Source organism: Pelodiscus sinensis, chromosome 4 (genome assembly GCF_049634645.1).
Source record: "Pelodiscus sinensis isolate JC-2024 chromosome 4, ASM4963464v1, whole genome shotgun sequence".
NCBI classification, from domain to species: Eukaryota; Metazoa; Chordata; order Testudines; family Trionychidae; genus Pelodiscus; species Pelodiscus sinensis.
The window spans coordinates 133,211,550-133,351,312 of NC_134714.1; the positions used below are offsets into that span (position 1 = coordinate 133,211,550).

At 50.8% G+C, this 139,763-nt stretch overlaps 9 protein-coding genes across 14 annotated transcripts in view; 3 read left to right on the forward strand and 6 right to left on the reverse strand.

The window, feature by feature from the left end:
- Window positions 1-1,414: 1,414 nt before the first annotated feature.
- On the reverse strand, window positions 1,415-2,365 carry LOC102454444 (olfactory receptor 4S2-like). Its single transcript, XM_006116437.3, has one exon. The coding sequence runs from the start codon at window positions 2,351-2,353 to the stop codon at window positions 1,415-1,417; it is 939 nt and encodes a 312-aa protein (XP_006116499.1). The 5' UTR covers window positions 2,354-2,365.
- A 10,822-nt stretch (window positions 2,366-13,187) lies between these two features.
- Window positions 13,188-14,656, reverse strand: LOC102449907 (olfactory receptor 4S2-like). Its single transcript, XM_014570165.3, has one exon. It carries the CDS (start codon window positions 14,616-14,618, stop codon window positions 13,680-13,682), a length of 939 nt encoding a protein of 312 aa, XP_014425651.1. The 5' UTR covers window positions 14,619-14,656; the 3' UTR covers window positions 13,188-13,679.
- Window positions 14,657-32,759: 18,103 nt separating this feature from the next.
- On the reverse strand, window positions 32,760-37,410 carry LOC142829287 (up-regulator of cell proliferation-like). Its single transcript, XM_075928635.1, has one exon. The coding sequence runs from the start codon at window positions 37,374-37,376 to the stop codon at window positions 32,760-32,762; it is 4,617 nt and encodes a 1,538-aa protein (XP_075784750.1). The 5' UTR covers window positions 37,377-37,410.
- Window positions 37,411-57,536: 20,126 nt separating this feature from the next.
- On the reverse strand, window positions 57,537-63,427 carry LOC102450387 (up-regulator of cell proliferation-like). The gene has a single exon (XM_075928636.1). The coding sequence runs from the start codon at window positions 63,410-63,412 to the stop codon at window positions 58,790-58,792; it is 4,623 nt and encodes a 1,540-aa protein (XP_075784751.1). The 5' UTR covers window positions 63,413-63,427; the 3' UTR covers window positions 57,537-58,789.
- Window positions 63,428-66,848: 3,421 nt separating this feature from the next.
- LOC102454697 (up-regulator of cell proliferation-like) lies at window positions 66,849-87,607 on the reverse strand. 3 transcript variants are annotated; one of them, XR_012903725.1, is made up of 4 exons: window positions 87,414-87,607; window positions 81,799-82,085; window positions 74,909-79,647; window positions 66,849-66,989 (listed from the first exon to the last, which is right to left on the reverse strand). XR_012903725.1 is itself a non-coding variant. In XM_075928641.1 (3 exons), the coding sequence occupies exons 1-3, from the start codon at window positions 87,440-87,442 to the stop codon at window positions 74,966-74,968; spliced, it is 4,995 nt and encodes a 1,664-aa protein (XP_075784756.1). In that variant the 5' UTR covers window positions 87,443-87,607; the 3' UTR covers window positions 72,619-74,965. The 3 variants fall into 3 exon arrangements, 2 of the variants coding, with proteins under 2 accessions (XP_075784756.1, XP_075784755.1); XM_075928641.1 differs by lacking the exon at window positions 66,849-66,989 and having other exon boundaries at window positions 72,619-79,647; window positions 81,799-82,082; XM_075928640.1 differs by lacking the exon at window positions 66,849-66,989 and having other exon boundaries at window positions 72,619-79,647.
- A 283-nt stretch (window positions 87,608-87,890) lies between these two features.
- Window positions 87,891-100,645, forward strand: LOC102450138 (up-regulator of cell proliferation-like). Of its 2 annotated transcripts, XM_075928637.1 has the most exons (3): window positions 87,891-88,167; window positions 92,852-92,923; window positions 95,396-100,645. In XM_075928637.1, exons 1-3 carry the CDS (start codon window positions 87,891-87,893, stop codon window positions 100,078-100,080), a joined length of 5,034 nt encoding a protein of 1,677 aa, XP_075784752.1. In that variant the 3' UTR covers window positions 100,081-100,645. The 2 variants fall into 2 exon arrangements, with proteins under 2 accessions (XP_075784752.1, XP_075784754.1); XM_075928639.1 differs by lacking the exons at window positions 87,891-88,167; window positions 92,852-92,923 and adding an exon at window positions 93,877-94,376.
- A 2,736-nt stretch (window positions 100,646-103,381) lies between these two features.
- Window positions 103,382-117,079, forward strand: LOC102454957 (up-regulator of cell proliferation-like). The gene is made up of 2 exons (XM_025181358.2): window positions 103,382-105,351; window positions 108,578-117,079. The coding sequence occupies exons 1-2, from the start codon at window positions 105,273-105,275 to the stop codon at window positions 113,257-113,259; spliced, it is 4,761 nt and encodes a 1,586-aa protein (XP_025037143.2). The 5' UTR covers window positions 103,382-105,272; the 3' UTR covers window positions 113,260-117,079.
- Window positions 117,080-120,379: 3,300 nt separating this feature from the next.
- NOL3 (nucleolar protein 3) lies at window positions 120,380-131,163 on the forward strand. The gene is made up of 3 exons (XM_006116439.3): window positions 120,380-121,764; window positions 124,088-124,389; window positions 127,079-131,163. The coding sequence occupies exons 2-3, from the start codon at window positions 124,107-124,109 to the stop codon at window positions 127,468-127,470; spliced, it is 675 nt and encodes a 224-aa protein (XP_006116501.2). The 5' UTR covers window positions 120,380-121,764; window positions 124,088-124,106; the 3' UTR covers window positions 127,471-131,163.
- A 3,344-nt stretch (window positions 131,164-134,507) lies between these two features.
- The window catches only part of BCKDK (branched chain keto acid dehydrogenase kinase), a 19,318-nt gene continuing 14,062 nt past the window's right edge, over window positions 134,508-139,763 (reverse strand). For all 3 annotated transcript variants that reach the window (XM_075928659.1, XM_075928660.1, XM_075928661.1), the window contains exons 8-13: window positions 139,540-139,638; window positions 139,092-139,165; window positions 138,224-138,352; window positions 137,599-137,688; window positions 137,244-137,405; window positions 134,508-135,346 (exon numbers count right to left, since the gene is read on the reverse strand). In XM_075928659.1, coding sequence (XP_075784774.1) covers window positions 135,202-135,346; window positions 137,244-137,405; window positions 137,599-137,688; window positions 138,224-138,352; window positions 139,092-139,165; window positions 139,540-139,638 — 699 coding nt within the window. In that variant the 3' untranslated portion in view covers window positions 134,508-135,201. The remainder of the gene's footprint in view (window positions 135,347-137,243; window positions 137,406-137,598; window positions 137,689-138,223; window positions 138,353-139,091; window positions 139,166-139,539; window positions 139,639-139,763) is intronic.

The window sequence follows — 139,763 nt, forward strand, 5'->3', positions numbered from 1 at the left end:
TCATTTGCAAGTGCGGTATGCCTACATTACCCTCCTAGTTCGAACTAGGAGGGTAGTGTAGACATACCCTTAGAGACCAGAGATATATATATATTAGAACCCAATATCTCTCAATTTCCTTAGAAACAACCACCTGGGGCAAGAAACACGTCTTTCTAGGACCTCTGGTGAAACCACCTGAAACATAGTTGAGAATAATAATAAGTACTAGAGTAGAGTCATTTATTTGCATGTTACATCACGACAGGACTTTTCTGAAAGCAACTAATTGTACTCAAGAACATGTATTAATTTTAAAAGTAAGAATTCTCTTCTAGTCTAAGTAATCATTGGAACAACTCCCAAAGAGGGTGAATTCTCCATCCTTAGAAATTTTTTTAAATCAGAACTAGATATTTTTCTAAAGTTTCGGTTATAGCTCAAGACAGGAATTTATTCAGGCAAACCCTACGTCCAGTGTTTCAAAGGTCCAACTAGATACCCTGTTCTTAAGTAGGTCATGTTAGATGATTGACTGGTCCTTTCTAACCTTAAAATGGTTGCTTCAGATTTTATGAGCAATTAATTTCCTTTATGCTGTTGTACATTGGTTCTTATAAGATCTTTATCCCCATATTAGCTCAACATCTTCATATACCCCTTAGTCTCCTCTCTTCTAAGCCGAAAAGTCCAAGTCTTTTTAATCTCTCTTCATAAGGCAGCTTTTTCAAACCCCTAATCATTTTTGTTGCCTTCTTCTGAACCTTTTCCAATGCCAACATGTCTTTGAGATGAGGCAACCACATCTGTACACAGTATTCAAGCTGTGGCCATACTATGGATTTACATAGAGGCAATAAAATGTTTTCAGTCTGTTTTCTATCCTTTATTTAACGATGCCTAATCGTTTGCTTTTTTGACTGCCACTGCACATTGAGTGGATGTTTTTAGAGAACTATCCACAATGACTCCAAGATCTCACTCTTGAGTGGTTGTAGCTAAATTAGTCCCTATCATTTTTTATGCATAGTTGGGATTTATTTTTCCCAGTGTGCATTACTTTTTATTTATCAACATTAAAATCCACTTGCCATTTTGGAACAACCAATTGCAGAATTATGAAATAATCTGCTCATAACAATTTTTTTCTTACATCGGGTCAATTACCGGATCAGTTACCTGCTAAGCTTTCACATATAGCCTTTGTATAAAATGAAAAGAAAACTATTGATAGCTTCAGTAGATTTTTTTCCAATCCTCTTACAAAATTCATGTTAAAATAGAACAGCTGCAGAAGTTGGAGGACCATCTGCAGCTCTGCATTAAGAGGGAAACAGACTTTTCACAAAAAGACCACCAGAAAAGAATAATGGATTCCCCTAAAATTTCTTCTGAATATTTTCAGATCTCATATCTACCACCATCATTCGACACATCACATTTTTAATTTCCCTCCCGCTACCACTCCTCTGCTCCATAACTTTCTCATGGCATTTTTCACCTCTTCATTTCTCAAGGTGTAGATCAAAGGATTCAGCATGGGGGTGATAATGGTGTAGAAGACGGCCACCATCTTGTCCTCAGAGAAGGTGGTGGAAGGTCTCATGTAGATGAAGATACATGGCCCTAAAAATAAAATCACGACCGTGATGTGGGAGGCGCAGGTGGAGAGCGCTTTGAGACGCCCTTCAGAAGAGCGAGTTTTCAAGGAGATTAAGATGATGACATAAGAGACAACAAGCACAACAAAGCAGCTAAGAGAAATCATCCCGCTATTGGCCACAACTATGATGCCAACTATATAGGTGTCTGTGCAGGCCAGTTTCAGCAAAGGGTGAACGTCACAGAAGTAGTGGTCAATCTCATTGGGCCCACAGAAGGGCAACTGGGTGGTCAAGAGAGTCTGGACCATGGAATGCACAAAGCCCCCCAGCCAGGATGCCACCACCATCCAGCTGCACACGTGCCTGCTCATAATGGTCATATAATGCAGGGGTTTGCAGATGGCGATGTAACGGTCATAGGCCATCACGGTGAGGAGGAAGATCTCAGTGCACCCAAAGAAATGGATACCAAACAGCTGCGCTATGCAGCCAACAAAGGAGATGGTTTTCCTCTCCACCAGGAAGCCGGCAATCAGCTTGGGGGCGGTGACGGAAGAGTAGCAAACGTCTACAAAGGACAGGTATCTAAGGAAGAAATACATTGGGGAATCCAGTTGCTCACTGCTCTGGATGGTGACAATGATCAGCAGATTTCCCAGAATGATAAGAACATAGAAGAGTAAAAAGAGCACAAAACACAGTTGTTGTAATTTGGGATCCTGAGAGAGTCCTAGTAGAATGAACTCAGATACATTGTTTACATTCTCCATGTAGGAAAGGAGTTGAAGGGGTCAAATCAAGTCACCTGTAATGACACGGATGCAGAAATATCAATTTAAAAAATCAACATTGATGGTTGTCACAGTGAATATCACAATGTATTTGCCAAAGAAGTAGATTGAGACCAAAAAGAAACCAATGCCAATATCTCAGTCAAAGGAACACTAGAAACTGATGTTCAACTCAACATGAATTCAGTCAAGGACTACAGAACACGACCTATGAGGGAAGACTTAAAGAATTGGGTTTGTTTAGTTTAGAAAAGAGAAGACTGAGAGGGGGCATGATAACAACGTTCAACAAGTACCTCAAAGGGTATTACAAGGAGGAGGGAGAAAAATTGTTCTCCCTGACCACTAATGATAGAACAAGAAGCAATGGGCTTAAACTCCTGCAAGTGAGGTTTAGGTTGGACATTAGTAAAAATTCCTAATTGTCAGGGCGGTACGACACTGGGATAAATTACCTATGGAAGTTGTGGAATCTCCATCTCTGGAGATATTGAAGAGCATCTTGGACAGACATCTATCAGGGATGATGTAAATGATGCTTGGTCCTGCCATGAGGGCAGGGGACTGGACTTGATGGCCTCTCGAGGTCCCTTCCAGTTTTCGTGTTCTATGATTGTATGATGAGCTACATGAACATCTAGTGCAACTTCTATTGTATCATTTATATACACTCCTTGAGTCTCTTTTGCAACTGTCTCTTTTAATACAAGAAGAAGAGCTTGCCCACATTGTCCCTGGCTTCTAAATGACTGTTTTATGCACCGAGTCGCTGATTTGAACATCTGCATTTGGGACAGAAATGTAAGGAAGCGATGTAGAAAAACTGGTGCCTGCATATTTTCCATCAGAAAAATCTGGAAATTTCTCTTCTATCATAATGAATGTCATTACTAGAGTAACATATAAAGGGAAATCAGATACTGATATATTATAAATGACTACCAAACAGCTGTGCTGTCCAGACAACAAAGGAGATGGTTAGAGGCAAAAATACTGCTCTTAAATATCTCCAGAGATGGAGATTCCACAACCTTCCTAGGCGACTTATTCCAGTGTTTAACCACCCTGACAGTTAGGAACTTTTTCCTAATGTCCAACCTAAGCCTCCATTGCTGCAGTTTAAGTCCATTGCTTCTTGTCCTATCCTCAGAGGCCAAGGAGAACAATTTTTCTCCCTCCTCCTTGTGACTCCCTTTTAGATACCTGAAAACTGCTATCATGTCACCTCTCAGGGCACGTCTAAACTACGTTTTTTCGAAAGAGAAAAAAGCTCACGTTTTAAAAATCTCTCAATAATAAATACAAATTGTGTAACGGGAATTAGGAGACAGGATTTCAGAGTCATACTCCAATGTAATTATTGTGAGACTGACGGGTTCAATTGCACTAGATTGAAACCCCAATTAAAAGATTATTTTCCTTTATGTTATGTGGGTAAAAGTAAAGAAAAAAGAATTAATGTATATAAAGTATTGAGCCATACTGGAAACTTACACTGATGTAGTTGTAGATCCTAATCGTTTCTTGGAAGATGTTCTCTCCCGAGCTTTCACCAGCACCAAGGATGAAATCTTCTTATTCTATTCTCTTCCATTCTAGTCGATCTAATCTCAGCAGTGACCAGCCATCTCTAACGATAAGTGAGGACTAATTTAGTAAACGGGAGTGTTGGATGGCCCCTGTAAGCACAGAGCGATCCTTTCCTGTTCACTTCTTTCATCGTTTGAAAGCCATGGGGCAGAAATTGATCTGAAACTCTGTCTTCCCCCGATCCAACCGGATCTCTAGGAGAATGCTCTTCCTCACCTAGCTTTGAAGTGACAGCAGAAATATTAAGAGGGAATCATATAGTGGTAGCACATCACTGCCTTGGGAAATGAGTTCCCAGAGGCATTTCAAGGTGTTTCCATTGGACGCAGCTAGTGAAGAGGCCGCTAAATCATATTACTTGGGACACATCTTTCAGGCAACTTTTTTTTTTTTGCAGGATGTGCGTGCGTGTCATTTCTCCACTCAGCATTACAAGGGATAAGGCAGGGGGTTTCTACCTTTGGGCGGTGGCTCGTAAGGGTAAGCTGCTAGCTGGCCACGAGACGCTTTGTTTGCCTGCGTGTCCACAGGCATGGCCACTCACAGCTCCTGGTGGCCACGTTACACTGTTTCCAGCCAATGGGCGCTGCGGAAGTGATGTGGGCTAGGCCACCACTTCCTGCAGCTCCCATTGGCCAGGAATGGTGACCCACAGCCATTAGGAGCTGGGAGCGGCCATGCCTGTGGACCCTGTTAGCCAGCCTGTGGGTCACTCTTCCAAGCCATGCCCTGGAGTTTGAAAGGAACTTGGCTACACTGCCTTTTCAAAATTGACTTGGGTACCAAGCAACCATTGGGAATTAGGACTCTAAGGGTATGTCTACACTACCACCCTAACTCGGAGTCCGAACTAGCGGACATTTAAAAATGGCGGCACCCGGCAACATGCAAATGAAGCCCGGAAAATTCAAATCCCGGGCTTCATTTGCAAGTTCGTATGACTACATTAACCACCCTAGTTCGAACTAGGGTGGTAGTGTAGACATACCCTAAGTGCCTAAATCAATAGGATTTAGCAATCTAGGTCGCTGAGGCCCTTGTGAAACTGAGCAGAGCTACCCCTAAATATCTTTCCCAAATCTGGCCTTTAGTCCCTTTGGTTTTTCTGTGCCTCACACTTACAACTGGACATGCAGGAGTGGGAAGAAGGGGTGTGGAAGTGCTGCAGCATCCCTCCGTTTTTCTGTACCTCAAGGGTGTGTCTAGACTACATGGCTCCATCGACAGAGCCATGAAGATGACGCAGGATGACAAAAGGAAATGAAGCGGAGATTTAAATAATCGCCGCTTCATTTAAATCAAAATGGCCACTGTGCTGTGCCGATCAGCTGTTTGTCAGCACAGCGCGGCAGTCTAGATGGGGATCTTCCGACCCCAGAACCCTTCGTTTCCTGAGGCATAAAGGATCTGCTGACGAAGGGTTCTGGGGTCGGCAGATCCCCGTCTAGACTGCCCCGCTGTGCCAACAAAGAGCTGATCGGCACGGGGCGGCGGCCATTTTGATTTAAACGAAGTGGCGATTATTTAAATCGCCACTTCATTTCCCTTTTTCTAGTAAACTAATCTACATGGCTTCATCAACGGAGCCGTGTAGTCTAGACGTACCCCAAGAGGGACCCAGCCACCAACCCACACGAGGAGGTCTGCTACCACCTGGAGTCCCAGACACTGACCCTGCTGCCTCTGGAAGTCCCTGACACCAGCCCCATGGACTCCGTTGAAGGCCTTAGGTCCTTCTCGGTGGGGGTTCCATTGCTGGCCGGGCTCCCAGCAGCTCCACTGCTGGTTCCATGCCCCCAACCAATGGCCCCATGCCTGGGACGCCGCAGCCGCCTGTAGCATGGCCCCAGCCTGGGGCAGAGAGGGGCAGCATAGAGGGGGGAAAGTAATTACTTTACGTCATGAGCATGTACAACAGAAACATTGTTAAATCTCTTCTTTAAGTGATTGCGTAGGAGGGGTCTGTCTACACTAGCCCCCTAGTTCGAACTAGGGAGGCTAATGGAGGCATTCAAAGTTGTAAATCAAGCCTGGGATTTAAATATCCCGTGCTTGATTTCCATCTTCCCGGCCGGTCGCCATTTTTGAAATTTACAAGCCCGGACTAACTGCCCACGTCTACACGCGGTAGGGACCCGGTAGTTCGAATTAAAGCCCCTAGTTCAAGCTACCTGTTAAGCCTTCTTGCAGGAGGAATAACAGGTAGTTCGAACTAGGGGCTTTAATTCAAACTACCGGGTCCCTGCCTCATGTAGACGTGGGCAGTTAGTCCGGACTCGTAAATTTCAAAAACGGCGACCGGCCAGGAAGATGCAAATGAAGCCTGGGATATTTAAATCCCAGGCTTGATTTACAACTTTGAATGCCTCCATTAGCCTCCCTAGTTCGAACTAGGGGGCTATTGTAGACATACCCCTCCTATGCAATCACTTAAATAAGAGATTTAACAGTGTTTCTGTTCTACATGCTCATGACATAAAGTTGCAGGACTCAATGGTGACCAGAACGGGGCCCCTAGACGTAATGGTTTAGTAAGTTCCGCAGCAGAGACATTACAGCAAAATTGATTCAGGGGGGCTCTGGGGAAATGCATACCCAAATGAGTCCTGCCACATTTTTGTCACAGGACGTTGCTTACATCCCACCCTATGACTGCTCTCGACCTACAGCTGGAGTGGAAGGAGGACCCAACCCAAGTGGAACATCTAGCACTACCCGTGATGCTGTGTTCCTAGGGTGAAAGTCAGTGAAAGATTCATTAGTACCCGGATCAAACCCCAGGCCGATTTATGGGGTGGCTGCTCATTGTTCACCTGTGCAAGATATGTATTGGGGATAAACACACTCACCCACAACCTCACTTAACGACTGGTGGAACCAGGCCTGCATTGGTCGATAAAAAGAGACTTCTGATGCTAGCCTAGATGCAATGACACAAAACCAAGACTGTGACAACTCTCTCGGGCGATGGCTACACTATAGCTTTTTTTCGCAAAAAAAATTTCCTCAATTTGCGTAGCATTTTCCGATTGCTTTTCCAGAAGAGGCTTTTCCGACATTTGGCCCTGTATAGACGGAGTCAAATGGCGGAAAGGCCTCCCTCCTCTTTCAGAGGAGCCCTTATTCCTCATAGAACGAGGCATACATGACTCCCTGAAAGAGCATGTCTGCTCTTCTGCGAAAAAAAAGCAAAAGAGCAAATGTGTTTTCTGGACGCGGTGGAGTTCCCGTAAGAACCCCACAGTGTAGACATAGCCTCAGAGCAGGAACACTGCAAACCCAAACTATTTTTTACAAACAGGATTCACTGGGCCTTAGACGTGGGTTTTGCTTAATGAATCATTTATCAAATAAAACAGATTTCCTTTGAATGAATTTGGTATTTATAAGGAATGGGTAGTAAATTGGGCCAAATGCTATTCATTTCTAGGTTGTTCGCCAGCTGCTCATCCTGGCTTTTTAGTGTTTGCCGGTTGTTCTTTTGTGAGACAGGACAGCTAAGCCATATGATCTACCTCCCACTCCCTGCTTGAAGGGATGAAGATGAAACTTTTTCATCTGGAGAATGATGAAAGGTAGAAAAGTGCTTTTTCTGAGACCAATTTTCAGGAGAATTTGCAACAAAATCTATAAAAGGTTTGGAGTTTGCAATCTCACGAACATGTCGGTGGTCATCAAAATGCTGAAATCACAGAAAACAAACAGACCTTAATGGATTACTGTGACCCAAAATTGTTACTTTGGTGGTAGATACATTCAATCATTTTTTGCTCGTTTTACTTTAACTATTGGACCAGACATAGGAGATAGGCTAATATGAGTGAAGCAAACAAACCTCTAATTTTGTAATTCTTTTGTTCTGCTTTTACTTCAGTGTCTGGAGATTCCACTAATTGTTGTTATGCCTGGCATATTCTCAGTCTGTAGCCAAGTCATTAAGCGAATGCAATAGTAAAAATTAGTTTGCGTGAGTCACTTGCAGAACTTTTTTTTTTCCAAAGAAGTTTTAATTATGCCCACTGGACCTATGCTAAGTATCTCTGAAAGTCACCATGGTATCTCTGTGTTGAGGTTTATCTGGGATAAGAACAAAGTTATATAAAAAAAAGTTTTCATCTAAACTGAGTCCTACTTCAATGATCAAAAAGTTCTGAATTGAACCAGCAACCTCCAGAATTTTTAAGCTCACTGGATTGCAAAAATGTGCAAATAAAATATGAAGATTCCATATTTTGCAGAAATCAGTTCTGACGGCGTTGGAATCAAGCATTTTGCCCATTGATCCATAAGTGATCTGTATGATTTTGGCATACATTAGTGAAGCTGTAGGATACAGAAAATGCTCACGCGCATCCAAAAGTTTAAGAGTGGAGCGGGTTGGAAAATTGTTAAAATCTTTCTGTCAACATCATATCAAAGTAAATGTTTTTCATTAAATCAAACTGATTTCAATGAAAATTCCCATGAAAACAAATCATCACAAAATAGTGGTTTTGGTTAAAAAACAATTATTTTCAGAAAAAAATATCAAAACTTTTGTTTTGAATTTCTTCTACTTTATTTTCATTGTTATGATACTTACATTATGTATTGGTGCAGAATTGTCAAATGATAGCATAATGGGACATTTCATGTCAAACTATGATTGTATAATTGTCAACTTTTTATTATTTAAAATATTAAGAGTAGCTGTTATTTAATTCAGATTGAAACATCACATATGGCTGGCATGATGGTGGCAGGTCTGTTCCTGATGGAGATGGAAACAAATTCTTCTTAGGTTATTTTCCACACATGATGGTTCCAGTAGTTCTGGAGGAGTTTTGACCTACAGCCTGTCAATTTGGCTTCTTTCTCCTGTTGTTAGTAAAATTTAATTATTCAGTATTGAGTTTGTTCTCAGGTTACATTTCAGTGGGGTTATTCAGATGAATAAAGCTAAACATGTGGTGTTGCAGAATCTACTCAGAATATTTTATATGACAAAACTTTTGAACTATTTTGAAATTTTAGGAACCCAAAAATGCTGGGAAAAAAACCCCCACAATGTTCTTTGGTCACAGAATGATTTTTCCCAATGGAAAAATTTGATCATTCACCAGAAAGGGGATTTTTAAAACATATTTGTCTGAAAACTGCTGAAACCAAAAAGGATTTTATTTTGGCCAAAACATACAACATTCATCCATTCATTCTGCCTTTTTTTAAGGCATTCTGCTTACTTATGAAAAACAGAAAAAAAAAGTTGAGGAAAGTAGTCACTTTTTGTGAAAATTTTCGTTTAATTGAAAACCCAATTTTTTGTTGGGTCTGAAAAAAAATCTGTTAAAACTGTCCAGCCTTAGAGTTGAGTCTATTCTCGGTTGAAAGGCATTGGACAAAGGCTCATAAGTTACATGAGTAACTTTTAAAAATTGTATTCTATTTAACGTACAAGCCTTTGTCCAATACCTTTCAGCCGAGTGTAGACCCAAATGTAAAATTGGGCAATTTTAACAGAATTCCTCCCCACTCCCCAAAATATTGGATTTTCAATTAAATGACAATTTTCACAAAAAGTGAGTTCCTTCCTCAACTATTTTCTGTTTTTCATAAGTAAGCAGAGAGCCTAAAAAAAAGGTTCTGTCCAAAATGGAATTTTTGGTTTGTGTGAGGCCAGAACCCTTTTTGGTTTCAGCAGTTTTCAGTCACGCAATTTTTTAAAAATCCATTTTCTGGTGAATGATCTTTTTTTTTCCATGGGAAAAAGTCATTCTGTAACCACCTCTGTTCCTAAATCATTTTGGGCTTGATCCTGCTCCAGTGAAGCCACTGGATGTTTTGCCATTGATGTCAATAAGAGGAATATCACACCATTAAGTACTTTGGAAAATTTTACTGTAGAATATATGTTGTATAGTGTATACAGGCCCCAATTCAGGAATGCTTCAGGGTTGCTTTCAAGGTTATTTCAATGACATAACTGCAGCTTTATGAATGGGGCAGGACAAATAAATTAGGTGTGGACTCATTTCCACAGATCAACCATGAAATACTTGAATTAAGCCATAAACTATGAATAATTTTTGGTCTGTAAAGCATTTGTGAAGAGTTTTGCTTTGTGATCAAAACTAAATACTAGCCAGACAATTCCTCCAGGATACTGTTTGCTTGCAGGGCATTGGCCTGGACATTTTGTACCTATTCTAGTGGCAAGTACTAGCTCGTGATTATTATTAAACATTTCCTTTTTGTGTATTGGTCTGCTCTCTGTAGGGAGTTAGTTTCACTCTTTCCCTGGGATAGTCAGTGCTAGACAGTTTCAAAAACCTTGCCTAGATCAAGAGAAGATTTAAAAATGTGAAGGTTTATTTCAAAGGATGTTTAAAAAAATCAGGATGTACAAAGAGGGGATCTTTTTAAAACCGATGAAAAAAATAAGAAAGGAAATGCTTGTGGTTAAGACACTGGACACTTAGGTGGCAAAAACTGCAGAAGATAGAAAATATATAAAGATTGTTAAGACCGAAGCTGATGGCAAAGAGTTACAAAAGAGATCTCACAAAACTGGATGACTGGGCAACAAACTGGCAGATGAAATTCAGTGCGGACAAATGCAAAGTAATGTACATTGGAAAACATAATCCCAGCTATACACACAAAATGGGAAGGTGGGGTTTAAATTAGCTGTTCCCACCCAAAAAAGAGATGTTGGAGCCATTGTAGATAGTTCTATGAAAACATCCACTCAATGTGCAGTGGCAGCCAAAAAAAGGTAACAATGTTGCAAATCATTAGGAAAGACCAAAAAATGCCATATCGCCTTTATATAAACCCACGATATGCCCATCTCTAAAAATTCTGTGTGCAGATCTTGTCACCTTATCTCAAAAAAGATATATTTGAATTAGAAAAGGTACAGAAAAGGGAAACAAAACATTTCTAGGAACAGCTTCCATATGAGGAGAGATTATAAGGCTGCAACTTTTCTGCTTGGGAAAGAAACGACTAAGGAGGATAGGAGAGATCTAGAAAACCATGACTAGTGTGGCGAAAGTTAAATACAGTAGATTTACAATAATCTGGCACCTTTGGGACCTAGGTGGTGCTGGATTATCGGATATGTTGGAGTACCAGGAGGTACTGTACTTGGGATGGAAGAATCCCTGTCCCAAGTCCTGCACTTGGGACGGAAGAATCCCAAGCATTGTTGCAGGCTGGGGACCAACCAGCTAAGTAGTAGTTCTGCAGAAAAGGACCTGGGGGTTACAGTGGATGAGAAGCTGGATATGAGTCAACAGTGGGCCCTTGTAGCCAAGAAGGCTAATGGCATATTAGGGTGCATTAAGAGGAGCACTGCCAGCAGATCCAGAGATGTCATTATTCCCCTTTATTCGGCACTGGTGAGGCCACATCTGGAGTATTGTGTCCAGTTCTGGGCCCCCCACTACAAAAAGGATGTGGACGCATTGGAGAGGGTCCAGCGGAGGGCAACCAAATGATTAGGGGGCTGGAGCACATGACCTATGAGGAGAAGCTGAGGGAGTTGGGTCTGTTTAGTCTTCAGAAGCAAAGAGTGAGGGGGGATTTGATAGCAGCCTTCAACTTCCTGAAGGGAGGTTCCAAACAGGATGGAGAGAGGCTGTTTTCAGTAGTGACAGATGGCAGAACAAGGAGCAATGGTCTCAAGTTGTGGTGGGAGAGGTCCAGGTTGGATATTAGGAAAAACTATCTCACTAGGAGGGTGGTGAAGTGCTGGGATGGGTTACCTAGGGAAGTAGTGGAGTCTCCATCCCTAGAGGTGTTTAAGTCTCGGCTTGACAAAGCCCTGGCTGGGTTGATTTAGTTGGAATTGGTCCTGCCTAGAGCAGGGGGCTGGATTTGATGACCTTTTGAGGTCTCTTCCAGCTCTATGATTCTATGATGCTATAATACTATAAGGGTATGTCTACACTACCCCGCTAGTTCGAACTAGCGGGGGTAATGTAGTCATCCGCAGTTGCAAATGAAGCCCGGGATTTGAATTTCCCGGGCTTCATTTGCATGAAGCCAGCCGGCGCCATTTTTAAATGCCGGCTAGTTCGAACCCCGTGCCGCGTAGCTAGTTCGGATTAGGCTTCTAATCCGAACTAGCTGTACTCCTCGTAGAAGCCTAATCCGAACTAGCTACTCCGTGCCGCGTGTAGCCGTGTGGCACGGGGTTCGAACTAGCCGGCATTTAAAAATGGCACCGGACGGCTTCATGCAAATGAAGCCCAGGAAATTCAAATCCCGGGCTTCATTTGCAACTGCGGATGACTACATTACCCCCGCTAGTTCAAACTAGCGGGGTAGTGTAGACTTACCCTGAGAGGGTATACTCCCAATCCAATACCCCTTCCCTCACCTCCACTCCCCTTCACCAGAGCCAAACACCTCCACTCCCAGCCGTGAGAGTGGCTGACCAGAGCACTTCCGGATTCCAGTTGCCAGCAGACTATTGGGAGTGCCGGACAACTGGATGCCAGACCATTGCAGTTTTACTGTAACGTGTTATTTACTCCTTCTCATAATACAAGGAGTTACCAAAAGAAATGAATAGGCAGCAGGTTTCAAATAAAGAAACGGGAGTATTTCTTCATAAAACTCACAGTCAACCCCTGGAATTGCTTGCCTGAGGAGGTTGTGTAGGCCAAGACTAAAACAAGGCTCAAAAAAGAGCTTGATAAATTCATGGAGGATCAGTCCATCAATGACTATTCGCCAGGATGGGTGGGGGTGGGAGTGTTTGCCAGAAGTTAGGAATGGGAGACAGGGGAGGGATTACTTGATGGTTCCCTGTTCTGTTCATTTCCTTTGGGGCCACTGTTGGAAGATGGAATACTGGGCTACATGACCCACTGGTCTGACCCAGTATGGCCGTTTCTACTGATAACGTTTCAAACTTTTTTTCCTCAGTAGGACCCTGCAACCACAGGTTGTCCTCATTTGAGTTGTCCATCTCTATTCCCCAGGTTTTCCAGATGGCCACTGGAAGGTTTCCCTGTCATTCCAATGGGATGGAAGCCCCCCTGTTCTCAGGAATGGTGGTTGCTTCACTTTTGTGCTGTAAATCTCCGTTAATATCTGGTTCGTTTCATTCTCTTTTAAAATTCCCATTTTTTTTACCAAAGCAGGACACAATGGAATCGCATATTTACCAGCTGAGAGTATGTCCACTTTGGTTTTCCATTGGGTGGAAGAAATTAGTATATATAGAGAAACATTCTATTGGTTAGAAGTTGGTATAGAGAGGGCAAATTCGTGGTGGATTGGATGGGGTGCTTGAACTGTGTTTTTCCTAGTTTCATTTGATTACTCTATTCTTTATCTTTATTCATACAGTGGTAGCATCTACCAACCCTGCCATAGGCCAAGCCCCAGTTTGAAAGGTGCTGTACAGACATGGAACAAAAAACAGTCACTGCCCTCAAAGAGCTTACAGTCTACGTAAAATGTGATTCATGTTTTAGTGTTTTGAATGTTCACCATCACGGAATGATTCCCAAGGTCTCCATAGTTCATTAATTAGAAGTTTAGTATCTTATGCATCTTAAAATAGAACTGTCGTGACAGCTGAAAGAGGTTTGTCCAGATTCGGCAGTCAAGGGGAATTTTCACGGATGAACTGAAAGCAAGAGACAAATATTTCTCTAAAATCTCATGAATATTGTCCTCATTTCCTTCCCGATTTGTGTAACTGCCTGAACGCTGCACATCACCCTTTTGAGTTCCCATCTGACATAATTTTTCTGCTCCACAATTTTCTCATGGCGCTTTTCACCTCCTCGTTTCTTAGCGTGTAGATCAGCGGATTCAGCATGGGGGTGATCACGGTGTAGAAGACGGCCACCATCTTGTCCTCTGCCAAGTGGCTAGAAGGTCGGATGTAGGTGAACGTGCAAGGCCCGAAAAATAAAATCACCACGGCAATATGGGAGCCACAGGTGGAGAGCGCTTTCCGACGTCCTTCAGAGGAACGTTGCCTCAAGGAGATTAAGATCACCACGTAGGATATAACCAAGAGAAGGAAACAGCCCAACGCAATCATCCCACTATTGGCAACAACTATGATACCGGCAACATAGGTGTCGGCACAAGCCAATTGGAGCAAAGGGTGCACATCACAGAAATAATGGTCTATCTCGTTGGGCCCACAGAAGGGTAATGAGGTGGTTATAAGAGTCTGGACCATGGAATGCACAAAGCCCCCTACCCAAGAGGCCACCACCATCTGGCCACACACACGCCTGGTCATGATGGTTGTGTAGTGCAGGGGTTTGCAGATGGCGATGTAGCGGTCGTAGGCCATCACCGTGAGGATGAAGATCTCTGTGCAACCAAAGAAATGGACACCGAACAGCTGCGCAATGCAGCCAATGAAGGAGATGGTTTTCTTCTCTGTGAGGAAGTCCGCAATCATTTTGGGGGCCGTGACGGAAGAGTAGCAGACGTCTACAAAGGACAGGTAACTCAGGAAGAAATACAGGGGAGAGTTCAGACGCTGACTGCTAATGATTGTGAGAACAATGAGGAGGTTTCCAAGAACAATGGCTATGTAGAAGAATAAAAACAGCGCAAAACACATTTTCTGCAACTTCTGATTCCGGGAGAGGCCCAAGAGGATGAATTCAGTCACGTTGTTTATATTCGCCATGTGCTCTGGTTAGGTGGCGGCTGAGTGAGATAGAGCTGATTTACCTGCCAAAATAAGGACTTATATCATTAACATAGATACATTGATGAATTATTACATTAATATCGAGCTTAGAACATAAGATCATAAAAGTGACCAGACAGGGTCAAACCAAAGATCCATCTTGTCCAATGTTTTGCCTTCCTATAGCGGCCAAATCCAGGTGTTCCAGAGGGAATGAACAGAACAGTAATCATTAAGTGATCTCTCTGACAAACAGAGGCTAGAGACACCATCTCTACCCATCCTGGCTATTAGCGATTGATGGACCTAACCTATATGAATATATCCAGCTCTATTTTGAACCCTGTTAAAGTCCTGATCTTCACAACATCCTCTGGCAAGGAGTTCCACAGGTTGACTGTGCGTGGAATGAAGAAAAACTTCCTTTGATTTGTTTTAAACCTGTTACCTATTAATTTCATTTGGTGACCGCCCTAGTATTATGTTCTGGGAAGAAGTAAATAAGTTTTCCTTGTTCACTTTCTCCAAATCGGTCATGATTTTATAGACCTCTTTCACACACACACAAACATCCCTTAGTCTCATCTTTTCAAAGCTGAAAAGTCCTAGTCTTTTTAATCTCTTTTCATATGGCACCCTACCGTAGGAAATACAGAAAAGTAGCTGTATTTTGAAATGGATTCTTTCAGAAGACCATGAGGGATTACGGCTTCTTAATAAATAATTCTTATGGTCAGGGATGTTCAAAAAAGAGCAAGATAAATTCATGGGGGATAGGTCCATCAATTGCTATTAGCCATGGAGGGCAGGGATGGTGTCCCTAGTGTCTGTTTGTCGGAAGCTGGAAATGGGTGACAGGGGATGGATCACTTAATGGTTCCCTGTTCTGTTCCCTCCCTCTGGGGCACCTGGCCCTGGCCACTGTAGGCAGACAGGACACGGGGCTAGATAGGCCTTCGGTCTGACCCAGTTTGGCTATTCTGATATAAACGCTCATTTCAATTTTCAGGCTATGTTCAAAGTACACCCTGCTTTTTAGGACTTCATGCCTTTTGCTCACCCCAGAATAGATATCAGACAGCAAAATCCAAACCTCTGCATTGAGAAAGTGCCCCCCCAGAGATATTTCCCTCCCGAAAAAGCGAACGCCCCAATTAAAGGGACATCATCACTTTAATATGTAACCCACTGACCAACCTGTTAAATATAGACATAGAATCTGCCTCTGATTTCTCAGCCATTTGGGAAAGAGGTTAAAAGAATTTGATCTTAAAAAAAAATTTCTTTGCACCCCTCTTGCTCCGGGACACACCCACATAAGGGAAACTGAGTCAGGCCTTGTCTTCATGGGAAAGATTTGAACAGTTACAGAGTTAGCTCCACCCATCGCCAGAGGGGACACTCCTAGTCCTTATGTACAGGAAAAAGCTTGTGAGGCTGTCACTACCCCAGTATAGTTACAGTACACCAAGTGTGGATGCACTGGGAGGAGTTGTGGATGCATGCAGGAGAATAAGCGACACCCTTCTAAACACACCTTTATACTGGCCTCACTGTTTCTAATCTAGGTGTTGCGTTACCATAACTATTTCAGTGCTCTTTCTGTATTTGGGACAATAGCAGCATACCTATCAATCTCAGTCCCCTTATGTTATGCCCAAAAGCTTTCCCACATGGGCAAGTCCTAGCGCGCAAATCAGAGAACTGGGTCATTCCATAACTCAAATTAATTGACCACCCATCCACTGATTTTAATGAACACTAGGATCCGGAATCGAGACGTTCTAGAAACATTTGTTGTGCTACAGTTTAGCATGAAACTAGGCCAGGAGCAAATATTCAAAAAGGGCATAGCTCACCATTCGCTCACCATTCGCAGTAGTGTTACATAGCTCAAATTAACTGGCAATTGGTTCAATTATCAGCATGGCCAAACATTCTTGACTAGATAAAGCGTAACAGCCCATACGAAGCAAACAGTGAAACCAACAAGTGTACAAAAATGCAGATGAACATAAAAACGGTCACACTGGCTCGGATCAAAGGTCCATCTAGTCCAATATCCATATCTCAGGCATATCTGACTGAAATGTACAAATCACCCTAGCCAATAAGCTTTCTTGCGCAGGGACTGTAGATTTCTGTAACACTAGGGTCTCTGGCATGACTGACCTTTGTCTGCCTACCACAACTGGAGCTGGGTAAAATTTTTCAGCCAAAAAAAAAAAAGTGATGCAGAATCCGAGTCAGTAAACTCTTTCAAAAGTTGGTGCTGCTGCACTGTTTCAGCTCAAGTTTTAAAAAACTGGAGGGGACCTAGAATATTCTGTGGTGAGACCCAATCTGAGCCCTGCCCCTGTTTTCCTAACACATGAATCAGGGAGTTCTCTGGCTGTTGCAAACACCAGTCAGGCTTTTTATCTGCAGCTGTTTCCCACCACCACTTTGCTGGCTCTGTGCAGGTTTTTCATAGTCAGACTTTGCCAGCAACCAGATCTCCTTTCTGTGCCTAATCTTTCTCTTCCCCTTTTCTCCTCTGCTGGCTTCCTTCCTCCTGCCTTTATAGCCTTTGGCTAATTAGCTTGGCAGCTGTTTCTTGTTGCCAGCTGTTCTATCAGCCCCAATCTAACACTCTTGAAGAGGGCAGGAGTAGGGGCTGATTAAGTCCTCCTTACTCAACACCCTGTCTCAGTTTCCTTTTGATACTGTCTCCACTGAAAAGTTTGTTTCAGTTCCATAGATACATTTCCTTCAGCAACCTTGAAAAGCAACTCACAAGCATTCCCAAATGCTCAAAGCCATTCAGTTCGGGGCTGAGTAAAACCCCCTCTTTGACACAATGTGAATTCTTTCCCACCTTCCCATCTGCCAAAAATTCTGAAAAATGAAAGGTTTGATTTGACCCCAAACTATTTTTTTAAAAACAGTTTTGAATTTGCCAGCAACCTCCCCAAATCTTATTTGCATGGTCCTAATCACAATTTAACAACAGGGGAAGCTCAGATTCTTGTCTACATGGTTTCAGGAAGAGAGAACTCGGGACAGGCAGATAGATTAGATGCAGTTCTTAATACGTTTCCTGCCTTTGCTTGCTACAGCTGTACAAGATGAAAAAATTGCCAGACATGGTAGAAAACTTACCCTGCCTCTGTCTGCAGATTCCAGCTGTCTCCTGAATGTTATTAGGTTTTATCATCCCGGCTCCTACCAGCTCCTGTGATAGAGTCTTTAAAAGACGTAAGTGTCTGTAACATGGCATGTTCTGCATGAGTCTCCCTGCAATGTGGCATCAGAAAATCATTTCAGGAAAAGCTCCCTGATTTGTACATTTCACAAAAACCTGTTCTCACCTTTCTCTTGCCAACTGTAGTGTCTTATTCTCCTCTGTCAAGGTGGTAGCTAAATTTTTGTCCCAAGACGAGGATGATGAATGGATGGACTAGACTAGACAGAAGAATTAACCCCTAAATGCAACATGGCTCTTTCTTAGCCCGGTATCTCCGAGAGCAGCAGAAGCCAGCTCTGACTCTCTGGGATGAAAATGATCTAAGTGCCGGTCTTCAACTTGTACCTGGAAAAGTCGATCAGCTGTCAGGGGTTGTGGGGGAGGGGGGGGAATGGCTCTGTGTCCTGTTTGCAAAGTTATAGCAGGAATCTAAGTTAGGTGCTGGTAGTAAGTCACTGCTTTTGGTAATGAGTTCTCAGGGGCATTTCAAATATTTCCCCCTTGGAATAGTAGCCAAAGGAGCAGCAGAATATTATATTGCATTGGACCTAGTGTTTGTAGCAAATGTTTAATGAGTCCTTTTAACTCTTTTCTGAGTTTCTCAGTAAGTAGGACTCACATGTTAGCACCAGGAGGGACTGTGAGGTCACCAAATCTGATCTGCTTAGCCCTATAGGGCTTGAAATCCAGTGTTTACATGATCCATTTATAATCAACTTCCCTTTCTACTCTTTCTGTAGTCAACTGAAAACAGGCAATAGAAATCTACAAGAAAAGCCAAAACAAGTGTAACCCATCAATGAGTAACTATTAATGGCCCTTTCCCCCTCATACTGACCCAGAGAAGATAGGAGTTTTTATAGCCCATGGCTTGCCTTGTTAGCTCAAAACATACTGCTCCTGTTTGTAGTGCTGGGTCCCACAGGTTCAATCCCTGATGTGTAAGATAGAGGTAGCCCCTCACAGAACCTGTCCCTTAACTAGTGCAATAATAAGGCAGCATGGTTATAGAGAGCTATTCAGTGGTAGATTTCAAAGGAGCATTATTCCCATTTTGGAATTGGGGAAACTGAGGCAGGGTCTTGGTCAGGGTTGCTCAGCAGGCCAGTGGCAGAATCAGCCACAGAAGCCAGGTGTCCTGAGCAATGGTCCCTCTCATCTTTTCCATCCATGTGCCGAATAAATTTTTCTGTGTGCACCGAGGCATGTGCGGAAGTGCACCACCAGTAGAAACAGAACACCACACTGAGAGCACTCTGCTAATCCAGGGGGTGGTATTGGAATCCCCCCTAAGGGTGCACAGCTTATAGGGAACACCGCTCCTGAGTCCTGGTCCAGTGCACTTGTAACCCACATACTTACTGGGTGTGGGTCACTGTTCCACGGAGAGGCACGTAGACCACTTACAGCAAGATAAGCATGAGTTTGCTCCACAGCATTTGCTGAGAAACAGCTGGTTTTATAGCTCAAGCTGTAGAGGTTTCTGCGCCAAGCTCTACTGGTCCCAGGTTTGGTTCTGCCTGCTGGTGTTACACATTTACTGCCTGCATCCCCACAAAGAGGAAAATATCACATCACTCATATTCTCTTTGACATATGCATTGTTGATCCAAATATAGCTGCACAACTCAATGTATAGCAAGTCCTGGACATGGATTAAAATCAAGGAACGCGGCCTATTTAGCTTACCAAAGAGAAGGTTAAAGGGTGACTTGTTCACAGCATACAAGTGACCCCAGAGGGAGAAAATACTTCGTCAAGGTCTCTTCGATCTAGCAGAAAAAGCATGATCCAATGGCTGAAAGTTGTAGACAAAGTCAGACTGGAAATGAGGTGCAATTCTTTCTTACAACAAGGCTACGTCTACACTGGCACCCTTTTCCGGAAATGCTTAAAACGGAAAACTTTTCCGTTATAAACATTTTCGGAAAAAGCGCGTCTACATTGGCAGGATGCTTTTCCAGAAAAGCACTTTTTGCGGAAAAGCGTCCGTGCCAATGTAGACGTGCTTTTCCGCAAAAAAGCCCCGATCGTCATTTTCACGATCGTGGCTTTTTTGCGGAAAAGACTCCTGTGCTGTCTACACTTGCCCTTTTCTGGAACAGTTTTCCGGAAAAGGACTTTTGCCCGAACGGGAACAGCATAGTTTTTCCGGAAAAACACTGACGATTTTACATTAGATCGTCAGTGCTTTTCCGGAAATTCAAGCGGCCAGTGTAGACAGCTGGCAAGTTATTCTGGAAAAGCGGCTGATTTTCCGGAATAAGTGGCCAGTATAGACACAGCCCCAGGGTAATTAGCCACCGGAACAATTAGCCAAGGATCAGGGTGGCTTCTCCATCATCGACAAGTTCTAAATCAAGACTGGGTGAAGGGGTTTTCTTGTTTTTGTGTGGCAAGATCTGCTCTAAGAATGGTTTTGGGGATGTTCTCTGCCCTGCCTGATACAGGAGGTTAGAATACCTGATCTCAGTGGTTCCTTCTAGCCAGGGCCTCTATGATTTATTGAGATGTGCTAAAATATCCCTCTTTGCTCTAGTGGAGAAAGGCACAAGAGCCAATAGCTGCAAACCAGATGTGACGAGGTGGGCTGCTTCCACCCCGCGGAGGCGGACCCACCCCGCACTGAACCCACGATCGCCCTCACGCTCCTGGGGGTGGCCCGGGTGCCTGAGCGGCGTGCAGCCCCTGCATCGCCACCACCGCTCAGCTGAGAGGTGGGGACGGGGACGGAACAGGATGCCAGCTGGCATGCCGGAGCCGGGTGGGGGGAACGGGAGAGGCAACGTGTGCCGTGGCTGACGGCATGCCGCTAGGACGCCAGCGCGGGACATTTAAGCCCGGAGCAGGTCCGGGAAGGGAAAAGGCAGCGGAGGCTGGAAGAAAGAGGCAGCGGAGGCTGGGGAGGAGCACACTCGGGAGGACTAAGCCGGGGACAGGGTACATGGGGCGACAGGGGTCTGGTGAGAAGGTAGGGGGATAGGAAGTAGCCATGGGCAGGGCGTGGAGCCGGTGAGCTGGTGAGTCTCGGGCGTTGGCCCCACCGGCTGGACAGGTCCCAACAAACCTGTCCTTAGGGCCCTGGGCTGGGGTCCGGGAGAGAGGGTGGGCCCGGACCCCCATATCCCCACGAACTGGGGTCTCAGGTGAATCACGCGTCTGACAGCGGGATAGTAATAGAGACGACTGATTAAGGACTTACTCCGAACGAGGAGAATATGGGGGGTGGGTCCCCACTCGTACACCAGACAAAGAGGCTGGCGAGAGGCTGTTCTCAGTGGGGGCAGGTGGCAGAACAAGGAGCAATGGGCTCAAGTTGCAGTGGAGGAGGTCCAGGTTGGATCTTAGGAAAAACTATTTCACTAGGCAGGCAATGAAGCACTCGGCTGGGTTCCCTAGGAAGGGCGTGGAATCTCCATTCCTAGAGGGCTACGTCTACACTGGCATGATTTTCCGGAAATGCTTATAACGGAAAAGTTTTTCGTTAAAAGTATTTTCGGAAAAAGCGCGTCTACATTGGCAGGATGGTTTTCCGGAAAAGCAATTTCCGGAAAAGCCTCTGTCGACAAAGAGCGTCTAGACGACACCCAGTTCTGTCGACAAAGCAAGCCGCTTTGTTGACGACAGTGTAGACGCAAAGGACAGTGTAGATGCAATAACACTTTCTGTCGACATAATTCTATCGACAAAAAGCGTTATTCCTTATAGAATGAGGTTCACAGCCGTCGACAAAACAGCTGAGTTCTGTTGACGTTATATCAACAGAACTCAGTGGCAGTGTAGACGCAGGTCTAGTTTTGTCGACGGAAGTCCACTTTTGTTGACAAAACCCTGTAGTCTAGACACACCTAGACACACCTTTGCAAGCAGGGCACCCCTGAGAACTGTCTGTCCGGGGTGGGGGTCGGGTCCCTTTAAGCACAGCCCTCGGCTAGCCTGAGGCAGCAGCTCCACGCTCTAAGTCCTCATCTGATGCCCTGCCGGCACTGCTTCCAGCCATCCTTAACCCCGGTTCAGGGTCCACTTAATATGGACATGCTAGTTCGAATTAGCAAAATGCTAATTCGAACTAGTTTTTTAGTTTTAGTTAGTTCGAATTAGCACTGTAGTGTAAACATACCCTCAGAGACTAACTGAAGTGCAGGAGCATAAGCTTTCGTGGGCAAAGACCCACTTCGTCAGATGCACGAAAGCTTATGCTCCTGCACTTCAGTTAGTCTCTATGGGTATGTCTACACTACCCTGCTAGTTCGAACTAGGAGGGTAATGTAGGCATACCGCACTTGCTAATGAAGCCCAGGATTTGAATTTCCTGGGCTTCATTAGCATAAAGCTGGCGCCGCCATTTTTAAAAGCCGGCTAGTGCGAACCCCGGCTAGTTCGAACTATCTAGCCCGTGCCGCGTGTAGCCGTGCGGCACGGGGTTCGCAATAGCCGGCTTTTTAAAATGGCGGCGCTGGCTTTATGCTAATGAAGCCCGGGAAATTCAAATCCCGGACTTCATTAGCAAGTTCGGTATGCATACATTACCCCGCTAGTTCGCACTAGCGGGGTAGTGTAGACATACCCTAAGGTGCCACAGGACTCCTTGCCGCTTTTGCAGATTCAGACTAACACGGCTACCCCTCTGATGAGGGACATCCCTGCGTTCATACCCTTTACAGGTAACGGGTGCACGGCACCAGGCAAAGACCTGACATGACCGGGTAGGACAGAAGTGACCAATGTGACAGACAACCACAAAAGGACTGGTAACCATGGTAACGAACTGATGTATGTGACCATAAGCTGAGATCACGGATATGCTAACCTGGAGGGAAAAGACACTTCCCTGTGAGTAAGGGGAGGAAACACAGCTAAGGAAAAGGGGGGAAATTGGACATAACGGCGTCCCTCTCACCGATTATGGAAGTGGCATCCCAGCTGAGGGGCGGTAGGAGGAGCTGTAGCCCTTGGAGGGGCCCGGATGGTGGCCACAGACGATGACGGGGAAGGTGATGCTGATGAGGAAGACGGTGGCTAACACCTCAGGTTGGTCTACTGGGGACGGCGTGAGTCCAGGGCTGTGGCGAGGGCCATGGTGTGGTATCTCCGCCCGCCTTCCTGCGCTGGGCTGTTTGTGCTAAATCGATGGATGAATGACATTGGTACGTACACAAGGGTTCCTCTCATGCACGTGTGGCGTCTGGGCCCACGGGGTTCCCAGCTACGTAACAATTTACGGGCCTGATCTTGGGGCAAGAACCTATCCAAAGTGATACGTGGGGAGTCTTAAATCATCGATAGAATTAATACTGGGTCAGCAGCTTTCAAACTTTTTCTCTCCTGGCCCTGTGTGACAGACTGGGCCGTGTCTGGGCACAACTGAAGGCGTCTTCTCAGGGCGAATTGCTCAAATCCGGGGCTCCTTACAGCCCCCAGACTGGTGACCTCTCCAAACAGGCCACAAACCAGTCCCACAGAGCGCTTCAGCTGCCTGCCTGAAGCCTCCCGAGCAAAACCCCTCCGACACCCCAGCAATATCCGTGCCCCAGATGGCCCCGGGCCTCATACACAGGTGGGGGGGTCCTAACACCCAATCCCACCTACCCCGAACAAGTCCTGTCCGGTTCCAAGAAACCAGCCACAGATCCCTGGTCAATTTACCCTCTGGATCTTACCCACAAATCACACTGGGCCAATCCTTTAGAATCTAACATCTAAAGGTTTATTATCACAAGAAAGAAAAGCATGAGAGTCAGGTTGTTAAAGATTAGTACGTTACATGCACCGAATCTCCCAGTCCTCGATGCAGGCTCTAGCAGAGATGTTGCAGCTGCTGGTTTAAAAGTTCTTGTTGCACATCCTACGATCAGGATGGGTTCACAGGTCTTCCGGGCTCTTCGATCCCTGCACTGCTGCCTCTGGGATGAAGTGCTGAGCTGAGAACCAAATGGCATCTACCACATGGCCTCTTTATACCTCCTTCCTGGCCTCTTCTGGTATGCAGCAGGTCACCTGATCCTCAGCCTCTCTCCGCTGGCCACTCTTAGGTGTCCACCCTCATGCTTTAGGTGTGTCCTTGGCCCATTGAGTGCCATTGTCCCACAGGGCCTCGCTAATTAGCATGTCCACAGGCCCGGGCTCTGGCCAATGCTCAACCACATGCAGAGAAGTATTCAGTATCCACACAGACTACAGATTCCTACCTACACACACAGACATTATACAACCACATAAATAGCTTACATAGGATTATCAGATAATAAGCTTCTATTCAGCACCCCACATGGCCCCCTTTTATACTATTTTCTGGGGCCAACACCCCCACCTAGGGGTGCAGCAGTGATCTGGCTGCTCCCCTCAAGATCCAGTAATGTGACACCCTGTTGAAGAAAATGGTGGATGCCACGACCCTACAACGTGACTCTGGGGTGGGGCTGAGGAGGGGAGCTTTGGGGTATCAGAGGGGGCTCTGGCTTTGGGAGGCTCAGGGCTGGGGCAGGCGGGTCTTACCTTGGGCAGCTCCCAGTCAGCGGTGCAGCGGAGTGCGGGGGGGGGGGGGGAGCTAAGGCAGCCTCCTGCCTCACCTGGCCCCACAGACCATGCTGCCCCCAGAAGTAGCCGGCAGCAGGTTCCCAACCGATGGGAGGGCAGAGCTAGTGCTCAGGGCAGGGGCAGTGCACGGAGCCCTGTGCACCCTCCCCCACTGCCACCTAGGACCCGGGCCTGCTGCCGGCCACTTCTGGGGCACAGCTCAGTCTGCAGTGTGGGACAGGCAGGGAGCTGCCTTATCCCCCTGCCCCCGCTACTCACCTGACCCCCCTGCAGCAACGAGCCCCAACGCCCAACATTCCACCCCCCAGTCATGGGCTGCACCCCCTAGTTTGAAAACCACTGGCCTACAGCATGAGTGACAGCTGTATGGCTCCTCCCGGCAGCGCCTGGGCACAGACCCAATGCATTACAAGCCAGTAACGGGTGGGGCGGGATAGGCAGAGCCAGCCACACAGCAAAGCCGCTGCCCAGCCCCAGGAAAGGGACTTTCCCCGCCGGTCGGGGGACACCACCCCCTGCTCCGCACCACTGCTGCTGCTACTGGGACAGCCCTTTGAATTAGTCCCAGAGTGCCATGGCGGGTGCCCCACGTGGCTCGGAGGGCTGGGACTGGGCCCACAGCCACCTCTGGGCAGTGCTGAGGGCCAGCTGCCCCCAACCCCACCCCCTCTGCCCAGGACCCCACCCCTTGGGGGGCCGTGGAGCTCGGTCCCCACACAACTTGCTCCCAGGCCCAGAGTGGCTACCGGCCCCACTGGGCTACTCCATTGCTTGAGAGGCTGCTTGGGGATGTTCTCAACCGCACACACCGCAAACCGTCCGTCACATGCACACAGAGCCGACCTTTCAGTCACATGCACACAGAGCGCCCGATTTTCAGTCTCTCTCTCACACACTGACATAGCCACAGCCAAACTTCCAGTCACACACACGCAGCGACTAGCCGCATGTCCCGGGCCCCCCGGCAACCGAGAGGCCCTGGGAGAATGGGAGCTCCTTGTGCATCGCCCTGCTCTGCCCACTCACCAGCACCCCTATGAGGGAGTGGGGCCAGAGAGCTGGGATTTACCCCTCCCTAGCCACCCATCCCCCTGCCCCTGCTGGGGAGTGGGAAAAACCCCCAGAGCCAACCCTGCTCCTTGACCAGAGCGCTGGTTGGCGCAAGCCCCCTGCCCTGCCCCCATTTCGCTGGCAGGAGCACCGGGAGGGGAGACCCAGGGGAGGATGCAGGTGGAGATGGTGGGGAGGCCCCTTCTGGCAACTTTCTCCGGCCCCACAAAGACATGAGGCGCCGGTGGCTACAAGCCTAGTTACCTCTCAGGGATCCTACTCGCTTGACAGCAGTTCCCAGCTGGCAGAGACGCCGGCTGGATGGAGCGAAGGCTCCCTCTTGTGTTCTCTTCAGGGGAATCTCCTCTCAGGGCTGAAACAAAAAACAGGACTATGCAGCACTAACAAGATGGTTTATTAGGTGATGAGGAAGTGGGTCTGGCCCAGGAAAGCCTAATAAACCAACTTGTTAGTCTTAAAAGTGCTGCATAGTCCTGTCTTTTGTTTCAGCAAGACCAGACTAACACGGCTGCATCTCTACTCCTCTCAGGGCTCCGTTCCTTTTGCCAGACTCGCTTGGACTGGCTCCCTGGGGACTGACTGAGCCGCACACTGGCCAGCAGGCCCTCTGATGGCTTTGGCTCACACAACAACACAGCAGGGAAACTCCCTCGCACCCCACAGCCCCCACGCCAAACTCCTGGGGATGAACATACCCCCGTTGGGCTGGTCCCTGGTCTTAGAGAGGAAACAGGGGGCTTAGAAGCAGGTGGGGGAAGGGGACTATTTTATTGCCGAGGCGTGTTTCCCCGCAGGATGAAACCATATTCGCAAGCTCCTTGAAACTCGCATCTGTCCGCGAATCCTGACGCCGCGTCTTCGTTTCTTCTGCAACTTCTACGCTGAGTTTTGTGATGTGCAGTGGGGGGGGGGGGTTGTTTGTGTTGGTGAGGCAGATCCACACACTGCCTCGATACAGCAATCCCCCGACTTGAGACTGCCCGAGTTACCACCCCCCTGTATTTATGACCTTTTTAAAATGGCGATAGTGCCTAAAACCCCCAACTTACGTCCGTGGCTCGCATTTACGATGGCCCAACTGTCACATTACCGAATTGGAGGGAAGCAGCCAGATCGCTGCTGCACCCCTAGGTGGGGGTGTTGGCCCCAGAAATCTGTATGAAAGGGAGCCATGTGGGGTATTGAATGGAAGCTTGTTGTTTTCTGATCCTGTGTACACTGTTTATGTGAGTATATAATGTCTGTGTGTGTAGATCTGTAATCTGTGTGGAAACTGAAGATTTCCCTGCATGTGGTTAAGCATTGGGCAGGGCCGAGCTTGTGGAGCCTGTGGACATGCTAATTACCTGTGGAACAATGGTTCTCAATGGGCCAAGGACACACCCAAAGAATGGGGGCTGTCCTGAGAGCAGCCAGCAGGGAACACAGAGAGGCTGAGGACCAGGTGACCTGCTACATACTAGAAGAGGCCAGGAAGGAGTATAAAGAGGCCATGTGGTCGATGCCATTTTGTTCTCAGCTCAGCACTTCATCCCGGAGGCAGCACTGCAGGGATTGAAGAGCCTGGAAGACCTGGGAACCCATCCTGATCGTAGGATGTGCAATAAGGACTTTTAACCAGCAGCTGCAACATCTCTGCTAGAGCCTGCATCGAGGACTGGGAGATTCGGTGCATGTAACGTACTGTACTTTAATAACCTTACTCTCAGGCTTTTCTTTCTTGTAATAATAAACCTTTAGATATAGATTCTAAAGGATTGGCCCAGTGTGATTTGTGGGTAAGGTCCAGAGGGTAAATTGACCAGGGATCTGTGGCTGGTTTCTTGGAACCGGACAGGACTTGTTCGGGGTAGGTGGGATTGGGTGCTAGGACCCCCCACCTGTGTATAGGCCCGGGGCCATCTGGGGCACGGATATTGCTGGGGTGTCGGAGGGGTTTTGCTCGGGAGGCTTCAGGCAGGCAGCTGAAGCGCTCTGTGAGACTGGTTTGTGGCCTGTGTGGAGAGGCCGCCAGTCGGGGGCTGTAAGGAGCCCCGGATTTGAGCAATTCGCCCTGAGCGGATGCCCTTAGCTGTGCCCAGACACGGCCTGGTCTGTCACACCGACTTCCGGCAGTTCCCCAGGAACCAATTATGTCATAAGTCGTGGGTCGCCTGTATTGGTGGGTGTGATGGGGTGGACCAACCCCGCACTGGCCAGGAGGGGAAGTGGACAGACTTAGTGGGTGAGGAAGGTGCATCCCACACAGCCCTGCTGGGCATGCTCCAGATGCAGCCCTGGTATAAAGGCCAGAGAAGCGGGTCAGTTCCAGGAGCAGCCTGAACCCGAGGGACCGCGGCTGGAGGAGTTGCAGCCTGAGGAGCAGCCCAGGCCAGAGGGAGCAGCAGCGTGAGGAGGAGCAGTGACGGGAGGGGCGCAGCCTGACACCAAACCACACCCGACGCTGCCAGACGGGGGTAGGAAGTAGCCCAAGGGCAGGGAGTCAGAAGGTGACCCGGGGCATTTGAAGCGTTTCGGAAGGGTTCCCCATGAGCTGGTGGTTGGGCCCTGGGCTGGGACCCAGTGGAGAGGATGGACCCAGGTCCCCATACCCCACCCCTGTCACCCCAAGAGGGGGGAACACACACAGTTGGATAGACTAGGCCACCGGGCTTGACTGTGAGTGACTGGGCCAAGGGGCTGGGTTGCGCTGCACCCATGAGTGGGGGGAGGTGGGGACTGGCGAGAGTACCTATTTTTAAGAAAAGGAAAAAAAGCGACCCGGGTAACTATAGAGGCCTGTTAGTTTGACATATGTAGTATGCAAGATCTTGGAAAAAAATTTGAAGGAGAAAGTAGTTAGGGTATGTCTACACTACAAAGTTAGTTCGAACTAACGGACGTTAGTTCAAATTAACTTTCCTAGGCGCTACACTAGTGCTCCGCTAGTTCGAATTTGAATCGAATTAGCGGAGCGCTTAGTTCGAACTAGGTAAACCTCATTTTACGAGGACTAACGCCTAGTTCGAACTAGCTAGTTCGAACTAAGGGCTGTGTAGCCCTTTAGTTCGAACTAGTGGGAGGCTAGCCCTCCCCAGGTTTCCCTGGTGGCCACTCTGGCCAACACCAGGGAAACTCTATGCCCCCCTCCCGGCCCCGGACCCCTTAAAGGGGCACGGGCTGGCTACGGTGCCCGTGCCAGGTGCAAGCCTGCCAGCACCCAGCTAGCAGACCCTGCACCTGGCACGGCACAGAGCCACCCACCCGATGCCCCCCAGCCCACCCCCTCTTGCCGGGACCAGGCTGGCGGCTCCCGGGAGCTTGCCCTGGACCACAAGAGGCGAGCACCTTCCTGGGCTAGTGTGGACATCGTGGACCTTGTCCACGATCTCCGCACTAGGCACAGGAAAGTGGCCGGCTAGGGCAGGAGAGCTGCCAGCCTGGCCACCCAGGAGCAGGTGTGCATGAAAATCAAGGGGGTCCACTGAGACCCCCAACCCTGAGCCCTGAGCTTACAATGGCCGTCCTGGGTCAGACCAAAGGTCCATCTAGCCCAGTAGCCTGTCTGCCGACAGCGGCCAACCCTAGGGACCCTGGAGGGGATGGACCGAAGACAGTGACCAAGCCATTTGTCTCGTGCCATCCCTCTCCAGCCTTCCACAAACTTTGGGCAGGGACACCACTCCTACCCCCTGGCTAAGACTACTCCATGGACCCAACCTCCATGACTTGATCTCACTTCCCTTTCAACTCTGTTCTAGTTGTAGCCTTCACAGCCTCCTGCAGCAAGGAGTTCCGCAGGTTAACTATTTGCTTTGTGAACAACAACTTTCTCTTACTAGTTTGAAGCCTGCTACCCATTCCTTTCCCTTTGGTGTTCTCTAGTCCTTCTTTATGGGAACTCAGGAAGAACTTTTCTGTATGCACCCTCTCCACCCAACCCCTGCTTTTAGAGACCTCTATCCTGTCCCCCCTCCGTCTCCTCTTTTCTAAGCTGAACAGTCCCAGTCTCTGTAGCCTTTCTTCATCTGGGACCTGTTCCCAACCCCTGATCATGTTACTTGTCCTCCCTTCTCCCAGCCTTTCTCTTCCCTTCTCCCACCTCCTTTTCCCAGTCTCCCCCAGTTTTTTTCAATAAAGACAGAGTCAATGTTGGAAGAAACGTTATCTTTATTTTGTACATCAATAAGAAGGGGGGCTAGGGAAGGGTAAGTGGAAGGAGGTGAGGGAGGAATGGGGTACGAGCCCCCGATGGGGACGACTGGGCTGGCTCTGCGGGCTTCTGGGGGTGGAAGCTCTCCTGCAGCCCCCCGATTGCCCCCTCTCCCCAGATGGCAGCCTGCGGCAAGTGCAGCCGGGCTGATGGCCGAGTGGTGTGATGTGCCCAGTGTGGGTACTCCGGGCGCTCCAAGCCAGAACTTCTTTGCAAGTGGGGCACCCCTTAGAACTGTGTGTCCGGGGTGGGGGTCGGGACCCTTTAAGCGCAGCCCTCGGCTAGCCTGAGACAGCAGCTCCATGCTCTAAGTCCCCCTCTTATGCCCTGCCGGCACTGCTTCCGGCCATCCTTAAGCCCTGTTCAGAGTCCACTCAATGTGGACTTGCTAGTTCGAATTAGCAAAACGCTAATTCGAACTAGTTTTTAGTTCTAGACGCGTTAGTTCGAATTAGCTTAGTTCGAATTAACTAATTCGAACTAAGTTAGTTCGAACTAGCGCTGTAGTGTAGACGTACCCTTAGAGACATTGAGATTAACGGCAATTGGGACAAATTACAACATCGTTTTACAAAAGGTAGATTGTGCCAAACCAACCTGATCTCCTTTTTTGAGAAAGTAACAGATTTTTTAGATAAAGGAAATGCAGTGGATATAATCTACCTCGACTTTAGTAAGGCATTTGATACAGTACCACATGGGGAATTATTGGTTAAATTAGAAAAGATAGGGGTTAATATAAAAGTTGAGAGGTGGATAAGCAACTGGTTAAAGGGGAGACTACAGCGGGTCATACTGAAAGGTGAACTGTCAGGTTGGAGGAAGGTTACTAGCGGAGTTCCTCGGGGATCAGTTTTGGGGCCAATTTTATTTGATCTTTTTATCACTGACCTTGGCACCAAAAGTGGAAGTGTCCTGATAAAATTTGCGGATGACACAAAGTTGGGAGGTATTGCCAATTCAGAAAAGGATCGGGTTATCATACAGGAAGATCGGGATGATCTTGTAAATTGGAGTGATAGCAATAGGATGAAATTTAATAGTGAGAAGTGTAAGGTTATGCATTTAGGGATTAATAACAAGAATTTTAGTTATAAGCTGGGGACACATCAGTTGGACGTAACGGAGGAGGAGAAGGACCTCGGAGTCCTGGTTGATTATAGGATGACTATGAGCCACCATTGTGACATGGCCATGAAAAAGGCTAATACAGTCTTGGGATGCATTAGGCAAGGTATTTCCAGTAGGTGTTAGTGCCATTATACAAGGCATTGGTGAGACCCCATTTGGAATATTGTGTGCAGTTCTGGTCTCCCATGTTTAAGAAGGATGAATTCAAACTGGAACAGGTACAAAGAAGGGCCACTAGGATGATCCGAGGAATGGAAAACCTGTCTTATGAAAGGAGACTCAAGGAGCTTGGCTTGTTTACCTTAACCAAAAGAAGGCTGAGGGAGGACATGATTGCACTTTTTAAATATATTAGAGGGATAAATACCAGGGAGGGAGAGGAATTATTTAAGTTTAATACCAATGTGGACACAAGAACAAATGGATATAAGCTGGCTAGTAGGAAGTTTAGACTTGAGATTAGACGAAGGTTTCTAACCATTAGAGGAGTGAGGTTCTGGAACAGCCTTCCAAGGGAAGTAGTGGGGGCAAAAGATCTATCTGGTTTCAAGATTAAACTAGATGGGTTTATGAAGGGGATGGTTTGATGAGATAACATGATCTTGGTAACTAATTGACCATTCATTATCAGTAGGAAATAGGTCAATGGAGGAATGATAGGAGTTACTATAGAGAACTTTCTGGGTGTCTGGCTGGTGAGTCTTGCCCACATGCTCAGGGTTTAGCTGATCGCCGTATTTGAGGTCGGGAAGGAATTTTCCTCCGGGGTAGATTGGCAGAGGCCCTGGAGGTTTTTCGCCTTCCTCTGCAGCATGGGGCACAGATCACAGCTGGAGGATTCTCTGCATCTTGGGATCTTCAAAGTATTTGAAGGCTTCAGTATCTGAGATATCGGTGAGAGGATTATCCTAAGAGGGGTGGGTGAGATTCTGTGGCCTGCCCTGTGCAGGGGGTCAGACTAGATGATCAGAATGGTCCCTTCTGACCTTAAAGTCTATGAGTCTATTAGATACACGGCAGGGTGAGCGGGGCTGGTGCAGGGCCTATTGAAGCGCGAGGCCCAGGGCAGCTGCCCCACTCGCCCTGTCCTATATCCGCTACTGCGTGTCAAGACATCTAATGGCTTCCTCATAGCAACAGAAAGGGAGTCCCCTCCCAAACTGTTTTATCCTGGGAGGGCTCTTCATGCCCCGTGCTACCTAGACGATGTGCTCGGAGCTAGGACATCGGCGCTTCGCCGGCGTAGTAAGGAATCGATGTTCTTACTTTCAGTCTCCATTTGAAGCTGCAAATTGTACCTGAGTTTGCTGTAGTTCCCACCGATCACAAAACATACACCGGGGCAAAGCCACAGGTGGGTCTCCGTGGGCCATGGCTCACCCAGTTTGATTCCAGGTCCACCACCCACCAGGCTGCCTGGCAGTCCAGCCGGGGAGCAGGATCAAAGCACTGGGACTTACCTCCCTCTTCCCGATGAGCCAGCCAGGAAAAGGGACAAGGATGCCAAGGCTTACCCTGCTCAGTGCCAATACTCTGGCTAGGATGCTAGGCAATATTCCCTCTAATCTTTTCCATCTATGTGCAGAATGAATTTTGCTCTATGTGCTGAGGCAGATGCACATGTGCACCACTAGAAGAGACAAAAACCTCGCTGAGGGCGCTTGGCTAGTCAGCTGAGTGGTAATGGAATCTCTCGAGTGGCCACACAAGCACCCACCTTACAGGGAACACTGGTTCTGGGGCTTAGCCTGATCCACACCAGGTAGGAGCAGGGCCCAGGCTTGCCTCCCCATCCCTCCTATCCCAATCCCTCTTCCCTCCATTCTTGCCCACCCACCTGAAGTTGGGACCCACCCGCGTGGATCATTCTGGCTACGCCACTGACATACACACTTTAAAAGAGCATTTAAACAGCAGAAGTTACTGACTGTCCTGCGGGATTGAATGCACTGCTACTTAAACGGAATTTCTCCATGCCTCGTTATTTCATTTTGAAGGCTTCCTCCAGGCTCTGCAGAGCCTGCTCTTGAGTGATCTCTTCCCAGTCTCCTGGGAGCTCCGCTGGTTCAGCATCATACGCGTTGGCAAATTCTCCATTGAACTCCTTAAACACAAACTTCCAGTAGTCAGAAGCGTTGACGTCGGGATCTGGCTGGATACGCCAGTCGGGGAAAATAGCCCGATACTCTTTGCAAGGATGGTACTCCCCTTGTGTCTCCAGGCACTGGAACATGCCATTGGAATGCACAGCAGTGGTGCATATTTCACAGACGAGTGCCCCTCTTTCACTGAACCGGTATGTCCCTAACCCTTGAGGCCGGTGCACCGATGCAAAATGTTCCGTATGGTCGGCACCTACCGCCTCGCAGGGCACTTTGCAGAACGGACACTGCTTCCCACAGCCAAACACTCGCTTGAAGATCTCTTCCTCTGGCTTCACTGACAGCAAGGAGAATTTAGACTCGATGTTCAATTTTTTAAATTCAGCTAAGATTTGGGGCTCCAGCTCCAAAAGGAAAGCGTGAACAAAAGTTGTGAATTTCTTGGCGTTAACGGTGTTTATAAAGCGTATCCCCACTAGGCCATCCTTGGAAATGACTAGGTCTTTCTGCAGCACTTGGCAAAAGTTGTCTAAAAAGGCCATGGTCGAATCCGTCTGATCTTTGGAGTTTTCCAGAGCGTGCTGGACTTTCTCTATTGCCGCGGAGAGAATCTCTCTCTCCATATCTTCTAGGCCTTTCTCCTCACGGTAGTGATCAAACAGGTGTCCCTGTATTTGAGCTTTCACAAAACCTTCATAGTTTTCAATGTATTCCAAATATCTGGGAAAAGAATTTTCCTCCAACAATGTTTTTTGTGTGGTAAATTGGAAGACACCCCGGCTGGTGTAATTGATGGACTGTCCAATTCTGAGAATGTCATCTGCTATGGCTATTCCTAGTCTCTTGTTGAGGTAGTCCACCAGGGCAGGCTTCAGACACTGGTCACAGAAATCCCTGGCTCTCTTCTGACTGACCTCTTTGTCTGAGTAAAGATCTTTCAGGATGGAGAAATACTGAAGTTTAAGTTTCTTCAGACTTTGTTGTGGGTCCGTTTCTCTCATAAAACAATCGTGGATCTCCTGAAATACTCCAGCAGCTTCTCCCAATATGTGACACTTCAGGTCAACTTCAAAGCAGTCACTCATGTGAAGTTCTGAAACGTCCTCCTGCTGGAGTCTCTCGTTAATCATATCCAACAATTCTATGCAGTAGTCTTCATTGTAGCTGGCAGTAGAATTTGCTTTCTCCTCAATGTAGACAAAGCACTGGTGCATTAACGACATAGCGATTTCCTCTGCTTTCTGCCATTTTTCCTTTGTGAACAGTTCCTTCAAAGCTTCAGACCATGTTAAATCTAAATACTCTGTCTTCATTGTGAAAGAACTCATGGTGTAATGGAGCAAGCTCCCGGCATCTTGGTGCATCAGTTTTCCTCGACGCTCCAGATCCTCTTCCAGCAGGCTTTGCATCTCTTGAAAGATTGGTCGCATCACTGAAGAAAACAACATGGATTCGGACAACACCTCCCTCCACATGGCCTGGAATTCCCTCTCCAGTTCCTCATTGCTCAATTTCTGCGCACGACTCCTGCAGTTGTCCAGCAGCTTGCCTAATTCTTCTTCAATTGTTTTTCTGAACTCAGACTCACTGTAATTTTTTCCAAGGCGCTTTCGTCTGTTCTTCGCTTTCCCCAGCTGCTGGTGGGAACAGTGGTCAAACGTGGACATTGTGATTCTTGTGTTCCTGATGAAATCTTCCTTGAACTGTACCAGGTGTGAGCCTGATGCGCCACCTTCGATATATTTTTCGAAACACTCCAAGATTTTGTCTTCTTCATGCTGCAGTTTCTGCTTGGTTTCCCGGCTTATCTGGGTGAGGCGCTCGGTGTTCAGTTCATCAGGCGCCTGGTTCTGGAGGAAAGTTTCTTGCTCACACAGAAGAAGGTGCATTTTCTTTTGGAACTCCCAGTCCAGTTCAGAAAACTTTGTTGATGCTTCGTTATAGGCCTCGGTGGCGAGGGGATTTCTAAAGCTGACAATGAAGTTCTCATGCTTGAGCGCATTCCACAGGCTCCTGAGCCATTCGCTCAACTGGGGAAGGTTTTTGGGAGGAGGCCATCCTGACTGGATCCAAATCAGGTGATTCTTCAGCTCCCCCACGCTCTTACTGTAGCCGGGGTTCACAGGCACCATAGGAGGGAATCCGTGCCAGAGGCCGGGGAGGTACCACTCGTGTGTTTCTGGATCATAGTTCACAATATCCAAAAAGGTCACTTCCTTGCCTAGTTTTTCCATCTTTGCTGCAGCTTTGGTCATTTCGTCCAGCTGCTCCAGGAGGCGTTCCCCGTCCCTCCTGTGTTGTCCATGCGCTGACACATGACTGATGTTCTGATGCACAAACAAACACTGCGGGTTTTGCCCAATTTCCTTTATTCTGAGGAAGGCGTGGACCACGAGTTGCAGAACAGCCTTCATGTCGGTGGCGTTCTCCATGTTGACGATGACAACGTCACTCAGTCCAACCACCAGCGTGGCCAGCTCGTTGTCGTGTTCACAGCCGTCCTCCAGCTTGGCCAGTTCGGGGACTTTCAAGCCTCCTGTGTCTATCACCAAGAGGAAATCACAGGCCAGGTCCTGCTGAAATTTCTCTGCCACTTGGATGAGCGACATGAAGGCTCCTCGTGTACATCGGCCGCTGCTCACTGCGAACTGCAGGCCGAACATGGTGTTGAGGAGGGTGGATTTCCCGGTGCCCTGCCCCCCCAGCACCGACAGAACCAGCATCCTGGACTTTCCCCCCAGCTTGGCATGGAGCTCAGTCAGAACGTCGGTCACCCACTGCAGCGGGATGTTGGAGGCATCTCCATCGACCAGCTCCATGGGAAACCCTTCCAGCATCAGATCAGCTGCTAACCTTGGGAAGTGAATGAATTTCCTTTGATTTTTTGCTATTTTGCCTTCCTTCATCATGGAGTATTCAGCCTCGTAGAACTGCCCCAGTTCCCGTAAGAAATGCTCCACCCCTAGAGAAGAGTCAGAGCTGGATTCATTCACTGCTTGTAACTTTGGTGGGCCAGGCTGCTGGCGAAGGAGGTTCCCCCTGGCGATACAATCTAGATTAAATGTCATGCATTTCAGGAAGTAGTGTATTGCCCTGGGAGACAGCATTCCTATTCCATTGACAAATTTAGTCAAACCATCGGGGAGGACACGCTCATACTGCTGTGCGCGTATCTGCAACCATTTCTCTTTCAGCCTCGATTTATATTCTTCGGTGGGTATGTCCCCTTGTCCTTTCAACCGGCACATTTCTCTTTCCACGTTGTTTAAGTCCTTCAGGGCCCCTTGCAGTGTCAGTGTTTGTCTCTTGTAATGCCTCACCTCTTTTATTTCTGCCGTGATTTCTTTCGCGCAGGTACTTGCTGTCTGGCATTCCTCACAGTCCTCATCCAGCCGGATTCCCAGTGCCCATGCGGCCTTGGTCATACTTTCCGTACTCATCTCTTTGGGATGGTCATCCATGATACTTCCTATGACAGAGCACAGCTTTTCCATGAATTCCTCTTGGTTGGTCCCGATTTCTTTCTCGAGGACGTGTTGTTTGCTCAGTTTCAGCACTGGTGCGAGTTTGCTGAGGAATTCCTGTGTTTCACTCCGTTTGCCGGACTCATGGTTGAGGATGAAGTAGTACTGAGTGGTGGATCCCTGCAGAGAGGAGAGCAGGACGCATTCTCTCTCACCGATGCTCTCAGTCACTATGAACACCACTGAGGAGACTTCTGTTAAAAATCTGAACTGCAGCCAGTGCGACTCAATGTCCCCGCGCAGGTTTGTAATCGCGACGGGCTCGGGAAACAGATCCGAATTCTCCCGCCCGGCAGGGAAGTACCAGGCAATCTCAACCAGCCCGTCGGCGATTTCCCGCCGGACGTTCCCAGACTCCATATCCCGATGCACAAAGAAGTCGTGGGGCTGCTGGGCGGGGCTGAGAACCTCGTTGAGGAGCTGGGACTTGGAGAAGCGGCAGCTGCCCAGCCGCACAAAGGAGACGGTTGGCATTGGGGTGAGCACCAGGCTCTCCTCCCTGAACCCTCGGCTCTGTGCCAGGGAGTGCGGCCGCTGCCTCCTCACAATGTCCCGCATGGCCCACAGCAGCAGGGTGCACCTGGGGGAGTCGAGGGCGGGCAGCAGCAGAGGCAGGGCAAACTGGCACATGGACATTCTGGACAGGATCTCCTGCTGCAGGAAACTGTCTGAGCAAAGCAGCACGGCGCAGAGAACGTCCAGGGGGTGCAGGGAAGCCCTAGAGTCCGTGTTGTTATGAGGAAGGATCTCACCACCCTCGCCTTGTCCCTCGTTCTCCTCACGGCCAGCTTGGTCACCAGGCGTTCCCTGCCCGAGGCTCGTGTTTCTGGCTGTCCCATCCAGAGCCAGGACCTTCCTCAGGAAATGCCACGGTAAATCCCCTACGGCCCGAGGAGTCCTGCTCTGCAGACTTTCTGGGTTGATTTCCTGGAGATCCCTCAGCCTCAGCTTCCTGCTTCTGTACGGCTCCATCTTCAGCCGGGACAGGATGCCCTGGAGAGCCTCCCTCGCTGCAGGAAGAGATTAAAGCATGAGCAGGTTTCACAACTGAAATATACATTTTTGGGGCAATTCTCTTTTGACACTGAGCACTGGTGCTCACTGTAGGGAGTGAAAATTGTGGTCTTCATTTCCAAGAGAGAGAAAACACATACAAGATTTTGGTGCATGAACAGGTGAAGAGATACAACAAATGGTCTGGTAGCACTTTATAGACTAACAAAACATGTAGATGGTATCATGAGTTTTTGTGTGCACAACCCACTTCTGCAGATGACCAAAGTTATGAGTTTAAGATGTATACACCCAAAATGAATAGGAGAGGGGACGCGGAGGGGGAGATGTGAAGGGGCAGACGGCCCAGCCGTGCTACCCCGCACTATGGCAGATGGCGAGTGGGGGGCAGAGCGAACAGAGGGGGTGCTGGGTAGCAGAAGATTGGTGGCGGATAGCCCCGGGGCCGTTCCAACCGCATCTGGGACTGCAGCGACCGCAGACTGGCGGCCCAGACAGACACGGCCTGATGACATCCCGGGTGGTGTAACTGGGGAATCCCGGAAGGGCGGGGCGACGTGCGCAGGGGCAGGGCTCGGAGAGAGGGAGGGACCGAGCCCCCTTCCTGGCCCCTAGGAAGTGAGCGAGTTCGAACACAACCATATATATATAGAAATTGAAAAGACCCTTAGGGGTGAATCATAGACGTGGGACGACACCCCACCCAAACTCGGGGTGGGTTTGGGGTGAACAGGTAACATGAGGAAAGAAAAATGGAAGGAGGTGGGAGACAGAGAGCATCAGTAAGTATTTGAAGATTGGGTAATTAACCCTTTTTCTTCCCTCCACCCTTGCCTTCTCCTCTCCTATTTATTTTGGGGGTACATAGCCTAAACTCATAACTCCAGTCATCTGCAAAAGTAGGCTGTGCCCATGAAAGCTCATGATACCATCTACATGTTTTGATAGTCTTTAAGGTGCTACCAAAGGATTTATTGTTTTTTTTCTCTAACAGACTAACTCAGGGTATGTCTACACTACCCTCTTAGTTCGAACTAGGAGGGTAATGTAGGCATACCGCACTTGCAAATGAAGCCCAGGATTTGAATTTCCTGGGCTTCATTTGCATAAGCCGGGTGCCGCCATTTTTAAATCCCAGCTAGTTCGAACCCCGTGCCGCGCGGAGTAATGTGCCCATTCCACGAGGAGTAACGGTAGTTCGAACTAGGAAGCCTAGTTCGAACTACCTAGTTCGTGCCGTGTGTAGCCGCGCTGCACGGGGTTCGAACCAGCGGGGTTTTAAAAATGGCGGCGCCCAGCTTATGCAAATGAAGCCCGGGAAATTCAAATCCCGGGCTTCATTTGCAAGTGCGGTATGCATACATTACCCTCCTACTTCGAACTAGGAGGGTAATGTAGACATACCCTCAGCTACCCTCTGAAGCAGGTGAAGAAATGTTTGATGAATCTACACTTTTCTGTTCTAGTTGGTTGCCTCTTCAATTCCAGGAAATCTGTTTTGTTTCTTTTTTGCAAATGTAAACACACCGACCTACCAACCCACCTCCCACCCAGCAAAGAAACAGTCTCCATCAACCAAAATGAAATCTTGCCCTAAAATCTCCAAATGTATTGAGGGCCCCATTTTCTGCTTTGTTCATGCTTCTCTCTTCATTGGCAATAACAGCCAGTTCCCACACTCTTTCCTCCTTACTACAAGGATAGCCACAGCAGCAAATACATTTAGGGAGTAGTGGGAGGACAGCTCTTTGCAACTTGAACTAAGAACCCAAAGCACATGCAGTTTGTACCTACTTCTGCATCATTTAGTGCAGGTGCTTCTATTTGGAGCCAACTGGTTCCATTCAGGTGGAGAAGTGAGACTGTACAAACAAGGATTTTTGCTTGCTCGGGTCATTTCTCCATGCTTGGCTCACTGATTGTTGTTAAACAAGGACATTTTGACAGCTGCTAAATGCATCTTGTTATCCTCATTTTATAGCTTTCTAGTAGAGCAATAACAACCTCTTGTACTCTTCATAAGGTTATTTTCAAAACCACATAGGTAAGATCTAGGGGTGTGTCTAGACTACAGGGTTTTGTCGACAAAACTATACCTGCGTCCACACTGCCTTTGAGTTATGTCGACATAACGTTGACAGAACTCAGCAGTTTTGTCGACGTATGTAAACCTCATTCTACGAGGAATAACACCTTTTGTCAACAGAGTTCTGTCGATAGAAGGCATTATTGCATCTACACTGTCCTTTGTGTCCACACTGTTATGTCGACAAAGCGGCTTGCTTTGTCGACAGAACTGGATGTAGTCTGGACGCTCTATGTTGACATAAGTTTTGTCGACAGATTCTGTCGACAAAACTTATGTCAACGTAAGCCTGTAGTCTAGACATATCCCAGGAGCACAAGTTATCTGGTGTGAGGGTCTCACAGCTATGAGAGGTCATGTCTACACTAGGGAGTTATTTCAAAATAACAAGGTGAGCATCCATACAGCACATTATTTTGAAATAACTGGTTTATTATTTAGAAATAATAACCCCTGCTTGTCATGAGGAATAATTCTCATTTCAAAATAGTCATTTGGGGAGTTATTCTTTTCAAATACATTATTTTAAAATAATTTCCCAGTGTAGACATAGCCAAATATAATAACAGAAAAATCAGCAAGGACCAAAACCTTCCCTGCAGCAGGTGGGGCTTGAAGCAGGGTAGGTAACCTGAGGCTGTGGAGGTAGGAATCATTTCCCACTTTGTCAAAGAGAAGAGTTACTCCCCAGCTCAGGCATGGGGGGAGGCGTGAAGCCAGGGATCTAGAAAATCCATCCCTCCAGGGTACAGGTGAGAACTAGACAAACAGGGTTGGACAGAGATCAGGGTGGTTTCCAAGAAATAATGGGGCAGTTGCTTCCACCAGTACAGACTTTATCATAAGTTTGCCTGATCCAAGCTGAGCTAAGAATTCCCCCAGGCTCACTGTAGCCCCGTTGGCTAATCAATGCTGGCTTGTTTGAAAAAAGCTGCATTGCATAACTGGAGTCGACTCCGTCCCTGGTGAGGGGGAAAGGGCTTAATGGAAATCATGTGTCCCTGTCTGGACAAGCGCAGAAGAAAACAAACACATGTAAATGGGGAAGAGATAACGACATCTCCTTTCAGTGACGAACATGTTAACCCCTGCTCGCTCCTCTTGCCATATGTTCAGTCCATTCAGTTGAATATTGAATACATTCTTTCAATCCTGGGCACACACAAAAGGAAGGTTTATGACAGAAAATACCTTTGAGAAGTTCTGGGTCTTGGTGAGTCTCTGATTCCTGGTCTGGATTTGAAGCACCTAGAAAGATATTATGAGCACTTAAAGAGCCTCTTTATTAATTTCTCAACGGCATCTGTGTTAATAGTTGCACAAATAAAACCAACTCTAGGGGTGAGAATCAGTCTCTAATTGCTGCAAAATAATCCAGCAGGTGCAGTCAGTGTCTTTTTATGTCTTGCTTCTTAGGATACGTCTAGACTACATGCCTCTGATGACAGAGGCATGTAGATTAGGCTACCCGGCATAGGAAAATGAAGTGGCGATTTAAATAATCGCCGCTTCATTTAAATTTACATGGCTGCCGCGCTGAGCCGATCAGCTGTTTGTCGGCTCAGCGCGGTAGTCTGGACATTCCGCGGTCGACATCAAAGGCATTTGTCGACCTCCCAGGTATGCCTCATCCCGGGAGGTCTACAAAGAGTTGATTGGCTCAGCGTGGCAGCCATGTAAATTTAAATGAAGCAGCGATTATTTAAATCGCTGTTTCATTTTCCTATGCCGGGTAGTCTAATCTACATGCCTCTGTCGCCAGAGACATGTAGTCTAGACGTACCCTTACAGTCCTTCTAGTATAGTGTGAATTGGGATGCCTTTACTGGCTGTGCAGCAATGAGAGGACATTCACCATTGGGGGGCTGCCCGACTTGCCAGCCCCAAAGTGGGGGAAGCAGAGTCTGGCTCCACACTCCCAGAAAGGGCAGGAAGTCAGGCAGAAGGGGTGGAGCTGAGACAGCCAGCCCTTACTGCCTCTTCCCCCACACTCTCCAGCCAGCCTTCAGAGCTGTCTGGAGCATGTTGTGTGAAGTTTCAGTGTCAATTTAAAAGGCCCAGGACTCTGGTTGCTGCTGCAGTTTGAGTCACTGGGCTCTAAGGCCTGTTAGTAGGCATGGTCACCATTAATAAAGTGTGTGGGTCAGACATCTCTGGTTTTTTCACTCTGCTTTCCAGAAAGCCTTTGACAAGGTCTCCCACCAAAGGCCCTTAAGTAAAGTAAGTTGTCATGGGATAAGAGGGAAGGACCTCTCATGGACTGATAACTAGTTAAAGGACAAGAAACAAAGGGTAGGAATAAATGGTCAGTTTTCAGAGTGGAGAGAGGTAACTAGTAGGGTCCCCAAGGGACTGTCCTGGGACCAATCCTATTCAACTTATTTATAAATGATCAGGAGAAAGGGGTAAGCAGTGAGGTGGCAAAATTTGCAGATTATACCAACCTGCTCAAGACAGTTAAGACCAAAGCAGACTGTGAAGAACTCTGAAAAGTACTCACCAAACTAAGTGATTGGCCAGCAAAATGGCAAATGAAATTGAATGTTGATAAATGTGAAGTAATGCACATTGGAAAAAAATAACCCCAACTAAAAATACAATATGATGGGGACTAATTGAGGTGAGAGATAGCTCAGTGGTTTGTGCATTAGCCTCCTAAACCCAGGATTGTGAGTTCAATCCTTGTAGAGGCCATTTAGGGATTTGGGGCAAAAATTTGTCAGGGATGGTACTTGGTCCTGCTGTGAAGGCAGGGGGCTGGACTCAATGACCTTTGAGGTCCCTTCCAGCTCTAGGAGATAGGCAATCTCCATTAATTCTGATGTGGCTATAACTACTCAAGAGTGAGATCTTAGAGTCATTGTGGAAAACATCTGTGCAGTGGCAGTCAAAAAAGCAAATAGAATAGTAGGAATCATTAAAAAAGGGATAGAGAATAAAACAGAAAATATCTTATTGCCTCTATATAACACTATGGTAGGCCTACCTCTTGAATACTGCAAACAGATGTGGTCACCTCATCTCAAAAAAGACTTTTCAGCTTAGAAAAAAGGAAACCCAGAGGTCTATAAAATCATGACTGGTGTGGGAAAAGAGAATAAGGAAAAGTTATTTACTTATTCCCACAGTATAAGAACTAGGGGTCACCAAATGACATTAATAAGCAGCTGGTTTAAAACAAATAAAATGAATTTTTTCTTCACTCAGCACACAGTCAACCTGTGGAAATCCTTGCCAGAGGATGTGGTGAAGGCTAGAATTTTAAGAAGCTTCAAAAAAGAGCTAGATAGGTACATGAAGGTTAGGTCCATCAAGGATTATTAGCCAGGATGGGTAGGAGTGGTGTCCCTGCCCTCTATTTGTCTGGAGGTGGGTGACAGGGGAGAGATCACGTGTGGATTACCTGTTGTGTTCCTTCCCTCTGGGGCATTTGGCACTGGCCATTGTCGGCAGACAGGACACTGGGCTGGATGGACCATTGGTCTGACCCAATATGGCCATTCTTATTGGGACCTGCTCTGTTCAATATCTTCATCAACGATTTAGATATTGGTGTAGAAAGTACGCTTATTAAGTTTGCAGATGATCCCAAGCTGGGAGGGGTTGCGACTGCTCTGGAGGATAGGGTCATAATTCAAAATGATCTGGACAAATTGGAGAAATGGTCTGAGGTAAACAGGATGAAGTTTAATAAAGACAAATGCAAAGTGCTCCACTTAGGAAGGAACAATCAGTTCCATACATACAAGATGGGAAGCGACTTTCTAGGAAGGAGCATGGCGGAAAGGGATCTAGGGGTTATAGTGGACCACAAGCTAAATAAGAGTCAACAGTGTGATGCTGTGGCAAAAAAAGCAGACATGATTCTGGGCTCCATTAACAGATGTGTTGTGAGCAAGACACGAGAAGTCATTCTGCCGCTCTACTCCATGCTGGTTAGGCCTCAGCTGGAGTACTGTGTCCAGTTCTGGGCACCGCATTTCAAGAAAGATGTGGAGAAATTGGAGAGGGTCCAGAGAAGAGCAACGAGAATGATTAAAGGTCTAGAGAATATGGCCTATGAAGGAAGGCTGAAAGAATTGGGTTTGTTTAGTTTAGAAAAGAGAAGATTGAGGGGGGACATGATAGCCGTTTTCAGGTATCTAAAAGGGTGTGATGAGGAGGAGGGAGAAAACTTGTTCATCTTGGCCTCTGAGGATAGGACAAGAAGCAATGGGCTTAAACTGCAGCAAGGGAGATTTAGGTTGGACATTAGGAAAAAGTTCCTACCTGTCAGAGTGGTCAAACACTGGAATAAATTGCCCAGGGAGGTTGTGGAATCCCCATCTCTGGAGAGATTTAAGAGCAGGTTAGATAAATGTCTCTCAGGAATGGTCTAGACAGTATTTGGTCCTGCCGTGAGTGCAGGGGACTGGACTCAATGATTCTCAAGGTCCCTTCCAGTCCTAGTATTCTATGATTCTATGATTCTTATGTTCTTTCAAGTTATATCTTGGATCATTTTATTTATTCCACATATTTACAGTTTAGCCTTAGGAATAAACAGTCTCATATTTATTTATTGATGCAGATTCACAGTGTCAGTATTTCCACATAAATGTAGTTTTCCTTTTGGTGCCAAACGTGGCAAAACAAGAACAACCATTCACTAAACAGAGGATTTGTCTCTTGATGGCAATAAACAGATGAAAAAACCTACTTAATTTTTTTGCTTTTGTTGAAAACCAAGATGGGGAAAAAAGTAAAGCCTAGATCTGAGGAGGGAGCAAAGATTACCCCAAAATACAAATGTACACCAAATGTCTGAGCTTTCTGAAACCTTCTTGCAAACTCCTGATATTCCTAAAGTATATGGAGAATTAAGTCCTTTCTCTTTAGGCCAGGTCTAAACTGGTGGAAAAAATCAATGCAAGATACACAACTCCAGCTACATGAATTGTGTAGCTGGTGTTGACGTATGTTGAATTAATTTTTCTGGGGTGGTCCCACAGTAGGTCGATGGGAGAAATTCTCCCATCAACTTGCCTTACTCCTTGCGACAATGAGGAGTACTGGAGCTGATGGCGGCACCCTCAGCATTTGATTTAGTGGGTCTTTGCTAGACCCACTAAATCAAACTGTGAAAGATCAGTCGCCAGAGCATCCATCCTCCGGTACATAGAGACATGGCCTTTGGCTCAAGCACACAGATAAGACAAAGCAAAGGCTATGCAGGAAAGTTTCACAGGTGCAACTGTCAGAGAAGGGGGCATATTCCACCAGCTGTTGTTTCTTACCTGCTCCAGTGGTATTTGTCACTCTCTCTGCCAGGCAGTGCTGGTTGATGGCCCTCTGCAGCTCTGTTGTCACCTCCATCTCGTTGTCAGGCTTGTCCCCTCGGACCAGCTCCTCAGGTAGGTCTCTCGGTTCTGCCTCTTGCAGTGTGCTCCAGGGGATGTTTCCAGAGCCCTCTTGTAACTGACGGTCACTCCCTTTCAATGTAAATGCCTCAAACTCTCGGCCCTGGTCATCCAGGGTTCCCAGCAGAGGGTCTCTCACCGTCTCTTCCATGCTGCTTTCCCACCAGACGGAGCCCAGGCTCACGAAACTGCTGCTGTGCAGGCAAACAGGAAACTCGACAATGATTTATTCCCAGAAACAGGCAAAAATGAAACTAAACACGCTCCAGAAGAGGCTGCGTGGAGCAGTCCCTCCCTATTCCTCCCCACCCTCCGCCCCCACTTGTCCCTGCCTCAGCACTTCTTGCTGAAGTGTGCAGGGACCAACACTGTGCATGTCACGTCACCCCTCCAAATCCATAGCCCAGATCCGGCCTGCCAAGCGTTTGTCTCTGGCCCACCTAGCCAATGAGCAGAAGTGCAGACTTACAGCTGGCAGCGTGTTCCGCCACCCCTGCCTCCCTGCTTTGCTCCATCCTGCACCCGAGTTGCTCCCAGGATTCTCTTGCTAGCTGTGCAAAGAGGCACGGAGAGGGGTGCTGAAGTCAGGGTGTCCATCTGCTCCTGTACCCCATCTCTGCAGAGCAGGGGAAGGGGGAGAAAACACAGCAAGGCAGCCTTCCCTCTCGTCTCTGTGCCGCACACACTCGATCTGTCACAAAGGCTGCCTCGCACACAGTGACTCTCTCACACACACTCTTTCTCTCGTTCTTTTGCCCCCTGTGACAGCTTCTAGCTCGGGGCGTGAGCACGTACCCCTCTAACACCGGGGTTACAGCCCAGCGAGCCCACTATCTTTAAGCTAAAAACGGGAGCAACAGGAGGAAGGTGGATAGGGGGACCCAGGCCCTCCCTCTCCACCGGGTCCCAGCCCGGGGCCCTAAGAGTTTGGGTCTCCGCCCTTACCTGGCTGACGGGGTCCCACCCCGTAATGTGTCAGCCCACGGGCACCAATATGGCCCTGCCATGGGCTGCTTCCTAGCCTCCTACAAGTCAGCCTGGTGTGGTTGCGGCCTCGCGGACCTTATCTCTCCCATGGCGCTCATCCGTGGCCAGTCCAGATCCTCCTCCAGCCTCTGGGTCCTGCTCCTCAAGCGGGAAGGGGAGGAATCGCCTCCCTGGCGTCCTCCCCCTTGCTCCGGGCCTGGTCCCTGTTTTAAATGGGCCGCCAGGGTTTACGGCACCGGCGCCCGCCCCGCCCCCGGCGCTGCTGGCAATCCTACGTCGCGACGTAGGGGGCGGGGCTGCGTCCCATCTTCCTCCACTCCGGCGTATTCGGGCTTGCCGGTGCAGTGGCCTGCGCAGCCGAGGAGTGCCGTCTGCTCCCGCCCTGCACTGGGCATAGGGTGTGTGGCACCCCAGCGGGGCCTCCGCAGGAGTATGTCTCCTGGGTTGTCCGGGGGAGCCATGACCGTGGCCCCCCTTCCTTGAGTGCGGACCGGGATCGGGCCATCACCCCCAACCCCACCCATTCTGCCCCAGGCCCTTCCCCTTCTGGAGGGACCTGGAGGCAGTCTGTGGCCATGTACCAACATTGGTGAAGTGGTCCCTCCTCTAAAAATTATTGCCCACTCCTGCCCCAGACCAATGTTCTCTCTATTTTTTCATCCATGTGCAGAATACATTTTGTTCTATGCACTGAGGCCTGTGTCGATGTGCACCACCAGTAGAAACACCTGCTGCCGGCTCTGAGCACTCTGATGATTAGCTGGGCGGCATTTGAATCTCTTCTGGGCACGGCCGAAGTGCTCAGCTTACAGGGAGCATTGATGCTGAACGGATGCTTTTGAGCTCTGAGGTGCTTCTGGTGGGTGGAGATGTGACAAGTTATTAAGCCTCATTTCAGCCAATTCACGCAGCATCTGGGCTCATCTCGTGTCCTCCAGAGGGAGCCTTTCCAGTCTGGGGCATCAGAGAATGGATCCTGTCTCAGTGAATAGCATGAAGCGGGGGTTGCACTTTCTGGAGCCATCGACTGCTGCTGAGGCCCGGTCTATGCCTCCAATATAGGTTGACTTCACTGTGTCACTCCAAGGTGTGAGAGATCCCCTCCCTCCATCGCCAGGCATCTAGATCAGGCTTTAGCTTCAGGCCTGGGTGGGGGAGCTGAGATGATGGGCCCTGTCCAGCCTCAGCGTTCCCCTTCTCTGCCTGTTGTTTCCGTTGCTATGCCGACAGAAACACTCTTCAACTCCTTGTGGGCTGCTTGTATCCTATGGGAGTGTCCCTGCCCAGCTACAGCGAGTGTAGATATATCAGCAGGGATCCACCCTGGTGCAGACACACACACAAGCCTCGTCTGGCCCACTCTAGTGCAGACACACACACAGGCCTGGTCTGGACACACCCTAGTGCAGACACACACACAGGCCTGGTCTGGACCCTCCCTAGTGCAGACACACACACAGGCCTCGTCTGGCCCACCCTAGTGCAGACACACAGGCTGTGTCTAGACTACATGCCTCTGTCGGCAGAGGCATGTAGATTAGACACATAGGCAAAGGCAAATGAAGCCGTGATTTAAATGATCGCGGCTTCATTTACATTTACATGGCTGCCGCGCTGAGCTGATCAGCTGTTTGTCGGCTAGCGCACTAGTCTGGACGCTCCCCTGCCGACATCAAAGCCCTTTGTCGGCAGCCCCGTTATTCCTCGTGGGATGAGGTTTACCGGGGCTGCCGACAAAGGGCTTTGATGTCGACAGGGGGAACGTCCAGACTAGCGCGCAAGCCGACAAACAGCTGATCAGCTGTTTGTCGGCTCAGTGCGGCAGCCATGTAAATGTAAATGAAGCCGCGATCATTTAAATCGCGGCTTCATTTGCCTTTGCCAAAAAAACAAATCTACATGCCTCTGCCGACAGAGGCATGTAGTTTAGACGTACCCACACAGGCCTGGTCTGGACCCTCCCTAGTGCAGACACACACACAGGCCTGGTCTGGACCCTCCCTAGTGCAGACACACACACAGGCCTGGTCTGGACACACCCTAGTGCAGACACACACACAGGCCTGGTCTGGACCCTCCCTAGTGCAGACACACACACATGTGGAATAAAGTAAAAGGTTCGGAAATGTGACTAGTCCCAGGGAGGTGCAGAAACAGGCAAACTCTTACTGAATATCTTTTAAACTTTTATTAAAGGGCTTCTACGTACAAATTATGATTTTATCAATTTCTTACATACGTAGGCACCAAATAATTATTAGAATGACCAATAAGCAAAATGCAATACAGTAAAGAAAATTCCCTGAGGTTTCTCTAAATCCCAATAGTTGTTAACAAGGGACCAGGGATTATTAACAGTTACATTTACATCAGTCTTACTTATAAGATTAATCATTTATCTAAAACTCTTAACACTACTTCTTAACAATACCTCTAAACAATTTCAGGTAACAATACTTACATTTAACAGACACACAAATGACATCAATAACAACAACATATTTTGTATACGTTATGTTTGGGATACGTTATGCTCTACAGGAACTCGTTTGGTTCGGTGAGCGGGAGGTGGCCCTTGGGTGATTAGTCCTCGGATCTGGCTCATATTCTGCCTTCCAATGTTTATTCGGGATTCCTCAATTTGATACAGGAGGGGAAGCTGTTTTATAGAGAAAGCTTTTGCACACTTTTTGTGATAGGCTAGCAGATCCTGTCTGTTAAGTATCAGGAATAAGGGGGTAAAATGGTTTCCTGTTTTTCCTTTTCTGCCTTATCGGGCATGGCACAGTCAGCACAACCAGCATGAACTTTAAATGAACTTTTCAGGTCTGGTTTTGGTTCCTGTTTGTTGCTGATCTTTAAGTTACATAGTGTAAGGGTTTTCATCAAGGGGAAGTTGACCTTTTGCTTGGTGGCAATACACGTGAGGGGCCTGGCCAGCAAAGAGCCTGCTTTCACAACACAGACATGGTCTGGACCCACCACAGTGCAGACACACACACAGAGGCCTAGTCTGTGCTTAAAAGTAGTTGACATAGGATGTTTGCCTGTCAGATGTGCTCCAGGAATTATTTCGGGGCCATTCTATGACCTGTGTTAGACAAGAGGTCAGACTAGATGACCACAAAGGCTCCTCCTGGTCTTGGAAGCTATGAATCTCCACTTGTTTTTGTTCGATTGCCCTTTCAGAAGAAGCCAAGAGAAGAAAGAAGGAAGAGAAGAGAGCTGGGCATGTTGTCAGGGGTGGGACAGGACAAAGTTTGCATACCCTGCATCCCGAGGTGCTGTTATCTGTCCTGTTGGTGAGTCTCTGGCTCCAGACTTTGAACTGTTGACGTGGCATGTGCTTGCTTATCTCAAGTGTAGAAGGATGGGCTGAAACTACTATATTGAGCTGAGCAAACATATGTCGCCTCTTCCTGTTAAATAGGCCTCTTGAAGCACGGTAGTAGCTGCGCTGTCAGTAAGTCCGAGTCACTCAGGCCCAGGTCTGTAAAGGTATTTAGTTCATTGCTGGGTTTGAAGGCTGATTGTGCTAAAGCAGCGGTTCTCAAACTTTTTGGCCCATGGCCCACCCTGCTCAACACAGATCTTTCTACAGACCACCTGCCAACCACCCATGATCATAGAATACTAGGACTGGAAGGGACCTCGAGAAGCCATCGAGTCCAGTCCCCTGCCCTCATGGCAGGACCAAATACTGTCTAGACCATCCGTGATAGACATTTATCTAACCTACTCTTAAATCTCTCCAGAGATGGGGATTCCACAACCTCCCTGGGCAATTTATTCCAGTGTTTGACCACCCTGACAGTTAGGAACTTTTTCCTAATGTCCAACCTAAACCTCCCTTGCTGCAGTTTAAGCCCATTTCTCCTTGTTCTATCCTCAGAGGCCAAGATGAACAAGTTTTCTCCCTCCTCCTTATGACACCCTTTTAGATACCTGAAAACGGCTCTCATGTCCCCCCTCAGTCTTGTCTTTTCTAAACTAAACAAACCCAATTCTTTGAGCCTTCCTTCATAGGTCATGTTCTCGACCTTTAATCATTCTTGTTGCTCTTCTCTGGACCCTCTCCAATTTCTCCACATCTTTCTTGAAATGCGGTGCCTAGAACTGGACATAATACCCCAACGGAGGCCTAACCAGCGCAGAGTAGAGCGGAAGAATGACTCCTCGTGTCTTGCTCACAACACTCCTGTTAATACATCCCAGAATCATGTTTGCTTTCTTTGCAACAGCATCACACTGCTGACTCATATTCAGCTTGTGGTCCACTATAACCCCTAGATCCCTTTCCGCCATGCTCCTTCCTAGACAGTCACTTCCCATTCTGTATGTATGAAACTGATTGTCCCTTCCTAAGTGGAACACTTTGCATTTGTCTTTATTAAACTTCTCTATTAAATGATGATAAAATGGGTGCAGGATTGGGTTGGGGGTGGGAGTGTCTGGCAGAGAAAGGGGGTGTAGGAGGAGGCTGAGAGTGGGAGAGGTCTTGGCAAGAGGTAGGGTGAATGGATGGGTCTGCACCTCCTCCCACTGCAGCCATTGGCCATGATTCTGGCCAATGGGAGCAGCAGGGAAAGCCTCCAGGTGTGCGGTTTCCTGCACTGCTGATCCCTTAGCAGGGAGGAATGCAAATAGCAGTATATGGAGCTGCATCCTATCACCCGCAAGCCACATCTGACCCACGAGGATCACCCCAACCCCCTGCAGCAGGAAGCCAGTGCTGGAGCTCCAGTGTCACGGAGCGAGGGGGAAGAGATGAGCACAAGGCAGGCTACCCACTGCAGAGGAGGGGTGAACCCTGAGGCCCACCTGCAAGTACGGTTTCCAGATGGTTTAACCAAAAATACTGAACACCCCCTCCCACCCAAAAAAACTAGGAGAAAAAAATCTGTTGAGAACAAAAAGGGGGAGACCGAAGTTGTTGAGAAAAAAAAAGACCCTGAGAGTTGTTAAGCAAAAAAAAAAAAAAAAACACTGTGTCCCTTTTAAGAAATGCTTTTGAGGTTTTCTGGCCCTAACAGGCTGCCAGCGGCCATCTGCGAACTTGTCTCTCTGCTCCAGGCCAGACAGCTCCCGTGCAGAACCCTTTGCACTTGGGATTTTTGCCTCCTGGCTGGGAAAAAAATCAGAAAATACCAGACATTTTAGGTGTCTGGTATTTTCTGAATTTTTTTACCAGACAGGAGGCAAAAATACCAGACTGTCTGGGTCAGTACCGGACACCTGGCAGCCCTACCCACAAGATGGTCTCAGACCACTGGTGGTCAGTGGAGCACACGTCAAGAATCACTGTGTTAAAGGCTCTAAGATCCCCACGTTGCATGAAGGGTGGGTAAAATAGGCCGGGGGAGGCTAAACCAAGCTGTGGCCCTGCCCCTGTGCTGCGCCAAGGCTGTCTCCTTGCTCCTGGTCTCCCCTGAAGCCAGGGGTAACTGGTGAGGGAGGCCACAGAGGGCGACCAGCCACGTGACCACCCCCACATCCTGGGGAAAGGCAGGGACAACCCCCCTCCATCCTGGGTCCTGCCTCTCCCCTCCCATGGTCCACCCTCTCCCCGCCTCTTCCCAGACTCCTCTAGCTGCATCGCTCCACTTGCTGCTGGTGAGCAGGGGACAGACCTTCCCTTCCCCTGAGCCATGCGCCAGAAGAGCAGAACAAGCAGGGGCCTCATGGCTCCATTTCCCCTGCCACTGCCTGTGAGTGGGGGGGAGGACCCCTATGGTGGGCAGCAGGCCTTTCACTAGACCCCCCCCCCCCCTCCGGACACACAGGAACTCTGGCCCTGCCAGCTACTGCCTGGCTCCTTGCCTCTCCCGCTCAGGGCGTTTGAGGGCACATGCCCCCCTTGTATCCTCCACACACCACCTCTGCCTAAAGCTGGGAGGGACTCAGCTCCGGCTGATGGCCTGCCATTCAGAGTTCATCCGGCTAGGAGTGTCAGGTGTGTGGTGGCAGGAGCAGGCATTTGGCTGGTGTTGTGGGGGGTAGCGTGGGGCTCTGGCAGGTGAGGGGAGATGGAAGGGGTGAGTAGGAGCATCGCCTTGGGGGGAAGGGACTGAGCTAGGGGTGGCCACCTGAAGGGAGGTTCATGCACTGCCCAAGCCAGGCTGACTCAGATTATTTCGACATTCGCTGCACCTTGTGAGGTGTTTGAGAGCCAGTTGGCTTCAGCAGGGACCCCTGAGGGTTCAGGGCCAAAGGGCTCCGGGCCGGGAGAGCCAAAGGAGGTGCCCGGGTGGGACTGGGAGCAGGGCAGTTACAGGGACTCTGAGAACTTGTCTTGGACACAGTTTAATAACTTTTAATATTCCTGTGGTGGGAAGAACACCACAGCAGTCCAACACTCTGGCATTTAATTTCAAAAAGGGGAATTACACAAAAATGGGAAAGCTAGTTAAACAGAATCTAAAAGTTAGAGTAACTAAATTAAAATCCCTGGAAGCTGCATGGAAACTTTTTAAAGACACCATAGCAGAGGCCCAACTTAAATGTATACCCCAAATAAAAAAAACACAGTAAGAAACCTAACAAAGAGCCACCATGGCTTAACAGCCATGTAAAAGAGGCTGTGAGAGTTAAAAAGGTAGCTTTTAAAAAGTGGAAGTCAAATCCTAGTGAGGAAAATAGAAAGGAACATAAACACTCCCAAATTAAGTGTAATAATGTAGTAAGTATCAGAGGGGTAGCTGTGTTAGTCTGAATCTGCAAAAGCGGCAAGGAGTCCTGTGGCACCTTAGGGTGTGTCTAGACTGCAGGCTTCTTTCGAAAGAGCCTCTTTCGAAAGATCGCGTCTAGACTGCAGGCGGATCTTTCGATAGCGGAAATCCACTTTTTCGAAAGAGAGCACCCAGCGAGTCTGGATGCTCTCTTTCGAAGACAGCCTCTTTACATTGAAGAACGCCTTCCTTCGAAAGAAGAACTTTCGAAGGAAGGCGTTCTTCCTCGTGAAACGAGGTTTACCGCCATCGAAAGAAAAGCCGCGTTCTTTCGAAATAATTTCGAAAGAACGCGGCTTGAGTCTGGATGCAGGGGAAGTTCTTTCGAAAAAAGGCTACTTTTTTCGAAAGAACCCCTGAGTGTGGACACAGCCTCAGAGACTAACTGAAGTGTTGGAGCATAAGCTTTCGTGGGCAAAGACCCACTTCATCAGCTGCATGGGTCGGACAAAGTGGGTCTTTGCCCACGAAAGCTTATGCTCCTACACTTCAGTTAGTCTATAAGGTGCCACAGGACTCCTCGCCGCTAATGTAGTAAGAAAAGCCAAAAAAGATTTTGAGGAACAGATAGCCATACATTCAAAAAATGATAGCAAAATGTTTTTTAAGTACATTAGAAGTAGGAAGCCTACTAAAAAAGCAGTGGGGCCCCTGGATGATAGAGATATAAAAGGAGCAATCAAGGAAAGTAATGCCATCGCGGAGAGATTAAATGATTTCTTTGCTTCAGTCTTCATGGCTGAGGATGTTACAGAGGTTCCTAAATCTGAGCCAACCTTTTTAGGTGACAAATCTGAGGAACTGTCCCAGATTGAAGTGACATTAGAGGAGGTTTTGGAATTAATTGATAAGCTAAATAGTAACAAGTCTCCAGGACCAGATGGCATTCACCCAAGGGTTCTGAAAGAACTCAAATGTGAAATTGCAGAGCTATTAACAGTGGTTTGTAACCTAACCTTTAAATCCGCTTCGGTACCTAATGACTGGAAGACAGCTAATATAACGCCAATATTTAAAAAAGGCTCTAGAGGAGACCCTGGCAATTATAGACCGATAAGTCTAACGTCAGTACCAGGCAAATTAGTAGAAACAATAGTAAAAAATAAAATTGTGAGGCACATAGAAGAGCACAAATTGTTGGGCAAAAGTCAGCATGGTTTCTGTAGAGGGAAGTCGTGTCTAACTAATCTATTAGAGTTCTTTGAAGGCGTTAATAAACATGCGGACAAGGAGGATCCTGTGGACATAATATACCTAGATTTCCAGAAAGCCTTTGACATGGGCCCACACCAAAGACTTTTATGTAAATTAGGTGGTCATGGGATAGGAGGAAAGATCCTTTCATGGATTGGGAACTGGTTAAAAGACAGAAAACAAAAGGTTGGAATAAATGGTAAATTTTTGCAATGGAGAGGGGTAACTAGTGGTGTTCCCCAGGGGTCAGTCCTGGGACCGATCCTGTTCAACTTGTTCATCAATGATCTAGAAAATGGGGTAAGCAGTGAGGTGGCAAAGTTTGCGGATGATACCAAGTTGTTCAGGATAGTCAAAACCATAACAGTTTGTGAAGAACTTTAAAAAGATCTCGGGAAACTGAGTAATTGGGCAACAAAATGGCAACTGAAATTTAATGCGGGTAAGTGTAAGGTAATGCACATTGGAAAAAATAACCCAAATTACACATACAACATGATGGGGGCAAATTTAGCTATGACAGATCAGGAAAGGGATCTTGGAGTTATAGTGGATAGTTCTCTGAAAACATCTACGCAGTGTGCAGCAGCAGTCAGTAAAGAAAGTAGGATGTTAGGAATTATTAAAAAAGGGATAAATAATAAGACAAAAAATATCATACTTCCTCTATATAAAACTATGGTACGCCCACATCTTGAGTACTGCGTGCAGATGTGGTCTCCTCACCTCAAAAAAGATATATTGGCATTAGAAAAGGTTCAGAAAAGGGCAACCAGAATGATTAAGGGCTTGGAACGGGTCCCATATGGGGAGAGGCTAGAGAGACTTGGACTTTTCAGTCTGGAAAAGAGGAGATTGAGGGGCGATATGATAGAGATATATAAAAGCATGAATGGTGTGGAGAAAGTGAATATAGAAAAGTTATTTACTTTTTCCCCACAATATAAGAACTAGAGGACACCAAATGAAATTGATGGGTAGTAGGTTCAAAACTAAGAAAAGAAAATTTTTCTTCACGCAGCGCACCGTCAACCTGCAGAACTCCTTGCCGGAGATGGCTGTGAAGGCCAGGACTCTAGTAGAGTTTAAAAAAGAGCTTGATACATTTTTGGAGGTTAGGTCCATAAATGGCTATTAGCTCAATGGCTACGTCTACACTGGCACGATTTTCCAGAAATGCTTTTAATGGAAAAGTTTTCCGTTAAAAGCATTTTCGGAACAGAGCGTCTAGATTGGCAGGATGCTTTTCCGGAAAAGCACTTTTTGTGGAAAAGCGTCCGTGGTCAATCTAGACGCGCTTTTCCACAAAAAAGCCCCGGTCGCCATTTTTGCGATCGGAGCTTTTTTGCAGAAAACAAATCTCAGCTGTCTACACTGGCTCTTTTGCGCAAAAGTCTTTCGGAAAAAGACTTTTGCCCGAACGGGAGCAGCATCGTATTTCCGCAAAAAGCACTGATTTCTTACAGTAGGAAGTCAGTGCTTTTGTGGAAATTCAAGCGGCCAGTGTAGACAGCTGGCAAGTTTTTCTGGAAAAGCTGCTGATTTTTCAGAAAAACTGGCCAGTCTAGACACAGCCAATGAGTTTTGCTATTTTGAGCAGGGGAGAGGATTTTTCAAAAAAATCAAAAAAGGGGGCATGATACCAAAAAGTTTGGGAACCACTGGTCTAGCACATTGTCCATGCACAATTCGTCCACACAGCAGACTCCGAGAGAGCCGCCAGAGGCCACAAATCAGATAAGGATCGAAAGCACCCAGCCAGGTTTATTGCCAAGTGATGTACAACAATAGTTGTCAGCGAACAAACTCGCCACCACACCACTACACCTATGTAAGCTGTGACAGTGCACTAACACCAAACTAAATGCTCTGGATTGTAGCATCCCCACCCTGGTCAACCGATGATCACCCTTTGGGGTGTACTTTTATACACAGGTAAGGACAAGTTACACATCACTCCTGATGTATCAGGTTGCCACTCTCTGTTAACTAGTTACCACCCCTTACTCACGAAAAGGCAGGTTCCATTATTATCCAACACGGTGTCAATTTAGACCTGGTCCTGAACCTGGGTCAGTATGTATGTTATTTCTGGAGGGGGGGGGTGTTGGTACCAAGGTGTTTCTACATGAGGTGTTCTGTTACAGCCCCTCTGGAATGTGTTACGGCCTGTGCCTAGTACCTCGTAAGTATGAGTGTTTCTGTAATATCAGCCTTGTTCTTGCCAGTGTCTGTGAGCAGGGCCTGCCTCTGGCTCACAGCTTCACTCTTCATTATATTAGCAAAGTCTTGACCATTGCTGTCCAGGCCTCAGGCCTCACACCCGGCCTGTGATACGTGGGCTTGTGTTTCAGACCCTCATCTTGCTACAACCTAAATAATTCATGTGGGGGTCTGATCCCATGTGGGGAGTGGTTTTCCTGGAAGCTGGGCCCCAAACTGCATTTTCCTCAGACCTGAAGCATTTCAGTGTCTGTATTGCTCTGTGGGGGATGGGGAGCGCTGATCTCAGGTCTGTCCCTTGGCTGGGGGACATCAGAGGAGCTGGCCCAGCAGAACAGGGTGGTGAGAAAACCCAGAGAGCAAGGAGGGGAGTGTCAGTGGCTTTGTCAGCACTCCGGGAAGCAGCCCCAAAGGGTCTTCTGTGACCACAGCCCATCACATAGACATTCCTGCTTTGGCTGGAGCCTTAGGGAGGGGTCTCAGAGTCTGGAGTGGGAATGTCGACATGGCTATATAAGCGTGGGAGTCAGAGCCAGCTGACCTAGGTGCTGTAATACCTGGTGCTGCAGGGTTTTCTTTGCAATGTAGACATGCTCTGTAGCCCCGGAGGAAGCCCTTTCCTGAGCCCAGCTGGGCCCACCGGCTCTCATGCAGGGCCACAGGGCCTGCATGATTTGCACAAATACTTAGCTGGCTTTCAGGCTGCTTCTGCAAAATGGGTCGCCCATGTCAACGCACCAGTTGTGTTCCGTAGGATTCCTAAGCCAGAGAGCAAACTCTGCTCTTCAATGTAGTGTGAAGGGACGGGGTGTATTTGAGGTGTTTTACTAGATTTGTACAGTAATTCCAGGGTGACACAAATGGTACTACAAACCTCTTGTTATAAAGCTCTCCCTATCGTGTTGAAGGGCTGCTGCTAAGGAGTCATCAGCCTCACTCCCATGGCCAGAGAGAAATGAAGGTTCAGGATCCGGGCTGGATTCAGATGTAAATTCTAGAAGCCCATTAATGATGCCTCAGCTTCAGAAGTCATGTGATTACAGCAAACACTTTGCTTTAATTTTAAGAAGAGTTTGCTTCAAAGAGCAAACAGAAAGGAGCCTTTATACAAGAGGCCTGGTTCTTTTTTAAAGGATTTTGTAATTTAGTTGACAGGACATTTTAAAAACAAATCATATGTAAAAGCAGGCAAGTTTCTCCTCAAGCTTACCTGTCATTGGCCCTCCTCCTTCTCATTCCTACCTAATCGGGTATGAAGTTTGCTTCCCGTTCTGCCTGCTTTAGCCACGTCCTTGCGGTAGTGGCTTTATCATTGTTTGGGAGGAATCGTATACAATGGTTGAGAACAAAGAACTCTAAGAGAAAGGTAAATGTGACATCAAATGTAACAAAAATCACATTCCAATTCTTCGGTGAACATGACATGATTTTACTCAGATTAAAATAGAGACAATTTTTTTCAAACATTTTGCCACTTTGGACAATCTTATAGAATCATAGATCACTAGAACTGGAAGGGACCTCGACAAATCATCAAGTCCAGCCCCCTGCCCTCTCGGCAGGACCAAGCAGCACCTAGATCATCCCTGACAGGTGTCTATCCAATCTGCTATTAGATAGCTCCAGTGATGGAGATTCCACAACCTCCCCAGGCAATTGATTCCAGTGTTTCCCCACCCTGACAGTTAGGAAGTTTTTCCTAATGTCCAACATAAATCTCCCTTGCTGCAGTTGAAGCCCATTGCTTCTTGGCCTATCCTCAGAGGCCGAGGAAAACATTTTTTCTCCCTTCTCCTTTTAGCACCTTTATATGTACTTGAAAACTGCTGTTATGTCCCCTCCTAGTCTTCTTTTTTCCAAACAAAACAAGCCCATTTTTTTCAGTCCTCCCTCATAGCCCATGTCTTCTAGTTCTTTATTCATTTTTGTTGCTCTTCTCTGGCCCCTCTCCAATTTCGCCACATCGTTCCTAAATTCTCCAGCTGGTTAGGAAGTGGACTGATTTGCTATCTCCAGATAAGAAGAGCATAATTTTTGGCAATATGCCCTGGGCAACATATGAACAGCTTTCAAGTACAGGTTGAACCTCTCTCATCCAGAGCTCTCTTATCCAGAAACATTCATCATCCAGAATGATTTTACTCGGATGTCCACTTTTCATGAGTGTGGACAAGTGGTCCCATAAAGTTTGTTTACAGCCACCAGTCCTGGCGTTCAGTGTTCTGTGCTGTTATTTAGCTCTAATTTACCCCTACATGTCCTCTAAAAGCACAGCAAGCAGTAGAAGTGCTGGTAATGCTGCTAGCCAATATTGACTTCCCTTGGTCCAGAAACCTGTCTCGTTCAGAACCGGTCTGGATGAGAGAAGTTCAACCTGTAGCTAAAAGGGTGTTACAAGGAGGAGGGGAAAAAAATGTTCTCTTTTCTCTCTGATGATAGGACAAGAAGCAATGGGCTTCTACTTTAGTCCTGCTTTAGTTGATTAACCGGTTAAACGTTAGATCAACCTAACTGGGATTTTACATCTCTAGCCACAGCATCACCAGCAAGGGACATAAACTGAATATGTAACTGAACATCACCTGAAAGTGGTAGCCAGTTGAGAATCTAGGTGGTGTCTGGCCTGCAGGTTTGGGATTTGCTATGATGATCATTTTTACACACTAAAGAAAATACAAGAGCAGAAAAAGCAAGACTATTGCATTCAGGTAACAAACCAAACCATACAGGCCTTTTGGCGTATGTCCATGCCGCTTAAAGAGCCTCTGTGCTGGTTGGTTGTTTTATGTTAAATGCCTCCTCTAGGCTCTCTAGCGCCTGCTCCTTGGTGATGTTTTTCCAAGTCTGCGGCAGATTTGCTGGCTTTGCGTTGTATTTCCTAGCAAACTTATAGTTGAAGTTGTTAAAAACGAACTTCCAGTAGTCGGAAGTGTCGATGCTGGAATCGGGCTGGATGCGCCAGTCGGGGTAAACCTGTCGGTAATCTTTGTAAGGATGAAATTTTGCTTCCGTTTCTGAATTTGTAAATACTGCTTTGGAAACCACGTCAGAAGTACACAAGGAGAACTCCAGCATCCCTGTCCGTTTGTTCTTGCACTGTGCTAATCCCTGTGGCCGATGGACTGTAGCAAAGTGTTCCCCGTGGTCCATCCCTCCAGCTTCACAGGGGACCTTACAGAACGGACACTGCTTCCCGCAGCCAAACACGCACTTGAAGATTTCATCCTGGGGCTTCAGAGACAGGTTGGAGAGTTTGGATTTAAAGGTCATCTCATCAAATTCAGCTAAAATATCTTTTTCTAGCTCAGGAAGAGCAGCCTGAACATCAGCCGCAAACTCCTCAGTGTTTGCGGTGTTTTCAAACTGCACGGCTGCGAGCCGATCGCTGGTTATCACCAAGTTGTTCTGTAATGCTTCACAAAACAGGCCTAAAAGATCACTGACTGTGTTTGCTCTTTGGTCAGCAGACTCCAGAGCCTCCATGACTTTCTTCATGATTTCAGACAGAATCTCTTTTTCCAGGTTTTGCAGACGGGTTTTCTGGCGGTAGATGTCTTGCAGGTGGCCCTCCACCCAGATTTTGACAAAATTTGCATAATTGTTAATGTATATGATATAGGTGTCGAAGTTTACGTATTTCAGCAGCTTCTTTAAGACTGTGAACTGAAAAAGGCTTCCGTTTGTATATTCATCAAATTGCCCACCGTAGACAATGTCATCCACTATTTTATACCCAAGTCGGTTATTCATGTATTCCACCAGGGCAGGTTTAAGACACCAATGAGAAAAGTCCCTGGCTCGTGTCTGGCAGGAATCCGTCCCCAAATACAGGTTTTTAAACGTGGTGAGGTATTGGGGTTTTAGTTTCTCCAGATACACTTCAGGGTTATTTTCTTGGAGGAAGTTTGCCTGCATCTTCTCTAATAAAGGAACCACTTCCCCCAAAATGTGAAGCTTCAGGTCCACTTTGAAGCAAGCGCTCGTGTGAAGGTTCTGAACGTCAGTCTCTTGAAGCCGCTCGTTGATCATCCTCAAAAGTCCTCTGCTGTAAATTTCTTTATAGTCCTCTTTGTCATCGGCGAGATGTTTAACGTAATCCTTGCACTGTTCCGTTAAAGAGTGAACAAGTTCTTCTGTTTTACGCCAGCGTTCCTGTGTGAACCATTCATTCAGACTCTTAAGCAAGGGTAAGTCCAAATACTCCTTTTTCATAACAAAAGCTTTTGTGCCATGATCCAATAAGTTGCTGTGTTGCTCTGGCTTTGGACTGGGTGACGTCTCCAGGTCCTCTCTCAGCAGCAACTCAATGTCTTGATAAACTTGCTTTTCGTCCAAACAGTTGAGCCGTATTTTTGACAATGTCTCACTCCACATTTCCTCAAACTCCACATCCAGCTCCTTGCTGTCTATCTGGTTCTTTCTCGTTTTACAGTCTTCCAGAAGAATGTCCAGTTCACCTTCAATGGTTTTTAAGTACAGCGCCTGAATTGTGTTTTTCTTTCGACATTCTTTGCCAACGTTCACCAGGTTGGAGCAAATGGAGTGTGAATCACTCGTACTTTGAAATGAAGGAGGAACTGTATTCCTAACAAAAGCCTGCACATTTCTAACTGTTTGGTTTGCTGCTGCATTTTGAATCTGCTCCAAAAAACCACGTGATAAACAGCTCAATTTCTGCTCAGTCTCCTTTGTTACACTGGTCAGGACACAAACATTTAATTTGCCTGGTTGTTGATTCTGGAAGAAGGTTTGTTTTTCAGTCACCCACAGATTCATCTCTTTGCGGACCTCCCATTCGCATGCGACTGACTGTGCGGAGACCTTGGTGTAGGCGTTGGTTACGGATGGGTTTCTAAAGCTGAAGAGGAAGTTTTCATGCTTCAGAGCACTCCACAGACTTCTCACCCATTCGATCAGCTGTGGAATGTCTTTAGGAGTGCTGTAAATGGATGCCAATACATGTTTCTTTAGCCCATAGACTCTTTCACTGTACCCAGTGCTCACAGGTGCCATGGGAAGGTCTTCTTGCCACAGGCCAGGGAGGTACCAGTTTTGTTTTTCTGGTGTATCACCCATAAGGTCAGAAACTGTAATTTGCGTCTGTAGCTTTTCCATTTTGGCTGCAGCTTTGATCATCTCATTCAGCTGCTCTGCAAGGTATTTTCTGTCCCTCATGTTTTGATCATAGGCAGCTGCATCCTTGACACTCTGATGCACAAATAGACAGGTGGGTGTGTGTCCAGCTTCCTCCATTCTGAGGAAGGCATGGACCACGATTTGCAGGACCGCCTGCATTTCGGTGGTGTTCTCCATGGCCATGTTAACGATGACGATGTTGCTCAGTCCAATTATCAGCGTGGCCAGCTCATTGTCGTGTTCATAGCTGTCCTCTAGATTGGCCGGTTCGGGGGCTTTCAAGCCTTCTGTGTCGATCACCAGGAGGAAATCACAGGCCAGGTCCTGCTGAAAGGTCTCTGCCACTTTGACGAGTGACATGAAGGCTCCTCGTGTACATCGGCCGCTGCTCACTGCAAACTGCAGGCCGAATATGGTGTTGAGGAGGGTGGATTTCCCAGAGCCCTGCCCCCCCAGCACCGATAGAACCAGCATCCTGGACTTTCCCCCCAGCTTGCCATGGAGCTCAGTCAGAACGTCGGTCACCCACTGCAGCGGGATGTTGGCGGCATCTCCATCGACCAGCTCCATGGGAAACCCTTCCAGCATCAGATCAGCTGCTAACCTTGGGAAGTGAATGAATTTCCTTTGATTTTTTGCTATTTTGCCTTCCCTCATCATGGAGTATTCAGCCTCGTAGAACTGCCCCAGTTCCCGTAAGAAATGCTCCACCCCTAGGGAACAGCCAGAGCTGGATTCATTCAGTTTTGGTAACTTTGGTGGGCCAGGCTGCTGGCGAAGGAGGTTCCCCCTGGCGATACAATCTAGATTAAATGTCATGCATTTCAGGAAGTAGTGTATTGCCCTGGGAGACAGCATTCCTATTCCATTGACAAATTTAGTCAAACCATCGGGAAGGTCACGCTCATACTGCTGTGCGCGTATCTGCAACCATTTCTCTTTCAGCCTCGATTTATATTCTTCAGTGGGTATGTCCCCTTGTCCTTTCAACCGGCACATTTCTCTTTCCACGTTGCTTAAGCCCTTCCATAAGGCCCCTTGCAGTGTCAGTGTTTCTCTCTTGTAATGCATCACCTCTTTTATTTCTGCCGTGATTTCTTTCGCGCAGGTACTTGCTGTCTGGCATTCCTCACAGTCCTCATCCAGCCGGATTCCCAATGCCCATGCGGCCTTGGTCATACTTTCCGTACTCATCTCTTTGGGATGGTCGTTCATGATACTTCCTATGACAGAGCACAGCTTTTCCGTGAATTCCTCTTGGTTGGTCCCGATTTCTTTCTCGAGGACGTGTTGTTTGCTCAGTTTCAGCACTGGTGCCAGTTTGCTGAGGAATTCCTGTGTTTCGGTCTGTTTGCTGGACTCATGGCTGAGGATGAAGTAGTATTTGATGTCTGACCCCTTTAGAGAGGAGAACAGGGCGTATTCTCTCTCACCAATGCCCTCGGTAACGATGAACACCGCCGAGGAGATCTCCGTTAAAAATCTGAACTGCAGCCAGTGTGACTCGATGTCCCCGCGCAGGTTTGTAATCGCAATGGGCTTGGGGAAAAGATCCGAATTCTCCCGCCCGGCAGGGAAGTACCAGGCAATCTCAACCAGCCCGTCAGCGATTTCCCGTGGGACATTCCCAGACTCCATGTCCCGATGCACAAAGAAGTCGTGGTGCTGCTGGGCGGGGCTGAGAACCTCGTTGAGGAGCTGGGACTTGGAGAAGCGGCAGCTGCCCAGCCGCACAAAGGAGACGGTTGGCATTGGGGTGAGCACCAGGCTCTCCTCCCTGAACCCTCGGCGGGAGTGCGGCCGCCACCTCCTCACAATGTCCCGCATGGCCCACAGCAGCAGGGTGCACCTGGGGGAGTCGAGGGCGGGGAGCAGCAGAGGCAGGGCAAACTGGCACATGGACATTCTGGACAGGATCTCCTGCTGCAGGAAACTGTCAGAGCAAAGCAGCACGGCGCAGAGAACGTCCAGGGGGTGCAGGGAAGCCCTAGAGTCCGTGTTGCTATGAGGAAGGATCTCACCACCCTCGCCTTGTCCCTCGTTCTCCTCACGGCCGGCTTGGTCACCAGGCGTTCCCTGCCCGAGGCTCGTGTTTCTGGCTGCCCCATCCAGAGCCAGGACCTTCCTCAGGAAATGCCACGGTAAATCCCCTACGGCCCGAGGAGTCCAGCTCTGCAGACTTTCTGGGTTGATTTCCTGAAGATCCCTCAAAGTCAGCTTCCTGCTTCTGTATGGCTCCATCTTCAGCCGGGACAGGATGCCCTGGAGAGCCTCCCTCGCTGCAGGAAGAGATTAAAGCATGAGCAGGTTACATAATCCTTGTGGTATTACCTGTGCATGAATAGGTTTAGTCTGACAGTGTGGTGAATGGGGGAGGGGCGCCATTTTCTGGACGTTGCAGCTGTTGGCTTCGCAAACGTCTTTTCTCGGCAGTTGTGAACTCTTTAGACCCAACCCTGCGGGCCTTGCCTACAGGGGTTACGGCCATGGACAGTGAGTCCCCAGGAAAGCTGGGGATGCAGGAAGTGAGCTGGCAGGACAGCCAATGAAAATGGAGCGTGGGCTTTTGAAGTGGAAATAGCAGCACTTCCTGTTCCTGTTGTCGGGCCAGAGCGGAGCTGCTGAAAGGGCTGGTGAGGAGCCAGGGAGCCGGGCATGGAGAATCCAGCCACATCCCTGCCTAGCGCAGCCCTAAGTCAGTAAGTGGCAGGCTGAGTGACTAATGGAACCCGGGGTCCCCAGAGGCACCGCCCATGAGAGAGCTGATTGGAGAAGGGCCTGGCTGCACCAGTTGGTACAACTGTGCAATGAGGTAATTTTCTGTCTGGCTCGTATGTTGGTCTCTGCCTTCTTTCTGAATTCTTAAGCCCAATTTCCCTGCCTTGTTTCTGGTTCCTGCCTTGCTACGAATGTTTCCTCTAATTTTATCCATCCATATGTGGAATACATTTTATTATATGCACCGAAGCATGTGCAGATGAGCCCCACCAAGAGAAACATGTGCTGCTGGTTGTGGGGACTCTCTGGGTGGCACCTGAATCACTCCTGGGTGGCCACCCAAGGGCTCAGCTTAGCGGGAACACTGCTTCCTGCTGTGTTCAAGATGCCTGTCCCTGGTCTGTGACTTTGGTTCTGGCCTGACCCTTGGCTTAGATTAGAGATCCTAATTCGAGCTACCTACTCCATGCCGCGTGTAGCCACAGGCACGGAGTTTGGACTAAGGGGGATTTAAAAATGGTGGCATCCGAGAAGATGCAAATGAACCCCGAGATATTTAAATTAAGTAACACTGAATGTCATTCCATAACTGTGGCTCGTTGGAGTTGCAGAAGGGGAATTACCTACCTTTCAGAAGAGCTTTCTCCTCCAACTCTGGAAGTTGCTGACTGTCTGCTTCCTGTTTGGAATTTAAAGCACCTAGCAAAGACAATCAGAGAGAAAAACACGCATTGGAACAATGTTTAAATGATGTCCATATGTTTTCTTTATTGTCTTAGGTGTGTGTGTGAAATTTTCCACACTGTTGAGTTTTTTAGGAGCCCTCTGATCACAACAGGGAGCAGTTTTGTATTCAATAAAGTTAATCTGACACAAACAGGCTGGAACAGGGAGGTGGGATTGTTTGGTAGAAGACGGCACCGTGAACATTTGGTTTATCAAAGTTGCACACAATCCACGGTACTCAACTGAAATCAAAACTTTTTAAAAAAGTTCAGTAAGTTACAAATCACAAGTAAGGACTGTTGATCAGCTGCTTGATGGCTGGGGGAAGTGCTTGGGAGAGGGCAGAGAGCAGCCAAGGCAGGGGCCTTGTGGGAGGGGTTGGAGTGGGAGCAGGAAGAGGTGGAATAAATGTGGGTCTCAGGGGAGGGGTTGGAGCAGAGGGTGGAAAGAGGTGGAGTTAGGGAAGGGAGAGGAAATAGAGTAGGAAGTGGCAGGGCAAGGGTGGAGCCTCAGGAAAGGAAAGAGGCGGGGTAAGGGCGGGGCCTAAAGAGAGGGAGCGGGAAGAGGCAGAGTGAGGGTGGGGCCTCAGGAGATGGAGGGGGAAAAGGCGGAGCGAAGGCGGGGCCTCAGGAGAGGGAGCGGGAAGAGGCAGAGTGAGGGTGGGGCCTCAGGAGATGGAGCGGGAAAAGGCGGGGGAGGGCGGGGCCTCGGGAGATAAAGCAGGAAGAGGCAGGGTAAGGGCGGGGCCTGAGGAGAGGTAGCAGTAAGAGGCAGGGTGAGGGTGGGGCCTCAGGAGAGGGAGCGGGAAGAGGCGGAGCGAAGGCAAGGCCTCAGGAGAGGGAGCGGAAAGAGGTGGAGCGAAGGCGAGGCCTCAGGGCAGGGAGCGGGAAGAGGCGGAGCGAAGGCGGGGCCTCAGGGGAGGGAGCGGAAAGAGGTGGAGCGAAGGCGAGGCCTCAGGGGAGGGAGCGGGAAGAGGCGGAGCAAAGGCGGGACCTCAGGAGAGGGAGCGGAAAGAGGTGGAGCGAAGGCGAGGCCTCAGGGGAGGGAGCGGGAAGAGGCGGAGCGAAGGCGGGGCCTCAGGGGAGGGAGCGGGAAAAGGCGGAGCGAAGGCGGGGCCTCAGGGGAGGGAGCAGGAAGACATGGCACAGTCACACGCAGCCTTTCAATACCCCCTGCCATCCTGGGATACCCCCCTCGCTGTACACAGCTTCTCACTACCCCCTCCGTGTCCCCAGGGCTACCTCCCTGATCACACACAGCCCCTAGCAATTCTGGGGCTGTCCTCTGGGCTACCCCCTGCCTGCACAGTCCCTTACAACCCCATCTCTGCACCCTGAGCTACCCTGGCCACACACGGTCTTTAGCTACACCCTCCCTGTACCCTGAGCTATTTTCAAACTTTCGGAGCTGCAAACCCCCCTCAACTTTGAGTTATAATTTTTGGTCGTGCTCCCTCCTCAAAGCAACACAGGCCGGGTGGCCTCCTGGGGTGGATCAGGGGAAGGTCCCCAGGTTACTAGCCCCAAATCTCAAAATAGAAGTCAGGCTACATCTATACCTGAGCGGCACCCCCTTAGCCCAGACTCCTATTGCCCCATTTCCCCCACTGGTCCTTGGAGTTTTTATGGCATGTCTGGGGGGGCTACTACCTAGTTTGAATTGCTAGAAATTTTACCAGGCGTCCCATATTCCCCTGAGGGAAATCAGCTCAGCCTAGCTGTAGTCACAGGAAAGTTTGAGACCTGCGGAGGTAAGACGGGCTGTCTCTCCCCCTCGGAGAGCTATGCCCAAACTTGTCGAGGAAAAGCATGAACAAGGAGAGACCCAACAGCTCTGATGCGGCCCTGCAAGGGGTGCCCAGTCCCAGGGGTCGTGGGGAGTGGGAAAGAAAAGCCAGCCCATCCCTGACAACTATGGGGGCTGATTTTTTTCAGGATTTGCCTCTTACCCTTTCCAGTGGCCTGGGCCAATTTCTCTGCCAACTGCCTCTGGTTTATCGATATCAGCGCCTCCACGGTCACCTCCAAGGCGTAATCCCCTTCGTAAGAGTCGGTCAGCTTCTTAGCAAGGTCAAGGACATCTGCTTTTTCTAGCTTCCCCCAGCCAATGGCTCGGTATCCCTCCTTCAGCTGCATTTCGGGCAGCTTGTGCTTGAACCTCTTCAGCTCCTCTTCCCCCAGGTCTTCCAGGGCTGCCAGCAGATGCTCCCTTGGGGTCTTCTCCATGCGTCCTCCTCAGAGGCCCACCGAGGCCTCGACACCACCAGGCTGGGGCAGAGCGAGCCAGGACACGGCTGCATGTAAGCAGAGGGCCCCTTTCTTCCTGCACTGCTGCCAAGCTGAAGAGTTGTTTGTTTAAAGGGCAAAACAGCGAGCTGCGAAAGCAAAAATGAAACCAGAACTCAAGAGAACTAGGCTGAAAGCAGCCCCATTCCCTCCACTCATCCTTCTCCTCCCACAAAGCTGGTGCTAGGCACTGTTGTAATATCCCCCCCGCAAATTCCAAAACCCACATCCGCTCCCTCCTCTCCATCCTTCCAGCCTGTGTGATAAATAAAAACAACTTTAAAAAAAAGAGCAGTCCTGTGGCACCTTTGAGACTAACAAAAGAACATATATAGTATCATAATCTTTCCTGGGCACAACCCACTGCCTTAGATGAGGTGATCATGAGTGAAAAAAACCCAATGGCAGATAGAGACGCTGAGGAGATGCATCATTGAGGAGATGCGGATTAAGAACTACTTAGAAAAGCTAAACATACACAAAACCATGGGTCCGGATTTAATGCATCCAAGGGTACTGAGGGAGTTGGCAAATGTCATTACAGAGCCTTTGGCCATAATCTTTGAAAACTCGTGCAGATTGGGAGAGGTCCCGGATGATTGGAAAACGGCAACTGTAGTGCCCATCGTTTAACAAGGGAAGAAGGACAATCCAGGGAACCAGTCAGCATTACCTCAGTCCCCAGAAAAATCATGGAGGGGATCCTCAAGGAATCCATTTTGAAGCACTCAAAAGAGGGGAAATTGATAAGAAATAGTTAGCATGGATTCACGAAGGGCAAATCGTGCCCGACCAATCTGATTAGCTTCTATGATGAGGTAACTGGCTCGGTGGACATGGGGAAGTCAGTGGATGTGATAGACCTTGACTTTAGCAAGGCTTTTCATACGGTCTCCCACAATATTCTTGCCAGCAAGTTAAGGGAGTATGGATTGGATAAATGGACAGTAAGGTGGATGGAAAACTGACTAGAATGTCGGGCCCAGCGGGTAGTGATCAACGGCTCGATGTCAGGTTGGCAGTTGGTTTCAAGAGCAGTGCCCCAAGGATCAGTTCTAGGGCCGGTTTTGTTCAACATCTTTATTAATGACCTGGATGAGGGGATGGATCGCACCCTCGGCAAGTTTGTGGATGACACTAAATTAGGGGGAGAAGTAGATACACTGGAGGGCAGGGATAGGGTCCAGAAAGACCTAGCTGGATGAGAGGATTGGGCCAAAAGAAATCTGATGAGGTTCAACAAGGACAAGTGTAGAGTCCTGCACTTGGGACAGAAGAATCCCAAGCATTGGTACAGGCTGGGGACCGACTGGCTAAGCAGCAGTTCTGCAGAAAAGGACCTGGGGGTTACAGTGGATGAGAAGCTGGATATGAATCAACATGAGTCCTTGTAGCCAAGAAGGCTAATGGCATATTAGGTTGCATTAGGAGGAGCATTGCCAGCAGATGCAGAGAAGTGATTATTCCCCTTTATTCTGCTCTGGTGAGGCCACATCTGGAGTATTACGTCCAGTTCTGGGCATCCCAATATAGAAAGGATGTGGACGTATTGGAGGGGGTCCAGTGTAGGGCAACCACAATGATTAGGGGGTTGGAGCATATGACCTAAGAGGAGAGGCTGAGGGAGTTGGATTTGTTCAGTCTGCAGAAGAGCAGAGTGAGGGGGGATTTGAGAGCAGCCTTCAACTTCCTGAAGGGAGGTTCCAAAGAGGCTGGAGAGAGGCTGTTCTCAGTGGTGGCAGGTGGCAGAACAAGGAGCAACGGTTTCAAGTTGCAGTGGGGGAGGTCTAGCTTGGATATTAGGAAAAAGTATTTCACTAGAAGGGTGCTGAAGCGCTGGGCTGGGTTCCCTAGGGCGGTGGCGGATTCTCCATCCCTAGAGGTGTTTAAGTCCTGGCTTGACAAAGCCCTGGCTGGGTTGATTGAGTTGGGATTGGCCCTGCCTTGGGCAGGGGGCTGGACTTGATGACTCCTGATGTCTCTTCCAGCCCTATGGTTCTATGATTCTAATCTGCTTTGTCTCTCTCATATGCAACTTTCTCATCATTGAGCGGGGGGGGGGGGGGGGGGAGAGGGAGGAGAAAAATGCATGTAGCTGTTTGGATTAACCAATAAGCTTAGTCTTATCAGTTAATCATTTAGACGACTGTGCACTAACATCCCTACCGTACAGCCACCCTCGCCTGTGAGTACACACACCAGAAGAGCTACTTTTTGACTGTTCTACAGCCCTCGGTGGATCACTGTGGACAATTTACTGTCATTAACGTTGGCTGGTGAGGAAAAATCCAGGGGGGTCAGATGTTTAGAAACACAGGGCTTTTTGATAGGCCACCAGCCACTCTGAATAATTAGGGTTTTGTCTACACTAGCCCCCTAGTTCGAACTAGGAAGGCTAATGTAGGCATTCGAAGTTGCAAAAAATATCCCGGGCTTCATTTGCATCTTCCCAGATGCTGCCATTTTTAAATGTCCCTTAGTCCGAACTCCATGCCTGCAGCTACACGTGACACAGAGTAGGTAGTTCGAATTTGGATCTCTAATTCGAACTACCGTTACTCCTCGTGGAAAGTGATGTCTGATTGCCTGCCTGAATTTGCCTAGATTCCAGCCTTGGATCTGGTTAGATCTTGCTTTGCTAAGTGGAGGAACCCATTGTTAAATATTTGTTCCCCAGATAGTACTTATAGACAGGGCTCCCATCAGACTCATCGGGTCCCTGGTCCAGGCAGCTTGGGGACTCAGCTCTGCATCCCAGAAGAAGAAGGGCTGAGACTAGCCTCCTCCAGGAAGCCCTCAGCGCCCTCCCGAAGGAGGAGTGTTGCTGTCCCCGAGTGCCTGCCCTCCCCATGCCCCGGGACCAGGAAGGCTGGAGTCATGTGTTGCCTGCCCTTCCCATGGTACTAAGGAGGTGGCTTGGCTCCTGGAGGCAGGGCCTGGACAGACAGGGTGGGGCTAAGGATGGGGTTGGGGGGACTTGCCAACTTTCATCCACTGCCCATGGCTGGACCCTTTCGAATTGCCAGGCCTATTGCCAGGCAGTTGACCCCTTTGGTTCATAGACTAATCAAATCACCCTCTAGCCTTCTCTTTATTAAAGTCAATGTGTTCATCTTAGTGTAGATCATGGTGCATTTAATGGGGCAGTAATGATCAATTGCTTCATATTATTCTGGCCTCCTACTAACTCTGGAATATTTTGTAACAAGTTCAAATTGCTGCTGTACTTCAGGCAGAGGAGGGAAATAAACATAAGTCTCTGATAGGCCAGGAAATTGCCCTCATTACATGTCTGCAGGATGGTCTAGCCTTCCCCCTAATACCTGGGGAAAAAAAGGCTTAGGCACCTGAGATGCTGGTAAACAGCAGAGCCCTGACAAATTCATAGCTGGAAATCAGAGCCACTTGCCTGTATGTGAAAAGTAAGTTTCTAGCCCTTATGGCTGTAGGAAAAGCTTCAAAATGTGACCCCCCCCCCCAGTGCATCCTAAAGGCTCACAAAGCAGAAGGCAAATGAAAAGAACTCAAATCTATTTTTTTTTCAAAATCTCATGATTAAAGCCAATATTATGATTTATGAAAAAAATAATGAGTAATACTGTCGCACCTTTAGGTACATCTACATTGCAGAGTTATTTCATAGAATCATAGGACTGGAAGGGACCTCAAGAGGTCATCGAGTCCAGCCCCCCGCCCTCAAGGCAGGACCAAGCTCCATCTACACCATCCCTGACAGATGTCTATCTAACCTGTTCTTAAATATCTCCAGAGAGGGAGATTCCACCACCTCCCTTGGCAATTTATTCCAATATTTGACCACCCTGACAGTTAGGAATTTTTTCCTAATGTCCAATCTAAACCTCCCCTGCTGCACTTTAAGCCCATTACTCCTTGTCCTGTCCTCAGTAACCAAGAGGAACAAAATTTCTCCTTCCTCCTTGTGACACCCTTTTAGATATTTGAAAACCGCTATCATGTCCCCCCTTATTCTTCTTTTTTCCAAACTAAACAAGCCCAGTTCATGAAGCCTGGCTTCATAGGTCATGTTCTCTAGACCTTTAATCATTCTTGTCGCTCTTCTCTGTACCCTTTCCAATTTCTCCACATCTTTCTTGAAATAACAAAGTGCGCATCATTACTTTGAAATACAGTCAAGCTGGAGGACTGCTTACTCCGACTCCTGTAACCCTAATTTCAAGAGGAGTAAGGAAAGTAGAAGAAAGAGTGTTCTTCCTTCCACTTCCTGCTGTGTAGACAGTGTCAAAAGCTGGGGTAAGCTATTTTGACTTCAGCTACACAATTGACATAGCTGAAGTTGCGTAGCTTAACTCGACTTTTGTCCTGCTGTGCAGACATGCCCTTTGAGACTAACCTATATATATATATATATACACACAAACCATGTCATAAGCTTTTGTGGGCAAAACCCACTTCTTCAGATAAAAGTGGAGAAAAAAGGGAAAACTTCCCCATGTACAACAGAAAAAGAAAGGAGAGAGGGAGGGGAAAAAAATCCATTCGTTGTAGTGCCGGTGCTAATCAGGCTAATGGAGTGGCCTGGAAGTGTTTCATACTTCTGATGTTGTTTGGGTGTTGAATATAACACCCAGCCAGTTCATGTTTTTACGCAGTCCGGAAGAGTGTCAAATTTGCATACAAAGGCCAGTTACATAAGAACATAAAAAAGGCCATACTGAGTCATACCATTCCTACCCATCCTGGCTAATAGCCATTGATGGATCTAACCTCCATGAATCTATCTAGCTCATTTTAGAACCCTGTTAAAGTCCTGGTATTCACCACATCCTCTGGCAAGGAGTTCCATTGGTTGACTATCCCCTCACTGATGCCCACCTGGGAGTCCTTCCTGCCAATCAATGGGCAGAGCTCTGGTGCAGGACCCCTGCACCTTGGTGACTTGTGAAAACGGGATGTAATGTCTGAGCTGCGACCAGCGACTAGAAACATGTCCAGGACCCCCAGCCAACAGGGAGGCCCTGGGAGAATGGGAGCCCCTTGTGCCCAGCCCTGCTCTGTCCACACACGAGCACTCCTACGAGGGAGTGGGGCCAGGGAGCTGGGACTTACCCCTCCCCGGCCACCTGCCCACTGCCCATGCTGGGGAGTGGAGAAAACCCCCAGAGCCAACCCTATCCTTGACCCATGCACTGGTTGGAGCAAACCCCATGCCCTGCCCCTATTTCCCTGGCAGGAGCACCGGGAGAGGAGACCCAGGAGAGGGTGCAGGCGGGCATGATGGGGAGGCCCCCCGGGAACTTTCTCCAGCCCTGCAAAGACATGAGGCGCCGGTGGCTACAAGCCTAGTTACCTCTCAGGGATCCTACTCGCCTGACAGCAGTTCCCAACTCGCAGAGACGCCGGCTGGATGGAGCCAGGGCTCCCTCTTGTGTTCTCTTCAGGGGAATCGTCCTCTTGCCAGACTTGCTTGGACCGGCTCTGTGGGGACTAACTGAGCCTCACACTGGCCAGCAGGCCCTCCGATGGCTCTCACAGCCACAGAGCAGGGAAACTCAGTTTCTTCTGCGGCTTCTAGGCTGAATTTTGTGACGTGCGGGTGGGGGGAGGAGAAGGAGTTGGTTGTCTTGGTGATATATAGCCACATGCTACCCCAATATTGGTGGGTGTGATGGGGTGTATCAACCCTGCACTGGCCAGAGGAGGTGGGGGGGGTGGAGAAGGCCCCTCCCTCAAGGCATGCTCCAGATGCAGCCCTGGTATAAAGGCCAGAGAAGCGGGTCAGTTTGGGCTGGCCGCTGGGGAGGGAAGGAGGGCCTGTCCCGGCTGGAGGAGTTGCAGCCTGAGGAGCAGCCCAGGCCAGAGGGAGCAGCAGCATGAGGAGGAGCAGTGACGGGAGGGGCGCAGCCTGACACCAAACCACACCCGACGCTGCCAGACGGGGGTAGGAAGTAGCCCAAGGGCAGGGAATCAGACGGTGACCCGGGGGGCTTGAAGCGTTTCGGAAGGGTTCCCCGCTGAGCTGGTGGTTGGGCCCTGGGCTGGGACCCAGTGGAGAGGATGGACCCGGGTCCCCATACCCCACCCCTGTGACCCCAAGAGGGGGGAACACACACAGTTGGATAGACTAGGCCACCGGGCCTGACTGTGAGTAACTGGGCCGAGGGGCCCGACTGCCCCAAAAGAAGGGGTTTTGTTTGGGGTCTCAGGCCTGGACTGACCCAGAGGCTGCGACTGTTTGCAGACCAAGCCGCTAGGGACTGCGAGCGAGGGGCTGGTCTGCGGGGTGTCACCCCTCAGAAGAGACACGGGACCCGAAGCCCCATCACAGGGGGGACCATGAGAAATTTCAACCTGCCCAAGGACAGGAAACGTTAGCGGGACCCCTGGAGCTTTGCCAGACCCAGAATGTCTGTCGGGGCTCAGGAGACGCAGGCGACTCTGGATAATGAGGCAAGTGCTGCCGGGGGTTCAGACCACCCAGCCGTGACTCCATCGAAAGCAGCCGCTCGCAGTGAGCGGATAAAGCACCATTCTGACAGCGTTTCTGTGACTGTACAGGAGCGGACGATACACGGCCACATGCTGGCGCCAGATGTAGCTTTTAGAGGCAGACCTGTTGTAACCTGGCATCGCAACGGAGCCACGCTGGGGACTAACCCACCCTCAAGCATGGCTAAGCCGTGTCCACACTGCCCACGCTACCGGGGCTACGCTGGTATGGCTCCTACTGATCAATCACCGCAGGGCCGACAGCCACGACGGGCCCCGGGACTAAGTGGGGGATGGGCCCAGCTCCATGCCCCAGAAGGGGCGGGGCTTTGGATGGAAGGGGCGGGGCTAAAGGTAATCAGTCTTTAGCACTGGGAAGGTCTCAGCACCCTGCTCACCCACCCCCCCACCCTTTCACCGTCGTGGTGGCAGCAGCTGGAAACTCCAGTCCCCTTTGACCTGGGATAACTGCCCCCTGTTGGCGGGCCTGGTACATTGTATCATCAGTGGCTTTCCCCTGCTTTGTGCTGGGCCGAGGGGACACCAATCTCTTCTACCGACCCTACTGTCCACAACGTGTGTTCCCAGGAGTTCAGCACGCGTACGCCAGAATAAAGCCGTTCTGCAGACTGTCCCTTCCGCGTAAGGCCACTCGCGTACACTAAGCCCCCCACATCTTAGCGTGAGCTGGGCAACGCTTTGGCTAAAGCAGACAGACAACGGTTCATGTCAAGACAGCTCATGGCTTCCTCATAGCAACAGAAAGGGAGTTCCCCTCCCAAACCGTTTTATCCTGGGAGGGCTCTTCACGCCCCGTGCTACCTAGATGACATGTGCTCAGAGCTAGGACACCGGCGCCTCGCCGGCGTAGTAAGGAGTCGATGTTCTTACTTTCAGTCTCCATTTGAAAGCTGCAAATTGTACCTGAGTTTGCTGTAGTTCCCACCGATCACAAAACATACACCGGGGCAAAGCCACGGGTGGGTCTCCGTGGACCATGGCTCACCCAGTTTGATTCCAGACTCCCCCTCCCCCAGCACCCACCCTGGCACTCCGGCCTGGGCACAGGATCAAAGCATGGGGGCTAACCCCCGTCTGCCCGATGATCCATCTGGTGAAAGGGACAAGGATGCCAAGGCTTACCCTGCTCTGTGCCAACACTCTAGTTAGAAAGCTAGGCAATGATCCCTCTAATCTTTTCCATTCATGTGCAGAATAAATTTTGCTCTATGCGCCGAGGCAGATGCACATGTGCACCACTAGAAGAGACAAAACCCTCTCTGGGTGCTTGGCTAATCTGCTAGGTAGCATTGGAATCTCTCGAGTGGTCGTGCAAGCGCCCAGCTTACAGGGAACACAGATGCTGGAGTTTATCCTGTCTGCTCCAGCTGGGAGTACAACACAGGTTTACTTCCCCATCCTTCCGGTCCTGATCCCTCTTCCCCTCATTTTTGCCCATCCACTCAAAAGTGGAGCCCATCCTTCTGGCTACGCCATTGACATATACACTTAAAAAGAGCATTTAAACAGCAGAAGTTACCAATTGTTCTACGGGATCGAATGCACCACTACTTCAATGGAATTTGTCCACCCCTTGTTATTTCATTTTGAAGGATTCCTCCAGGCTCTGCAGGGCCTGCTCTTGAGTGATCTTTTCCCAGTCCCTTGGGAGCGCCGCTGGTTTAGCCTTATACGCTTTGGCAAATTCTCCATTGAACTCCTTAAACACAAACTTCCAGTATTCAGAAGTGTTGATGTCGGGATCTGGCTGGATGCGCCAGTAAGGGAAAATTGCACGATACTCTTTAAAAGGATGGTCCTCCCATTGTGTCTCTGGGCATCGGAACGTGCCGCTGGAATGCACAGCAGTGGTGCATATTTTACAAATGAGTTTATTTGTTTTCAGCCTGTGGTATTTCCCTAACCCTTGAGGCCGATGCACCGATGCAAAATGTTCGGTATGGTCGGTGCCTACCGCCTCGCAGGGCACTTTGCAGAACGGACACTGCTTCCCACAGCCAAACACTCGCTTGAAGATCTCATCCTGCGGCTTCACTGACAGACGGGAGAGTTTAGACCTGATTTCCAAATGGTTAAACTCAGCTAAGATTTGGGACTCCAACTCCGAAAGGAAAGTGTGAATGAAAGCGGCAAATTTCTCTGTGTTAACGGTGTTTATAAAGCGTATCCCCACTAAGCCGTCCTTGGAAATGACTAGGTCTTTCTGCAGCACTTGGCAAAAGTTGTCAAGAAAGGCCATGGTCGAATCCGTCTGATCTTTGGAGTTTTCCAGCACACGCTGGACTTTCTCTATTGCTGCAGAGAGAATCTCTCTCTCCATATTTTCCAGGCTTTTCTGCTCACGATAGTGACCAAACAGGTGTCCCTCTATCTGAGCTTTCACAAAACCTGCATAGTTTTCAATATATTTCAAATAGTTGGGAAAAGAATTTTCCTCCAACAATTTTTTGTGTGTGGTAAATTGGAAGACGCCCCGGCTGGTGTAATTGATGGACTGTCCACTTCTGAGAATGTCATCTGCTATGGCTATTCCTAGCCTCTTGTTGAGGTAGTCCACCAGGGCGGGCTTCAGACACTGGTCACAGAAATCCCTGGCTCTCTTCTGACTGACCTCTTTGTCTGAGTAAAGATCTTTCAGGATGGAGAAATACTGAAGTTTAAGTTTCTTCAGATTTTGGTGAGGGTCTGTTTCTCTCATAAAACAATCATAGATCTTCTGAAATGCTCTAGCAGCTTCTCCCAGTACGTGCCGCTTCAGGTCAACTTCAAAGCAGTCACTCATGTGAAGTTCTGAAACGTCCCCCTGTTGGAGTCTCTCGTTGATCATACCCAGCAATTCTCTGCAGTAGACTTCATTGTAGTTGGCTGTAGAATTTGCTTTCTCCTCAATGTAGGCAAGGCACTGGCGCATTAACGACATAGCGATTTCCTCTGCTTTCTGCCACTTTTCCTTTGTGAACAGTTCCTTCACTGTTGTGGACCACGACAAATCTAAATACTCCTTCTTCATTGAGAAAGACTTTATGGTGTAATGCAGCAAGATCCCGGCGTCTTGGTGCATCAGTTTTCCTCGATGCTCCAGGTCCTCTTCCAGCAGGCGTTGCATCTCTTGAAAGATCGGTCGTTTCACTGAAGAAAACAACATGGATTCGGATAACACCTCCCTCCACATGGCCTGGAATTCCCTCTCCAGTTGCTCGTTGCTCAGTTTCTCCCCACGACTCCTGCAGTTTTCCAGCAGCTTGCCTAATTCTTGTTCGATTATTTTCCTGAACTCCGCCTCGCTGTGGTAATACTTTCCCAGGCGCTTTCGTCTGTTCCGGGCCCTCTCCAGCAGGTGGTGCGAGTAATTGTCAAACACAGATGATGACCTTCTTGTGTTCCTGATGAAATCTTCCTTGAGCTGTACCAGGTGTGTGCCCGATGCGCCACCTTCGATATATTTTTTGAAACACTCCAAGATTTTGTCTTCTTCATGCCGCAGTTTCTGCTTGGTTTCCCGGCTTATCTGGGTGAGGCGCTCGGTGTCCAGTTCATCGGGTGCCTGGTTCTGGAGGAAAGTTTGTTGCTCACACAAGCAGAGGTGCATCTTCTTCTGGAACTCCCATTCCAGTTCAGAAAACTTCATTGATGCTTTGTTATAGGCCTCGGTGGCGAGGGGATTTCTAAAGCTGAAAATGAAGTTCTCATGCTTGAGCGCATTCCACAGGCTCCTGAGCCATTCGCTCAACTGGGGAAGGTTTTTGAGAGGAATCCCACCGGATTGGATCCGGATTAATTCCAGCAGGTGATTCTTCAGCTTCCCCACGCTCTTACTGTAGCCAGGGTTCACAGGCGCCATGGGAGGGACTCCGTGCCAGAGGTCGGAGATGTGCCAATTGTGTGTTTCTGGATCATAGTTCACAATATCCGAGAAGGTCACTTCTTTGCCTGGTTTTTCCATCCTTCGTGAACGTTTGGTTATTTCATCCAGCTGTTCTAGGACGTCTTCCCAGTCCCGCCTGTTTTGTCCATGTGCCAACACATCACTGACATTTTGATGCACAAACAAACACTGCGGGTTTTGCCCAATTTCCTTTATTCTGAGGAAGGCATGGACCACGAGTTGCAGAACAGTCTTCATGTCGGTGGCGTTCTCCATGTTGACGATGACAATGTCACTCAGTCCAACCACCAGCGTGGCCAGCTCGTTGTCGTGTTCACAGCCGTCCTCCAGCTTGGCCAGTTCGGGGGCTTTCAAGCCTCCTGTGTCTATCACCAGGAGGAAATCACAGGCCAGGTCCTGCTGAAAGGTCTCTGCCACTTGGATGAGCGACATGAAGGCTCCTCGTGTACGTTGGCTGCTGCTCACTGCGAACTGCAGGCCGAACATGGTATTGAGGAGGGTGGATTTCCCAGTGCCCTGCCCCCCCAGCACCGATAGAACCAGCATCCTGGACCTTCCCCCCAGCTTGGCATGGAGCTGAGCCAGAACATCAGTCACCCACTGCAGCGGGATGTTGGAGGCATCTCCATCGATCAGCTCCATGGGAAACCCTTCCAGCATCAGCTCAGCGGCAATGCCGGGGAGGTGGGTGAACCGTCTTTGGCTTTTTGCCATTTTGCCTTCTTTAACCATCGCGTGTTCTGCCTGATAGAACTGCGCCAACTCCCGCAGGAAATGCTCCGCCCCTAGGGAACCAGCCGGGATTGCGTCATCCTCTTCCCGTGTAGGTGGGGCACCTGGAGAAGCACGACCCGGAGCTTGTAGCCTGGGACGTTCATCCTTAGCCATGAGCTCCAGCATCAACTTCAGCTCTCGGAGGAAGCGATGTTTTCCTGCGGGATTCAGCGGCTCCAGTCCGTTGACAAACGTCCTCAGCCCAGCGTGAAGCTCGCAGTTATTCTGCTGGGTGCGCAGCTCCGCTAGTTTCCCTCTCAGCTGCGATTTGTAGTCTTCAGCAGGGACAGCGCCTTGGTCTCTCATTCGGCACAGCTCTCTTTCGACTTCCGTCACGGCCTGCCAGAGAGCTCCTTGGAGTTTCAGCATTTCTGTCTGGCAAGTCGCCACGTGTGCGGTGATTTCTCTAGCCCACGTCCTTGCACTCTGACACTCCTCGCAGTCCTCATCCACCTGCACACCTAACTCTCGTGCAGTCCTAGCCAGCACTTCCATAGTGACGCTCTTCTGGGAGGAGTCCATTACACTGCGTATTGAGCGCTGGAGAATCTCCACTAATTCTGTCCCATTTGTGTCGTGGCTTCTCTCCAGCACGTTCAACTTGTTCAGTTTCAGCACTGGGGCTAACGTATCGAGGGAACGCAGAGTTTCACTGCGTGTCTCAGCCAGGGCGCTGAGGATGAAGTAGTATTGAGTGGTGGATCCCTGCAGGGAGGAGAGCAGGACGCATTCTCTCTCACCGATGCTCTCGGTAACGATGAACACCGCTGAGGAGATCTCCGTTAAAAATCTGAACTGCAGCTGGTGCGACTCGATGTCCCCGCGCAGGTTTGTAATCACGACGGGCTCAGGGAAAAGATCCGAATTCTCCCGCCCGGCAGGGAAGTACCAGGCAATCTCGACCAGCCCGTCAGCGATTTCCCGCCGGACGTTCCCAGACTCCATATCCCGATGCACAAAGAAGTCGTGGTGCTGCTGGGCGGGGCTGAGAACCTCGTTGAGGAGCTGGGACTTGGAGAAGCTGCAGCTGCCCAGCCGCACAAAGGAGACGGTTGGCATTGGGGTGAGCACCAGGCTCTCCTCCCTGAACCCTCGGCTCTGTGCCAGGGAGTGCGGCCGCCACCTCCTCACAATGTCCCGCATGGCCCACAGCAGCTGGGTGCACCTGGGGGAGTCGAGGGCGGGCAGCAGCAGAGGCAGGGCAAACTGGCACATGGACATTCTGGACAGGATCTCCTGCTGCAGGAACCCGTCTGAGCAAAGCAGCACGGCGCAGAGAACGTCCAGGGGGTGCAGGGAAGCCCTAGAGTCCGTGTTGCTATGAGGAAGGATCTCACCACCCTCGCCTTCTCCCTCGTTCTCCTCACGGCCGGCTTGGTCACCAGATCCTCCCTGCCCGAGGCTCGTGTTTCTGGCCGCCCCATCCAGAGCCAGGACCTTCCTGAGGAAATGCCACGGTAAATCCCCTACGGCCCGAGGAGTCCTGCTCTGCAGACTTTCTGGGTTGATTTCCTGGAGATCCCTCAGCTTCATCTTCCTGCTTCTGTACGGCTCCATCTTCAGCCGGGACAGGACGTCCTGGGTCGCTCCCCTTCTCTCTGCAGGAAGAGATAAAAATGTGAGTAGGTTTCGCAACTGATTTTTATTTATTTTGTTTACAATTTTTTTTTTTACAGTGAGCGCTGGTGTAGACTGTGAGTAGTGAAAATTTTAGGCCCCCACTTTTTAGTGAAAGAGAGGGGAAACTCCTAAAAGATATTGGAGCATGTGTGGGTGAAGAAATGATCTGTGAAGGTAAACTTCTCAGTTCTAGTCCGTAGCCTCTTCAATTCCTGGAAATCTGTCCTGTGTCCTTTCTGCACATTTAGGATGCGTCTAGACTACATGGCTCCATGCAAATTAGTTTATTCGGCATAGTCAAAGAATTTCACAAGGCATACCGGAGCAGTCGACAAAGACTTCCTTTGTCGACCGCGCAGCGTCTAGACTATCGCGCTGTGTCGGATCAGCTGATCATTGGCACAGCACGGCAGCCATGTTTATTTTAACGAAGAGGAGATTAAATTTACATGGCTCCGTTCACGGAGCCGTATAGTCTAGACACCCCCTTAAAGAAACCAATCTACCCACCCGCCCATCAAAGCAACAACCCCAATCTAACAAAATAAACTCTTTGTTCTAGAGTCTTCAAGTGTGGGCAGTCCCCTGTTTTCTACTGAGCTCACGTTTCTCTATGTCTCTAACGATTCGCAATAACAGCGCTCCTACACTCTTTCCTCCCTTCTACAAGGACAGTCACAGCAGCAATCCTTTTAGGCCGTACCGGACAGACAGTGCTTTGCGACTTGAGCTGTGAAATGTGAAACTTGTGCCTAATTCTGCATCATCTAGGCGCTTCTATTTGCATCCAACTGGTGGAGAAGTGAGGTCGTACAAACAAGGAGTTTTGCTTGCTCAGGTGGTTTCTCCATGCTTGACTCACTAATTGTTGTTAAAGACGGACATTTTAGCAGCTGCCAAACACCTCTTGTTGTGCTCACTTTATAGCTATCTGTTTGGGTTAATGACATCTTTACGTCTTTATAAGGAGGTGATTTTCAAAACCACCTAGAAGATCTTGGGGTTAGCTTGTGGAAGTGGCTCACAGATGTGAGATGTAACAGAACAATCAGTATGGATCAAAACCTTGCCTGGAGCAGGTGGGGCTTGAAGCAGGGTAGGTATCAGGTGGGCTGGGGAGATAGGAAGCCTTTCCTACTAAGCCAAAAAGAGGAGTTACTCCTCAGCTCAGGCATGGGGGGAGGCGTGAGATCAGGGATCCAGAAAATCCACCCCTCCAGTGTCGGTTGACTGTTGAGAAGTAGACAAACAGGCTTGGACAGAGATAAAGTTAGTTTCCAAGGAATAACGGGGCACTTGCTTCCACCAGTACAGACTTTGTCGTAACTTTGCCTAATCCAAGCTGAGCTAAGAATTCTCCCAGGCCCACTGTAGCCCAGTTGGCTAATCAGTGCTGACTTGTTTTGATTCATTTGGACCCTAAGGTGAGAAATCAGAGAGACGGAGAGGTGTAGTCTAGACACATCCTTTGACAGCAACAAGATTTTTTCATAAACAGACAGGAGGGCTGTGTCTAAGCTGGCCAGTTTTTCCGGAAAATCAGCCACTAAACAAAAACACATAAAATATAAAACCTGGCTCTGAAGCAAAGACAAAGATTACCCCAAAAATACAAATGTATGCCTAAAATGTAAGAGCTTTCTGGAACCTTCCTGTAAACTCCTGATATGCCTAAGGTATATGGAGAATTAAGTCCTTTCTCTTGAGGCCGCATCTACGCTGGCAGAGAAAATCGATGCCAAATACACAACTCAAGGTACATGAATTGCATGGCTGGAGCTGACATACCTTGCATTGATTTTCTGGGGTGACCCCATAATGGGAGGTTGAATGGCAGAAACTCTCCCATTAACCTGGTTTACTCCTTGGGATTAACTCTCCCATTAACCTTACCTTACCGGCGCTGCTGGGGGTGCCCTCAGCATTTGATTTAGTGGGTCTTTGATAGACCCACTAAATCAAACCCTGGAAGATCCATCACCAGAGCAGCCAAATCCTCTGGTGAGCAGGAGAGATGGCTTTAGGCTCACACACACACACAGATAAAACAAAGCAAAGGCTATGCAGGGAAAGCTCACAGGTACAACAGTCGGAAAAGGGGGTATATTCCTCCAGCTGTTGTTTCTTACCAGATCCTGTGGTGTTTGTCAATCTGTCTGCAAGGCCGTGCTGGTTGATGGCCCTCTGCAGCTCCATAGTCACCTCCTTCCTGTTGTCAGGCTTGTCTCTGGGCTCTGCCCCTTGCAGTGTGCTCCAGATGTTTCCAGAACCATCTTGTGACTGACGGTCACTCCCTTTGGATGCAAACGCCTCGAACTCTTGGCCCGGGTCGTCCAGGGTTCCCAGCAGGGGGTCTCTCACCGTCTTCTCCATGCTGTTTCCTCCCCCGGCAGAGCGCAAGCTCACAACACAGCTGCTGTGCGGCAAACAGGAAATTTGGCAAAAACTCTTCCCAGAAACAAGGCAAAAATGAAACCAGACTCGCTCTAGGGCAGGCTGCATGGAGCAGCCCTCCCCTGCCCCCATCACGCCCCTCCCACACCGCTTCTCCACACACAGTGCAAGGGGCCAGGGCTGGGCACGTTGCTTCTCCCCCTCCGCAATCCACAGCCGGGATCCGGCCTGCCGAGCGTTTCTCTGCAGCCCGCCCCGCTGACGGGCAGAGTTACAGCTGGCAGCGTGTTCTGCTGACCCTCCCCTGCTGCGCTCCGCCTCCAAATTCCCTTGCTGCTGTGCAGAGGGCTGGGAAGGGGGTGCTGTCCCCTGGCTCCTGTACCCCGTTTCTGCAGAGTGGGGGACAGGGAGAGGGAGACACACGGCGGGGATGCAGAGCTGGGCAGCTTTGCCTCTCCGCTCTGTGTGCTGCACACGCTCAGTCGGTGACACAAGGTCTGTCCCGCACACACAGTGTCTGTTTCACACTCGCACACTCTCTCTCTCCTAGGGCCGCCAGGGGTCCAGTTTTGAACCCGACACTCTGGCATTGGAGGGTTCTGTCCGGGAAACAAATTGAGAAAATACCGGACGTATAAAATGTCGGGTATTTTCTAATTAGGTCAGTTTAGTATGATTAGGAGTATCAGTACGGAGCTGCGAACTGGCTGGCTGGTGGACATGCTCACGCTGCGTCGGTGTGTCTACCGGCCAGGCAGTATGCGGCTATGTGGGGTGGGATATGGGGGAGAATGAAATCCCCGGGGCCGGACTTGCTCGTGCTTCGCTGGGATCATGCACAGGCCTGGTCTGGACTCACCCTGGTGCAGACACACACACAGTCCTGGTCTGACACACCCTGGTTCAGAAACACACACACAGGCCTGGTCTGGACACACCCTAGTGCACACACACACAGGCCTGGTCTGGACACACCCTAGTGCACACACACACAGGCCTGGCCTGACACACCCTAGTGCAGACACACACACACAGGCCTGGTCTGGACACACCCTAGTGCACACACAACAGGCCTGGTCTGGACATACCCTAGTGCACACACACACAGGCCTGGTCTGGACACACCCTAGTGCACACACACACAGGCCTGGTCTGACACACCCTAGAGCAGACACACACACAAGCCTGGTCTGACACACCCTAGTGCACACACACACAGGCCTGGTCTGGACACACCCTAGAGCAAACACACACACAGGTCTCGGCTGACACACCCTAGTGCAGACACACACACAGGCCTGGTCTGGACACACCCTAGTGCAGACACACACACAGGCCTGGTCTGACACACCCTAGTGCAGACACACACACACAGGCCTGGTCTGACCCACCCTAGTGCAGACACACACACAGGCCTGGTCTGGACACACCCTAGAGCAAACACACGCACAGGCCTGGTCTGGACACACCCTAGTGCAGACACACACACAGTCCTGGTCTGGACACACCCTAGAGCAGACACACACACAGAGGCCTGGTCTGGACACACCCTAGAGCAGACACACACACAGTCCTGGTCTGGACACACCCTAGAGCAGACACACACACAGTCCTGGTCTGGACACACCCTAGAGCAGACACACACACAGAGGCCTGGTCTGGACACACCCTAGAGCAGACACACACACAGGCCTGGTCTGACACACCCTAGTGCAGACACACACACAGGCCTGGTCTGACACACCCTAGTGCAGACACACACACAGGCCTGGTCTGGACACACCCTGGTGCAGACACACACACAGGCCTGGTCTGACACACCCTAGAGCAGACACACACACAGGCCTGGTCTGACACACCCTAGTGCAGACACACACACAGGCCTGGTCTGGACACACCCTAGTGCAGACACACACACAGGCCTGGTCTGACACACCCTAGTGCAGACACACACACAGGCCTGGTCTGGACCCTCCCTAGTGCAGACACACACACAGGCCTGGTCGGTGCCCAAAAGTCGGCTGACGTGGCTAAGGGCTGCTCCCTGCCCCACACACACGCCTAGCGACGCCGAACGCGCCCGGGTGTGAAATTGTTCCATCGACCCAGCCCCCAGCCCCGGGGGAGGTGGGTTTTTGCCGTGGCGGAAGGACCCTTTCGTCGCAGTCGGAAGCGCCTAGGCTCTGGCTTTAGAGATGGCGAATGGAGCGCGGGGGTCATCTGGCCGGGAGTGTCGGCTGTGGGGTGGCAGGGGTGGGCAGGCCCTGCTCCGAGTGGCTGGGGCAGGCCAGCCAGCGGCTGAGGGCAGCTGGGGAGTGCAGGCCGGAGCTCACGGGGGTTTGGCTGGGGCTCCTCTAGCCACGGGGTGCAGTGTGGGGGTCCAGCGGGTGAGGGGAGGTAGAAGGGGGGTAGGGGTATGGCTTGGGGGTAGGGGCCGAGCGAGAGCTCGGCCTCTCCGAAGGGGGGTCCGTGCGCTGCCCCAGCCAGGCTGACTCGACATTGGCTGCACCTCGTGAGGCGTTTGAGAGCCAGTTGGCTTCAACAGGGACCCCTGAGCCATCCCCTGAACCCCGAGTGGGACTGGGCGCAGCACCATTGCAGGGACTGAGAACTTGACTTGGAGACGGTTTCGCTAGGTCAGTCGGTGGAGCCCCGAGGGGGGCTGTGGCTGCACCAGAAATGGGTGGCTGCCCTCATTTCCTTGAAGGGGCCTTGAGCTGAAGAAGAGGGAAACTGAGGCAGGGGGGCTGCAGCACGTCCTTGGCCCACAAGGGGGGGCTACAGAGGTGGTCAGCCTTTGCTCTCCGGGGGGCTCAGAAATGCCGGCTGGACAGAATGTTAAGGGTACAAAGTTGGGCCCGTTTCCCATGGGGGGGAGGGGAGAAAGTGCAGCCATCTGTATTCCCCCCCTAGAACTCCTCCCCCCAAACCCTTCCTGCGCTTCTCCAGCAGGCCAAGCAAGGATGCCGGGCTGCTCCCCAATCAAGGGAGAAACCCAGAACTCCCCTCCTTCCCCAGGCTGCCCCCAGCCAGGGAAAAGGGGCGCCAGACTCTCACTCCCCTCCTGATGCGACTGCTTCTGGGGGGCAAGGAAAGAGCCAGGCTGGGTAAGGAGAGCAGCTGGGTATCCGTGTCCTGGCCTCCCCACCCAGGGGTCTCTGCTGAGTCTGCCCCCTGCAGCGTCCACTCCCAACCAGCTCCCTGCCTTTCCGGATCAGTGGCCCCCAGATTACTCCCTAGCCATGTTTATGGAAGGGATGTACGAGCACCGATATGCATCACTCGATGCTTTGGACAAAGTCCCACAGGTAACCTCTCGACCAGCGGCTGGGTCTGCACCTCTTCCGTAGGTTGTTTGGGAGGAATGTAGAATGGTTCAGAACAAAGAACTGGAAGGGAAACACGCCAAGGTAAATGTGGCAGCCAATGGAACAGAACGGGACAGATTTTGCTCAGTGAACAGGACACGATTTTGCTCAGATTAAAACGGAGACGCTTTTTCTCAGACATTTTCCCACCTCGCATAGTCTCAGCGAATCAGGGAACCGTAGGACTGGAAGCGACCGCGAGAGGTCATCGAGTCCACGGCAGGACCAACATCATCCCTGACAGGTGTGTGGCTAACCTGCTCCCCCGAGATGTGGATTCCACAACCACCCTGGGCAACGTATTCCAGTGTGTCACCACCCTGACAGGTAGGATGTTTTCCCTAATGTCCAACCTAAACCTCCCTGGCTGCAGTTTAAGCCCATGGCTTCTTGTCCTGTCCTCAGAGGCCAAAGAGAACAATTTTCCCCCTCCTTCTTGAAACACCTTTTTAGATACTTGAAAGCTGCCCTCTCAGTCTTCTCTTTTCCAAACTAAACAAGCCCAATTCTTTCAGTCGTCCTTCCTAGCTCATGATTTCTACACCCTTAATCACTTGTGTTGCTCTTCTCTGGGCTCTCTCCAATTTCTCCACATCCTTCCTGAATTTCCAGACAGCCTGCAGGCCACATGGGTGGGGGTGCTAGATGCTGGGGGCAGCCCCAAGAGCCTTGTCTCCCCCCCCAAACAGTCTGCAGGCTGTGAAGGATGTTGGGGGCCACCCCCAGACAGCCTGCAGGTCATGGGGGGGTGCTGGAGGAGCAGCAGCCTCTGGAGCCTTGTTTCCCCCCCCCCCCCAGCAACCTAGGAGTAACAGGGGGGGCCCTGGCCTCTGGGAGTTGACAGCAGAGCAGCCGTCTCCTCATCACCACAGGCAGCCCTGGTAAGCCTCCTCCCCCACTTTCCATCCCTCTGCCCTGCATCCCGCACCTCCCACCTGCCTCGACTTCTGCACCCCCTGTCCCTGCCCTGCTGGGATCTAGGCAAACTCAGGCTGCGGATAAGACCTACACGGTGAGCGCGATGAAATTCTACTGCCTGTGCTGAGCAGGACGACCCACGGGCCCTCCCAGCCTTGGGACCTCTGAATTACCCAGAGAGGCCTGTCCAAAAGCCCTCGGAGTCTACAAAGCTGACCCCCTGGATTTTTCCTGGCCAGCCACTGTTAATCTCCATCAATTGCCCACAGTGATCCACCCAGGCCTGTCTACCAGCGACTCAGTAGCAATTTACGGTGTGTACACACAGGCGAGGGCGGGTGTATGGGAGGAACAAAAGGCACAATCCATTCCTCACCCTGTGCTTTGAACAGCTTGACAGCTTCCTAGCCCCGCATGCCCTGCCTGGGTTTCACCCCGCGCCCTTCCTTCCATGGGATGCGAACGGGAAGCATTTCCCACTTCTTACCAAGCAGGACGGAGATGAACAGATACACCCCTTGGCTCAGGTTCAAAACTTGGGCTTCGACTTAATATTTTCCCTTAAAAAACCAATTCCCTTCCTTTCCTCTGGGCTGTGTCTAGACTGGCCAGTTTTTCTGGAAAATCAGCCGCTTTTCCGGAAAAACTTGCCAGCTGTCTACACTGGCCGCTTGAATTTCCGCAAAAGCACTGACTTCCTACTGTAAGAAATCAGTGCTTCTTGCAGAAATACTTTGCTGCTCCCGTTCGGGCAAAAGTCTTTTTCCGAAAGACTTTTGCGCAAAAGGGCCAGTGTTGTCAGCAGAGATTTCTTTTCCGCAAAAAAGCCCCGATGGCGAAAATGGCGACCGGGGCTTTTTTTGCGGAAAAGCGCGTCTGGATTGGCCACAGACGCTTTTCCACAAAAAGTGGTTTTGCGGAAAAACGTCCTGCCAATCTAAACGCTCTGTTCCGAAAATGCTTTTAACAGAAAACTTTTCTGTTAAAAGCATTTCCAGAAAATCATGCCAGTCTAGACGTAGTCCTGGAGTTTTAGCCTTGAACATGGACGTAAAAAAACTCACCAACTTCCAGACTTTCCTTGACTCTCCATCACATGGACATAAATCAGGAGTCGAGTCCATAAAATCGGCGGTGAAAACTTGCGTATCAGAGAGACACAGCAGGTTGCTTCTCCTCAGTGTGTGTCTCCTGCAGAAAGTGAGGAGAAGAGGAGAGGGAGAGACAACCCGGCGGGCAGGCTGGCAGGATGGAGAGGAGGGAGCGGACGTGGGTTTTGAAATCTGCATGGGGGATATTACAGCAAAGCCCAGCCGGCGTTGCAGGAAGAGGCAGCGGAGAGGAAGGAGGGGGGTTGCTGTCAGCCGAGTTCCGTCGAGCTCTGGTTTCGTTTTTCCCTCAAAGCTGTTTAAACAAACCACCCTTCAGTTGTACAGCGGTGCAGGAAGAAAGGGGCCCTCTGCTTACATGCAGCCGTGTCCTGGCTCGCTCTGCCCCAGCCTGGCGGTGTCGAGGCCTCAGTGGGCCTCTGAGGAGGACGCATGGCGAAGACCCCGAGCGAGCATCTGCTGGCGGCGCTGGAAGACCTGGGGGAAGAGGAGCTGAAGAGGTTCAAGCACAAGCTGCCCAAAATGCAGCTGAAGGAGGGATACCGAGCCATCGCCCGGGGGGCCCTGAAGAAAGCCGACGTCCTCGACCTCTCCGAGCTGCTGATCAACTATTACAAAGGGGATTACGCCTTGGAGGTGACCGTGGAGGCGCTGAGATCGATAAACCAGAGGGAGCTGGCAGAGAAACTGGCCCAGGCCACCGGAACGGGTAAGAGGCAAATCCTGAAAAAAACCAGCCCCATCGTCGTCCGGGCTGGGCTGGCTTTTGTTTCCCACGCCCCCCGGGCCTTAGCACCCCCTGCAGGGCCGCCTCGGAGCTGCGGGGTTTTCCCTTGTTCGTGTTCCCCCCTCGACAAGTTTGGGCACAGGCCTCTGAGAGAGGGGGGACCTCAGCCCCTCTTACCTCCACAGGGCTCAAACGTTCCTGTGACTTCAGCTAGGCTGAGGGGTTGATTTCCCTCTGGAGATTACGGGACACAATTGAAACTAAGTGTAACCCCCCCCCCCCCCCCACACACACACACACACACACACACACACATGCCATGAAAACTCCAGGGCCCAGCAGGGAAAATGGGGCCATGTGGGGCTGGATCAAGGGGGCGCAGCTCAGGTATAGATGTGGTCTGACTTCTATTTTGGGAGCAGGGGCCAGCGGGACCGGAGACCTTCCCTTGGTTCACCCCAGCAGGCCACCCAGCCTGTCTTGGTTGTGGGGAGCACAACCAAAAATGATCACTCGAAGTTCGGGGGGAGGGGTCCAAAAGTTTGAAAACAGCTAAGGGTGCAGGGAGGGCGTAGCTCCGGGTGTAGAACGAGGAGCTGCAACGGGCTGTGTGGGCCAGGGAGTCGCTCGGGGGGCAGGGAGAAGGTAGCTAGGGGCTGTGTGGGGCCAGGGAGTCGCTCGGGGGGGCAGGGAGAAGGTAGCTAGGGGCTGTGTGGGCCAGGGAGTCGCTCGGGGGGCAGGGAGAAGGTAGCTAGGGGCTGTGTGGGGCCAGGGAGTCGCTCGGGGGGCAGGGAGAAGGTAGCTAGGGGCTGTGTGGGGCCAGGGAGTCGCTCGGGGGGCAGGGAGAAGGTAGCTAGGGGCTGTGTGGGGCCAGGGAGTCGCTGAGGGGGGCAGGGAGAAGGTAGCTAGGGGCTGTGTGGGGCCAGGGAGTCGCTCGGGGGGCAGGGAGAAGGTAGCTAGGGGCTGTGTGGGTCAGGGAGTTGCTCGGGGGGCAGGGAGAAGGTAGCTGGGGCTGTGTGGGGCCAGGGAGTCGCTCGGGGGGCAGGGAGAAGGTAGCTAGGGGCTGTGTGGGGCCAGGGAGTCGCTCGGGGGGGCAGGGAGAAGGTAGCTAGGGGCTCTGTGGGCCAGGGAGTCGCTCGGGGGGCAGGGAGAAGGTAGCTAGGGGCTGTGTGGGGCCAGGGAGTCGCTCGGGGGGCAGGGAGAAGGTAGCTAGGGGCTGTGTGGGGCCAGGGAGTCGCTGAGGGGGGCAGGGAGAAGGTAGCTAGGGGCTGTGTGGGTCAGGGAGTTGCTCGGGGGGCAGGGAGAAGGTAGCTAGGGGCTGTGTGGGGCCAGGGAGTCGCTCGGGGGGCAGGGAGAAGGTAGCTAGGGGCTATGTGGGCCAGGGAGTCGCTCGGGGGGCAGGGAGAAGGTAGCTAAGGGCTGTGTGGGGCCAGGGAGTCGCTGAGGGGGGCAGGGAGAAGGTAGCTAGGGGCTGTGTGGGGCCAGGGAGTCGCTCGGGGGCAGGGAGAAGGTAGCTAGGGGCTGTGTGGGGCCAGGGAGTCGCTCGGGGGGCAGGGAGAAGGTAGCTAGGGGCTGTGTGGGGCCAGGGAGTCGCTCGGGGGGCAGGGAGAAGGTAGCTAGGGGCTGTGTGGGTCAGGGAGTTGCTCGGGGGGCAGGGAGAAGGTAGCTAGGGGCTGTGTGGGGCCAGGGAGTCGCTCGGGGGGCAGGGAGAAGGTAGCTAGGGGCTGTGTGGGGCCAGGGAGTCGCTCGGGGGCAGGGAGAAGGTAGCTGGGGCTATGTGGGCCAGGGAGTCGCTCGGGGGGCAGGGAGAAGGTAGCTAAGGGCTGTGTGGGGCCAGGGAGTCGCTCGGGGGCAGGGAGAAGGTAGCTAGGGGCTGTGTGGGGCCAGGGAGTCGCTCGGGGGCAGGGAGAAGGTAGCTAGGGGCTGTGTGGGGCCAGGGAGTTGCTCGGGGGGCAGGGAGAAGGTAGCTGGGGCTATGTGGGCCAGGGAGTCGCTCGGGGGGCAGGGAGAAGGTAGCTAAGGGCTGTGTGGGGCCAGGGAGTCGCTCGGGGGCAGGGAGAAGGTAGCTAGGGGCTGTGTGGGGCCAGGGAGTCGCTCGGGGGCAGGGAGAAGGTAGCTAGGGGCTGTGTGGGGCCAGGGAGTCGCTCGGGGGGCAGGGAGAAGGTAGCTAGGGGCTATGTGGGCCAGGGAGTCGCTCGGGGGGCAGGGAGAAGGTAGCTAAGGGCTGTGTGGGGCTAGGGAGTCGCTCGGGGGCAGGGAGAAGGTAGCTAGGGGCTGTGTGGGGCCAGGGAGTCGCTCGGGGGGCAGGGAGAAGGTAGCTAAGGGCTGTGTGGGGCCAGGGAGTCGCTCGGGGGGCAGGGAGAAGGTAGCTAGGGGCTGTGTGGGTCAGGGAGTTGCTCGGGGGGCAGGGAGAAGGTAGCTAGGGGCTGTGTGGGGCCAGGGAGTCGCTCGGGGGGCAGGGAGAAGGTAGCTAGGGGCTGTGTGGGGCCAGGGAGTCGCTCGGGGGGCAGGGAGAAGGTAGCTAAGGGTTGTGTGGGGCTAGGGAGTCGCTCGGGGGCAGGGAGAAGGTAGCTAGGGGCTGTGTGGGGCCAGGGAGTCGCTCGGGGGGGCAGGGAGAAGGTAGCTAGGGGCTGTGTGGGCCAGGGAGTCGCTCAGGGGGCAGGGAGAAGGTAGCTAGGGGCTGTGTGGGGCCAGGGAGTCGCTCGGGGGGGCAGGGAGAAGGTAGCTAGGGGCTGTGTGGGGCCAGGGAGTCGCTCGGGGGGCAGGGAGAAGGTAGCTAGGGGCTGTGTGGGGCCAGGGAGTCGCTCGGGGGGCAGGGAGAAGGTAGCTAGGGGCTGTGTGGGGCCAGGGAGTCGCTCAGGGGGCAGGGAGAAGGTAGCTAGGGGCTGTGTGGGGCCAGGGAGTCGCTCGGGGGGCAGGGAGAAGGTAGCTAGGGGCTGTGTGGGGCTAGGGAGTCGCTCGGGGGGCAGGGAGAAGGTAGCTAGGGGCTGTGTGGGGCCAGGGAGTCGCTCGGGGGGCAGGGAGAAGGTAGCTAGGGGCTGTGTGGGGCCAGGGAGTCGCTCGGGGGGGCAGGGAGAAGGTAGCTAGGGGCTGTGTGGGGCCAGGGAGTCGCTCGGGGGGCAGGGAGAAGGTAGCTAGGGGCTGTGTGGGGCCAGGGCATAGAGGTGGAATAGCTTGGGGCTATGCAGGCCCCCCTAGGGGCTGTTCTGAGAGAGGGTAGCTAGGGCTGTGGGTGTCCACAGATTTTAGGGGCAGAGATGGCGTAGCCAGGGGTTACCCAGGGTCTGTGTGTAGCCAGGGGGCAGTTAGGGGCTTTGTGGGGCCAGGAAATACCCAGGGGGTAGCCAGAGGCTGTGTGTGGCCAGGGGGGAGCCAGCGACCTTGTGTAGCCAGGGGGTACCCGGGGCTGTGTGGGGCCAGGGGGTGGCCAGAGGGTAGCCAGCAGCTGTGTGGGGCCAAGGGGTAGCCTGGGGCTGCGTGGGGTCAGGGGGTAGCCAGCGGCTGTGTGGGGCCTGGGGGTAGCCAGCGGCTGTGTGGGGCCTGGGGGTAGCCAGCGGCTGTGTGGGGCCTGGGGGTAGCCAGCGGCTGTGTGGGGCCAGGGGATAGCCAGCGGCTGTGTGGGGCCTGGGGGTAGCCAGCGGCTGTGTGGGGCCTGGGGGTAGCCAGCGGCTGTGTGGGGCCAGGGGGTAGCCAGCGGTTGTGTGGGGCCTGGGGGTAGCCAGCGGCTGTGTGGGGCCTGGGGGTAGCCAGCGGCTGTGTGGGGCCAGGGGGTAGCCAGCGGCTGTGTGGGGCCAGGGGGTAGCCAGCGGCTGTGTGGGGCCAGGGGGTAGCCAGCGGCTGTGTGAGGCCAGGGGGTAGCCAGCGGCTGTGTGGGGTCGGGGGTAGCCAGCGGCTGTGTGGGGCCAGGGGGTAGCCAGCGGCTGTGTGCCAGAACAGCTGCCCTGGGGCCCTTATTCCCTGAGCACTCTGCCAGCCATGGCGCCGGGTCCCCCGCCCTCGCTCCGTCTCTTCCCACTCCCTGTCCTGAGGCCCCACCCTCACCCTGCCTCTTCCCACTCCCTCTCCTGAGGTTCCACCCTTGCCCCGCCTCGTCCTGCTTCTTCTCCTGTGACCCCGCTCTTGTGCGGCCTCTTCCCACTCTACTCCCTCTCATGCCCTAACTCCACTTCTTAACACTCCCCACTCCAATATCTCCCACGAAGCCTAACCCTGGTTTCATTCTCCCTCTTCCTGCCCCCACTCCAACCCCTCCCACAAGGCCCCTGCCTTGGCTGCTCCCTTCCGTCTCCCAGCCACTTCCCCGAGCCACCACACAACCGATTGACCACCCTTAACTGTTATTTGAAACTGACTGAACTTTTAGCCAAGGTCTTTTTTAAAAAAGGTTTTTATTTCAATTGATTCATGTGCACTGTATCCAACGTTGGCTTACCAAATAGTCATGGTGCCGTCTTCTACTAAAACATCCCACCTCCCTGTTTTCAACTCTTTGTGTCAGGTTATTTTCATGAAATGCAAAACTGCTCCTCGCTGTGATCCGATTGTTCCTAATAAGCCCAACGGTGGACAAAAATGCACAGGAATACCTAGGTCGACAGAGATAACACATGGACACCATCTAACCATTGTTCCAATAAGTGTTTGTCTCTCTGATTTTCTTTGCTAGGTGCCTTAAATTCCCAACAAGAAGTAGACACTCAGCGAGTTCCAGAGTTGGAGGAGAAAGCGCTCCTGAAAGGTAGGTAATTCCTCTTCTGCAGCTGCAATGAGCCACGGTTATGGAATGTCATTGTGTGACTCGATTCCCGACAACGTTGGCCATCGGGGCCATGGCACAGTGAGAACTGAATTGAGCTCTTCAGTATCCTAAGAGAGTGATCTGCACTTTTCCACGATATTTATGGAGGAGGTGCAGAGTCTATACTGGAGTCTGGGTGCAGAAGGGAGCTTGGGTTAGGTGCTGTGTGTGCAGGAGGGGGTGCAGAGTCTGGAAGGGGGTGGTAACCTGGGGTAGCAGATTGGGGTGCAGGGTTTGGGAGGGAGTACAAGTGCAGAAGTGGGTCCTGGCCTGAAGAAGGGGTACGGGAAGGAATACAGAGAATGGGAGGAGGTTAGGAATTGTGTCAGAGGGTTTGGGTTACATGGTAAAGGGGTGCAGGAGAGGGAGCAGAGGATTGTGGGAGGCAGTAGCTAGACTACCAGGTTCAGGCTCTGATTGGGAGATACTTACCTACGTGAGTCCCGGCCAGCAGCCCAGCAGGACCCTCAGGCAGGCTCCCTGCCTTTCCCACCCTCTCACACCGCTCAGAACTGCTGACTGGGGCCCATGTGTTCTCTCAGAGCTGCAAACCCTCTCGCACTGAACCACAGCCCAGGCAGCTCCCATTGGCTTGTTTCCAGCCAATGGGAGCTGTGAGATTGTGCAGGTAGAGCTACCAGATGGCTTCAGAAAAAATACCGGACACACTTGATCTCAGATGGGAGGGGGCTGGCCAGGACGGGAGCAGGGCTAGGCAGGAGGAGGTGTGTGTAGGGTGAGGAACCAGCCAGTGGGAAGCCAGGCTGGCTGGGGGAAGGGGGTCGGGGAGAGCAGGGCTGGCTGGGGGAAATCGGGGGCGGGGGACTGGCCAGCAAGAAGCAGGGCTGGCCGGGAGGGGGTCAGAGGGAGCGGGACTGGCTGGGGGAGATTGGGGGCGGGGGACTGGCTAGCAGGAAGCCGGGCTGGCCGAGAAGGGATCGGGGGGAGTGGGGCTGGCCAGAATGGAGGAGCAGGGGAAGCGAATTGCCCGGCAGGGAGCAGGACTGACCTGGGAGCATGCAGATCCCAGGACGCTGCCCGTCCCGCGCACAGTCCCAGCGAAGCAGGAGCGAGTCCGGCCCTGGGGTTTCCTTCCCACTCCAGCCCCGCCTCTCCCTCATGTAGTTGCGACCTAGCTGGCTGATAGACACATTCTCGCAGTGTGAGTGTGTCTACCAGTTAGCCACTAAGTACTGATACTCCCAATAACAACACTGACCTAATTAGAAAATACCCGACATTTTATACGTCCGGTATTTTCTTAATTTGTTTTCCGGACAGAACCCTCCAATACCGCCTGTCCGGTTCAAAACCCGACCCCTGGCAACCCTGTGTGCAGGGGGAGCAGGAAGGGAGTGAAGCTCCTCCCACAGAGCACAGCGTGTGAAAGCCGGTGAGTGTCTCGGCTTTCCAAGCTAAACACTGCCATTGCTCTGGGTCCAGAACTCAGCTTGGAAAGAAAGCGGGAAGAGATTTCATGTTTGGCATCATGACCAGGACCTGGGAAGCCATCCCTAGTAGTCAGGGTGTCGAGTCAAGCCAAGGGTCAGGCCAGAAACAAAGTCACAGATCAGGGACGGATATTCTAAAAACAGCAGGAAGCAGTGTTCCCTCTAAGCTGAGCCCTTAGGTGGCCACCCAGGAGAGATTCAGGTGCCACCCAGCTAATTAGCAGAGCCCTCACAGTTGGCAGCCTGTGTTTCTACTGGTGGTGCACATCTGCACATGCCTGGGGGCACATAAAATTTGTTCCACATAAGCATGGAAAAAATTAAAGGCAACATTGACCCCAGGAAGGAACCAGGAGCAAGACAGAGAAATTAGGCAAGAATTAGGGAAGAAGGCAGAGACCAATATAAGAGCGAGACAGGAATTCACCTAGTTGCATAGTCGGACCAATCAGAGCAGCCAGGCCTTTCTCCAATCAGCTCTCTCGTGGGCGGTGCCTCTGGGGAACCCCGGGTTCCATTAGTCACTCAGCCTGCCACTTACTGACTTAGGGCTGCGCTAGGCAGGGATGTGGCTGGATTCTCCATGCCCGGCTCCCTGGCTCCTCACCAGCCCTTTTAGCAGCTCCGCTCTGGCCAGATAACAGGAACAGGAAGTGCTGCTACTTCCACTTCAAAAGCCCACACTCCATTTTCATTGGCTCTCCTGCCAGCTCACTTCCTGCATCCCCAGCATTCCTGGGGACTCACTGTCCATGGCCGTAACCCCTGTAGGCAAGGCCCGGAGGGTTGGGTTTAAAGAGTTCACAACTGCCGAGAAAAGACGTTTGCGAAGCCAACAGCTGCAACGTCCAGAAAATGGCGCCCCTCCCCCATTCACCACACTGTCAGACTAAACCTATTGATGCACATGTAATACCACAAGGATTATGGAACCTGCTCATGCTTTAATCTCTTCCTGCAGCGAGGGAGGCTCTCCAGGGCGTCCTGTCCCAGCTGAAGATGGAGCCGTACAGAAGCAGGAAGCTGAGGCTGAGGGATCTTCAGGAAATCAACCCAGAAAGTCTGCAGAGCTGGACTCCTCGGGCCGTAGGGGATTTACCGTGGCATTTCCTGAGGAAGGTCCTGGCTCTGGATGGGGCAGCCAGAAACACGAGTCTTGGGCAGGGAACACCTGGTGACCAAGCCGGCCGTGAGGAGAACGAGGGACAAGGCGAGGGTGGTGAGATCCTTCCTCATAGCAACACGGACTCTAGGGCTTCCCTGCACCCCCTGGACATTCTCTGCGCCGTGCTGCTTTGCTCAGACAGTTTCCTGCAGCAGGAGATCCTGTCCAGAATGTCCATGTGCCAGTTTGCCCTGCCTCTGCTGCTGCCCGCCCTCGACTCCCCCAGGTGCACCCAGCTGCTGTGGGCCATGCGGGACATTGTGAGGAGGTGGCGGCCGCACTCCCTGGCACAGAGCCGAGGGTTCAGGGAGGAGAGCCTGGTGCTCACCCCAATGCCAACCATCTCCTTTGTGCGGCTGGGCAGCTGCCGCTTCTCCAAGTCCCAGCTCCTCAACGAGGTTCTCAGCCCCGCCCAGCAGCACCACAACTTCTTTGTCCATCGGGACATGGAGTCTGGGAATGTCCCACGGGAAATCGCTGACGGGCTGGTCGAGATTGCCTGGTACTTCCCTGCCGGGCGGGAGAAATCGGATCTTTTCCCTGAGCCCGTTGTGATTACAAACCTGCGCGGGGACATAGAGTCGCACTGGCTGCAGTTCAGATTTTTAACAGAGATCTCCTCAGCGGTGTTCATCATTACCGAGGGCATCGGTGAGAGAGAATACGCCCTGTTCTCCTCATTGCAGGGATCCTCCACTCAATACTATTTCATCCTCAACCATGAGTCCAGCAAACAGACCGAAACACAGGAATTCCTCAGCAAACTCGCGCCGGTGCTGAAACTGAGCAAACAACACGTCCTCGAGAAAGAAATCGGGACCAACCAAGAGGAATTCACGGAAAAGCTGTGCTCTGTCATAGGAAGTATCATGGATGACCATCCCAAAGAGATGAGTACGGAAGGTATGGCCGAGGCCGCACGGGCACTGGGAATCCAGCTGGATGAGGACTGTGAGGAATGCCAGACAGCAAGTACCTGCGCGAAAGAAATCACGGCAGAAATAAAAGAGATGAGGCATTACAAGAGACGAACACTGAAACTGCAAGGGGCCTTGAAGGACTTAAACAACGTGGAAAGAGAAATGTGCCAGTTGAAAGGACAAGGGGACATACCCACCGAAGAATATAAATCGAGGCTGAAAGAGAAATGGTTGCAGATACGCGCACAGCAGTATGAGCGTGACCTCCCCGATGGTTTGACTAAATTTGTCAATGGAATAGGAATGCTGTCTCCCAGGGCAATACACTACTTCCTGAAATGCATGACATTTAATCTAGATTGTATCGCCAGTGGGAACCTCCTTCGCCAGCAGCCTGGCCCATCAACGTTACCAAAACTGAATGAATCCAGCTCTGGCTGTTCCCTAGGGGTGGAGCATTTCTTACGGGAACTGGGGCAGTTCTACGAGGCTGAATACTCCATGATGAAGGAAGGCAAAATAGCAAAAAATCAAAGGAAATTCATTCACTTCCCAAGGTTAGCAGCTGATCTGATGCTGGAAGGGTTTCCCATGGAGCTGGTCGATGGAGATGCCTCCAACATCCCGCTGCAGTGGGTGACCGATGTTCTGACTGAGCTCCATGGCAAGCTGAGGGGAAAGTCCAGGATGCTGGTTCTATCGGTGCTGGGGGGGCAGGGCACCGGGAAATCCACCCTCCTCAACACCATATTCGGCCTGCAGTTCGCAGTGAGCAGCGGCCGATGTACACGAGGAGCCTTCATGTCACTCGTCAAAGTGGCAGAGACCTTTCAGCAGGACCTGGCCTGTGATTTCCTCCTGGTGATCGACACAGAAGGCTTGAAAGCCCCTGAACCGGCCAAGCTGGAAGATGGTTACCAGCACAACAATGAGCTGGCCACGTTGGTGTTTGGACTGAGCGACATCACCCTCGTTAACATGGCCATGGAGAACGCCACCGAAATGCAGGCGGTCCTGCAAGTCGTGGTCCATGCCTTCCTCAGAATGGAGGAAGTGGGACACACACCCACCTGTCTATTTGTGCATCAGAGTGTCAAGGATGCAGCTGCCTACGAGCAAAACATGAGGGACAGGAAATACCTTGCGGAGCAGCTGAATGAGATGATCAAAGCTGCAGCCAAAATGGAAAAGCTACAGACGCAAATTACAGTTTCTGACCTTATGGGTGATACACCAGAAAAACAAAACTGGTACCTCCCTGGCCTGTGGCAAGAAGACCTTCCCATGGCACCTGTGAGCACAGGGTATAGCGAGAACATCTGTGAGCTAAAGAAAAGCATATTGGAATTTGCAAGACAACGTTCCCTTAACAGCAACCACAAAGACATTCCCGGGTTGATCGAATGGGTGAGGAATCTGTGGGGTGCTCTGAAGCACGACGACTTCCTCTTCAGCTTTAGAAATCCATCCGCATCCGATGCCTACACCAAGGTCTCCGCACAGTCTGTCACGTACGAATGGCTGTTCCGCAAGGAGATGAATATATGGGTGACTCAAAAACAAACTATCTTCCAGAATCAACTACCACACAGATTCAATGATCAAGTCCTGACCAACTTAACCAAAGAGACCGAGCAGAAATTGACTCATGCATCGCACCGATTTTTGGAGCAAATTCAAAATGCAGCAGCAAAACTAGCCCTTCGAAGCGCGCAGGTTTTTGTGAGGACTTCAGCTCCGTACTCGAGTCAAACTTCCAGTGATTCACGTGCCATTTGCTCCAACCTGGTGACCGTCGGCAAGGAATGGCGAAAGAAAAACACAATTCAGGCGCTGTCCATAAAAACGATCGAAGGTGAACTGGACATTCTCCTGGAAGACTGTAAAACGAGAAAGAACCAAATAGACAACAAGGAGCTGGCCGTGGAGTTTGAGGAAATGTGGAGTGAGACATTGTCAAAAATACGGCTCAACTGTCTGGACGAAAAGCAAATTTATCAAGACATTGAGTTGGTGCTGAGAGAGGACCTGGCAAAGTCACCCAGTCTAAAGCTAGAGGAGCACAGCAACTTACTGGATCATGGCACAAAAGCTTTTGTTATGAAAAAGGAGTATTTTGACTTACCCTGGCTTTGGAGCCTGAATGAATGGTTCACACAGGAACGCTGGCGTAAAACAGAAGAACTTGTTCACTCTTTAAGGGAACAGTGCAAGGATTACGTTAAATGCCTCGCTGACGCCAAAGAAGACTATGATGAAACCTACGGCAGAGATCTGTTGAGGATGATCAATGAGCAGCTTCAAGAAACAGATGTTCAGAACCTTCACACGAGCGCTTGCTTCAACGTGGACCTGAAGCTTCACATTTTGGGGGAAGTGGTTCCTTTATTAGAGAAGATGCAAGCAAACTTCCTCCAAGAAAATGATCCTGAAGTGTATCTGGAGAAACTAAAACCCCAATACCTCACCACGTTTAAAAACCTGTATTTGGGGACGGATTCCTGCCAGACACGAGCCAGGGACTTTTGTCATTGGTGTCTTAAACCTGCCCTGGTGGAATACGTGAATAACCGACTTGGGTTAGAAATAGTGGATGACATTCTCAGCAGTGGGCAATTTGATGAATATACAAACCAAAGCCTTTTCCAGTTCAAAGTCCTAAAACAGCTGCTGAAATATGAAAACTTTGACTCCTATATCATATACATTAATAATTATGCAAATTTTGTCAAAATCTGGGTGGAGGGCCACCTACAAGATATCTACAGCCAGAAAACCCGGCTGCAAAACCTGGAGAAAGGGATTCTGTCCCTAATCATAAAGAAAGTCACGGAGGTTCTGGAGTCTGCCAATGACCAAAGAGCGAACACGGTCGGTGACTTTTTAGGCCTGTTTTGTGGAGCATTACAGAACGACTTGGTGATAACCAGGGACCGGCTCGCAGCCACACAATTTAAAAACACCGCAAACGCCGCACAGTTTGCGGCTCATGTTCAGGCTGCTCTCCCTGAGCTAGAAAAAGACGTTTTAGCTGAATTTGACGGGATGACCTTTACATCCAAACTCTCCAACCTGTCTGTGAAGCCCCAGGATGAAATTTTCACGTGCGTGTTCGGCTGCGGGAAGCAGTGTCCGTTCTGTAAGGTCCCCTGTGAAGCTGGAGGGATGGACCATGGGAAACACTTTGCTACAGTCCATCGGCCGCAGGGATTAGCACAGTGCAAGAACAAATGGACTGGGATGCTGGAGTTCTCCTTGTGTACTTCCGATGTGGTTTCCAAAGCGGTCTTTAAAAATTCAGACACGGACGCCAAATTTCATCCTTACAGAGATTACCGACAGATTTACCCCAACTGGCGCATCCAGCCCGATCCCAACATCGACACTTCTGACTACTGGAAGTTCGTTTTTAACAGGTTCAACTATACGTTTGCTAGGAAATACAATGCAAAGCCAGCAAATCTGCCGCAGGTTTGGAAAAACATCACCAAGGAGCAGGCACGAGAGAGCCTAGAGGAAGCATTTAACGTAAAACAACCAACTAACTCAGAATCTTTGTAAGCCGTATGGACATATGCCAAAGGCCAGTATGATTGTTGTGTTACCTGAATGCAATAATGTTGCTTCTGCTCTTGTAGTTTCTTTAGCATGTGAAAATCGTCATGATAGCAAATCCCAAAGAGACGTGGCCAATTTGCAGGCCAGACACGACCTGGATTCTCATCTGCCTACCTCCTTCAGGTGATGTTCAGCCACATATTCAGTGTTTGTTCCTCGTTGGTGATGTTGTGGCGATGAATGTAAGATCCCAGTTAATCGGTTAAACATTAGGTAGACTTAACGTGTTACTCGTTAACCAACTAAAGCAGGATCCGGGCTGGGGCATCTGCTGGGTTCAGCTTCAGACATCTTCCTTACTAATTGAGTCCTGCCACTGAATAACTGAAATAGACAACGAGAGAACCAAAAATTTGAGGCTGGTGTCTCTCTCGCTGTTCTGGCGAGGCGGGCCATGCAGGATATGACTTTGTCCCGCTCTCTCCTCTCACTGCTCACCTCTCGAGCATTGCTGCTTAGCTAATAGTTTGCCCCATCTTCTCGGTGCATTAAAAAGCAATTCAATATGTTTGCATAGTTTTCACTGCACCTCACATTTTGCAGGGGTGAAAGTAACTTACGTTTCTTACAGGTACTCTCATGTTGCTTCCCCTGGGAGGAGGGGAGCTCAGGGAAGGGGGTGTGGTACGACAGTACCTGTAAGATATTTAAGTGTGGGGTGGAGTGTGGGGTGATTATGGAATAAAGACTTCCCCTGGGGAGAGGGGGTGCTCAGGGAAGAGGGTTGGGGAGGGGAGTACAGTGCGGTGTGTGGGGCATTGTGGAATAAAGGCAGGGAGCTGAGTATGCCAGCTCTGGGCAGGGGAGATGTGGGGGATGCAGGAACAAGGGCAGGAGCCTGGAGGGGGGTCTCATGGCTGAGGTGGGTAGAATGGGAAGCAAACGTCATACCCGACGGGCTAGGAATGTGGAGGAGGAGGGCCAACGACAGGCAAGCTTGAGGAGAAACTGTGACGGCGCGTTGGGGTTTCCCCGTCCCCTGCACCCCCGTAGTGGCACAGACAGACTCCACCAGCCAGTAGAATAGAGGGAGTTTATTGCGTCTCCAGGATACAGCACAGCACAGATGTCATCTGGTTACAGGAACCGGGCCTAGGATGCCTCAGCCCCCCTTGAGATGAGAGAGACTGGGCCCCTAAATTCCAGCCCCTTTCCCTAGGCTGTCTCCTCCATGCTCCCAGACAGAAACTACAACTCTTCCAGCCCTGCCCCCCAGCCAGGGGCGGTATTCCACCTTCCTTTGTTTCTCTCCCTGGGGGGTAACTGGTCGGGCAGGTTGGGAGACCCTTGCCTAGTGACTCATCCCCTGCCCTGCTGGGCCGTGCTACAGACAGCAGCCAGTGGGGGTCACCCACAGCCCCAGCCTAGCAACCAGCGAGGTACCAACACTACGTCTCAGAAACCTGCCTGCGTTTCCATACAATTCGTTTTTCAAATGTCCGATCAACCAACTTACAAAACCATTGAGAAGAACCAGGCCCCAGTTCTAAAGACGCGTATTCGGTCTGCCCTGAAGCAAACGTCTCTTTTAACCGTGTCTTAGAACGAAACCCGAGGGTTGTTGTAATCACATGACTCCTGGAGCGGAGGCGTTATGCACAGGCCTACAGAATTTACATCTGAATCCAGCCCGGTTCTTGAAGCCTTGTTTCTCTCAGAGCATGGTAGGAGGACTGACGTCCCTCCTTATCAGCCGCCCTGCAGCATGATAGAGGGACCGTGAGTGTGTGACCATGAGGGTCACCCTGGAATTACGGTACAAATCTAGAAAAACCACCTCAAACACACCCCACCCCGTCACCCTGCCTTGAGCTGAGTTTGCTCTCTGGCTGAGGGGCCCTACAGAACACAACGGGTGCGTTGACTAGGGGACCCATTTTGCACAAGCAGCCTGAACACCAGCTGAGCATTTCTGCAAATCATGCAGCCCCGCGTCCGAGCCGGTGGGCCCAGCTGGGCTCGGGAAAGGGCTACTTCTGGGGCTACTGGGCATGTCTACACTGCAAAGCGAACCCTGCGGCACCACATCTCACCCCACCCAGGTCAAGGAACTCTTCGGCTGTGTCTACACTGGGCCACTTATTCCGGAAAAGCAGCCGCTTTTCCGGAATAACTTGCCAGCTGTCTACACTGACCACTTGCTTTTCCGGAAAAGCACTGACGATCTACTGTAAAATTGTCAGTGTTTTTCCGGAAAAACTATGCTGCTCCCGTTCGGGCAAAAGTCCTTTTCTGGAAAAACTGTTCCGGAAAAGGGCCAGTGTAGACAGCACAGTAGTGTTTTCTGCAAAAAAGCCCCGATCGCGAAAATGACGACTGGGGCTTTTTTCCGGAAAAACGCGTCTACATTGGCCACGGACACTTTTCCGGAAAAAGGGCTTTTCCGGAAAAGCATCCTGCCAATGTAGACGCACTTTTTCTGGAAATACTTATAACGGAAAACTGTTCCATTTTAAGCATTTCCGGAAAAGGGTGCCAGTGTAGACGTAGCCTATAGGTCCAAGGAAACTGCCGTCTGGGGCTTCCTGCGATACCCTTCCCCAAAGGGGATCAGCACCCCAAGTAAATCACACAGGCAAGCCCCGTTTTACACTGACAGGAGGATGTGCACCCTGCATGCTCCCCCCGGGGAATAATTATTTGCAGTGGGTGGGACAGTAAATAAGTGATGTTCTTAAGTACGAGCAGGAGGAGTTAAGAGGCTGTCAGCCACTGATCCAGAAACGGGGGGAGCTGGCTGGGAGTGGACGCTGCAGGGGGTAGATTCACCAGAGACCCCTAGGTGGGGAGGCCAGGACACGGATACCCCCCTGCACGGCGCTGACCCCACCTGCTCTCCCTGCCCAGCTTGGCTCTTTCCTTGCCCCCCAGAATCAGCCACATCGGGAGGGGAGTGAGAGCCCGGCACCCCTTTCCCTTGGCTGGGGGCAGCCTGGGGAAGAAGGGGAGTTCTGGGTTTCTCCCCTTGACTGGGGAGCAGTGGGGGCCAGCCCGGCTTCCTTGCTTGGCCTGCTGGAGCAGCATGGGAAAGGTTTGGGGGGAGGAGTGTTTCGGGGGGGGGGGACACTGACGGCTACACTCTCTGATGCCCCAGACTGGAAAGACTCCCTCTGGAGGACACGAGATGAGCCCAGACGCTGCGTGAATTGGGTGAAATGAGGCTTAATAACCTGTCACATCTCCACCCACCAGAAGCGCCTCAGAGCTCAAAAGCAGCCATTCAGCATCAACAGGCAGGTGGGTGCCCAGGAGAGAGTCAAGTGCCACCTGGCTGATTATCAGAGCACCCACAACCGGCAGTGTGTGTTGCTCCAGGTGGTGCACATCCGAACAATGTTAGGTGCATATAAAACAATTTATTCCACACATGGACGGAAAAATATTAGAGGGAACATTCGTTTGGGGCAGGAGCAGGCTCTAATTTTCGGAGGGGGGCCACGTCATGACTTTCGGGAGGTGGTCACTGTCATGGCTCACAGGCGGTGCCCACACTCGGCCCCTCGGCTCGGGGGCAGAACCCCCCTCTTCAGTGCGGCAGCCCCTTCTCGGGGAGCCCACTCCACTCCAGCAGCCGTGAGACAGCCCCTTCTTAGGGAGCCCACTCCAGTACGGCAACCCTCTCGTGCGGGGCCCACTCTCACCTGGGGGGTCTGCCTCTCTGTCTCTGGGACGGTGCCACTCAGCTGCCTGCCTCCTCCGTGACCCCCTCGGGGGGTCCACTCTCTCTGGATGCCTGGGGCCTCCATTCCCAGAAGGCATAGCGCCCCCCTGTTCTCTAGACCAGAGCGATTATCAGCCAGCACCAAACAGAAGGGTCTAGTGAGCTTTGAACACAGCAACGGGTCTCTCAGGCCAGTCGGCCTGGGCCCTCAGCCCCACGTGAGACCCCCCTGCAGCCAGCTGAGTCCTGCCTGCTCTGCTCTGTCCCCCCAAAACAGCCCCCGTCTCCCAGCAGAGCCTCCAATACCCCAGCAACAGCCTCCCCCCCCAAATCCATTGTCTTCTCCCCCGGTAAGAGGGTCACCTGGCCCCTCTTCTCCGCCTCCCTCCCTGTCCAATGTTCTCCCCTCCTGGGACCAGCTGGGCTGGTTGCTGGGGTCCTCTCTGCAGCCCCTTGTCTGTCGTCTGGCCAGAACCGTCCTCTGAACAGGACTGGGGTCACCAGGCTCCTAGACACCCCGGCTCCAGCTCTGGGCTGTTCTCTGAAACAACAACCCCCCCCCCTTTGTCACATTGAACCAGTAACTCCTGGGCACGGAGCGCCCCCCTGTATGGAACACCCCCCTTTGAGCCCCCAAAACTCCCCACTTCCTCAGTCACAGGCTGGTTCCAGGTCCCACCAGAAGGGGCGTGGCCTCGGGCGGAAGCGGGGGCATGCAGGCGAAAGAGAGAGCAAGAGAGCGTGCGCGTGTGAAACGGACACTGTGCGCGAGACCGAGTTTGTGACGCCGATTGAGCGTGTGCGGCACTCAGAGCGGAGAGGCAAAGCTGCCCAGCTCTGCATCCCCGCTGTGTGTCTCCCTCTCCCCGACCCCCACGCTGCAGAGATGGGGTACAGAAGCCGGGGGGACAGCCTGACATCGGCACCCCCCTCTCCACCTCTCTGCTCAGCCGCAAGAGAATCTGGAAGGGGAGCACGGTGCGGGAGGGGCGGCGGAACACGCTGCCAGCTGTAACTTTGCACATCAGCTGGGCGGGCCGGAGAGAAATGCTTGGCAGGCCGGATCAGTTTATGGATGGGCGGGGGCGGGAGAGTGAAATACACAACTGTGGTCTCCTGCACACTGTGTGGAGAAGAGCTGAGGCAGGGGCGAAGGGGAGGGCTGCTGCACACAGCCTGCTCTGGAATGTGACCAGTTTCGGTTTTGCCTTGTTTCTGGGAATACATCGTCGGGTTTCCTGTTAGCCTGCACAGCAGCAGTTTCGTGAGCCTGTGCTCCGCCGGGTGAGGAAGCAGCACAGAGGAGACGGTGAGAGACCGTTTGTTACGAAACCTGGACGACCTGGGCCAAGAGTTCGAGGCGTTTGCATCCAAAGGGAGTGACAGTCACAAGGAGGTTCTGGAAACACCCCCGGAGCACACTGCAAGGGGCAGAGCCCAGAGACCTCACTGAGGGGACAAGCCTGACAACAGGATGGAGGCGACAATGGAGCTGCAGAGGGCCATCAACCAGCACGGCCTGGCAGAAAGATTGACGAACACCGCAGGATCTGGTAAGAAACAACAGCTGGAGGGAGAAAACCCCTTCTCTGACTGTCACACATCTGAAACTTTCCTGCACAGCCTTTGCTTTGTCTTATCTGAGTGTGTGAGCCTAAAGCCACCTCTCCACTTACCAGAGGCTGGATGCTCCAGCCATCTATCCTCCAGGGTTCAATTTAGAGAGTCTAGCAAAGACTGACTAAATCGAATGCGGAGGGCGCCTCTAGCAGCACCAGTACTCCTCACTGTCGCAAGAAATAAGGGACGTTGACAGGAGAGTTTCTCTCATCAACCTCCCACTGTGGGACCACCCCAGAAAATTGATGCAAGGTATATCGACTCCGGCTACAAAATTCATGTATTGATTGTCTCTGCCATTGTAGACCTGGCCTAGAGAGAGAGGATTCAATTCTCCATATACAGTAGACTTCCGATAATCCGGAACCTATGGGACCTAGGTGGTGCCGGATTATCAAATATGCCGGACTATCAGGAGGTACTATAAGCTGGTTATATATATACTGTATACATTATATACTGTATATAAAGTGTTCTTAACCCTTTTTATTGTACATACTGTATACAGTATACTGTAATATTTTAGGTTTTTTAAGCCTTTTTTACTCTTTTTGCTCAGTTCAGCTGCTGCCGCTGTTACCTTGTGACTCATTTTTTGCTGAAGCTCACTCACTAGGCTCTTGCCATTTTGATGCCGGACTATCAGGAGTGCCGGACTATTGGAGCCGGACTATTGGAGTTTTACTGTACTTTAGGCATATCAGGAGTTGGCAAAGAAGGTTCCAGAAAACTATTAGGCTACGTCTGCACTGGCATGATTTTGTGCAAATTCTTTTAACGCAAGAGATTTTGCGTTAAAGCATTTGCACAAGAGAGCGTCTACACTGGGATGTGCTTTTGCACAAAAGCATCCGTGCCAGTGTAGACGCTCTCTTGCGCAAGAAAGCTCCAATGGCCATTTTAGCCATCGGGCTTTCTTGCGCAAGAAATTGATGTTGCCTGTCTACACTGGCCTCTTGCGCAAGACCAGTTGCACAAAAGGGCTTATCCGTAAGCGGGAGAGTCAGAGTACTTGTGCAAGAAGCACTGATTTTATACATTAGAACATCAGTGTTCTTGCACAAATACTCGCAGCCAGTGTAGTCAGGTGGCAAGATTTTGCGCATGCTTTTGCGCAAAATCATGCCAATGTAGACACAGCGTCTGATTTTAGGTATATGCTGCCGCTTCAGATCCAGGTTTTACATTTTTCCTCCTCTTGGTTTTCAACAAAAGCAAAAACAAAAACAAAAAAAAAGGGCTTGCAGTGTAGATGTGGACTATGTGATCCCGGACCAATGTCCGTTATTCTGAAAAAATGCTGCTCGTGTAGACATACCCTCAGAAACTAACATCAGTATCTGGTATCACGAGCTTTTGTGGGCAAACCCCACTTCCTCAGCTTCAGTGGAGGAAAAAATGGGGGGGACTTTTAGAATAATAAGGGAGAGGAAGAAAAATATGACCTGTGTGATGTAGTGAGGAGGCTGTCTGCTCTGTAACCCAGTGTCTCCCTGCACTGTGATGTGTGCTTCCTACTGACTCACCCACATGTATACTAACCCAGACACCTAGGTGCAGCCTCCCAGGGGGACAGAGAAAGGGAGGGAGGTGGAGACGAACCCCAGGTTTTGGGGGAAGGGGAAGTTGTTGGCTGGAAAACATGAAGGGAAGAGCCAAAGCTGAGGGGTGATGGACCCCGACTCAAGGGATTTGGGGCATCCTGACCCTGACTCCTGTAACTACGCTGTATCTAGGCTGTGCTGTATCCCGGAGAAGCAATAAACCCCTCTCTATTCTACCGGCTGGTGGAATCTGTTCTTGATATAGACGGGGAACCCCGACGCACTGCCACAACCTGTCAGTTGTATTCCCGGTGCTAGTAGGATTAATTGGGCGGGCTGGAAGTTTCCCATACTTCACTCTTGATGCCAATAGGGTGTGGAATGTACGGAACGTTGGTGTTATAATATGTCATCCAGTGTATGTCTTTATTCAAGCCCAGGCAAACAGTGTCAAATTCACATATGAAGATAAATCCTGCACTTTCTCTGGCTAGATAGTTGGTGATATTTCTTTGTAGAAGAAGAGCTACTTTTAAATCCGTTAGGGTATGTCTACACTAGCCCCCTAGTTCGAACTAGGGTGGCTAATGTAGGCATTCGAACTTGCAAATGAAGCCCCGGATTTAAATATCGCGGGCTTCATTTGCATGTTCCCGGGCAGGTGCCATTTTTAAATCCCCTTAGTTCGAACTGACTGCCCGCAGCTACACGCAGCAGTCAGAAGTTAATCCGAACTAAATCCTGCAATGAGGTATAACAGTTAATCCGAACTAAGGACTTAGTTTGGATTAACTTCTGACTGCAGCGTGTAGCCGTGGGCAGTCAGTTTGGACTAAGGGGATTTAAAAATGGAGCCTGCCTGGGAACATGCAAAGGAAGCGCGGGATATTTAAATCTGGGGCTTCATTTGCAAGTTCGAATGCCTACACTAGCCTCCCTAGTTTGAACTAGGGGGTTAGTGTAGACATACCCTTAATGAGTGCCCAAGCAGGTTAAAATATTCCCCCTCCAGGTTTCTGTGCGTTGCCATTTCAAATATCTCATTTGCGTCCATTAATCCTTTGTCGTAGCGATTGTCCAGTTTGGCTCATGCAGAATTAAGCACACGTTTCATGGGCTTTGAGTTTCACAGTTCCAGATGCAAAGAGTTGTCCTCACAGTACTACCTAAAGAAATTTGCTGCTGTGACTGCCTTTGTAGGAGGTAGAAATCGCATGGGAGTTGACGCTTATTGTGAATTATCAGACTCAGTAGAAAACAGGAGATTCACCATATTTGAAGATTCTAGGACAAAGAGGTTTTTTTGATGGCTTCGAGTTGTTGCTTTGATGGACAGGTGGGTTAGTTAAAATTTGCAAACAAGGGAACAGAACAGATTTCCAGGTACGGAAGAGGCAAGGAACTAAACCGAGAAGTTTAGTTTCGTGGATGATTTCTTCACCCACATGTACTCCACAATCTTTTACGAGTTTCCCCTCTCTTTCACATGGAAGTGGGGGCCGCAATTTTCACTACCACCAGCCTGCACCAGCACTCACTGTCAAAAGAGATTTGTAAAAAAATAAAAACAAAAATCAGTTGTGAAACGTGCTCACGCTTTACACTGTTCCTGCAGAGAGAAGGGGAGAGACCCAGGACATCCTGTCCCGGCTGAAGATGGAGCCGTACAGAAGCAGGAAGCTGAGGCTGAGGGATCTTCAGGAAATCAACCCAGAAAGTCTGCAGAGCTGGACTCCTCGGGCTGTAGGGGATTTACCGTGGCATTTCCTGAGGAAGGTCCTGGCTCTGGATGGGGCGGCCAGAAACACGAGCCTCGGGCAGGGAGCACCTGGTGACCAAGCTGGCCGTGAGGAGAACGAGGGACAAGGCGAGGGTGGTGAGATCCTTCCTCATAGCAACACGGACTCAAGGGCTTCCCTGCACCCCCTGGACGTTCTCTGCGCCGTGCTGCTTTGCTCAGACAGTTTCCTGCAGCAGGAGATCCTGTCCAGAATGTCCATGTGCCAGTTTGCCCCGCCTCTGCTGCTGCCCGCCCTCGACTCCCCCAGGTGCACCCTGCTGCTGTGGGCCATGCGGGACATTGTGAGGAGGTGGCGGCCGCACTCCCTGGCACAGAGCCGAGAGTTCAGGGAGGAGAGCCTGGTGCTCACCCAAATGCCAACCGTCTCCTTTGTGCGGCTGGGCAGCTGCCGCTTCTCCAAGTCCCAGCTCCTCAACGAGGTTCTCAGCCCCGCCCAGCAGCCCCATGACTTCTTTGTCCATCGGGACATGGAGTCTGGGAACGTCCGGCGGGAAATCGCCGACGGGCTGGTCGAGATTGCCTGGTACTTCCCTGCCGGGCGGGAGAATTCAGATCTGTTTCCCGAGCCCGTCGCTATTACAAACCTGCGCGGGGACATTGAGTCACACTGGCTGCAGTTCAGATTTTTAACAGAGATCTCCTCAGCGGTGTTCATCGTTACCGAGAGCATCGGTGAGAGAGAATGCGTCCTGCTCTCCTCTCTGCAGGGATCCACCACTCAATACTACTTCATCCTCAGCGCCCTGGCTGAGACACGCAGTGAAACTCTGCGTTCCCTCGATACGTTAGCCCCACTGCTGAAACTGAACAAGTTGAACGTGCTGGAGAGAAGCCACAACACAAATGGGACAGAATTAGTGGAGATTCTCCAGCGCTCAATACGCAGTGTAATGGACTCCTCCCAGAAGAGCGTCACTATGGAAGTGCTGGCTAGGACTGCACGTGAGTTAGGTGTGCAGGTGGATGAGGACTGCGAGGAGTGTCAGAGTGCAAGGACGTGGGCTAGAGAAATCACCGCACACGTGGCGACTTGCCAGACAGAAATGCTGAAACTCCAAGGAGCTCTCTGGCAGGCCGTGACGGAAGTCGAAAGAGAGCTGTGCCGAATGAGAGACCAAGGCGCTGTCCCTGCTGAAGACTACAAATCGCAGCTGAGAGGGAAACTAGCGGAGCTGCACACCCAGCAGAATAACTGCGAGCTTCACGCTGGGCTGAGGATGTTTGTCAACGGACTGGAGCCGCTGAGTCCCGCAGGAAAACATCACTTCCTCCGAGAGCTGACATTGATGCTGGAGCTCATGGCTAAGGATGAACGTCCCAGGCTACAAGCTCCGGGTCGTGCTTCTCCAGGTGCCCCACCTACACGGGAAGAGGATGACGTAATCCCGGCTGGTTCCCTAGGGGCGGAGCATTTCCTGCGGGAGTTGGCGCAGTTCTATCAGGCAGAACTCGCGATGGTTAAAGGCGGCAAAATGGCAGAAAGCCAAAGACGATTCACCCACCTCCCCGGCATTGCCGCTGAGCTGATGCTGGAAGGGTTTCCCATGGAGCTGATCGATGGAGATGCCTCCAACATCCCGCTGCAGTGGGTGACCGATGTTCTGGCTCAGCTCCATGCCAAGCTGGGGGGAAGGTCCAGGATGCTGGTTCTCTCGGTGCTGGGGGCGCAGGGAACCGGGAAATCTACCCTCCTCAACACCATGTTCGGCCTGCAGTTCGCAGTGAGCAGCAGCCAACGTACACGAGGAGCCTTCATGTCGCTCATCCAAGTGGCAGAGACCTTTCAGCAGGACCTGGCCTGTGATTTCCTCCTGGTGATAGACACAGGAGGCTTGAAAGCCGCCCAACTGGCCAAGCTGGAGGACGGCTGTGAACACGACAACGAGCTGGCCACGCTGGTGGTTGGACTGAGTGACATTGTCATCGTTAACATGGAGAACGCCACCGACATGAAGACTGTTCTGCAACTCGTGGTCCATGCCTTCCTCAGAATAAAGGAAATTGGGCAAAACCCGCAGTGTTTGTTTGTGCATCAGAACATCAGTCATGTGTCAGCGCATGGACAACACAGGGGGGACGGGGAACGCCTCCTGGAGCAGCTGGACAAAATGACCAAAGCTGCAGCAAAGATGGAAAAACCAGGCAAAGAAGTGACCTTCTCAGATATTGTGAACTATGATCCAGAAACACAGGAGTGGTACTTCCCCGGCCTCTGGCACGGAGTCTCTCCCATGGCGCCTGTGAACCCCGGCTACAGTAAGAGCGTGGGGGAGCTGAAGAATCACCTGCTGGAATTAATCCGGATCCAATCCGGTGGGATTCCTCCCAAAAACCTTCCCCAGTTGAGCGAATGGCTCAGGAGCCTGTGGAATGCGCTCAAGCATGAGAACTTCATTGTCAGCTTTAGAAATCCTCTCGCCACCAAGGCCTATAACGTAGCATCAACAAAGTTTTCTGAACTGGACTGGGAGTTCCAAAAGAAAATGCACCTTCTTCTGTGTGAGCAAGAAACTTTCCTCCAGAACCAGGTGCCCGATGAACTGAACACCGAGCACCTCACCCAGATAAGCCGGGAAACCAAGCAGAAACTGCGGCATGAAGAAGACAAGATTTTGGAGTGTTTTGAAAAATACATTGAAGGTGGCGCTTCGGGCACACACCTGGTACAGCTCAAGGAAGATTTCATCAGGAACACAAGCAACTCGGCCTCTGTGTTTCACAATTATTTCCACCACCAGCTGGAAAGGGCCCAGAACAGACGAAAGGGCCTGGGAAAGTATTACCACAGCGAGGCGGAGTTCAGGAAAATAATCGAACAAGAATTAGGCAAGCTGCTGGAAAACTGCAGGAGTCGTGGGGAGAAACTGAGCAATGAGGAACTGGAGAGGGAATTCCAGGCCATGTGGAGGGAGGAGTTGTCCAAATCCATGTTGTTTTCTTCAGTGAAGCGACCGATCTTTCAAGAGATGCAAAGACTGCTGGAAGAGGACCTAGAGCATCGAGGAAAACTGATGCACCAAGACGCCGGGAGCTTGCTCCATTACACCATAAGTTCCTTCACAATGAAGAAGGAATATTTAGATTTGACGTTGGCCGAAACTTTGAAGGAACTGTTCACAAAGGAAAAGTGGCAGAAAGCAGAGGAAATCGCTATGTCGTTAATGCGCCAGTGCCTTGCCTACATTGAAGAGAAAGCAAATTCTACAGCTGACTACGATGAAGTCTACTGCAGAGAATTGCTGGGTATGATCAACGAGAGACTCCAACAGGGGGACGTTTCAGAACTTCACACGAGTGGCTGCTTTGAAGTTGACCTGAAACGGCACGTACTGGGAGAAGCTGCTAGAACATTTCAGAAGATCCACAATAGTTTTATGAGAGAAACAGACCCTCAGCAAAGTCTGAAGAAACTTAAACTTCAGTATTTCTCCATCCTGAAAGATGTTTACTCAGACAAAGAGGTCAGTCAGAAGAGAGCCAGGGATTTCTGTGACCAGTGTCTGAAGCCTGCCCTGGTGGACTACCTCAACAAGAGGCTAGGAATAGCCATAGCAGATGACATTCTCAGAAGTGGACAGTCCATCAATTACACCAGCCGGGGTGTCTTCCAATTTACCACCCAAAAAAAATTGTTGGAGGAAAATTCTTTTCCCAGATATTTGGAATACATTGAAAACTATGAAGGTTTTGTGAAAGCTCAGATACAGGGACACCTGGTTGGTCACTACCATGAGCAGAAAAGCCTAGAAGATATGGAGAGAGACATTCTCTCTGCAGCAATAGAGAAAGTCCAACGTGCTCTGGAAAACTCCAAAGATCAGACGGATTCGACCTTGGTCTTTCTCGACAACTTTTGCAAAGTGCTGCAGAAAGACCTAGTCATCTCCAAGGATGATCTAGTGGGAATACGCTTTATAAACACAGTTAAGGCAGAGAAATTTGCCGCTTTCATTCACGCTTTTCTTTTGGAGCTGAAGTCCCAAATCTTAGCTGAATTTAAAAATTTGGAAATCAAGTCTAAACTCTCCCGTCTGTCAGTGAAGCCGCAGGACGAGATCTTCAAGCGAGTGTTTGGCTGTGGGAAGCAGTGTCCGTTCTGCAAAGTGCCCTGCGAGGCGGTAGGCGCCGACCATACCGAACATTTTGCATCGGTGCATCGGCCTCAAGGGTTAGGGGAATATCGGTGCAGTGAAACAGAGATACTTGTCTGTGAAATATGCACCACTGCTGTGCATTCCAATGGCATGTTCCGGTGCCTGGAGACACGATGGGAGGGCCATCCTTTTAAAGAGTATCGGGCTATTTTCCCCAACTGGCGCATCCAGCCTGATCCCGACGTCAATGCTTCTGATTACTGGAAGTTTGTGTTTAAGGAGTTCAATCAAGAATTTGCCAAAGCGTATAACGCGGAACCAGCGGAGCTCCCAGGGGACTGGGAAAAGATCACTCAAGAGCAGGCCCTGCAGAGCCTGGAGGAAACCTTCAAACTAAAATAAATAGATGGGGCTGAGATGGGTGGGACTTGGCTCCTTAGGCTGGGCCTCGGGTGGAAGGGGCCGGCTGTCCATCCCCGCACTCCTCAAGCTAGCACAGAGCGGGGCAAGCCACTGATGATAAAATGTAGCAGACGTGCCAACAGTGGGGAAAGGTGGGAGTTGCTCCTGGACCCAGCAATTCAAGGGGGCCCGGAGTTTCCACCTCCTGCCAGCGCTACTGTGGCATCACAACGCCGCTTCACATGGTGCTGGGGGGGGAGGGCAGCACGACGTGCGCCGTGCTGAGGACTGATTGTCCTTGGCCCTGCTCCTTCCTCCTGAGGCCCCGCCCCCTCCTCCTGAGGCCCCGCCCCCTCCTCCTGAGGCCCCGCCCCTTCCTAGGCACAGAATAGGATTGTCATGGTTGTCAGCCCTACTGCAGTTTAGCAATAGTATCCATACCAGCATACCCACGGTGGCATGGGCAGTGTGGACGCAGCTTAGCTAGGCCTCAGGGTGGGTTTGTAGTCAGCATGGCTACGCTGTGCGGCTGGTGCCCATGTTACCATTGCTCCGCTAAAAATCTACATCTGCCTCTAGCATTTAGCCTTGCACAGCATACTCATATATAGTCCTACGAACACTGAGATGCTCAAGGACTCCTAAGACGACGTTCTGGTCCAGGGCAGAACCTAAACTTCACAGAAGTAGGGAGTCTGCACTTCCTGGCTCACTTGTTTGTCCCCTGATGCTGTGAATTAAATGCAATTGTATTCCAGGGGTTGTATTAAAATAGAATTAACCATATCATGTGCAGAACGCACCACGACACGGTCCTGCCTGAATTGTCTTTCTCTGGCTCATCAACCAAATGGACCCTTCCCTGGATTCTCTAGTCCTGAGGGAAGGAAGCTGCAACCTTTTAGTCTCAGAATTCCTTGCCATGGCTACCTATAATTCCCTTCAGCCCTAAGAAAAATAAACTCTTACACCGTCCTCGAAAGGAAAATTTTGCCATAACCTTAATTAGGAGGCTGAAATAAAAGGAGTCACTAAGGACCTCTTAACCTTAACTCGGACTCAAAATAAGTACTATTATTTCGTTTGTAAAGTCAAAATATAACAACACAAAAATGCTTTGAAACATAGACATTACATCAGTATGCATTCTCAACTCAGATTCAATCAGTCTCATATGCAAGTCCACTTGAATACCTAATATTTGCATAAATTGATAATGCAAAACTTTTCCTAATCAACTGCAAACACAAAATTGTGTTTATATGTGCAAGTTAGCAAAACAAAATCCAGTTGGCTGATAAATATGAACTGTTCATCCTTCCCATTTAAAAGTACCCCACAGAAGACAATACTTAGCAAAATCAAGTGAGCAAAAAATTATTCACACAAAACCCCATCAATCCACCGTTCAGAGTTAATATATCTGCTCTGTGTTGAAATAAGCATCTTTATACTTGATTACAATTAAGGAGTTTATTGTATCAACAGTGTAAGATTTAGGATCTTCCTAGCTGTTTCTTTCTTCAACTACATGTTTGGGTTTTGTAACAATCTAAGAAACTTAGCCATCTTCCATGGCTTCTGAAATTTGCAGGGTTTTTTGCCACAAGGCACTGAGTTTATGACTAATCAAACCCTAAATAATGATGATAAGAACTTAGTGAAAATAGTCAGCAATAAGGATGTCGATGATTATGATTATGATTATGAGGAGGGATTTGAGAGCAGCCTTCAACTTCCTGAAGGGAGGTTCCAAAGAGGATGGAGAGGGGCTGTCCTCAGTGGAGGCAGATAATCGGATGAGGAGCAATGGTCTCAAATTACAGTGTAGGAGGTAGGTCTAGGTTGGATATCAGGAAAAACTAATATCCAAACTCATCCCTTCTCTCTCTCTCTCTCTTTTTTTTTTTTTTTTTGGTTATAAATTTGGACATTCCCACTTTTTTCTCCGCTCTCATTTGAGGAAGTGGGTTCTGCCCACGAAAGCTTCCGACATTGTATAAATATGTTTATTCGTCTCTAAGGTGCTCCAGAGCTACTGGTTTTTTTAAAGTCGCAGACTAACCCAGAGACCCCTCTGAGATGCTAGAAGGAAGTTTGGCTTGCAGCCAAAGACGACAGGCCAGGGCGACTCGCAGCCAAACAGGAAAGGAAGTAGAAGAAGAAATCGATTCTGGCCATGAAAACAAATCCAGCCCCTCTGAAAGACAGTTCGGCTCGGGAACAGGATGCGGGGGTGGGGGAGGAAATGCACAGGCATTTTCATGGTGCGGCTGTAATACTGCTGCAAACTCCATTAGGAACAGCTCGGTAACCGTTTTCCTTTCGGTAGTGGACACGGCAGAGCTCAGCGATCTGAGGAACGAGGTGAAATCGGCAGTGAGGTTCGCAGGCAGGACAAAGCACAGAGCAGAAACTCTCTTTCCTTCTCCCTAGTCACACCCCCTGGGGGACGTCCTGTTGCACCACTTGAAAAGACAAGCAGCCACAGATGAGGATCTGGGATTTTCACAGGTCACCAGTTGAAAATGTGGTGCATTTGCAAAAGAAAGAAAAAAAAAAGGAGTAACTAACTGTGCTAACTGGCAAGTTGTACGCACCACACGGAAGGTAACTGTCCCATTCTATTCTATTCTATACACCATTAACAGGAGTGTTGTGAGCAAGACACGAGGAGTCATTCTGCCACTCTACTCTGCGCTGGTTAGGCCTCAGTTGGAGTCTTGTGTCCAGTTCTGGGCACCGCATTTCATGAAGGCTGTGGAGAAATTGGAGAGGGTCCAGAGAAGAGCAATAAGAATGATTAAGGGTCTAGAGAACATGACCTATGGAGGAAGGCTGAAAGAATTGGGCTTGTTTAGTTTAGAAAAGAGAAGACTGAGGGGGGACATGATAGCAGCTTTCAGGTATCTAAAAGGGTGTCACAAGGAGGAGGGAGAAAACTTGTTCATCTTGGCCTCTGAGGATAGAACAAGAAGCAATGGGCTTAAACTGCAGCAAGGGAGGTTTAGGTTGGACATTAGGAAAAAGTTCCTACCTGTCAGGGTGGTCAAACACTGGAATCAATTGCCCAGGGAGGTTGTGGAATCCCCATCTCTGGAGATATTTAAGAGCAGGTTAGATAAATGTCTCTCAGGGATGGGCTAGACAGTATTTGGTCCTGCCGTGAGGGCAGGGGACTGGACTCGATGCCTCTCGAGGTCCCTTCCAGTCCTAGTATTCTATGATTCTATTCAGCAGAGGGCCTGGGGGGGTGTTTTGCACTTCGGAAAGGTTTAGACACACTCGTGAGAGGCCAGAGTCGAGCAACACACGTGATGAGAAGGCTGGAAAACCTGGCCTATAAACAGGGCTCGTGACAGACTTCACCAGGCCTTGGGCAATGTGTGTGTGGGAGGGGCACGCTCCGTGCTCCCAGAAGGGGCGGGGCCTTGGGAACAAGGGGTGGGTCTGGAGCAGAAGGGGCGGGGCTAGAGCTAGCCTCCCTAGCCATCCCTGAGTGCGGTCCACACCACATCACACAGGACTCCAGCGGCGATTTAAAGGGCTCTGGCTACCGCTGGTGCCAAGGGGGCAGCAGTGTGGCTCAGACCCTCTTAAATCACCAGGCTCCAGGACAACTACTGTATTTTAGCGTATATAACCCACAGGTTATATGAGTTTTTACAACACACACACCCCCCCCCCCATGGGGTATACAATATTTTTTTTTACTCACCTGGTGAGTTCCGGTACAACCGCCAGCCTCCGGGTGGGGGAGCGCACATCCCCCTGGTTCCCGCGCAGCCGCAGAAAGCGGTGGGGGAGCACTCATCTCCCGGTTTCCGCGCAGCCGCAGGAACTGGGGGATGAGTGCTCCCCCACCCGGAGACTGGCAGCTGCGCAGGAACTGGGGCGTTTAGGCTGGCTAATCCCACCCCCTCCCCCGGCACCCTAAATTAGCTAATATACCCCGGCACAGTTGGAAAGAAAAGTCTTGTATAGCCTGTGGGTTATACTTGTGCGCAAGGTATACAAGATTTTTTTTACTCAATTCGGAAAAAGTCGAGGGGTATATTCGCTAACATACGGTACCCCTTGCGCTCCCCTGGTCTGCAGCCCTGCCTCTGAAGAAAGGTCAAAAGAACAGGACAAGGTCAGTCCAGAGACAAGGCGGCTGTGGAGGGAGCCGGTAACTGCCTACAGCGATGGAAAAGGTTGTGAGCAAGAGGCCAGTGAACCATTGCTCTGGACAACGAGGAGCTGGATTAATTGGTGGCAAGAAAATGAAGGTTTGCTCTGAGGGGAAACTTTCTAGCTATGCTCTGGCACCAGTTTCCACGTGTGGAATCCCCATCGGAGGAGGGTTTTCAGAACAGGAGGGACAAATACCTGTCTGGGATCATCTTGGTTTCCTTGGTCCTGCCTCACTGCTCCTCCCACGGTCCCTCCCGGCCCTAAGGTTGTAGGCTCCCACGCCTGGCACGGATTCAAGTGCTCATGTTTCATGTCAGCAGCAAAGAGCAAATTGCACAAGCGAAAATGACGCAACCTTGCCGGAGGCAACAAGGGAAACGGATGGAGAAACGCACCGCTGGCTGCTCACCAGGGGTCAGTGGAGGGCTGCTGTCAGCCATTCAGCCTCAGGGTAGGTAAAAAAAAAGCCCTGTAAGGAAAGATCCCAGGCCTTTTACTTCCTGACAAGCGTCTCCTTTGCCGATCTCCCTGGTCTGCCCGCTGGCATGCCCCGAGACGCACACAAAACATGTGGCTTGCCGACAGCTGACACAGGGCAGGGAACTCCGCTTCCTCGTCACTTCCACATTCCCTGGCATGCTGTCCATTGTCCAGCCCATCGAAACTCGGAACAGCTCAGCCCCCCCAGCTGTGATGAAAATCCCATCCCCTGGCTATGGGCTTAGATCCTGGGGAAACCTCTATGGGACACGTTTGTCCCTCCGCTGTACACCAGAGCCTTGGAAAGCTGCCTTAATATCCAGACACACGCATGATGCCCTCTTCTCGCGGCATTGCCACATGGGGATACTCATAAACACCATCAGAGGAGTAGCCATGTTCGTCTGGATCTGCAAAAGCAACGAGGAGTCCTGTGGCAACTTATAGACTAACACAGTGGTCCCCAGCCTTTCGGGGCTGCCGGGCACCCGGGGGCAGGGCCACGCATGTGTCTGGGGGTGGGACCACCCATACACCGCATGCCAGGTGCTGGCGCCACCCATGCGCCGTAGTCCCGGGGCCAGCGCCGGTCCTGTGCCGCACGCCATGGGGTGGGGCTGCCCATACGCCACACGCCCGGGGCTGGTGCTTCTCCTGTGCCGTGTGCCCAGGGGCGGGGATGCCCATACGCCATGCACCCAGGAGCCGACAGCGCCCACGGGCCCGGGCCAGCCCTGATCACTCGGCGGGCGCACAGAAATGGCCCAGCGGGCACCATGGCACCCGCGGGCACCACGTTGAGGACCACTGGACTAACAGATGTATACGAGCATAAGCTTTTGTGGGCAAAGACCCACTTCGTCAGATGCAAGTCATGTAAATTCCACTACATGCATCTGATGAAGTGGGTCTTCGCACACTAAAGCTTATGCTCCAATACATCTGTTAGCCTATAAGGGTACGTCAAGACTACAGGCTTTTGTTGACATGACAGTGTAGACGCAAGGGACAGTGTAGATGCAATAACGCCTTCTGTTGACAGAACTCTGTCGACAAAAGACGCTATTCCTCGAAGAATGAGGTTTACAGAACTCGGCGGCAGTGTAGACGCAGGTCTAGTTTTGTCGACAAAAGTCCACTTTTCTTGACAAAACCCTGTAGTCTAGACACACCCTAAGGTGCCACAGGACCTTCGTCGCTCATAAAAACCATGTTCCCCCACCCTCCCGGCTCTGCACACTCACCTCCATGTGTTGACTCAGCAATCAAATGAACTTTTTTCCATTTGTGGGAGTGGGGAATATGCTTTCACTTCCATGCACGGTCTTTGCACCTTCTGTGGATTTGCTGCACTTTCCCGACACACCTGGAAGATCAAAGCACTGTGGGATCCGCTGCCTCAGCACGAGAGAACTTGCAGCCGCACAAGCGAAGAGTTGTTGAGAGGTTAAAGCAGGTAAAACATTCACAGGTGAGTCACAGATTGTAACGCCAGGGTCCCCGTGTATTGTCTCTGGAGATCTCCACTTGACATCTGGTAAACTTCCCCGTGAGAGTCCAAACAATCCAGAGATGCAGGATCCATCCATGAATCCACACATACAGCTTCTTCTCACAGAAAATCAGCTGCGGATTGCAGGACTCCAGGGTAAAAGATGCAGGTAACTGGGTAACATGATGGCAGGGGAAATTCAGCACAGAGAGGGTGAGATTGCGGGGAGGGGGTGGGAACAGTTTAAACGGAGTGACGTACAATGTCCGAAACAAATTAGCTAAACAAAGGGAGCACTGAGGAGAGATTCCACTCACAGGACACAAGAGGGAGCCAGCGCCCCACTCAGACACCAACCTCCCTGACCCAAAAACACAGAGGGGTTAGAATGAGGCTTGAAAGTACCAGGAAATATGAGACACGTCGACTTCACCTTATCCACACCAACTGGCGAGAACATAGCTCGGTCCATACTCAGCAACATTTACAGAGATGGAAAGTAAGAAAATCCCTGCCCGGAATCCTATCAGAGTTGGATTGAGAGCTCCTGACTTGGTACATTTTGACATGTGGGGTTGACAATTTCGGCTTCCACAGTTATAAAGCTTTAACTTTTTGCATCTCAGCGTCGACTGGGCTGTCTTTAAATAATTAGAAGCGTCAGGGGGTAGCCGAATTAGTCTGTACAGGATACAATTAAAACACCAAAACTGGTCTGGTAGCACTTTATAGACTAACAAAACAGAGATGGTATCATGAGCTTTCGCAGGCACAGCCCTTTTTGGGTCTGCACATCCTAAACTCAAAACTCTGGTCATCTGAAGAAGTGGGCTGTGCCCACGAAAGCTCATAATACCATCTACATGTTTTGTTAGTCTATAAAGTACTACCAGATCATTTTTGGTTTTTTAAATATGACACACGCACACCCTTGGTCTCTGATCCCGCCTCAGTTCTGAAAACATAAGTAAATAAGAATAAAAAAGCTTAAAAATAAACCTTGATATTATCCACTGAAATTGTAAAAGAAAATATGGAAAAATCCAGTTCTGCCAAGTCTACTTACTCTCGACTTCTCTGTCCACATATAAATTGGTTTAATCACAATAGTTCTGCCCTCTAGTTCCGTGGTTTTCCCAGGACTATATCTGACAATATTATAGCAGTTTAATATTCGATATTCGTACTTCAATTCATTCATTCGCAGACTGGGAAAAAGGGAAGTCTCTTCAAAGCAACATCAATGAAACACTTTTGTTCAAGGCTGCAAATTCACTGACTTTCCACCGGCTCTTGAGAAAGTGCTAAGAAACACTCCTATTAGACGTCCAGGGATTTTTGCTCTTTCAGGCCTCTGTCCTGCCTTTTGTAAAAGATCTTGATGGCTGAGCAATTCTTAACCAGTGGTGCGTGTTTGAATTTCAATAGCAACACCAACAAAGCAAGGTGTCCTATAATCGGCTCAGTTGGAATGATTGAACCCGCGACAACGAACCTAGCAGACTGCAGAAAAGCACACGCAAGAATGACCATTGATGGACCTAGCCTCCGTGAATGGATCTAATTGTTTTTAACCCATTTAAGGACCGGTGCGACGCCGGGTAAATCTGCTAGTTTGGAGGCCTTGCTCATGACTCTAAGAATAAACGTTGTTATGTTGCAACCATCCACCAAGACTGAGGTGTTTCAGCTAACCTCGGCTAGGAACTTATTCCTTAGGACCGGATGCTAATGATATTGAGGGTCCTAAAGCAGCAAGCAAGCTCTTCAACCAAGAGCCTGTTTAAGTGCCAGGGGTATTGAAGTGTCTAGTTTTAGTGCGACTGCAGCCACACAGATAAGCCAGCCCCAAACAGCCAGTGTGGGCAGCAGGGAACAGAAGTGAGATGCCCTTCCTCCACCCCCTTGGTGCAGCTGGCCTTGTCCTGCCATGCCGTGTGAGGAGGGGCAGGCTGGCACTGCAAAGAAAGCCATGATCTAAGCTTTCGCCGTCTCCGTTTCATCTTGGCTCGTCCCCAGCCAGACACAAATAGCAGCAGGGACTGCGCCAAGCGCCACGGGAGAGGAGGAGGAAGCAAAGCGTCTGTGGGTCGAGACTTCTTCCTCGCTGATTTCCCAGCGGTCCTGACACACGCCTCATCCCCGTCGCCTGCTCACACCACCTGCCCGACGCAGCCAGTCTGCTGCTGAACGCAGACGCCTCCCGGGAACACGAGAGCTAGAGAGCAACTCGGCTTCCCTGCCGTGCGAAACAGAGCCAAGGGCATGCTGCAAGAGAGGCTGGAGTGACTCTGCGTTTCTGCAGGCCGACACCTTGCGGGGACGGGGATCTCGCTGGACTCTCACAGACCCAGCAGGTAGGCACCGCGCGACTTTTCACTAATCGCTCCCCCTCTCCCCTCTGGGGAAACGTTTCTTCTGCCTGCCAGAGCCTTCGCGCTCTGCCGCCCTTTCCCTCACGTAAGAACGGCCATAATGGGTCAGAGCAAAGAGCGGTCTAGCCCAGTGTCCTGTCTGCCAACAGCAGCCAATGCCACGTGCCGCAGAGGGAGGGAACAGATCCCTCCTCCGTCGCCCACTCCCAGCCTCTGACAAACAGCGGCTAGAGACACCATTCCTGCCCAGCCTGGCTAACCTGCATGGATTTATTTAGTTCTTTTTTGAAACCTGTTAAAATCCTGGCCTTCAAATCATCCACCGGCAAGGAGTTCCACAGGTTGACTATGCGCCGTGTGAAGAAAAACCTTCCTTTCGTTTTCAACCTGCGACCTGTTTAATTCATTTGGTGAACCCTAGTTCTGATGTGATGGGAACAAGTAAATAACGTTTCCTTATTCACTTTCTCCACACCAGTTGTGATTTTAGAGACCCCCTTAGCCTCCTTTTTTCCAAGCTGAAACGTCCTAGTCTTTTCAATCGCTCTCATATGGCAGCTGTTCCCAACCCCTTCCCCGGCCCTACCTTCACTCACCACCTCTGCCGAGCCGGTAGCCATCTGGCAGATGCAGTAGCCCTTTTGCTACTCCCCTGAGATGGTGGATATGGAGCAGAGAAGCTACATTGCGGTTTTGCAGGCAGGGGATAATTTTCTCAGCACCTCAGAGAAAACGTTAAGATACGAGAGACGATAAGAAGGGCCCTGGAAGTTCCGTTCGATTTTGGCAGGGTAGTGAGGCGACCGCCCTGCTCCCGGTGAGAGAAGGGTTAAGCCCAACCCTGGAGCAAGCGGCCAATCAGGACCCAGCTGGGGCGGTATAAATAGGAGCTGCTGAGCTCAGGGACACACTCTTGCTCCAGCGGTGGAGCAGGAAGGACCTGGCAGCCTGGCAAAAGTTTCAGAGTTTTTCCGTTTGAAACAACTCTTTCAAAAAGCCGTCTCGTTCCGTGTAACGTGAAAACAATCCAACGCCGTTCGACACGGCACCAACCCTTGCTGTCCCGGGCCCAGCCAGACATTTCATCCGCCCCCCCGGATTGTGAGGTCCGGTTTTCGAATGGCCAGCCCCCCAAAGCATCCACGGCCGTGTCCCCTTCGGATCGCAGAAACCGTGCTGCTGCCGAGAAGAAAGGGAGGAGTCTGATGATCCCCACGAATGGTAACAGCTGGGCCCGGAGGAGGACCGTGCCCAACTGTAGATCCTACAGAGGGATGTGGCCAAATTGGAGAGAGTCCAGAGGAAAGCAACGAACACGATAAGAGAATGTAACCGTCGAGGAGAGGCCGAGGGACCCGGGCGGGGATAGTTGAGAGAAGAGAACACAGCGGAGGGGTCTCAGAACAGTCTTCAAATAGGTACAAAGTGGATACAAAGGGAACGGTGATGAGTTGTTCTCCGCGTCCACTGAAGGCAGGACAAGAAGAAGCGGGTTCAACTGCAGCCAGGGAGCTGTGGGTTAGATCTTAGGAAATTATTTTAACTTTAAGCAAAGTGATGCTCTGGACAGGGGAGCCAACAGCTCCTGCAGGCCCCTGGGAAAGGTGGGGTAGGAAGGCTGACTCCACAATCCAGGAAGGGACGGGAGCCTCAGGCAGAAGGGGCGGAGCCTCAGGCAGAAGGGGCGGAGCCTCGGCAGCCAGCCCTCCACACACACCCAGTCCTTAGAGCTGCCTGGAGCAAGAGATGGAAATTTAAAGGGGCGGGGACTCCAGCCACTAGTGCAGCTGCAGTAGAGCAGTGGTGGCCGGGAGCAGCGTTCCCTGTAAGCTGAGCGCTTGGGCAGCCACCGACGAGAGATTCAGATGCCGCCTAGCTGATTCGCAGAGCGCCCACAGGGCTGACAGCCGGCAGCCTGTGTTTCTACTGCTGGTGCACATCTGTGTGTCTCGGTGCGCAAAACAAAATTTATTCTGCACATGGGTGGAAAAATTAGAGGGAACAATGTCTGGGGGTCCCAGGCCCCTCTGAATCACCAGGCCCCAGGGCAACTACCCCTTTACCTCTCCCCTCCCTTCCATCAGCAGGCCTGGCTCTGGAGCTTGTGGACTCAACACTTGAGGGTTCTGAGAACAGGTCGGACAAATACCCGTGACTGGTGTCCTAGGTTTACTTGGCCTTGCCACAGGACGAGATGGCCTCCCGAAGGCCCTTCCAGCCCGATAGCTCTGTCCTTCGATCCCTAGCGGCCTCTCTCCCCGCTAGTCCTGGCCTCTCAGGTAGCTTTACGATTGTGTCATTCCAGCCCCTGGGACGCGGGAGCCATGGCCGCCGGCGACAACTCCGCCGTGATACGCACCCGGCGCAAGGAGCTGATCGGAATCATCCAGAGAGACCCCGAGAGCGTCTTGGACGAGCTGCTGGCCCAGTCGGCCATCTCCGAAGAGGAGTACGACAGCATGAACCAGATGGAAGACACGGTGGCCAGAATTAGGAAGTTGCTGATTTACATACAGAGAAGGGGGGAGCCGGCCTGCCGCATCTTCCTGGAGTGCTTAGAAAGCTTATTCCCAGGCACAAACCAGCCGTGGCGGCCTTCTGAATATGGTAAGTCGCATGCTGAAGTGGGTTATAGAATCATAGAACCAGAGAGCTGGAAGAGACCTCAGAAGGTCAAGTCCAGCCCCCTGCTCTAAGCAGGACCAATCCCAACTCAATCAACCTGGCCAGGGCTTTGTCAAGCCGAGACTTAAACACCTCTAGGGATGGAGACTCCACTACTTCCCTAGGGAACCCAGCCCAGCGCTTCACCACTCTCCTAGGGAAATAATTTTTCCTAATATCCAACCTGGACCTCTCCCACCACAACTTGAGACCATCGCTCCTTGTTCTGCCATGTGTCACTACTGAGAACAGCCTCTCTCCATCCTCTTTGGAACCTCCCTTCAGGAAGTTGAAGGCTGCTCTCAAATCCCCCCTCACTCTTCTCTTCTGCAGACTAAACAGACCCAACTCCCTCAGCCTCTCCTCCTAGGTCATACGCTCCAGCCCCCGAATCATTTTGGTTGCCCTCCGCTGGACCCTCTCCAGTGCGTAGGTTTGACCTACGAAAGCTGATGCCTTAATAAAGCCGAGTCAACAGTGGGCGCTTGTAGCCAAGAAGGCTAGCGGCTTATTAGGGTGCATTAGGAGGAGCATTGCCAGCAGAACTAGGGAAGTGATTATGCCCCTTGATTCGGCACTGGTGGGGCCACATTTGGAGTACTCCATCCAATTCTGGAGCCCCCACTGTAGAAAGGATGTGGACGCATTGGAGAGTCCAGTGGAGGGCGACCAAAATGATTCGGGGGCTGGAGCATGTGATCTACGAGGGGAGGCTGAGGGATATGGGATTGTTTAGTCTGCAGAAGAGAAGAGTGAGGGGGGATTTGAGAGCAGCCTTCAACGTCCTGAAGGGAGGTTCCAAAGAGGATGGAGAGGCTGTTCTCAGTGGGAGCAGATGGCAGAACAAGGAGCAATGGTCTCAAGTTGTGGTGGGAGAGGTCCAGGTTGAATAGCAGGAAAAACTCTTTCCCTAGGTGGGTGGGGAAGCACTGGGCTGGGTTCCCTAGGGTGGGGGTGGAATCTCCATCCCTAGGGATGTTTCAGTCCCAGTTTGACCAAGCCCTGGCTGGGTTGGTTTAGTTGGGATTGGTCCTGCCTTGGGCAGGGGGCTGGACTAGATACCTCTTGAGGGCTCTTCCAGCCCTAGGATGTGTTAGTCCCTAAGGTGCCACAGGACTCATTGTTTTGGGTCAGTCTCCTCCCGGAAGAGCCATGACACCAGGCGCCCGTATGGGTCCGACGGGTGCAGCACGCTGCACTCAGTACGTCCACCAGGGCCAGTGGCTACGCCCCAGAAGGCCCCAGAAGAGCTGCTCCTCGCACGTGCACCACACAGAACTGGTAGCTCGCGGGTGACTCGCATTCATCCTCCGTCCCTGCGCCTTCTGCAGGCTCATCTTTGCCCAGGCGCGCTGGGAAGGCTGCAAGAGCATCTGGAAGCGCAGGGGCGGGTCCACCCTTGCCGGTTCAACTCGGGGACACGCAGAGCTTGGCCTCAGCGCTCAGGGGAGGCCAGCAGAGGGGTGACACTGCCGGGCACGTGCTGGAGAGGCGCGCGCAGAAGCGAGGCACGAGGCAGGCGGGCCGGGGGAGGAGGAGAAGTAGAAAGAGCCTCCAGCAGAAACAAGGAGGAGCCTCATGGCGCTTCGAAGACGAAAGCGCGGGGCCCAAGTGAACGTGTTAGTCTCGCAGGTGCCGCAGAGCGTTGTTTGTTCAGAAGCATTTGCCGGGAAGCCGGGGGAGAGCGGAGGAGAAGGAGATGAAAACAGGAATGGAAAAGGCTGGGTAATGAATGAGACATGGTGGTAAGACGTCCTGGCGTCTCCAGGAATTAGCCTCAGAGCGCCCCCTGCTGGCAGTACCTCGCCCGCTGTTACCCGTTTTTTTGTACGTTCTCCCCCACACATTAGGACCTGTGTCCCCCCCCCAGGCCGCAGCACCCGTCCCTCAGGGTTCTGCCTGAAAGGAGGCTCATCTCCCAGGGAACCCTGTTACCCTCTACGCCGCCATCTTGCCTCAGTGACCCACTGCCGTTCGTCAGCTAGCCCCATTCCCTTGGGGGCAAATGGACATTTGAACCGGCTGCTTCACCACTGGCAAGGGGGGGTGGCCCTGCTGCCTATTTCTGCCCTGGCTGCTCCTTCACAGCCCTGGTATCTCCCTGGGGTCTATTCAGGCCTGAGCGCCCCTGGCTCACCCTGCCTTCCCCCAGCGCTGCTCTGGCCAACGTACTCTGCTAGCAGGCAGCTGGGTCCCTCTCCCTCCAGGGCTGGAGCAAGAGTGAGACCCTCCTGGCCAGCCATCTTTTTATACAGCCCTGCTGGGCTCTGATTGGCTGCCTCAAACCCTCTCCCGATTGGCTCCCAGTCTCCGCCCTCTCCCAGGGCTGTTTTAACTCTTTCCGTTCCAGGACAGAACAGCCACCCATTACAGGGTCTTAGAGTCACATCAATGTAAATGCTCTCAAACTTAACAAAACTTTTGTCTGGGAATTTTCTAGAGCTGTGGGCTGCATGGTCCAATTAGGCAGGTAAAGAGAGTCAATTAACAATGATTTCGTTTTGATGATTGAGTTGGGGTTGGTCCTACTTTGGGTAGGGGGCTGGACTTGATGACTCCTGAGGTCTCTTCCAGCCTAGGATTCTAACAATAGACTGCTCTTCTGTTTTTCCTCCTCTGCTTTCCTTGGTAGATTTTTTCAATCCAGAGCGAGATTCACGGCCTGTGCGAAACCCAGAGCCAAGGGAGAGGGATTTTTTCAATCCAGAGCACCATCCAAAGGTGGAGGAAGGAGATGGTCTCGCTCCAGAGCAGGAATCAGAGACCCTGCGAGACCCGGAGCCAGAGGAGAAAGAGGATTTCGATCCAGAGCTGGAGGAGGGAGACGGTTCAAATCCAGAGAGAGAATCAGACACTGAACGGGACCCGGAGACGGGCGGTTCCGATTTGGAGCAGGAACCAGAGACTCAGCAAGACCCAGAGCCGGATGAGGAAGTTGGTTCAAATCCAGAGCAAGAATCAGAAACGGAACCGGACCCTGAGCCAGAAGGTTCAAATTCCGAGCAGGAGTCAGATACCCAGTGAGACCTAGACCCTGGTGAGAAGAAAAAACTTCTCCCAAAAGCTTCGTCCTCATAGAGGAGTCCTTCTGTATTGATAGAGTCTGCTTTTACCAGCCACCGGCTGCCTTCAGTGTCAACCACTTAAAGCCATGAATTCCCTCCAGGAGGCTGCCGACGGAGAAGAGCGATTCCACTGCGGTTGCCAGAACGGTGTTGTAACTGCAATTGTGGATCCCTTTGTCGCGTGGGCATCAGCATGGGAGGAAGGAGGACCACAGCATCACCAGAGTTTCTTTATCCATCAGGACATGGAGTCTGGGAACGTGCCGCAGGGAATCTCAGATGGGCCAGTTGCGATTTCCCTGGGGCGAGGAGAGGAGAAATCAAATACACCAAGTGAACCATGAAACCCGGCCAGTGAGAATGGGAAGGGACGTCAGGGTACCGACAAGATGGACAGCTGCCTGCAATCGTTTCTCGAGCTGTGGATCTTGCGGCTGGCGTCCCAGCCTTTGTCACTCCGATGCTGGATCTGCTCAGAAACGGTAGCGGATGCAGAATTCGGCAGTGTCGTTTCACGAGCAAAATTCCTGCTCTCCAACTTGCGGCAGCTGCTGATTGGTTCGCAGGTTAACTTCGAGATCTTGGTTAAACCACTAGGTAGGTCTCGCTCCAGAGCAGGAATCAGAGACCCTGCGAGACCCGGAGCCAGAGGAGAAAGAGGATTTCGATCCAGAGCTGGAGGAGGGAGATGGTTCATCTACCTACCTACCAACCAGCTGTTTTTCTCCCGGGGATATCTGCTATGGCTCCTCTCTTGCCCAACCAAGGCGAGTCTTTCCCCTCTGGTACCTCATTCTTGTTGAGGCTGCTTCTTTACATTTCACGGCTATTTCCTTGATGCGGCCAGTTGCATTTCCTTCATGGGATGCCACCCATTGTCATGTGGCCCAAATACCCATTTTACTAGCCCCATCTGAAGCTCCTCACCCTCTGAACCAACCAAAAGTAATTGGGTGCTTCTGGCCAATTTCCCCATCTCCCTCTTCATCCCGTTATTCTGAGCCGGAAACTCACTCCAGGTCTGGCGTGGATCCCATCCCTCGCACACACGGTGATGGATGTGGGATGTGTTTTCCGATGGAGGGCAGCGGGAGGGAGAAGGAGCTGTCCCACAACTGCTCAATGCCCAGGGATGGTGAGAAAGGCCGACAATGATGGGAACTATTAGGAAAGCCATAGAAAAGTATCACTGAGCCATTACACAAATGCATGGGTTCCGAACAGGGAAAGCGACGTGATCCAGGGTACGGAAGAGCTTCCACACGAGGAGAGGGTAAAAAAGGGGAACGCCGTGCAGCTTACAACAGAGAGGACTAGCGGGGGACATGATGGAGTCTTTCAAATAAGGAACAGTGTAAGAAAAGCGAACAGGGAAGTGTTAAGTTACCCTTTCCTGCAATACAAAAAACAGGGCTCACCTGAGAAAATTAACAGGCAGCAGGTTCAATATGAAGGGCAAGTACTTAATAGACAATTAAGCAGTGGAACTCACTGCTGCAGGATGTTGTGATGGCCAAAAGCATAACAAAAAAACCTGGGTAAATTCATGGAGGATTCAATGACTGTTACCCAAGATGGTCAGGGACACAACCCCATGCTTGCCGTGACCCTCAACCCGTGACTGCAAGAAGCTCAGAATGGAAGAGAGATGGATCACTCCATAACTGCCTTGTTCTGTGCTGTCCACAAAAGCGTTACTGGCCACAAGTCGGAGACAAGATACTGGGATACATTTGTCTGACCCAGCATGACACCTCTTATCTTTCTGAGATAACCTTCCTTTTCTGATGGTTACAAACCTTCTTCTGATCTTCTGCCTCAATTACTTCCTGGCCAATTAATTCCCATGTGTCCTTGGGCCAACATTGTCCTTTAGCTTCAGTAGCTGTTCTCCTTCCCTGGTATTTAGCCCCCGAAGGATGGGATTTCCAAGTTGCTATGTTGGAGAGGACATTTTCAACACATTTTTCCACCATCAAAAGAGCTGTGGTAGAAAACCAACAAGGCTGAATGGATCAAGCTGTGAAACAATGGCCCGATCATCAGAGGTCCACTATCTTAGGTACATGGAGAAAACAATTCAGATTAAGATAGGGTACGATTTTAAAAGCAGAATAGCTATTCCTTATTAGCCTCATGTGTAGACACACTTATTCTGGAATAAGGTACCCATATTCCAGAATCAATGTGCTCCCATAAGGAGAGAATCCGGAATAGCTCATCAGGAATAACTCCATGTGTGGACAAGTCATACATCCACATGGGGAGTGATGGAGGAATAGCTACTGAGGGACAGACAAGCACGGAGATGCTTCCCTTATCGGGAGTCGGCTTCTGGGCCTGCTAAAACGATGTCAACGGATCTGCTCCTGTAACCGAAACGTGAGGGTTATCTAGCTTGGCTTGTAGTAAGGCAGAAGATGGCTTGCCAAGATTACATTTTTATTGGTAGCTGTGGATAAACGTGGCTTTCACCATACACACATGAACTGATGCAAAAATATTTCCATCGACAATTATCCAAATTTACAGTGAGCCAAGCTAAGAAAAACGCTGCCTGAGAATGTAAGAGAATTTGATTTAAAGCTATCGACGGTGCACTCTTTGACCTAAGCAGTGTTGCTGTAGCCGTATCTCTCCCAGGATCTTAGCGAGACCAGGGGAGCGAAGTAGGCTCTCTTATTGAACCAATTTCTGTTGGGTGAAGAGAAAAGTTTTCGAGCTACATAAAACTTCTTCATGTTTTGGAAAAACCAATAGGAGAATCACAGGTAAATACAAAATGGAACAGATAATTTAGCCGAAGTAGGTTGCTTTTGTTCTAAGGGGTGTGGCCCTTTAATACCCGATGATACCCCTGAGATACAGCAACGATATTTTTATCTTCTGAAGAGACAACTTCAGCTCCCTGAGAGATTTCCACCACAGCTTCAACTACCACCACCCAGCCATCCGGTTCCCACTGGAACATGCCTACACCACCACGAACTTCCTGGACACCACAACCAGCTTCAACAATGGAACTCTACCGAGAAGAAACTTCTGGTTCACCCTCCGACCTTCATGGAGCCAAACACACCAAGAAATCGGTTATCGACAGCCAGGCCCTCCGACGTTCCGAGGCGTAAGTCTGGGATCTCCACCTCAACCCAACACTGACTGCAGCAAACATTGCGACAAAGAAGTAGACCCCCATCACGGGATGGGCCACCCAAACACGCTGTGAGAAGACAGAAATACCATCCCCCCTCCAACCACAGACCCTTAATTGTCACCTAACACCCACATTGGAACCCATAGGGGGTGTCAGCAGATAACTACAACCCATACTCAATGGGGATCCCATCCTGGAAGAAATCTTTCAGGAATCACAACTTCTGACCGTCAAACAATCCCCCACTTCTCCAAACTTCTCCTCGAAGAAAGCAGACACACCTCCACTGCTACCATGATCCACACAAGACACCGTTCACGAGCCAGGGTCCTACACAACTGACCAGAGACACTGGATTTGTGGCTTATTTCAACAACATGTAACCCACGAACCACCCCTTTTTTTTCCCCTTGTTGTTGTCCTATCTTAGAGGAGCGTTAATGGGCCATTCCACCTTGAAGGGTAGATCTACACTACGCAGCGATGGTAGTGACAAGGCTGCGTCGCTAAAAGTCGACGCACGTGTACACTGTTGGTTGGCACGTTCGCCCCACAAAATACTTCCCCCCACCCACTCCTGGGTGCTGTGCTGGCAAAGCAGCGTTGGCACTGCTGCGGCAAAACTTCTGTGGTTCAGGGGTGGGCGGGTTAAGCACGTGTGAATGACAGCTAGGCTTTCCTACCAACCGAAGGTAGTCCAATAAAAGCTATGCCTCCTCCGCCTTGTCTGGCTAGCATACTTTGACTTGGGAAGTTGACAAGCTGGGTTTGAACAACTAGCATTGCATTATTGTCTGACCCGCTCCCCCATCATTTCACACACGGTGAAAACCCTCATTGGTAAAAACTTTTAAAAATAAACATTGGGATGATCCACTGGAAACTACATCAAGGAAATTCATTCAAGTCTCGTCGTAAGACGGGATGAAACCAGACCCACCTGTTTGTCATTTTTCCTCAAACGTTTTGTTCCACTGCCTAGAGAAAGCTCTTTGGGCTCACCTAGAGTACGGGGAATACTCGAAAGAAGATATGCAAACTCTGTGGGAATTTGCATAGCTTCTTCCGATTGCCCTTTCCGAGCTTTCGAAAGTGAAAGTAGTTCGGACGTGGCTTTTTCGGCAAAGCCCCCCCCCGTATTGAAAAGCCGCTCTTCCTCAAAAAGGGTGGTTTACGGGGCGTTTCGACAAAGGGGGGGATTGCCGAAAAAGCTGCGTCTTAACTACTTGCACTTTCGAAAGCTCTGCTTTCGAAAGTGAGATCTGAAGAAGCTATGCAAATTCCCGCGGAATTTCCATACCTTCTTTCGACCGTTCCCCATCGTCCAGATGAGCCCTTTGTTTTCAGGAGGCTGTTTGGTCTTTGGAGAGCACTGACCAGGGGCATGAGAAGGGAAGAGATGCAGGGTCTGGTGGGAGTGGCACAGTCATAAGCAATCGGCATGGTCAGGATGCTGTTCCCAGATTACCAATCAACGAGTGGGGGAATTGTAAATCACACCCAGAAATGGGCGAGGGCGTGAGACCTGACCCCATTAGTGTGAACTCAGAGGGCGCAGAAAGGGGACTGAGGTATCAACACCCACAGAACTGGGATGGATGGACACGCACAAAACTACAACCGGGTTCAAAAAAAGAGCTAGTAAATTCATGGAGGACGGGTCCGTCAACAGCCGGGCTAGGCTGGGAAGATGTCCCTAACCTTTGTTGATCAGAAGCTAGGAATGGGTGTCTGGGTTCATTGGATAATTTCCTGTTCTATTCCCTCATTGTAGAGCACCTGGCTTTGGCCACTGTCGGCAGACAGGACACTGGGTTAGATGAACCTTTGGTCTGACCCAGTCTGGCTGTTCTGATGTTACACACCCAGGCCGTGTCTACACTGGCCTCCCTTCCGGAAAAGGGATGCTAATGTAGCACTTTGGAATAGGCAAATCCGCAGGGGATTTAAATATCCCCCGCGGTATTTGCATTAACATGGCTGCCGCTTTTTTCCGGCTTGGAGATAAGCCGGAGAAAAGCGCCAGTCTAGACGTGATTCTCCGGAAAATAAAGCCTTTTCCGGAGGATCTCTTATTCCTACTTGAAAGAGGATCCTCCGGAAAAGGCTTTATTTTCCGGAGAATCACGTCTAGACTGGCACTTTTCTCCAGCTTATCTCCAAGCCGGAGAAAAGCGGCAGCCATGTTAATGCAAATACCGCGGGGGATATTTAAATCCCCTGTGGATTTGCCTATTCCAAAGTGCTACATTAGCATCCCTTTTCCGGAAGGGAGGCCAGTGTAGACACAGCCCCAGAGTTTACTTCCGGCAGCTACAAGACGAAGACTGGGGGAACCAATGTCATATCTAACGGGGGGAGCGTAAGAACATCCAAGACAACACCAAATACTGTCACTTGAACAGAAGAGAACCTCTGGTCTTGTTTCCTCTTGAAGCGAGGACGTCTCTAGCCCTCCTTGGTGGCCGAGAAAGGGTAAATTCCTCCCCTGAGCATTTCCTTGCTGCTACACCCTGGAGCAACCAGACTGGCTCCTTCACCGAGAGGACAGAGCTACACGGCAAGCTCCGTGTGTGTCACACCCCACTTTCCCCCCAATTCTTCAACATCCTCGCACAGAGGATGAGCTGCCCTGCCATTCCCAAAGCGCCCAGTGCCCATCGCGCCCGGCCTTTCGCAGGTCTCCAATGTCAAGCCAGAGGGGTCCCTGGGCACACCTAGTCAGACCCCCTCTCTCATCCAGACCAGAGACCCGCCCTGATATTATCCCTAGGGCAGACCTCTTCGCAAAACATCCAACCTCGATTTCAACATTGCCAGAGACAGAGAATCCACCAGGACCCCTGGGCAAGTCGTTCCAACATCCTACCTGACAATCTACCCCTTTTTTCCAGGCTGAATTGTCTAGCTTCAACTTCTCGCCACTGGAGCGTGCTAGGGCCCTTCTCTGCGCGACTGAACATCCCATTAGGAAATATCTCTTCCACATGTCGCTACCTAGACTGTGATCAAGTTCTCTCCCCCATTTCCAAAGGGGTCTGCAAGCGAAAAGGAGATGAAAACCCCCAGACTCAACTCAGGATCTGGCCCTGCTGTGACCGCTGCTGGAATCAGTCAACCCCCAACCCAAGAAGGACGTGGAGCAATGGAAGAAGGTAGAGAAGACCCAGAAGAAGGCATGAAGGATTAAGAAACCTGCCTTACCATGATAAGCTAAAAGGACTGAGCTCCTTAAGTCTAACGAAGGGGAGGGCACAGGAGGGTAACTTAATCCCAGGCTCTAAGTATCTCCGAGGGGAATAAATATTTGACAACACTATCAGACCTGTCTAACGTGATCCAATGGCTGGAGGTTGAAACTAGACAAATTCAGACGAGAAATACAGGACAAAGTTTTAACACTGAGAAGAATTCATAGAATCATAGAATAGAATCATAAACTACTAGGACTGGAAGGGACCTCGAGAGTCATCGAGTCCAGTCCCCTGCCCTCATTGTAGAACCAAATACTGTCTAGACCATCCCTGATAGACATTTATCTAACCTACTCTTCAATATCTCCAGAGATGGGGATTCCACAACCTCCCTGGGCAATTGATTCCAGTGAGAATTAACAGCTGGAACGACTGCCCGAGGGTCGTGGTGAATTCCCCATCGCAACAATGTTTGTACCAGGATTGGATGTTTTCCTAACAGATCTGCTCGACTTCACACAGGAGTCGTTTCGCAGAAGTCGTACGGCCTACATCTGCTGAGATGATCCCAACGGTACCTTCTAGACTGATCAGCAAGGAACCACTGCTCCACCCTACCCCCTCCCGCACAGAGTCACATGGCCGAGCTCCCTTTCCGAATCGGCACCTTTAATTGGAATCATAGTGGGATACACGTCAAGGGGCTGGCTCCCCCAGTCACCCCGAAGGGGAGGAGTCAAATCCACATCTTGTCCTCCCCCATAAATGAGAAAGCAAAAAAATGGAAAAGGCTAAAATTAGCATCTCCGTGGGTGGGTGAGGAATTCAGCGTCCGTGCGCAACCATAAATGTCTTCCTGCCCAAGGTGTGCGTGGGGGGAGGGACTGGAGAGATACGTGTGAGAGAGAGATTCTGGGGCCATGCGCAGCAATAAAAGTCTTCCCCCTCCTCCAATGCTGTGCTTCCATTTGGTTTCCTCAGAAGAAGGGAATGCAACAAGGGTGAAAAAATGAGCGCACAAGGCGCTGGCAGTATCAATGAAGGGACGCACACGGGAAGTGTCCGTTGCCTTAAAAACCAGTTTGGGGGCGGGGCCGACCCATGCTCCGCCCCCGCAGAATACTGCATCCATTAGGGTGCTCCTGGGGCGGAATCGGAATAACCAGCAGGAGGCGACGTCCTGTCCGTAAGCACAGAGCTCCGGCCCCTTTGGGAGATGCTGGGAACCCAGGCGCCCGGGGCTGCGGGATCGGGTTCGTCGGTGTCCAAGCACAGAGTCACGGGAAGCAAAGCCGAAGTCCACACGGAACTGGAGAGGCCGCGGGCCGGCAAAGGGGTGTCTCTAGATGCGGAAACTCTCCTCCTTGCCATCGATGTGTTTCAGCCGGAGATAAACATCGGTACCGATACCCTGCAGGGACTGGATGTGCAGCGAGCCCCCCAGGTACTCGGCGTAGGCACGAGAAGTCGGCAGCCCAAAGCCGAACCTGCAGCAGGGACAGACAGACGGGCGGATAATCACATGGGTTACCATAATACACCTTATAAATAACGTACAGCACCATGCACAATGGTCCACAGGCCAGGGATTGGGGCTTCCAAGCACTACCGTAATACACCTAATAACACAGCACTGCGCACGAGTCCTGGGCCATGACCGGGGCTGCCAAACGTTACCGTAATACACCTTATAAATAACGTACAGCACCACGCACAATGGTCCATAGGCCGGGGATTGGGGCTTCCAAGCACTACCGTAATACACCTAATAACATACAGCACTGCGCACGAGTCCTGGGCCACGACCAAACGTTACCGTAATACACCTAAGAACATACAGCACTGAGCACAATAGGCATGATTGGAGTGCCTAGGTGCTACCGTAATACACGTAATAGAATAGTAGCATACACAACATATTGTAAACAACCAACACCGAGATGCTATGCTGTGATCCTGGACGGGGAGTCAGGATTGATGGGTTCTGGTTTTGCAAAAAGGCTCCGTGTCTCCACCTGTAAAAAGGGGGGAACCGATGCCTGTTGGTCTGCCTTCGGAAAGCGCTTTGGAGTGCTCAGGAACTCAGCCGCATCATTCACTATTGACTGCTCAGCTCAAATCCATCTCGTTTAGCCAGGCCTGGGAGCAGAGACTTCTGGTTTTGGAACAGAGAGCGGCGGGGGAGCTGTTTGACGGCGAGGGATGTTAAATATCGGTTAACTGAACAGTCCATTAAACTCATGAAATCTTATCCTTTAGTCGACTATTTTATAGTCCGCGGGGGTGGGGCTGGACGCCAGTGTGCTCCGGCCTCACCCCGAAGGAGACTCCTGCCACTCCACGCTGCTGCCTCTGTATCAGAGGCAGCAGCGTGGGGTGCCAGGCGGGAGCTGGTCTGCAAGGGGAGACAATCGATAGCATTAACCTATACGCTTTCCTAATCGGTTAATCAACTACACGATTACATCCCTATTGACGGCTCGGCTTGTTTGTCGAGAAACGGCCTTTTGTCAAAGCCACACGCACAATAAAAATGGTTTCAGCAAACCTCCCGACTCCAAAGAAGTGGGGGAAACATATTTGGAACTGAAAATATGTTTTGCCATTTTCAAGACAACAAAGTTCTCATTTTCCACAGCTGATGAAAACAGGTTGAATCACAGAACTGGAAGGGACCTCGGCAGGTCATCAAGTCCAGCCCCCCGCCCTCACGGCAGGACCAAGCACCGTCTAGATCATCCCTGACAGGTGTCTGTCCAACCTGCTCTTAAATATCTCCAGGAGTGGAGATTCCACAACCTCCCTAGGCAATTTATTCCAGTGCTTCACCACCGTGACAGGTAGGAACTTTTTCTTAATGTTCGACCTAAACGTCCTTTGCTGCAATTTAAGCCCCTTGCTTCTCGTCCTGTCCTCAGAGGTCAATTTGCTCTCCCTCTTCCTTGTAGCACCCTTGTAGGTACTTAAAATCACAGAAGGGCCTGGACGGATGAGACCTCAAGTCCAGCCCCTGCGCTGAGGTGGGGCAAAATAAACCTGACAAGGATTCATCCGACCCGTTCTTCAAAATCTCCAATATTGTGGATTCTACAGTTCTAGGGCTGAACGCGCCGGAATATCAGAAAGTTTTGCCTAAGATCTAAACGTTTCAACGGATCCGAATGGGTCGGGAGGTGGGAGGGGAAATCGGTTTTTCGATACGCGGGCGTTGTCTGGATTTCGATTTGCAGTCGATGAATCTCTTCAAACTCTCGGGGGAAAATCAGTTCCTGCCCAGCTGAGCAGATCCGGGCTCAGGACCTGCCCAGGAAGCCCCGTTAGTCGAGGATGCTGGGAAGGCCACCGCGGAGCTGGCCTCACTGCGGCTCCAAGCGCCAGACTCACCCGTGCATGGGGCCCGCCTGGCCGCTGTTGACCATGTCCACCATGTTCCCAAAGAGGGTGTTCATGCGGGGGTCCTGGGTGCTGGACTCCGCCGTGGTAAAGTGATAATCCATCACCTTCTCCAGGTGTTCGTGCGGAATCCCGCCGCCCCGGTCCGAAATCCTACCGGGGCAACAGGATCCATTCAGAACAGTGCAGCCAACAAACCGCCTCACCCCCCTTCCACCCTTCCTGGCGGACGTGGACCCCCAGACTTCCCCCCTTCTTAATTTCAGCCCGTCCTTCAGCGCCCCTGGAGGCCCCCCCGACGCTGGGGGAGGGGGGAAACTCCAGCCTGAGCCGGCGCGCACGGCACCTGATGATCAGGTCGATGTCGTTGTTGGCGATGGTGATGACAATGTCGGGTACGTTGTAGGGAGTGTCCAGATGGGATTCCATGGTGGCTCTGGAGAGAGTGAAAAATGTAGCCTAAAATCAGGCCCCACCCTCTATCCACCTACCGCCCCCCGGAGTGGACAGGTCCCGTGTCCCATTCCCTGCCCCGGCTCAGAGCTGGCGCCCCCTAGAGGGGACAGGCCCCGTCTCCCATTCCCTGCCCCGGGCCCGGCTCAGAGCTGGCGCCACCTAGAGGGGACAGGCCCTATGCCCCATTCCCTGCCCCGGCTCAGATCTGGAGCCCCCTAGAGAGGCCAGGCCCTATGCCCCATTCCCTGCCCTGGGTCAGAGCTGGCGCCACCTAGAGGGGACAGGCCCCGTGTCCCATTCCCTGCCCTGGGTCAGAGCTGGCGCCCCCTAGAGGGGTCAGGCCCCATGTCCCATTCCCTGCCCCGGGCCCGGCTCAGAGCTGGCGCCCCCTAGAGGGGCCAGGCCCCGTGTCACATTCCCCACCCTGGGCCCGGCTCACAGCTGGCACCCCCTAGAGGGGACAGGCCCCACGTCCCAGCCCCATCGCCATGCCCGGTGTAGACAGGGGAACTCACCTCATGGCGTTCTTGAGCAGCTCCGGCAGGATGTAGTCGAGGGGCATGGGGATGAAGGGGAAGCGAGCGGCCACGTGCCCGTTGATCCGCACCCGCGGGGCGTTCCCATACTTGTGCTCACACAGGCGCCTGCGCCGGGAGAAGTTGGGGAGGAACAGGGCATCAGCCAGGCTGGGTCAGCCGCTCAACCCATGGGACCAGTCCTGATTCCAGTTCCCTCCACGCTACCCCACTAGCCCCCAACTCTTCTCCCAGAGCTGGGGCGAGAACCCAGGAGTCCTGGCTCCTGGCTCTCCCTGCTCTAACCACTAGACCCCACTCCCTTCCCAGAGCTGGGGAGAGAACCCAGGAGTCCTGGCTCCTGGCCCTCCCTGCTCTAACCACTAGACCCCACTCCCTTCCCAGAGCTGGGGAGAGAATCCAGGAGTCCTGCCTCCCAACCCCCACCCTCCCTCTAATCCACCAGGACCTGCACTCTTGTTATACAGGCAGGTTTTCACCTTCCACTGTGCCCGAATGAACAGCACCCCAGTCGTCTGCCGACGAGATCCCTAGATACACACGGCAGCCACTTGTCTAGCCTTGAAAAGCCCATTCCTAACTCCGGGATGATTTTCCCTTGCTCTGCTCCAAACGCATCTCAGCTGGCGACTGGTTAACCAACAGCACCAGCCGCCGACTGAATGGAATTCGGGAACCAACCCTCCGAAGTCACCTCCGGAGCCAGCCAAGCGAGACGTCGAGGAAGAAGAAATTTCCTCCGCTCGCCTTGACTGCACTCAAATCGGATCTGGGCGAAAATGAAGGGATGCCCTTCCCGGCTGTGGCCACTAGGTGGCGCCGCAGGCCAAGCACCCTCCAGCCTTACCTCGCAAAATCCACCCATTTCTCGATGATTTTCTTCGGGGAGAGGCGGGTGCAGATGATGCCCACAAAGTCCGGCTGCCAATCAGCGAGAGAGGACCAATTAGGCAGGGCCTTAACCCAGGCCCCGTTCCCCGCCCCTTTGAACCAGCCAGTCCCCTACCAGGGTTGCCAATTTTGTCTGGACTTATTCCTGGAGGTTTCATCCCATGATGTAATCTTGAATTTCAGATTAATCAGACATTCCTGGGAAACTCCAGGACAATCTCAGGAGACTGGCAGCTCTCCCCTCCACCCTAGGATGGGGGCCAGACCCAAGCAGGGAAGTTATACAAAACAGTCTGACTTTCCGGGAGGGCCTACGCCACTGTGCTGGGGGCAGCCGGCTGCGTGATGGACACTGCCCATTGTAGGGAAGCAAGGAGCCGAGGGGAGCAGAGACCCGATCGCACCTTTTCCTCGTGCAGCGCCAGGTGATGGATCGCCAGCATCCGGATCCCCAGCCGGGAGGTGAGCGTCTTGTCTAGGAAATAGCGGATGACTTTCTCGTCCTGACACGGGAGTGAAGGAGTTAACAGACAATGGCTTAGCAAAGAGGCAGCAAGAGAGCACCCGGCTTGGATTCAGAGACCTGACTTGCTGAGTGATGTTGGGTGAGTCACCTCCCTGTTTGTGC

Bases quoted from the DNA above. Each gene is read 5' to 3' on its own strand.
- LOC102449907 (XM_014570165.3), bottom strand. From the start codon at position 14,618: ATGGCGAATATAAACAACGTGACTGAATTCATCCTCTTGGGCCTCTCC.
- LOC102454444 (XM_006116437.3), bottom strand. From the start codon at position 2,353: ATGGAGAATGTAAACAATGTATCTGAGTTCATTCTACTAGGACTCTCT.
- LOC142829287 (XM_075928635.1), bottom strand. From the start codon at position 37,376: ATGGAGCCGTACAGAAGCAGGAAGCTGAGGCTGAGGGATCTCCAGGAA.
- LOC102450387 (XM_075928636.1), bottom strand. From the start codon at position 63,412: ATGGAGCCATACAGAAGCAGGAAGCTGACTTTGAGGGATCTTCAGGAA.
- NOL3 (XM_006116439.3), top strand. From the start codon at position 124,107: ATGGCCGCCGGCGACAACTCCGCCGTGATACGCACCCGGCGCAAGGAG. The intron at 124,390-127,078 runs GTAAGTCGCATG...TTTCCTTGGTAG, and splicing joins GTGGCGGCCTTCTGAATATG to ATTTTTTCAATCCAGAGCGA.
- LOC102454957 (XM_025181358.2), top strand. From the start codon at position 105,273: ATGGAGGCGACAATGGAGCTGCAGAGGGCCATCAACCAGCACGGCCTG. The intron at 105,352-108,577 runs GTAAGAAACAAC...CTGTTCCTGCAG, and splicing joins GACGAACACCGCAGGATCTG to AGAGAAGGGGAGAGACCCAG.
- LOC102454697 (XM_075928640.1), bottom strand. From the start codon at position 87,442: ATGGAGAGTCAAGGAAAGTCTGGAAGTTG. The intron at 82,086-87,413 runs GTGAGTTTTTTT...TTTGCCGCACAG, and splicing joins CAAGGAAAGTCTGGAAGTTG to CAGCTGTGTTGTGAGCTTGC. The intron at 79,648-81,798 runs GTAAGAAACAAC...CTCTTCCTGCAG, and splicing joins GACAAACACCACAGGATCTG to AGAGAAGGGGAGCGACCCAG.
- LOC102450138 (XM_075928637.1), top strand. From the start codon at position 87,891: ATGGCGAAGACCCCGAGCGAGCATCTGCTGGCGGCGCTGGAAGACCTG. The intron at 88,168-92,851 runs GTAAGAGGCAAA...TTTCTTTGCTAG, and splicing joins GGCCCAGGCCACCGGAACGG to GTGCCTTAAATTCCCAACAA. The intron at 92,924-95,395 runs GTAGGTAATTCC...CTCTTCCTGCAG, and splicing joins GGAGAAAGCGCTCCTGAAAG to CGAGGGAGGCTCTCCAGGGC.